This window comes from Sminthopsis crassicaudata, chromosome 6 (genome assembly GCF_048593235.1).
Source record: "Sminthopsis crassicaudata isolate SCR6 chromosome 6, ASM4859323v1, whole genome shotgun sequence".
Classification (NCBI taxonomy): domain Eukaryota; kingdom Metazoa; phylum Chordata; class Mammalia; order Dasyuromorphia; family Dasyuridae; genus Sminthopsis; species Sminthopsis crassicaudata.
In genome coordinates this window covers 255,554,372-255,675,719 of record NC_133622.1, presented here as the reverse complement: position 1 = coordinate 255,675,719, position 121,348 = coordinate 255,554,372, and the positions used below count along the sequence as shown (strand labels likewise).

The 121,348-nt window shown below is 54.0% G+C and overlaps 2 protein-coding genes and 1 long non-coding RNA gene across 4 annotated transcripts; 2 read left to right on the top strand and 1 right to left on the bottom strand.

Annotated features, from left to right (window-relative positions):
* Positions 1 to 8,116: 8,116 nt before the first annotated feature.
* On the top strand, positions 8,117 to 9,330 carry LOC141546246 (zinc finger protein 511-like). Its single transcript, XM_074273925.1, has 2 exons — positions 8,117 to 8,419; positions 8,565 to 9,330. The coding sequence occupies exons 1-2, from the start codon at positions 8,255 to 8,257 to the stop codon at positions 9,129 to 9,131; spliced, it is 732 nt and encodes a 243-aa protein (XP_074130026.1). The 5' UTR covers positions 8,117 to 8,254; the 3' UTR covers positions 9,132 to 9,330.
* A 930-nt stretch (positions 9,331 to 10,260) lies between these two features.
* OSBPL5 (oxysterol binding protein like 5) lies at positions 10,261 to 78,900 on the bottom strand. Of its 2 annotated transcripts, none has more exons than XM_074273923.1 (22): positions 78,762 to 78,900; positions 38,102 to 38,258; positions 36,827 to 36,912; positions 35,650 to 35,733; positions 35,195 to 35,296; positions 34,578 to 34,781; positions 33,821 to 33,905; positions 30,042 to 30,213; positions 28,998 to 29,214; positions 27,398 to 27,582; positions 25,435 to 25,516; positions 24,649 to 24,747; positions 23,532 to 23,628; positions 23,142 to 23,240; positions 21,952 to 22,049; positions 20,315 to 20,404; positions 19,675 to 19,811; positions 18,946 to 19,131; positions 18,459 to 18,579; positions 14,078 to 14,204; positions 11,271 to 11,373; positions 10,261 to 10,412 (listed from the first exon to the last, which is right to left on the bottom strand). In XM_074273923.1, the coding sequence occupies exons 2-22, from the start codon at positions 38,235 to 38,237 to the stop codon at positions 10,280 to 10,282; spliced, it is 2,643 nt and encodes an 880-aa protein (XP_074130024.1). In that variant the 5' UTR covers positions 38,238 to 38,258; positions 78,762 to 78,900; the 3' UTR covers positions 10,261 to 10,279. The 2 variants fall into 2 exon arrangements, with proteins under 2 accessions (XP_074130024.1, XP_074130025.1); XM_074273924.1 differs by lacking the exon at positions 78,762 to 78,900 and adding an exon at positions 42,036 to 42,203.
* Positions 78,901 to 89,637: 10,737 nt separating this feature from the next.
* LOC141545706 (uncharacterized) lies at positions 89,638 to 111,714 on the top strand. Its single transcript, XR_012483122.1, has 2 exons — positions 89,638 to 89,913; positions 110,652 to 111,714. It is a non-coding gene; the product is annotated as an uncharacterized LOC141545706 (long non-coding RNA).
* The last annotated feature ends 9,634 nt before the right edge of the window (positions 111,715 to 121,348 follow it).

The following is a 121,348-nucleotide window of genomic DNA, read 5'->3' as shown; positions in this document are numbered from 1 at the left end:
ACTGACCCTCGCGAAGCCTTCTGTTCCAACTCCCCCCCTCCCCCATGGCAGGCGGTCCCGAATGGGTTAAAATGTATGTGCCCAGAGACCTGGAACCGCCTCTTGACCCAAATCCTGTCCATTCAAACCTTGCGCCGGTGCTGGGGAGGGGGCTGCAAAGTGGGCCGGCTGAGCTCGTAAGTGGAGGCCAGGAAAGGAATCCCAGCTGTCCCTGGTCCTTCCCCATCCTCCCTTGTTTCTTTTGGGCCCACGGTTCCTATTTAAAATTTAAATTGACCTAAGAGCCAGAGGCCACTGGGAAGTGGGGGCGGGGCCTCCTTCCTTCCCTTGTCTTGTTCCCTGGGCAAAGCCCACTTCCCGCTGCAGAAGCTGCCCCTAATGGGGGCAGGCAGCTGTCCGGGCTCTGCCCCCCGCCAGGGAGCCGGGGGAGAGGGCAGTCACTGCCTGAGGCCTCTGCAAAGTCCCCCTCCTGGCTGCTCCCGCGGGGAGGAGCGGCTGAGGGTCCTTCAGGAGCCGGGGGCACTTCTCTAACTTCTTTGGTCTTGGGCCCCCCCTTACCCTCTAAGGGTCGCGCTCTCCCCTCCCCCGAGGCCTCTGATTTTGGGGTTGTTCCCAAGAGCCGGGCGAGGGCTGGGGCGCAGGCCCAGAACCAGCGCCCTCCCTCCCCCTGCTGTGACAGGAGCTGCTCCGAGAAGCCGCGGCCTCAAGGTTGGGACTGGGCCAATGGTTGCCATGGATGTAGCAGCGAGGCTGCCGGCCCTCCCCCCAAACCTGCGCCTCGAGGGGCCCCGGCTCCCCTTAGCTCACGGGCCATCACCTGCCCCCCCCCCCCCCCCCCCGCGGTTCTGACATTTGTGGGAATCGGGCTCCTCGGGCTCGTCCTGGGTGTTTCTAGATCTTACTCGTTAGAGGCGCCAACGTTCCATCCTGAAAGTTCTGAGCCTCCGACCCCGCTTGGAGACCCCCCCCCCCCTCTGGGTAATCCCCGCCTCTGGAGAGCGAGCCCAGCCCCGGCTGACCCTTGGCTCCTGATATCCTTTGGGAGCACGTCCTCTCCTGCCTTTAAGGCAGCTCAGCCCCGCAGAGACTCCGCCTGGGCAGAGGCCCAGCGCCCCTGGGTGGGCTGCACCCTCAGGGACCCTGCTGCCCGCCACGGCCGCCCGGACTGGGAGCTGGGGCTGACTCGCACTTGCTGCCGGCGCCACCTTGGCAAGGCACTAGATTCTGTGAGCCTCAGTTTCTCCAGCTGTAAAATGGGAATATTGTTGCCTGTCCTAGGGATGTTAGTTGTGGGTCTGGGCAGACTTTTCCCAGCCGCCTTTCAAAAGGTAAATTGTTTAATAAAACAGCCAAAGATGCAAACAGAATCCTCGGTCTAGAGAGGAGGGAGAGGAGGGGGAGGGGGAGGGGGAGGAGAAGGTTGGGAAGGTCAGGCGGCCCAGCCTGAAAGCCTGACGGTCCTCCCCCTTCCAGGTCAAGGAGTGTAAGAAATGCCAGAAGGACAAGTTGGCAGAGAAGGAAACCCGAGCTAACAAGGTAAGTGGGCTCAGGGGCCGCGGCTGGGGACTCCCTGCCCGCGTCTGCCCCTCTAAAAGCAGGGAAGTAGCAGCCTCAGGGTCCCCTCAAGAATGGCACTTTCCCCCTGGGCCAGATGCCCGCCTGGCCAGGCGGGGCCCCAGCCTTGAGCTTCGTCCTCACAGGTTGGGGAAACCGAGTCCTTCAAGAAAGTCAAGCTGGCCCGCGCTCCCAAGAAAGACGGGCCGACGACCGAGCTGAAGGAGCCGCCCTTGTTGCTGAAGGCCAAGAAGCAGCCCCCCCAATCCCGAAGGGAGCTCCCTGCGGCCCAGGTACCTTGTTGGGTGCCAGGTGTACTAAGAACGGGACCGGGGGCTGTGAAGAAGGGGGTCCCCCCCAAAGTGGCCCCCCCCCAGGACTGGGTTCTCATCCCTTTGACAGAGTCCTACTTAACACACCCGAAGATAAGTGGGTGAAGGGGGCCTTGTAGGACTCACCCCCATGGACTGTGGGCCTGCACCAGGCTCAGAGCGGGCATGGAGCAGACGGAGGCGCCCCTGCCTCAGTGAGCTCCCAGTTCTCTGTGGGGAGGAGGGGAGGGCAGCCTTTGGCAGAAGTGCATTTGTTTCTCGATGGGCATCAGAAGGAGGGGTCCCTTCTTGTCTGTGCCCGGGTGGGGAGAGGGGATGGCACGGAGAAGCTCGGGAAGCCGGGCTGGCGGCAACATCCTTGGGGAAGAGGGTTGTCCAGGGCCCTGAGCTTGCACCCCGAGGCCCTGGAACTCCCGTGGCAAGGCCGCTAGACTCACACAGCTGGTCGGTGCCAGGGTTCGGAGCTGCGGGCTCTGTGCCCTCAGCCTTGCCACAGTACCAGCTGGGGGTTCAGATGAAGAAATCGAGCCCTTAGGAGGGCGGACCATCAGTCTGGACCCCAGGCTTGCTGGCTCCCAGCTCCCAAGCACCTCCACCAGAGTCCCCTTCCGAGCCGTCTCTGGGCCTGGCAAACATGCTGGTAGTGCCCGCCGGCTGCCAGCTGCAGCTCCTCCCCTGACCGTACTCTTCGCCCCCAGGCCCGGGGCCTCTTCCACTTGGTGGGCCTCCAGCTGGTGGGGCCCATGAAGCAGACGGCCAGGGGAGCGCGCTTCATCTTCGTGGTCGTGGACCACTACACGCGCTGGGTGGAGGTCGCCCCCATGAAGACCTGCTCCCCCGAGGAGACGGCCGAGCAGATCCTCAAGCTGGTGTACCGCTTCGGCTTCCCGGAGAGGATCGTCAGCACCCAGTGCGGCGGGTTTGTCCAGCAGGTGCGGAGGCGGCCCCGATGCCGGGCGTGGGGGGGGGGGGGCAGGGCCAGCTGGGTAATGGGGGCAGCGGGGTCTTGTCAGCACGAGACCGGGTAGAAAGGGTCTCAGCAGTCAGAGGGAGGGGAGGGGGGAGACGAGGCTCGGGTCGGTCTGGCGGGCCCCAGGGTGGGAGACGCCAGCCTGGCAGTGGAAGCTCCTGGTATTTAGGGGGCGGTTTCTGGGACGTAGGGAGCTTGAGCGCCCCGACCGCCCTCCTGTGGTGTGGAACCGATAAGCACCCAGGGTCCCCTTGCCTCCCGGCGGCCCCTTGTCCTTCCCCTCCCACCCGCTCTTGCAGCTCAATCAAATCCTGAGAGCAGAAACAAAAATCAAGTGCGACCTGATCGTCGTGTATCACCCCCAGGCGCACGGGCTCCTGGAGAAGACCAACTCGTTTGTGCGCAGGTAAGGTGGGGCTGGGGAGGATCTCCGCTTCCTGGGGGTGGCTCGGCCTGGGGCCTGCAGCTCTTCCCCCGGGCTCCGCCCTGGTAACCTCGGGGCTGTCTGGGTGTGGAGGGGCCCAGCCCGGCATTTTCTCCAAGGCTCCCACCCCTGGGGCGAGCGAGACTGGAGGTTCGGGGCCCCACCGTCTCCAGGGCTTGCCCTGGGGGATGGGAAGTCCGGCCTTCAGAGAGCTCCCCTGCTTGGGCCCAAAGGCTCCTCGGGTGTTTCTCTCACACGGGGAGGGGGCCAGGTAGTTCAGGGGTCTCTTTGCCCCTTATCCCACACGGGCAGAGGTACGCGCCACAATTCAACGTCAGGCTGCCCAGACTCCAGACTCGGTCTTTCGCCTTTGGATCAGAGTCCGATCCAGGGGGGCGGAGGGGTTGGTGCTGGGCTCTCCCGGGGCGGTCCTTCCCCACGGCTGCCCCTTCCCGTGACCTGGGGATGCACGCTCCCCCCCTGCCCCTTCCTTTTGCAGCCTGCTCTCCCTGGTGGTGAACCTGAACCAGGTGGACTGGGACCTGCAGCTCCAGAAGATCCTCTTTCTGCAGAATCGGGACTCGTACAACGTGAGTGGCCCACCCCTCACCCCTCGATGAGGGAACCCCACCACACTGTTTGCAGAAGGGAAGGAGATAGACAGTGGACCGGGCGTGGGGGAGGGGCAGCCCCTTCCGTCCCCCCCTCACCTGCCCTACCAGGGCTGCCGTCCAGGCTTCCATGTTCCTGTGCAGGTGGAGGGGCTCGGGGAGAGGCCGGAGCCCGCTGGCATGGGGCTCCGGCCCTCTGGCTCTTCCTTTGCCCCGGCACCTGGCTGATTCCCTGCGCCCCCTTGATCACATAGGGACAGTCCTCTCGCCCCTTTCTCTGTGCTCCCCGACTTCTAGGAAAAGGCTTGGTAGGAGGAAGCGCTTCATAGACGAGGAGACTGAAGGGCCCAAAAGGGCGGCAATCCTGGCCTCCGGACTGGAGGCTGCCCAGGGCTTTGGCCCAGCAGGCTGTCCTGATGTAACGCAGAAAAGTCCCCGTATGGAGCCTTTGGCCCCTTGCAGTGGGGGCTGGTACCACAATTCCAGCGCCCGCAGCCCAGGCCCCGGATGTTGCTGCAGCTGTGTACAAAAATGCAAATCGGGGAATTCGTTTTTAAAAATCAATGGGCGGGCAGCTGGGTGGCGCAGAGCGTAGAGCGCCCGCCCCCAAGTCAGGGCCTGAGTTCAAATCTGCTCCCACTGCTTGGTTGTGTGACTCTGGGCAAGTCACTTAGCCCCAACTGCCTCAGCAAACGAACACCCCCCCGAACCACGGGGTGTAAATGGAATTTTGTGGTGGTCCGTCCGGGGGGGTGGGGAAATGCTCCCTCGTGGTATTTTAAGTTCAGGAGCAAAAATTAGAGTCCGGGAAGCTCCCTACGTGGCTGCCTTTGCACACCTAGGATGAGGAAGACGAAGATGAAGAATACCTGGACAGCCTGGAGGACTCTTCCTCCGAGGACTCGGACACCGACATCTGGTCCACGTTTGACAGCCTCCCAGAGGCCCCGGACAGCGCCCAGAAACAGGACAAGGGCCCCATGGTGACGGTCACCATGGAGGACACGTGCTCCTACTGCAACCGGCTCACTGACGAGGGCAACAGCGACGTCTTCACCATGGTGAGCCGGATTCCGGCGGGGAGGGGGCAGAGGCGCGGATTCTCCTCTGATGGGCCGGGGAAGCTCCAGCCCTGAGGAGAGAAGATGGGGAGCCCGGGGCTGTTCCAGGCACAAGGATGAGGCAGCGTCATGCAGGGGGTGCCTGGGCTGAGCTCCCTTCCGAGCCGCCCGGTGACCCCGTCCCGCCTTGCAGCTGCAGTGCGAGTCCTGCCGGGGCTGGGTTCACCACATGTGTGTGAGGAGGGAGCACGGTGAGGAAGATTGGAAAACGAGATTCCTGTGTCGCCTCTGCCTCCCGGGGACTTCATCCAGAGTGCTGGACAAAGAGTAGCTGGGGCGAGGACTCCCAGAAACGCCCGGGAAGGGTGGTGGATCCTGGTCCTGTCCGGCTGTCTCCTTGGCAGTGGAACCGCAGGCTCCTCCCAGCCGGAGAGGGCTCCTCCCTTTAACACTCAAATTTGAAGGATTTGAACCCAGCTCTTTCCTCTTCCAGGGCAGCCTTGTGCCCCGGGCGGCTGTGTTTCTGTTTCTCTAAAAATACACCTGGGGTCTCCTGCTGTTTTGTCGCCTGCTGCCTTTGTTCACTTCCCGCCCCAAGAAAGCCTTCCTTGCATTGCTGCCCGGCCCAGGCTGGCAGCTCCAAGGGAAAGCCTGGGGTCCCCAGGACCCCGCGCTGTCAGCCATCCCCGGTCCCTCGCCACTGAGCCTGAAGGGGGAAACTGTCCTGGGCACTTTTTCCTTTTTGATTCATTAGGAGACAAACACAAACCCGTGTGTTTTCCTCAGGGCCGGGTTCCCCGGCCGGAGGCGGGAGCTTAAGGGCCTCTGGGGCTGGTCCTGGATCCTTCACTGTGAAGCAGGAAGGAAATTGGTGAAATGAGGGGTTTAAGCTCCCACTGGGGGGGGGGCCGGGCAGGGAGCTGGCTCTGCTGCTCCTGGACCCGGAGTCCCTGAGCACGGCTGCCTGAAATGGAAGCCCGCCGCGGCTCTCTCCGTGTGACACAGGAGGAGCCTGTCGCTGCCGGGTGAGCGCCCTTCTGCCCAGGGTGAGCGCCCTTCTGCCCAGGACGCTTGCTTCTTCCCTTCCACTCTCAGCAGGGTCCCTGTCGGGCCGGGCCTGGAGCCCGAACCTCCCATGTGGACAGGACGGGCCTTCCTGCCCCTTGAGAAGTGCTTCCCCTCCCCCGGGGTACTCTCAGTCGGGGGTGGCCTGGCCTTGGCCCTCTCCGTACCACAAGTGCTCATGGGTGGGGTGGGGCGGGGCCAGAGTGAGTCAACCTTTCCTGAGGGGAGGGCGGGTGGGGAGGAAGATCTGCTTTTTCCAAACAGCCAGCCTGGAATGTGGGGTACGGGTGGTACCCCAAAAGCATATTGGGAAATGGGCCGTGTGGCTCGTTGTCTCAGAAGAAATCGTGGACTTAGGCCTCCTCCCAACTAGCCCCAGAAGGGAGTGGGCTAAACTCCAGCCCTCTAGAGGCCGGATGGCCCCTTCTGATCCTTGTGGGCTTGCTGCAGGGAGCGGGGCTTCCTGGGCCTTCGCAGCACTTCCGGCTCTGGGCCAGGGGGGACCCCGAGATTTCAGCGCTGCCCAGTGGGACCCACGGAGGCCTCCTGAGCTGGATCCGGGCCCTGCTCCGCTCTGCCACGTTCTAGCTTTTATTTCTGGAAGTTTCTCTGGAAGTCTGGGGGGGGGGGGCGGGGCTCCTGTATGTCCCCTGCTTCTTCTGGGACAGCCAGCCCTCCCAGGCCAGGGTCACTCGGGGACCTCCTTTGTGCCTGGGATACAAGGGGGAGGAGGGAGTAATTGTAAATGGGGAGGACCAGAAACCCTGCCCCGCAGGGAGGCCCTGAAGTCAGGGAAGGGGGAAGCGGAGGGGTGGGAGTGCTGGGCAGGCCGGGGCTGCGGCTGCTCCACACTCCCTCCACACTCCCCGAGGGGGTGCGCAGTCTCAGCGTGGGAGGGTGGGAGAGGCTGCGGCTTGAGGACTTTTTAATACTCAAAACAGGCACGTTTTAACCTGCCCAAGCTTGTGCTCCAACCCCCCATCCCCAAGATGGCTGAAAATCCAGCACGTGCTAAACGTGGTAAATGTGAGGGCGCTGCGTGTCCCCCAGTTCCCGGCGGCCGGGTTCTGCCCCCTCACTCCCGGCCCTGGGGGTGCAGGATGGCGGCGCCCGGGAGGGAGGAGGGCCGGGGCAGCCGCACCCAGTGGGAGGGGGCGAGGTCGGCCCAAGCGGGTTCCTAGGTGAGGGAAATCCTGGGCGGGGCAAGTTCTGGGTGTTTGGGAAGGCATGGCTGGGCCGGGGTTCGGAACGTGCCCGGCGGGACAGCAGCGCTTCTTTGGGCCTGTGAAAGGGACCCCATGGGCGGCAGAAACCTGGGGACTGGGGGGCGCCCATCACTGGGGGAAGGGCCGAACATTCCGGAGCGTTATTCCATAAGAAGGAACAGCGGGAGGGTTTGGGGAGACTCCCGGGGGGGGGGGGGGGGGAGAAGGCGGAGAGAGGGGCTCGGTCAGGAATAACACTCTCACACAGTCTGACAGCGAGAATTTATTAAAGAACTTAAGGAATATTAACGTTTCTGGCCAGAGTGGGAGCACTCCTCTTCGGGAGGAGGGAGCACTGAGCACAGAAACGGAGCCCGCTCTTCCCTCCAGAGCGCCCGGTCCGGTTTGTCCCAGTCAGTCTTTCTGATCCCCCCCCTGCGGTTCCCCTCCCCCTCCGGCCGCGGAGTTTAAAATCCGGACCGCGTTGACCCCGCCCCCTTCTGAAAACCTCGGGCCGCAGCGCGGCGGCCCGTCTCCGCACTTCTCGGCGCGGACGCGCGTGGGCGCGCACACCCCCTGGGGGGCCGGGGGGCTCGCGGAGGGGGAAGGCGGCGGCGCCGAAGCAGAAAGCGCACTGGGTACAACGGCCCTCTCCTCCCCCCGCCTCAGTTTTCTCCTCCGGTGCCTGCGAGGAGCGGCCCCGGGTCCGCCGGCTCCATCTCCTCCCTTCCCCCTTCGGAGCGAGATTTGTTCCCCCCCCCTCGGGTCATGGCCTTCCGCGTTCCAACCTGAGGTCAAAGGCGAGCATGGCGCAGGGAGCGGGTTCCAACTCGGCTCTAACTCTTCCCTTTTGGGGAGCCGGGGAGGGAGGAAGACGGAGGGCGGTGTCCGAAATCTTTCCAGCCCCGGCAGGACTCCAGAAGCCGCCTTGGCACCTCGCTTCCGGTGAGACGCAACCCGGAAGTGATTCCTGGACAGGAAGTTACATCACCTACCCACCGCCTTAGGCCCCGCCCCCGGCTCCGGAATAGGATGCAGCTGCCGCCGGGGCTGGAGGGTCGCCTGGGCCCGGCCCCAGCCGGGAGCCCTTCCGAGTCGCTCCCGCTGCCCGTGCTCCGCCACCCGGCCGCCGGGGCCGCCCCGTTTCGCTTCGCGCCGCGGACCCAGCGTCTGCCCCGGGGACACCCGTTGTTCGAGGTCACGTGGGGTCGGGGCGGGGTCCGGGGCGGAAGCGAGGCTGAGGGGTGGGACCTTCTTTGACTTGCGGGGCCTGCGTCGGGCAGAAGGGGCGAGGGCGGGGCTGAGCGAGGGGGGCGGGGCCTCACTCCTCTGTGCTCCGCAGGATGGGGACGTCCAGAGGCACGCCTACCTGCAGGATGTCATCACGCAGGTCGGCCAGGTGCCGGAGCGCCCCCTGGTGGCGACCTTCGGCTGCCACGTGGCCGGCTGCCAGCAGGAGTTCGGCACCCTGGAGGGCTACGAGCACCACTACCGGACGCTGCACACGCACGTGTGCTCCGTGTGCCGGCGCTCCTTCCCGTCGGCGCACCTGCTGGACGTGCACATCCTCGAGTGGCACGACTCGCTCTTCCAGCTGCTGGCGGAGCGGCAGAGCATGCACCAGTGCCTGGTGGAGGGCTGCCCCGCCAAGTTCCGCAGCAGCGCCGAGCGCAAGGAGCACCTGGTGCGCGCCCACCGCTACCCGCCCGACTTCCGCTTCGACCAGCCCCGCAAGGCCCGCGGGCCGGGCCGGCCGCCCGCGGGCGAGGAGCCCATGGAGGTGACCCCGGCCGGGGCCGCCCCCGACAGGCCCCGCGCCCACAGCCGCCGCATCCCCGCCACCGTTTGCTTCGGCCAGGGGGCCACGCGGGGCTTTAAAAACACAAAGACAAGGAGTGAGCCGCGCTGACCGCGGCCGGACGAGGTGCCCGCCCCGGCTGTGGATGGCCCCGCCCCTCCCCCCTCCGGCGGGGGAGCGGCGCCGGGAGGAGCCCCTGTCCGTCCCTCCGTCCGTCCGTCCGCAGGCCCCTGGAGGCCAGCAGCCGTCCTGAGCTGCCTTTGAGGCGCCTCCCCCTGTTAAGCCCCTAAATAAAGTAGAAAGAAGCCCCCTTTTGAGCCTGAGCTGTGTGAGGGGGGCTCGGGCTGCCCCCCCAAGCGATCGTCCCCAGAAAAGACACGAAGGTGGTAGGCCAGTTTATTGTCACTTATCAAGCAGAAACAAGTTTCCCAAAGGCAGGAGGCGCAGTGGGACGCGGTGAGAGGCCCACAGGCTGGCCCGGGCACTGCCGAGAGCAGACACACCCGCCCCCCCCACACTTGCTCCCTGCACTGAGGCAGAACTGGGGAGTGGCCACTGACGTGGTAGAAAACAAGACTTGGCAGCAGGGAGGGCCGCGCAGAGGCTCTGGCCCGGCAGCCCAGCAGGGGGCGAGCCGCACTCAGGCCGGCTTCCCTCCGCGCTCCCCAGAGCAGGGGCTCCGAGGATCCTGAGGCCCAGGCGGCCTGAGCTTGGAGCCCCCTCTCCTCAGGACTGGGCTTCCCGGGCCGGGCTTCCAGAGGGGGAGGCGCTGGGCGGGCAGGGCGCCAGGACTGTGCATTACTGCGCACCAACGCGAGCCCTACGCGTCCTCTGCACCTCCGGAAACGGCCGTCCCTCATCGGGGAGGAAGAATGGAGGAAAGGATGGCCGCAGGCCCCGCTGGGCCGGGCCCCCTCCCCTCCCCTCGGTTTCCTCCTTCCCGCTGCCCCGGGGGTCTGGGTGGAACTGGGGAAGGCCACATACACTCAGGGTGAGGGACCGGAGAAGGAACCACATGCGATGAGACAGACGGACGGACGAGGACTAGCCGCCGTAGGAAACAAAGTGCACAGATAAGCTACATTTGGCTTCAGCGGTTAAGGCTGTGCCCCCTTGAGGGGCACCGCTGCCCAGGAGTGGTGCCGGGGCCTCGGGCCCAGCCTCCCTGGATGGGGTCCCACCCGTGCAGGGCGGGCTCCTGGGGTGGGGGCAGTGTTCATCGGCAGGGAGGTGCATGGGCTGCTGCCCCTACAGTGCTTTTATTTCAAGACATAGTTAATGAACAGTTGACACGTCAGAAACACGCAGAGTAGAAACCAGCAGCGTGAGCTGTGCAGAAAGCTTCCTGGTGCCCGCCTGTACAAAGACTTTTTGTTGAGAGCTGTGAGGTTCCTGGAACACAGAAACAGGCGGGCCGCCGGTGAGCGGGGCCCGTTCTTCCCTCTGCCCCGCTGCTGCCCCCAGCTGGTTTGTGCCCCTTGCGGAGGGCAGGGCCTGCCTCTGGCAGAGCACGGCCCGGCACCCGGGAGCGCACCGGGGCGGCCTGACAAGGGCTGAGCTGGGCAGTCGTTAAACATTAAGCGCTCTTAGGTGCCAGGCTCTGTGGTGAGCTCTGGCCATGCAAAGCAAGGCCCCTCCTTGTGCTGCACCAGTGACCTCACTGCCCTCCAGCTTTCCCTGACCACTTGCTAAGGAACCACACTGCCAATGGTAGTGAGGGGGAGGCTTTGGAGTCAGGGAGGCCTCCTCTGACATGGGCCGGCTGTGGGACTTCCCTCTGCCCTGCTGGAGGGCATCCTCACACCTGAAGTCTCGGGTTCAAGCCCAGGAAGTGACTGTCTGAGACACTGCAGCCGGGAGGCCACAGTTAGGAAGGATGAAGGCTTAGATCTGAATCCCCTGGGACCTTCTTCCTCCCTCCTTGGCTAGTTGGGTATGCCCGGACCAGGCAGCATCACACAATTGTCCCCCTTCCTGTCACCAGGCTTGCATAAGGGGCCCGGCTCAGTTGCCATAGCTGGCTATCTAGGGCAGGTCCCTGTGGGACCAGGAAAGGGGGTGTTGGAGCCATTGCACACTGGCTTCCTTGGTCAGTTTTCAGGTGAGCTTTTACATCTGCCAAGTCCAGGTGGATAATCTAGATTTAACTAAAAAGCGATGAAAATGTTGATTAAAGTGGGATGTGTGTGGGGGTGTTTAAAAGCCGGTTGTTAAATATTTGCCAGCATCTTGCTGAGTGTGGTCACTCACCTGTGGATATCCTGTTGGGCCTTCTGTAGCGACAACACTGCAGTATGAATTTCCTTCAGATGCTGGTTCTCCTTCCCACATCGGGTGCAGGAACTTTCACAGTCTGGGATCACAGAGCAAGAAGGGTTATTTCTACCTCCTGTCTAATCCCTTTAAAGAGCTGAATCTCAGTGTTCCTACCGAGGCAGGAAGGGGAGAAGTGGGGAGGGGGCAAGAAAAAGGGAAGAGGAAGAAGATGCCTTGGGAGGTGTCTTGAAGACCCCTGGTGAGGGGGGACAATGCCTGACCCGAAGCAGCCTGTTTGATTGGGGGACAGTTTCCTCACATGGAGTTCCCTTCTATTATGGCAGCTCCCACCCAGGCTCCTCTTGCTAAGCAGATTCCTCTCAAAGCGAGATTGGCTGTGGATGAAAGATCAGCAGGTCCTGAGGGCACTAGGAAGGAGCCTGGGAAACTTGGGGATTTGCAAAGGAGCCCCAAGGAAGAGATTTAGAGAGCATGCTCTGCGAGCTGGACTAGGGCAGCCAGGATGGGGAAGGGCTTGGAGTCCATGGCTCCTGGGGTGCAAGATGCTTAGCCAGGAGAAGAGAAAGTTCAGGGGGACCTGACAGCCGGCTCCTCCGGGTGGAAGCAGGACCATAGGGGAGCTACAAGAGGGACCCCTGGGGCAAAGAGCTGTCCAGTCTAAAGGTAGGAGGATCCTCAGCATACAAATTCAGTGATTTTGATTCAAAAGCCATGTTCTGAGGGTTCTCTGTACAAGATTTCCCTCTACGACATGCCAGGAATATTCAGCCAGAAAAGGGGAGTGCTGTCCAGGAAGCTCAGAAGGGGGCTCTAAACTTCAAGTGGGCAAACCAGGGTCTTGTACTCTGGAGCTCTCCAGGGTCTGGTGGTGCTGATCTGCTTCCTGACCTCTCTCACCCTGTCTCCCCCAGGGCTTCCTCTTCAGCTCTAAACTCCAACTGGGCAAACCAGGGTCTTGTACTCCGGAGCTCTCCAGGGTCTGGTGGTGCTGATCTGCTTCCTGACCTCTCTCACCCTGTCTCCCCCAGGACTTCCTCTTCAGCTCTAAACTTCAAGTGGGCAAACCAGGGTCTTGTACTCTGGAGCTCTCCAGGGTCTGGTGGTGCTGATCTGCTTCCTGACCTCTCTCACCCTGTCTCCCCCAGGGCTTCCTCTTCAGCTCCACCTCTCAGTAGAGTCTTCTTCAAGTCTCAGCTCTTCTGTAAGAGACTTTCTGGATCCCCTTTGACACAAGTGCCTTCTCTCAGGAGTGATCTCCAATTTGTTCTCTGCTTTTCTTGTTGTTCTTCGCCCCTGAAGATTCCGAGGACCTGGAGGACAAGCCCTGCTTTTACCTTTTTTTTCTCGGTGGGAGATGTACCTCCAGCACATCATCCATGTTCTGGCACAGAGTTAGTGCATAATAAAGGATTGTTGACTTTACTGGGTCTCTCTTCTTGGAAGACTTCAAGCAGAGGCCAATGCCTCTTTCTGATCTTCATGCACAGTGCTCCACCTCTAGTCACCCCACCTAGCACACCCTTCTCCATGTCCGTTACTTAGAATTCCTGGTTGGACTTGCTCCTCTATTCTGTGACCCTCAAACCGCATCTCAACGCTACCTTTGGCATTGGGCCTTTCTTGGTTGCCCCAGCTTTGTGCTCTCCCAGGCTATTTCCTTTCTACTCTGGAGGTATCTTGTACACACTGAGTAATTTCCATGTTCTTTCTCCCTTCAGAATGTAAGCTCAAGGGCAGGGATGATTATCCAGTATGTAGTACAGTGCATGGCATACAGGAGGACTTTTATAAATTCTCGTTGATGTAGTAATGCTGGGGAGGAGAGTCTTTTTTTTTGGGGGGGTACATTAGCCTAGATTGTCTCCAGGGTTCCTCCTAGCTCTATATTATTATAGTTACTATGAATAAAGAATTATTACGGACAATAGTAATAACATTAGCTAGCAATTATATGGCATGGTCAGGTCTGCCAAGCTTTTTATATGTGCTCACTCATTTATCTTGAGAATCTAATCTTTTTTCGTTTGTTTGTTTGTTTTGGCTGTGGAGGCACTTGGGGTTAACTGACTTGTCTAGGGTCACACAGTTAGAAGTTTTAAGTATCTGAGGTCAAATTTGAACTCAGGTCTTCCTGACTGCAGGGCTGGTGCTCTTTCCACTGCACCATCTATCTGCCCCAGAATTCTGAGATTTTGTGAAAATCAGGTTCTTAAGATCTCAGCATGACTAAGCATGTTTGAACTTTGCACTTCCCGAGCAAACCGGCCAATTGGGAGCCTTTGTGCCAGAGAATCGGAGCTGGGAGTGGTTTTCTCTGCTCGCCAGGGACCGTTTCGGGGTATAAAAGGAGGGAGGGATCAACAGTGGCTCCCAATGCCTTTCTGGCCATATGGCTTTTGTTCAATGGAGACAAAAAAGCTTCACAAATGATCCAAGTCTCCCCATCTGACTAAGGGTCGAACCAAGGCAGCATGGAGGAAGTGACCCACATAAGGAGATCGGTCAGTTTGGGGCCCACAGGGAGGGTTCTCCTACTAATGGAGTAGTCCCATATCTGGCGTCTGGCACCAGGCTGAGGGTGCGAGGAAGGCAAAGGCGGCCCCTGTCTTCAGGGAGCTCATCATCTAAGGGGGGAAGCATCTGTACAGACTGTCAAAGTGGGAAATGGCCGACAGTGGGGGAAGGGGAGAGTCAGCATTGCCGGGGAGGGGGCCAGGCTCCGAGCAGAAGGGAGGGTGCTGCTGGGAGCTGGAAGAAGAATGGGGGCAGGGGCTCCTTACCTGCATCCCTTTCCTCATCAGACAGGTCTTGCACAGACTCAGGGGTGGAGCAGCTGCTCTCCGTGTTCTGGCTGTGGTTGGAGGGCTGATCGCTGGCTTTGCGCAGCCGGCAGTCCTTTCCTCCCCTCTGGGGAAGAGACAGATATCATGAGAGGGACATTCGCTGCCATTTCTAAGGGGCTTCTGACTGGAGCCTCAGCCTCTGAGGGCGTGCCTCAGAGGCCCCAAGGTCTGGTTTAGGTGAGGAAAGCTCCTGGTGTCAGCTGGGAGCTTGGAGGGGGGCTGAGGCCTTGGGGGGCCCAGCAACATCTGGGGAGTCCAGGGCAGCCTGGCTTCTTCAGAGCTCTTGGGAAGGCTGGGCTGGAACAAGGTGTGTGGGAGGGAATCCTTCCCAAGGGCATGGGCCTGGCACCCAGTAGGGCTTGGGGAAAGCTTGTTCCCCTTCTTCCCCTCCGCCCGTTCCTTTTGCCCTTGAAAAGACTAATTTTGAGCTTTCCTGGGTTTTCCTCGCTCTTCCTCCTGTCACAGAGATGGAGGGAACTCTGAGCTGTGCTAGTGCTGGAGGCACCCCCTAAAAGGGGGGTGGGAGAGGAGGTGGAGGTGGCCAGCCTGTGCCGGCAGGGTTCCTGGCGGACCACCCACCTCAAGGTTGACCACGGTCACTTCCATGGGGCTGCACCCTCAACAACGCACTAAAAACTAACGAGGGGCCCCCGAGCAATGGGACGTGAATCATTCTGGTGAGGAGCCTCAGTGAGGGGCAGCGGAAGCCACAGTGGCATGTCCCAGGCTCTTCCCCGTTTCCCACATGTTCCCGAGGAAGCCTCTCGCTCCCTTGTAAAAACCTTGCTTCTCGTTTCCTTTTGGTGACTGGGCTGAGGGGTGCCCGGCTTTGCCCAGGCTGCCGCGGCCTAGGAGCAGAAGCTTTGTTTTTCAATTTTTCGTTTCAATGGCCGATGATTCTCTTCCTTTTCTGCCCCAGCCTCTCTGCTGACTTCCAGTCTCACGGGACACCCACCACATGTCCAAAGCCTAGCCCCCAAACCTCTGCTCCTTCCACCTCTCCTGTTACTACTGAGGACCTTGAAGTAATCCCAGGGCCCAGGCCCCGACCTAAGGATTATCCTGCCCCCCTCATTGTCTCCCTGCACCCTCTCTTCTTCTGTGATGTTGCCAGGCTCTCCTCACGTGGCCCGGGCTATGGCAGTAGCCATTGGTGTGTGTGTGTGGGGGGGTCTGCCTCTCCCCACGCCAGTCTATCCACCTGTCACCGGAGGGACTTCCCAGAGCACAAGTCCCACCATGTCACCCAGTTCAATGAACTCTGACAAAAGACAAAAGACACAACAGTGTGGCGTTCAAACTCCTTCCTGAGCCAGCCCTGCCCTCGCTCTGCAGGTTGCTGACACCCCTCTCCCGGCTGCCATTCTTCAGCCCAGTGCCAACGGCCTCCTGGCTGTGGTAAGAACAAGGCGCTCGGGCTCTTGGGCCCCAGACTGGAATACTCGGCCCCATTCCCTGGATTCCTCGAGTACCCCCACGAGAACCTCCCCTGCTGGACAGCAGCCTGACCTCTCTTCCATCCAGTGCCTTCCTGTTACTTCTAATTTATCCCGGAAATCTCGCGTGAGTGGAAACGGTCTTTTCCGTGTAGTTTCCCCTCTTAGACGAGGGGCTCTCTGAGGGCAGGGCTGGCTCCTGTGTCACAGTGCCCGGCGCCAGCAGCAGCTTGGAAAATGCTGATTCTATCATTTGCCGAGTTTCCCCTCTGATGTGCGCCGGGTCAGAATCACACTAGGGGCAGCTGGATGGCGCAGTGGACAGAGTCGGGAGGACCTGAGTTCAAATTCAGCCTCAGACACCTGAGCTTGCTGTGCCTCACACACGCAGTGATAAAAATAGCGCGCTGTGAAGAGTAGATTGGGGGTCTTGTGAGTTTGGGGGATTCTGATTAAGGGGCCGATGGGATGGGGCCCCTTTGAGGGATTTTTCCTCCTGCTCCTCTTCCTCCTTCTCCTCAGCAGTAATCTCGAGCGCTTTACAAAGTTTGTCTCCCTGTTAACTGGTCCCGGGTCACGCGGCTAGTAATTGTCTGGAGCTGGATTTAAATTCGGGTCTATCTTCTTCCAAATCCAGGTCCTTCATAGAAGTATCTGGGATGGGGGCTGAGCCACAGGGGCTGTGAGCAGCCAGAGCGCCAGCTGGTGGCCAGCCACTGAACTCTATCCCGCCTCCAAGTCCAGATTCTATTCTCAGAGTCCAGGATCGGCCAGAGCGACACCTGGTGGCCAAGCGGTATCACTCTCCATCCAACAAGGGCCGTACTCGGTCTCCGGGGACTTTCTAGCCTTAGTCTCCTCAAACTGCGCTTAATGAAACTGGACTTTGGGGACGCGCTGTCGGATGAAGACAGAGCGCCCGTCCCCGTCCGGAACAACGGAAAGGGGCGGAGGAGCTCGAGAGCCTGAGGGATTGACTGCCCGCATCCGGCAGGATCTCCCCTCCCCCAGCACACAGTGCTCCCCGGGCCTGGCCCGAGCTCGCAGAGAGGGCCCCTCCGGAGCCTGCGTGCACTTGTCCAATTAGCCAGCACACAAGTGGGGGGGGGGAGGTTGGAAAGGCTTCAGTAGGAGACAGCCGAGCTTTGAAGGAGAAGAGAGGGCTGGAGAGGAAGCCGGAGAAGGCTGCACGGGGCCGAAGGGGGGACCGGCCTGCAGGGGCCAGGGCCTCCAACGAGGATGAAGACAAGGGCTGTGCACGGGGTCCAGTCCCCTCCCCCTCCATAGGCTGGAAGGAGCTCGGACAAATCAGTGAAGAGCCACGGAACAGTCCCACCCCCTCCCCAGGATGAGGGGAGGCCAGAGGAGTCAGGAGAGAGGCTGGGGTTAAGTGACTTGCCCAGGATCACACAGCTAGGAAGTGTCTGAGACCACATTTGAACTCGGGTCCTCCTGAATTCAGGGCTGGGGCTCCATCCACTGCGCCACCTAGCTGCCCCTGGGGAGGCTGTTTTTAACTGCTCCCCTACGGGATCTCAGGTTCAGATAACAAGAAAAGCCAGGACATCTGCAGTGTTGGGGCTCCCCCAGCTGCCCGCGAGAAGGGCCGGCATCTCGGCCTCTCAGTTTCTTTATCTGTGAAATGGGGGAACGGCATTTCCTCCCCCAGGGAGCTGCCTCTCTGCACTCGGCGCGTGCCTGTGATCACTAGACTGCCCGGCCTCTGCAGGGCACGTGCGCGCTCCATCACCGGCCACGCGGCCCCTCCCACGAGGCTGCAAGGCCGGGCGCATCCTGACCACCGAGCCTTAGACAGCGGCGCCCGGCCACCAGACGGGTCTCACTGAAAGGGGGAGGGAAGGCGGTTTGGGGAGGGTTTGGGGAGACGCCTCGGACCTTGCTCTGGTCGCTCCGTGGCCTCGGGGAGAGGCCCCACCTTAGTGAGCTTATCTACCCATCATGCTTTCCTCTGTCTCCAACCTCAGTTTCTTTAACTGTAAAAGGAGGGGAAGCACCTGAAGGTCTCTGAGACCCCCGTGACCCAGAATCCTCCGGCAGAGTCTGGGTCCTGAACACTGCCCCCTTAGGGAAAGGTGGAGGCCGGAAGGAGGTGACACCAAGGACAAGCGGAGGCTCTGCAGCAGGGAGAGGCTGTGACTGCAGTCAGGAAGCCCTGGGTTCAAATCCGGCCCCAGACCCTACCTAGACACTGTGTGGGCAGCTACCTCTCCTCTGCCTGCCTGTTTCCTCCACTGTAAAGGGGGAATAACAGCAGCAGCTCCCCCAGAGGGTGCTTGGGAGGATCAGGGAGGCAAAATCGTGCAGCGCGGGTCCCCAGCGCCTGGCACACAGTGGGTGTTCCATAAACGCTTGCTGCCTCCCTTCCAGCCCTCTGTAAGCTCCCCGAGGGCACAGGCTTCCTCTGCGTCTCCTCTGGTTTTCCTTATGGCTCAGCCTCGACCATGTGGGAGAGCACGAGCCTGGGCACATGGGGGGGAGAGGGGGCCGGGGCTGAGCTTAATGTGTAGGAAATGTGTGCTTGTGTGTGTATGGGGGAAAGAAGGGAGGAGGGAAGGAGAGAGAGAGATAGAGACACACACAAAGAGACAGAGATAGAAAGGAGAGATGCACATACAGAGAGAGACACAGAGAAAGAGGAGAGACAGAGAGACACAAAGACAGAGACAGAGATAGAGAGATAGAGAGAGGAGAGGGGGCTGCCTGCACGGAGAGATCTCTGACCCTCCCCACTGGTCTGGGACCTCGGGGCCGGCCTCCCCCGCTGCCCTGCATGCTACTCGGGCACAGCAGGGTAATGCGGCAGGCTGGGTGCGGGCTCAGGAGCATGCAGACAGTGGGGGGGGGAGGGGGCAGGGACCCACCTTGTGCCGGGCCGCTTGGTTCCGGGCTGTCAGTCTCAGGGGCGCGCGCCGGCCCATCGTCTGCAGCCGGCCGTCCTGCTCAAACTGGGCGATGTCTGTGAGGGGGTCCCAAGGCCTGAGGCTGCCGGAGGCAAACGAGACCCGGGAGACTCGTTGGTGTCATGTGGACTCTCGGTCCCCCGAGGGCCCCAGAGGTGGGCAGCCCCCTCCCACTGCTCAGCACCGGCAGAGCCCCTGCCCCTGGTCCTGCTTGGAGCCCCTGGGGCGCCCTGCTCTGGGTCCAGACACAGCCAGCCCTGCTTGGCGCACGGTCCATTAACAGTGTGGCCCTGGGCCCGGGGTCTGAGCCTGGCACCAGGTTGCTCCCAAGCTGCTGGGGACCGGGCCTGTGGGCAGCCATCCTCTTGGGGTCTGAGGATCCCCCTCCGAGCCTTCCTCCCTGCACCCCGCCCCCCCCGCCCGAGTCCTCCCAGGCCCGCACACTCACTCCTCGTATTTGTAGCGCCACTCCTGGGAGCTGGGGTCATGGAGGAAGAGCAGCGGCTTCCAGTCCAGAAGCGCCTCCTGCCGCTCCCGGGCCCGCCTCCTCTGCTCCTCCTCCAGCACGAACTTCTCCTGGGTGGCCTTCACCTGGTCCCCTTTATTGATTGCACTGGTCACGTGCTGCCAGAGTCTGCGGGGAGCAGCCCCACTCAGTCTGCTGCCCCCCCCAGCTCCCCGCCCCTGCTTTCCTTTCTCACCCGGGGCTCATCTCCCAGAACTGGGGGCCTTGCCAGGCAGCCCATCCCCCCAGAGCCAGGGTGGGCATCCTTGCCTCATCCTGAGGGCACTGACCAGGGGCCCTTCGCCCCAGAGGGCTGCCCGCCGTGCCAGCAGGTGGTTCCCCAGTGGGGGTAACTTGGCCCCTGTGACTACCCCCGGCTAGTCCTGCCTGTGCCCTCCGAGGCTGAGCCCTCAAGCAGTTATGCTCTCTCCCTTCCAGGCCCCCCGCTGTGAGGGCACAGCCTTGTGGGAGCTGAGAGGGAGAAGCAGCCTGTGGCCAGGCGGGGCACCCAGCAGGGAGCGACCACGATCGGCCTAAGTCTGGGCGGCTGGGCCTGGGGCCATGCCAAAAGCCAGGGCATCAGGGTCCCGGGCTAGCCCCGCTGGTCCTGGTCTAGCCCTGGCTCGCTTCTGCTCTTAGGGGGCCACCCTTCCCCCTCTGGCCGGGCCCCACCTCTCTGATTCCAGCTCGGTTTGCTCCTCAAATAGCACAATGTGGCGCTTGAGTCTCTGCCTCCGGACGTCCGCTGTTGGGTTCCAGAAGACATCGCTGGCGCCGTTCTTTGGGTTGTTGATGTATACCTCCCTGTCCTGCCCGGGGAAGACCAAGGGGAGTTCTGGGAAACGGGCCAGCTTGGCCTTCGAGGCCCTCCTGAGCCTGGCCGTTCCCCAGTTCAGCTCAGCAATGTGACGGCTCCATGACAGCCCGGGTCCCCTTCCATCCCGCCTCAACCTAAGAGTCTGGCATGAGGCGTCTTTCCCCGAGTACTCATGGAGCCAAACTGTGCCCAAGGAATCCAATGAGAACATGGCCCATGGGAAGTTGTGTCCCCTCCCCCCCGGGGGTGCTACCCGGGCCTTCCTCCCTCCCAGTTCTACCCCCTATTCGAGGCCTGGCCAAGGCCCCGTCACCCAGAAGCCCTCCCTGATCCCAGCCCAGGCTCGGGGCTCCCCTTGAGTTTCTGCCCTGCCGGCTCAAAGCCCTCTGCAGCTTGGGGCGGTGGGGGTGAGTGAGTGTGAGCCCCAGCTGCCCCAGCCCATGCCCTGAGCGCCTCAGGGCCTTCCGCTCTGCTGGGGGGGAGGGGCTCCCTTACCCAGTGTCCATCAAGGCTGGCCAGAACATCCTCTCCTGATTTAATCTTCCCAGAGATCTGGTTAAGGCCGGAGTTGCCTCCGAAAAAAGGCTGTGGACAAGAGTCGGCTCAGAGCCTGCTTTGTAGAGCCCAGGAGGGCACGCCCCGTCCCAGGGGACACAGCAAAAAGGCCCCCCCCTCAGGGCATCTGTCACCTCCCCCCCCCCTTCCCCACCATGGGGAGGATTGGGCCTCAGGGCTCTTCTTCAAAGGAGAGAGGCTCTGGGAGGCAGCAGCACAAGGTGGGGGGCAGGGGACGTCCATGGGAAGGGGCGGGGAGCGATGACCTCCCTGGGTGGGGGGGAGCCCATGAGGCAAAGGCCCACCTGGGATTTCTTGGGACAAGGAACTCCCTTGGGGGAAAATCCCTCCACCAAAGGAAGGCAGCTCTAGAGACAGAATGGGCCCGGAGTCTGCCAGGGCATATAGAGGCAGGGTAAGGGGACAGGGACCATCAAGGGAGCCCAGTGGTCATCATCTGGGGGTGGAAAGTGAGCCCCTCCTCGGGGTCACAGAGCTTGCAAGCATCGGGGTGAGAGCGCCACCTCCTGGACCCTCTTCACCTAACCTACTGAGATACCTCAGGGGCTAGAGACCTGCTCCCTCTGTCCCCAAAGCCCTCCCAGCTCCGACATTCTCAACAATTCTCTAATTTCACATTCTCCGTTCCAATAGCTCTGACATTGCATGCTGTTCTAATAACCTGGATGACATCCTGCGTTCTCCATTCTAATAGCCCAAACATTCCATGTTCTCTGTTCTAATAGCCTGAACATTCTACATTCTCTGTTTTTTTTTTTTAAATTAAAAATATATTTTTTATTCTCTGATCTAATAGCCCTGACATTCCACATTCTCTGCTCTAATGGCCTGACATTCCCCGTTCTCCATTCCAATAGCCCTCCTCTCAGTAATTCTAACAAAGGTCAGTTGGGGATCACATCATTTGCTCAGCACCTCTGCAGCTGGTTCTGGGGTACAAGTACCAAACGGCTGGCTCTGTCCCGAGACATGCAGGGGTCTCCCGGGGTCCCAGGAATGGCCTCACGCTCCCAGCTTCTGAGCCGGATATGACCTTCTAGAGCATTTCTTAAGCATCCACCCCCCTCATCTTACAGAGAAGGGGCTACGCGACAATTGTAGAGCTTGTCCTTAGTTCCCAGAGGCCCATGACATCAGAGAGGGGCCGCTATGATATGCCCAGGAGCGGGAGTTAAGGGAGGGAGGGCTGCAAGATCATCGGCCTCACTTTCTCCTCCAGAACCATCGGGGTCAGGGGCCGGACAGAGCCAGGAAGCCAGAGAGGGCCCGCTGCAGCGGGAGACCGTGGCCTTCAGCTAAGGTCCCTCCCGGGTCTGGGTTTGTCCCAGGCCCTCGCCATTCAGTGATTAGGGAAGGTAAGAAATGAGGCTGACCGCAGCCCCTGTGGGCCAGTCACAAAAACAAAACCTTGGTCTGGGAGGGAAGCTCCTCGGGCTCTGGTCCAGACTGCAGCAAGAATGGGGGGAGGGTCCGGGCCAGGGTTACTGTCCCCCCCTGGCTGTGGGAACTCCCAGCATCCTCCAGGGCCCCAGAGCCTACCTGTGCAGAGTCCTTACCTTGAGCTTAAACTCCAGCTCTGCCTGGTAATTGTTCTTCTCACACTCAATAGTCACTTTTCCCCCCAGCTCCATGGTCATGGTGCCATACAAAATTCCTGGACAAAATCACATGGGCTGGTACCGACACTTCCTGCAGAGCTTCCTGGCCCAGCCAATCCCAGGCACTCTCTTCTAACCCTCTCTGGGAGGAGGGGATGGACTCCTCCCTCCATAGCCTCGCAGCCCCTTGGGCTTGTGGGCGATTCTTCGGCAGGGCTCCCGCCTGCTGTTTACAGCATTTTTACGCCCTCATCAAGTGCTTTTGTGAACAGGTGGGAGACTCTCAGCCTGGTAAGCAGGGGCTGTTATACGGGACGTGAGTTTGGGACGTGGTATCTGATTGCTGTGGTCCCCTCGAACCCGGGAAAGGCAGCAAAGGAGTCCCCAGAGACTCTGGGAGCACCTACTTAGGTTCTGTGGGGGCAGGGACTGTTAGCACTTCTGCTTTATTATCCTTAGCACCCAGCACACAGCAGGTGCTTAATAAATGCTCCTTCACTAATTGAGAGGATTTCTGGAGGATTGGGTCGAGCTGAAGGGAACTGTTCGAACATTGCTGGAATCTGATGGAGACGGGCTGATCTCCCCCCTGTGATCACTCCCTCCACAACAGCGAGGGTACAATTTTAGCCAAACCCTGGCTTGGTAGTTTGGGGTCCTTGCTCCAGCCAGGCTTAGTAGGGCCAGTCTCTATGCCTTTGCCTCTGCTGGACCCCCCACCAGGAATGCCCTCCCACCACTTTGTCCTGCCCGGAGGATCCAGCAGAAGTCCACCTCCTCCCAATGGAGGCTTCCTGGTCAGCCCAGACCAGGAGTTCTTTGAGCACAGAATTCCTGGGGTCAGTGGGCCCTCGGTAGTCACTTAGTTCTGCCTTAACTTGGATCCCCACCATCGCATGTTATATCAGGAAGCCATCCCTCTCGTGCCTGGATACCGTTAGTGATGGGAATCTCACTCCTCTGCCAGGCTTGGGGGCTCAGCTCATCGCCAGGACCCGTGGCACCTCGTTCCTGCCTCTCCAACAGCTCACAGCCAGGCTGGCCATATGGGCACTTGTTGGCCCCTTCAGGGTGCCCTCCCCCCTCCGGGCAATGGATGGAGACTCCCAGCCTGCCTCAGGGCTGATGGGTGGGGGAGGGGCTCTTACCTTTACAATGTGCGTAGGGCATCGTTATGATGTAATCTTCCCCTCTACTCAGAAACGTCAAAGTTGCTTTGCCATCGAGTAAGGCTGAGAGGGAGTTTCCTGTAGCCACAAGGAAGGAGAAGGGTCACTGAGGCACAAGGAGGCAGTGGCCGGACCCTCGGACGGCTGGGCCATCTTCTGGAAGGGCCATCTCCTGGAGGGCCACCCAGAGCCCCCAAGCCCTGGGCCCGTGAATGGCTGGGTCCCTGACAGGCTGTCACCTGCACCCTCAGACAGCCAGGCCCCCGGACCCTCAAACAGCTGGACCATCGCCCAGACCACTTCCAGGGCCCCTCTCCCACCTCCATGAGAAATTTGGGTCTCTCTAAAGCCTCCCATCTGCAGCCTTACCATAGAATTTGGACTTGGCTAGGATGCTTCCAGTGATGCAGAAGCCATCTTTCCTATTGCTTACATGGAAAGCAGACACGGGAGGATGATGGGAAACCTGGAAGGCAGAACGGCAGCTCAGGTGAAAGAGCTTTGGCTCGGGGCCACCCTGGTGGGCTCTCCTGTCATCTGGGCACTTGGGACCACCCCGCCTGGAGCTCGGCTCCCTTCCTTCTGCCCAGGCCAGCCCTCTGTGAGACTTCGACAAGATTCTCCCCCCCCCCAAGGTAACAGGGGCGCCTCAAAGATCTCCAGAGGCCGGGTCTCCCTGCATTGTTCTTGCCACTTGCCCCCCCTTAGACTCCATGCGGCTGAAGGACAGAGATGGGGTTCTTTGTGACTTTTGTGCCCTCGGTACCAGTCAAAGCGTCCTGTACGTGTGTTTAGCAGTGTGAGCAAAAGGGAGTTGTTTTAGGTTAACTATCCTCCCTGCAGGCCTTCTTTTACAACATAGAAATGCCCAGGAGGCCCTCCCGGAGGCAGTACTAGAGAATAGTGTCCCACTCCCCGGGCTTTGGCTCCCAATCAGGAGGGGCCAGGGCAGGCTGGGAGGGCAGTAAGGCAGTTTCTCCCTGACTTGGTCAACCGGGGAACTCTGTCCATACCGGCAACTCCCCCCAAAGTCTGGGGCTCCAGAGCCCCCCGGACACTCCCTCGGACTGATCCCCAACAGCTCCCTTGGCCACGAAGGCCACACTGGCAGGGCCGTGAGGAGGGGGCCGTCCACCGAGGAGAAGCGTCTCCCTATCCGTCCCTGACTTCAAAGCAAATGGAGAAATTCATGGGCTGCTGCCAGCCTCCCTCAGGAAAGCCATCTCCCGTCCCTTGGCTAGCGGCCCGGGCTCCAAAGGCATGTGCGCAGTCTGATACGACCGCTTTGTGCCTCGCAGACACCACAAGGGAGAAGGGAAGGAGGTGCTGGGGCTCCACAGGTCCCCTGGGTAGGGAAGATCTCCTGTAGAAGCCGTTCTTCCTGCAGCCGGACTCTGGGGGGAACCATGGGACCTCCTGAATCGTGCTTCAGCACCAAGCGCTTTAGGACCCAGGGCTTTGGGGGCCAGGGCTGGGAGGAACTTGCCTGTTCAGATATGTAGAAAGTATGGCTGTTGGTCTGGGGGTGATACCAGCAGCAGCGGAAGGTCTCTCCGAGGATGGGATTGTAAGGCTTCTTGATTCCCTGCAAGAGGAAGAGCAAGCTTTGCCTCAGAGGTTGCAGCGGGAGCCTTCCCCCAGGGTACTCTGGCCTATCTTAGGTGGCTGCTCCTAGCCACTGAGCCCCCACTGCAGCTTCAGGTGTTTGCTGGGGAGCCCCTAAACCAGAACTCACTGCCTAGTGACCCACCCACCTCTTTTGGAGGAAGGCAAAAGGTGCTAGGATCCCAGAGCTGAAAGCTGGAAGGGTTAGGGGCTCTGGCCCTCAATTCTTCTCCCTTCTCTGGAGGGGAACAAGGTAAATGACCACAAGATTTGCCAACCATCTGGGGCTGTTGTCACTATAGGTCTTTGCACCAGCTGGCTAAGGGGTGGAAGGTGTCAGGGTCCAAATCAGAGGGTCTCATAGTGAGGAGTAGGGGATGCTCTTCTCTAGATCCTCAGGCCCTTAAGGGGATTTAAGGCTTTCTAACTAATGGGTCACCATATCAGGAAAGGGTAAGCCACCTCCTAGCCTGATCCACTCCAAGGGAGGCAGCCCGCCTCTGGTACATGGGATGAACTGTGGCAGCTCTTTCTTGTGATGGAGGCAGTCTAATTTTTTTTTTTTGGGGGGGGGTAAGGGGTGGGCAGCGAGCTCTTAGCTGCACTGAACTGTAATCAATCAGATCATCCTGATCACGGAACTCAGACTTCCTGTGGTTTTTCTTACCTTCGGTTTCTTGTAGAAGCCGGACAGATACCATCTTACAACTTGCTTCATACGAGTTAAAGGATCTTCTTCCAGAACAGCCCTGGCACAAAGAGGCAAAAATTAAGTCCTTTATGAGCAGAGGGTTCCATGGCTTGTTCCATTTCCCAGCCACCCCATGCAGCCAGAACTGGGGCAGCATCTGGGAGGGCTGTGGCCACTCCATACAGTCCATCGGCACAATCGCTGCTTGAGAGGGGGTGGGGACCTCCACAAGGCAGGGGGCCACTGAGGTATACAGAAAGATCCCTGCCAGCAGATAGAGTTGGAAGACCCCATATCACCATTATCTCCACTCTACTGGGTTTTTCTTTGCTTTATCAAGTATTGCTCAATTATACTTTAATTTGGTTGGGGGAATTGAGGATTATTTCGGCAAACTGTGTGTTTAACACCTTTGGTACAGCAGAGGGAGTACTGGGTTTGGATTGAGGACATCCTGGCTTCCAATCCCACCTCAGATACTTGCTAGTTGGGTGATCCTGAGCATGTGCCTTATTTCCTTCCTCTGTAAAGTGAAGGCTGTGGCCACAATGGCCCCTCAGGCCCCTTGGGCGCCTAAATCTTTGGCCCTCTGATCTCTTCATGTGGCAATGTGGACTTTCCTATGACCCTTCCAAAAAGCTGGCAGGTGAAGGAAGGATGATTGTCTGGCTGTAGAGGGCAGGCCCAGGAATACGTGGGTAAGTGCATGGGCTCAGAGAGGAAGATTTAGGATGTTAGGAAAAAGCTTCCAACAAGGAGATCTAGCTGTAAGTAGGATGCCTGTTAATTGCTCAACTGAAGGAAGTGGGGATATTTAGCCTGGAGATAAGAAAATCTGGGGAAGGGGAAACAGGAATAGAGATAAAGCTTCTGACTGGACAGGGAAAGCTTCCAAAGCTCCCACATTTACAAAAAAGCAAGGAGAGAGACTGAAAAGTTGAAAGGGCTGCCTGGGGAGGTGAGGGGTTCACCCTCCCTGAAAACCTTTGGCGGCTAAATAGTCACTTGCGAGAGGGCAGGCTGAGGGGATGACTGTTCGGACACATTGAGTTTAGGAGGCTGTTGAGGTACTTAGCAGTTTTAAGCTCTGGGATCTAGCCCAGATCCCTGAGGTACTCCACTGGAGATCTTCCTCCACAGCTAATGACTGCTCTGGGGTCATTCAACAAGGTCCTAATCTACTTAATTGTGCTCTCCTCTGCCTTCCATCTTTCCATCTTTCCCACAATATTGCAGGAGACTCTAATAAACCCTTTGCAGACATCACGGTGAGCTACGTCTCCCCTCTTCCCTTGATCTGCCAGCCCTGTCAGCCAGGCCAATCCAGAAAAGCTGGTCGGAACAACCAGTTTTTGAGCTCTTTGTGATCAAGGTTTATTCTTTCAAGATATCCCCTTCAAGGATGCTTTGTGATTCTGTCAGCAACCGACACAGTTCTCTGCAGCCTATAGTTCACGATGCGTCACCTTCTCCCTTTGAGACCTGGGACACCTCCAGGTCCACATGAGGATGGCCCTTATCAGAGCTGTTCAGCAATGGCCTCGGGAGGCTCGTGAGCTGATACAAGTAGAAGGTCTGCAAGCAGAGGGCAGCCTGCTGGGGAGGCCCTAGGGGCCACACATCCCACGATCTCTGAGCTAGGACCTGAGCCAAAACCCCCTCTGCCACAGGAAAGGGCTCAGGCCCCCATGAGTGGGCTGGGCCACGGAGAAGGGTTCTGTCACTGCTGGATCAAAGCCCCAGGAACTTGGTGTTATGTCAGGGCTGTTGTGTGTTGGGGGTGTTGTGTGTCAGGGCTGTTGTGTGTATGTTGTGTGTCGGGGCTTTGTGTGTCTGTGTACCGTGCGTTGGGGCTGTGTGTGCCATTTATGTTGTGTGTCAGGGCTCTTATGGGGGCTGTGCATTGGCCCCGGGGCCATAGACGCCTGTGGGCACTCACTGAGACAGCAGGTCGGCGTGGTAGTAGTAGTCGGAGAGCTTGTTGAGGAAGGAGCGCGGCTCCAGGATGAAGGTGGGCAGCACGACGCGCGACAGGTCCATCCCCGGCCTCAGCTGTTTCAGCAGGATCCAGATGAGGCTCTTGTTCTCTTCAGAGACTGTCTCTGTTTGCGATGATTCTCCTGTCTGAAGGAAGAGAAAGCTCAGCCCGAGGGCGGGACTCCACTGCCTCCTCACCTTGGCGGATGCCAGGCTTCACAAGGAGCTTCCTGCCTCTGCCCAGACTCGGACTCCGTGCCCTTATTCATGGTAGAGGCCTGGACTCCATGCCTCTGTCTGTGGCACCAAGGACTCTGTGCCCCTGCCCTTGGGTCCCTGTCCACGGTACCGCAGACTCCCAGCTCCTGTCTATCATAGAGGTCCTGAACTCCGCACCCCTGTCCCAGACCCTGCACCCCTGTCTGTGATAGAGGCCCCAGACTCCATGCCCTTGGGGCCCTGTCCATGGTACTGAGGACTCAGCACCTCTGTGGTATCATGGTCTCTGCACCTCTGTGGTATCATGGTCTCCGAATCTCTGCCCCAACAGAGCCCTTGGACTGTGTGTCTCTGTCCATGGTACTACAGACTCCACAACCCTATCCCTGTAAAGGCCCCAGACTCTGTTCCTCTGACCCGGTCCAGGACCATGGATTGATCTAATACATTCCCAAGCTCTAAAGCTTCCTGGCCACATCAGGGGGTGCCTGATCCTTCTGGGGTGTGAGATGATGAACAGCCACTCACAGTAAAGCCTTTACAGCCTGCACTTAGTAGGCTGGTTGAATTAATTTGTTTGCCCCTCCCCCCAGCTCTATTACTGACAGAGGTCCCAGGGGACCAGGGGTGGGGACTAGTTTAGAGGGGGCGTGGCTGTCAGCTCTCAGAAGGTGGAGGTCAAGTTGGACAGACATGAAGGAGGTGGCGGTGTGGCACAGTGGTTAGAGCCTAGGAGCTGGAGGCTGGCTATGCCATATGCTACTTATGACCTTCCTCCCATAGTCCTGGGAAAAGCCCAGACTCCAGTCACCAAAAGGGAGGCATGGGTCTGAGGGAGGATGAGGAATAAGGGCCTGACAATAATGGCAGGCACCTCTGCTCTCGCCTTGGAAGATGCTCTTCACTCTGGGTTTCATTTCATCAACTATCCTTGTGCTCTGGGCGTGGGAGGCCTGAAAAAGGCAGATCCCTGCCCTCAGGCCAGGAGCTTTTGGGGGGTTGGCCATGCATGACATGGGGGTGGGGTGCTCAGAAGCTGAGGAGGGGGTCAGGAAGGACCTCACATGGAGTTAGAGGGATGGAGGGGAGGGCAGAATGCACTCTAGGCAAGGAGCCGGAAGGGAGGCAGGGAGGCCAGGTTGTAGCTGGGGAGCGGAACATGGCGAAGGCAAGGCCGGCCGGACCTGCAGCTTTGTCTGAGCCCCTCCTGGTGCTGCAGGAGCCATGACTGGGGACAAGCCTTCCTGCCTCACTTGGCTCATCCATTAAGGTGGGGCCGTCCTGCACAAGGCCCGTAAGACCCAACTGCCGCACCCGCTCCACGGGGGACGTCTGGCTCCTACCTCCCCAAACTCTTCGTAGATCTGCTCGATGTACGTGGTCCCCTTTTTCTCGTGACCGAGCTCCCCGGGGGTCTCTGACTGGTCACTCTCGCTGTCGTTGGTCTTGCGGCTGTTCTCCCGGGTCTCGTTCTCCGAGCCCTCGATGGTGTCTTTCTCTGACCTGTCTGAAAAGGCGTCGTTCTCCAGCTGGTGGTTCTCCAGGGAGGCCTCCGTCAGCCTGGAACACAGAGGGAGGCCCGGTGATGCTGTCTGCCCACACGGCCCCCGGGGGCTCCGAGCCCTGAGGGCCAGGCCAGGGATGCCGGGATGACCTTCAGAGGAGAGGAGGAGGCGATGGGGCTTGTCTGACAGCCATTGACGGACCCAACCTGAGCCGGACTCAGCCCTTGGAGGGATGGAGGGAGGAGAAATGCCCCAGAGAGAGAGGGGGGCTTCCCATCCCCCAACTCCGCCCAGCCATTCGAGGGGCATCGGGGAGAGTGAGCTCGGGCTCAGATCCTGCCTCGGGTACAAGCTGAGAGACCCAGGCCTGTGTGAACAAGCTCAGCCTTTGTTCCCATGAGCCGTCAGGAGGCTGGACTTGAAGGCTTCTAGAGGGCTTGCAGCCCCAGATCTCCGATGCCGTGAACCGCTGTCTTCCTCCCTCACTCTACCACTGACCACACTGGTCTCATCCTTCAAGGCTCAGCTCAGACTCAGACTCAGATTCAGGAGCCGAGCTAAGCTGGCTGTGGTGTTCCCTGCACTCGATGCCTCCCCCCGTCGGCTTCTGAGAGCAGCCAGAGGTGGGGGCAGCACCGGGAAGAGCTCTGGCACCCCAACAAGGGGAGGGGGCTGCCCACTGGGCATTTATGCCAGACGGTTAGACTTGCACACCATCCAGAGCAGCTTGTATAAATGAGGCACCGAGGCGGGCAGGGAAGAAGGGGGCAATAGCTTCTCATCAGAAGAGCCAAGTCCAGTCTAGTCTTGGCCCTCCCCTGTCCTGCCCAGTCCTCCCTGACCCTGCCCTCCCTCCCCTCCCCGGCCTGGCCCATGGCTTACTGAAAAAGATCCTGGTCTGAGATGGTCCCAGCGTGCAGCAGCCCGTCCAGTGGCACCGGGGAGCAGTCCAGCTGGCTGCTCAGCTCCCCGTCCTTTCCCGGCTTGGAGGTGCTGAGCCGGAAGAGGCTGGAGCAGCGCAGGGCCAGCTCCAGGGCGTCCAGCCAGCAGCGGCCTGTGGGGACAATGACCGGGGTGGCTTGTGGGCTCCCCAGCGAGAGGGGCAATCGAGCGTGTCCCCAGATCTCGCGCCAGCCACCTCTGGGCAGGGCCTGACGGCCAGGACCCATGGGCAGAGAGCTGAATCTCTCAGGGCGGGAGCCGCTCCCCAGAGGAGTCGGTGGGCACAGAGGGCACAGTGGGTCTCAGAGAAAGGATTTCAGAGTGTTGGCAACTGGCTGGCAGGGAAGGAAGAAGTTGGAGACTGGCAGGGAGGGAAACCCAGCTGGCCATGAGCCTGGGGCTTCATTATACCGGGGAGGAGGGGAGGGGAAAGGGCTGGGCTGGGGAAGACAGCATGAAAAACAGGGATGCTGAGTCATTGTTGGTGGAGCTGCAGCCCCTGAAGAAAGCTGGGGGATGCTGGGGGCTTGGCATCGTCTTCCTCTCAATAGCATTTTACGTTTCCAAATCTATGCATAGAGGGGATTTTCAACATTCATTTGGGAGACTTTGAATCCCAGAATTTTCTCTCTCTCTCCCTGACCCCCCCAGCCCCCAAGAGAGCAGGTCATGGGGCTTTGGTTAAATACGTTTAACTCCTTGTAGAGAATAAAATCATTAAAAACCACTGAAAACTCTCACTGACCCAGAGGTGCCTTTGCCAGGTTCCAACCCGAGGTCAGTGGGCTGGCCACCCAGCCAGACACAAAATACTGAAGGCAGCTCCTTGTGACAGCAAGAGCTAGTGCTCGCCGGCCGAGTCCCAGGACATTTATTAGGCCCCTACTACATGCAAGAACCATGCTAGGCTCTGGCAGTGCAAAAGGAAGCAATTTCTGGCCTCCAGGAGCGTAGGCGACTGTGCTTAGGAAAGAGTGCTTCCTGGGAGGCCTGGGAAGCCTCCTGGGGCCCAAAGCAGAGGGAAGGGGGCAACCCAAGGAAGTAGGAAGAGCTACACAAGGAACTGTCCCTGGGAAACGAAAGCCCCTCCTCCCTTCTCTGCAGACTGGAGGTCAGCCTTGGGGGGGGGGTGTGCTGCCTGCTAATCACAGGGCGGGGGGGGGTGGGGGGGTGGAGGGGTGCACTGGGGAGGGCAGAACAGTGAGGAAGGCTTTCCTGAGGGAAAACGGGGAGTCCTTTCCCAGCCAGGGCCCACCTTTGCCTGGATCCATGTACTTAACCTACTTATTATTATTATCAGTCTGCCATGCAGTTGCGAATGCTCCAAGATGCTTTTTTGGAGACCTGCTTGTTCCTGCCTTTGACCATTAGGACGAAGCGCCCAGTCCTAAATATTCAGCTCATTGCCCATGAACCTCACAGAGCAGACCTTCTCAGGGACATTTGCCTCGACTGTGCTAAGTGGCACAGGGTCAGGACACAGTAAGTGATTAATGATTGCTTTTTCATTCATGAACTAAACAAAAATTAAGTGTTTTCCTCACAGGGAGGAAGGAAACAAGCATTTTTTTTTTAATTTCTCTATATCAACCAATCTGTTTTTCTTTCTGTATCTATCTATCATTTATCAATCTATCTTTCTGTTTGTATATCTATCCATCCATCCTTCATTCTATCTATCTATCTTTCTGTCTGTCTGTCTGCCTAACAATCAATCTAGCTTTCTATTTATCTATCCATCTTTCAATCTATCTATTTATCAGTCAATCTTTCTATCTGTTGATCAATTTATCTTTTTGTCTGTCAATTTATTCATCTATCTATCACTTATCAATCAGTCTATCCATTTATCCATCCATCCATCCACCCATCCTTCTATCTTTCTGTCTGTCTGCCTATTTATCGATCTATCTTTCTATCAATCAACCTATTTTTTCTTTCTATCTTTCTGTCTGTCTATCTATCAATCTATCTTTCCATCTGTCTATCTGCCTATTTATCAATCTATTTATCTATCTTTCTGTTTATGTATTTACCAATCTATCTTTCTGTCTATCTTTTTGTTTCTATGTATCCATATGTATCTATGTATGTATCTATCTATGTATGTATCTATGTATCTACTTTATCGGTGTATCTATCTATATATGTATCCATCTATTTATCTATGTATGCATCTATGTATGTTTCCATCTGTCTATGTATCTATTTATTGATGTGTGTATATATGTATCTATTTATCTATGTATGTATCTGTTTATGAATGTATCTATGTATCTATTTATTGATGTGTGTATCTATCTATGTATCTATTTATCTATGTATGTATCTGTTTATGAATATATCTATGTATCTATTTATTGATGTGTGTATCTATCTATGTATCTATTTATCTATGTATGTATCTGTTTATGAATGTATCTATTTATTGATGTATGTATCTATCTATGTATCTATTTATCTATGTATGTATCTGTTTATGAATGTATCTATGTATCTATTTATTGATGTATGTATCTATCTATGTATCTATTTATCTATGAATGTATCTATGTATCTATTTATTGATGTATGTATCTATCTATGTATCTATTTATCTATGTATGTATCTGTTTATGAATATATCTATGTATCTATTTATTGATGTATATATCTATCTATGTATCTATTTATTGATGTGTGTATCTATCTATGTATCTATTTATTGATGTATGTATCTATCTATGTATCTATTTATTGATGTGTGTATCTATCTATGTATCTATTTATTGATGTATGTATCTATCTATGTATCTATTTATTGATGTGTGTATCTATCTATGTATCTATTTATTGATGTATGTATCTATCTATGTATCTATTTATCTATGTATGTATCTGTTTATGAATGTATCTATCTATGTATCTATTTATCTATGTATGTATCTGTTTATTAATGTATCTATCTATCTATGTATGTATCCATCTATGTATCTATCTATCCATCTATTCTGTCTATCTATCTATCCACCTACCCACCTATTTACCTACCTACTGCCTTTCTATCTTTCTGTGTATATTTCCTCCCAATTACTTATTAAAACAACTTAAACACTTTTTTTTGGTAAAGTTGAGTTCCCAGTTCTGTTCCTCCCTTTTCCCTCCTTGAGATGGTAGCAATCAGCTATTACATGCGCAATCATGTGAGACGTTTCCACATTAGTCATTTAAAACAAGCATTTATTAAGCACCTACTGTGTGTCAGACACTTTGCTATTTATGCACTGGGGAATAGAAAAAAAGGTAAAAGACAGCAGCCCTGCCCTCAGAGAGCTCACAATTGAATCCGGACACAGTAAGCTAGGAGCAGGAAAACTGGGAAGTCATTCTTGGGGAAGATTCCTGCAGCAGGAGAGCTTTCCACTGGGCCTTAGGGAAGCCAGGGAGGCCAGGAGTCTGGGGGGGGGAAGGCTGGCAATACTTGGTTTGCAGTGGTGGGGGAGGGTCCGGGCTGCAAGTGCTTCCTCGGACCACCATGAGAGGTCTCTGAAGGGCAAGGATGGAAGAGGAGGCCGGGTGAGCCATACTCTCCTTCTTAGGACTGGGGCGAGGAGAGAAGGCCCCTGGAGAGGAGGCCCTGGGGCCCTTCTGCTCCACAAAGCTGGGGGCTGAGCCGCTGATGGCAGCACCTTAGAGCAGACCAGAAGGAAAACTGGGCGAGGGCAAGGAGAAGGACTTACCATCAGATTCAGAGGGTGCCCTGAAGATGAGGTAACTGCTGGGGAGCGGCTGGGTGATGGAGCCCACATTCTCACCTTTGGGGCCCTGTGGAGCAGACACACAAGCAGGTGATGGAGCCCAAGGCCCCCCCATCATTGAGGGCCAGGGAAGGAGAGGGCCCAGGGGCCCCCCATCATCTGATACCAGAGCTAGCTGGCGGGAAAGGGGCCCAGGGATGGCTGCCCAGCTGTAGGCCATCAGGAAAAGGCGGGGATTTAGTAGGGCCTAGGCAGAGCACGGAGGGGATTCCGGCAGTCAGTTCTAGGCACTAGGGGGTGCCAGAGTGCACAGAGTCCAGGGTCTGGAGTCAGAAGTCTGAATCCAGCCTCAGACCCTTCCTAATTGTGAGACCTTTAGCTGTTTGCCCGTTTCCCCAAGGGTGAAATGGGTCTAATCAGCATTAACCTCCCAGGGTTGTTGTGAGGATCTGATGAGATATTAATCAAGCATGGCACACAGTAGGTGTCATAGTGCTAATATTATTGTCCTCGCCCAGTCGAACCCGTTGGAAGCCCAGCATTGACCCCCACAGCCCGGGGGGGGGCTCGGGTCTGCCATGGCTGAGGCGGGGGCCCTCCCCGCCGGGAGGTTCTGGAATTCGGAGAAGGCCGGGCTTGCAGTAGTTGCCATTCGCCCCGGCCCCCCGATTACAGGACCCTCCTTGCCCCTGTCCCCCCTCCGGGCTCCGCCCCTCTCAGGGCTCCCCTTGGCACCCACCTTCATGGCCCAGATGGACTGATCCAGGGGGTGGAAGAGCTTGAAGCAGAAGCCGTCCTTCTTGGAAGGCCGCTCGATGAGCTCACACGAGTGCAGCAGGATGGTGCCCACCCACTGGCCCACCTTGGGCGTCTTGTAAACCAGCAGCACGCCCGGCTTCAGGATGCACCAGAGCTTGGTCCAGCCCTTCAGGGTCCCCCGGATCTGAGGTGGGTGCAGGGGGAGCCTCAGGAAGGCTGCGAGGCTCCCTCCTGCTCCTCAGCCAGCCCGGAGCAGCACGCCCATTTCAGGGGTGGAGCACCCCCCCTGCTTCCCCCCTCCCTCCCTGAGCTGGTTTACTCCAGGAGCAGACAACAGTCTGCTTGAGGGGGAAGAGGAGCAAGTGGTCTGAGTGTCCCTGGAGTTGGACAGCGGGAGGGAGGGCCTTCCTGCCTCAGGGGCGCCGGTCATTCCTCTCCCCAGAGGCCGCCATCTTTGGGCTTAGTGATGGACCCCGGCATCTGCTCTGTGGGCACACGCACACACGTGCACACATACACACTCTCCCAGCTCTCCTGGTGAGGGGGCACCCTCTGAGGTGCCTTGGGCCGCAGGGTCCCCCTTCTGGAAGCCCGTACCTTCAGCCAGTCGGCCATGATGACCACGCTGGGGTCCTTGAGGGCGCTGAAGAGCTGCTGGGTGGCCCGCTTCTTCTCCTGACGGTAATTCCTCTTCTGGACCTGATGTGGGGAGGTGGCTCGGGGTTAGGAGGAAGAGGAGGAGGGGGAGGAGGGAAGAAAAGAAGGGGAGGAGAGAGGAGGAAGAGGGGAGGAAGGGGAGGAGAGAGTAGAGGAAGAAGAGGAAGAGGAGGAAGGAGAGGAGAAAGAAAGGAGGATGGAGAGGAGAAAAAGAGGAGGAGGAAGAAGAGGGGAAGAGAGAGAGAAGAAGGGGAAAGGAGTAGAGAGGAACAGGACAAGAGTAAGATAGGGGAAGGGCGGGGGCAGCTGGAGGGGAAGCCAGGCTCACCCTCCCCCCCACTTAGAGCTGGTGTCAGAGGAAGCCCCCAGCCCCTCCCCCACAAGGTCTCCCTCACCTTGAGAGTTTCCTTCTTGGTGACTTTGGCTGTTGGGGACAAGGACTCTCGGTCAGACCCATTACAGACCCGGTAGTCATTATTCTGCACAAAAAGAAATTCAAAGGTGCTCAGACAGCGCTCAGGTGCACTCAGGTGGCGCTCAAACAGTGCTCAGGCGCACTCAGACAGCGCTCAGGCCGCACTCAGGCCACACTCAGACAGCACTCAGGCTGCACTCAGGCGGCGCTCAGGCCGCACTCAGGCCACACTCAGACAGCACTCAGGCTGCACTCAGGCGGCGCTCAGGCCGCACTCAGGCCACACTCAAGACAGCGCTCAGGTGCACTCAGGTGGCGCTCAAACAGTGCTCAGGCGCACTCAGGCGGCGCTCAGACAGTGCTCAGGCGCACTCAGGCCGCACTCAGACAGCATTCAGGTGCACTCAGGTGGCGCTCAGACAGTGCTCAGGCGCACTCAGGCGGCGCTCAGACAGTGCTCAGGCCGCACTCAGGCGGCACTCAGACAGTGCTCAGGCGCACTCAGGCGGCGCTCAGACAGTGCTCAGGCCGCACTCAGGCCACACTCAGACAGCACTCAGGCCACACTCAGACAGCACTCAGGCCGCACTCAGGCGGCACTCAGACAGTGCTCAGGCGCACTCAGGCGGCGCTCAGACAGTGCTCAGGCCGCACTCAGGCCACACTCAGACAGCACTCAGGCCACACTCAGACAGCACTCAGGCCGCACTCAGGCGGCGCTCAGACAGTGCTCAGGCCGCACTCAGGCGGCGCTCAGACAGCGCTCAGGCCGCACTCAGGCGGCACTCAGACAGTGCTCAGGCGCACTCAGGCGGCGCTCAGACAGTGCTCAGGCGCACTCAGGTGGCGCGGCTGTTCTCGGGCCTTGGAGGAAGCACTCCCACAGGGCGGAGAGGGACATCAGCGCCTCAGGACTGGGCTCACCCTCGGCCCCCCCTCGCTCCCTCCATGAGCTCAGGACTTCTCCAAGGCCGGGATGATGGCGCCCCATCAATGTCTTTTCAGGCTCGGCCTCGTCCTCCCCCAGAGCGCCCCAAGGGCCCCTGGCCCGAGTCCAGTTGTTCTCCTGTTTTGGTGGGGGAGGGAGCGGGGCCTGGAGCCAACCCCCTCCCCGTGTCCCCCTCCCCCATCCCCGCGCAGGCCAGGCGGGGGCTCACCTGCAGGGTTCTGGTCACGGACACCGGCGTCGGAGGCACTTCATCCTTCAACAGGGGCACGCCATTGGTGCTTTCCATGTCCTTCCCTGCAACAGAGGGGAGCCAGTGACACCTGGGAGGGGTCTCCCCATTAGCCCCCTTCCCCAGTGCCTCCAGGGGGAGCCCCTGGCACGGCTAACCCCCTTTCTACGCCCTCCCCCCCCCCCCGCTGCCTCTGGCCTTGAGCCACTCGGGGAGCCATCCTGTCACGGCCCCTCCTCTAGCGTATTCCACTCCCCTATCCCTATTTGACAGGGTGGTAAACTGAGGCTTCGGGGGTCGCTGACTTGCCCAGTGTTGGAGCCAGGAGATGAATCCCAGCCCGTTTCTGTGCCCAGGACCCTCTGTCCTGAGCTCGGGCGTTGCCCTTGGGCATCAGACAGGACGGGAGACCTGGGCTTTCAGTCACTGTTTAGGACTTGGCCTGACTCACTGAAAGGCAGAGGGGAGGCGTGTGCAATGGGAGAGCACGTGGGTGTGAGAGCACTCGTGTATGTGAAAGTACACGCATGTGAGTGTATATGGGAAAGCACACGTGTGTCAGAGCGTGTGTGCGTGTGAAAGAGCACGCAGGAGAGCACATACGTGTGCACACAGTACTGCGTATGAGCAGTGTGCATGTGTGAGCCCATGCGTGTGAGCCGAGTGTGAGTGCACGAACATGGGGGGAAGCTGCCTCGCTGGGGTTGGGTGGAAGTCACTGACTGCTCGTTTTGCTGTTCAATCAGCCCCAGACGGGGGTGTTTACGACCTCCACCCCGATCTCCCCGGAGGCCACAGGCTTCAGCAGCAGGAGGGACACATGGGAGGGAGAGGAGAGATTCTGGGGGCACAGATTGACTGGACACAACCTCAGGGCCAAGCTGGGAGGAGGGGTTTCTGGGACCTGGAAGGTTGTGGGGCCTGAACCCCAATCCCCATTTCTTTAAAATGAGGGCTTGGGGGTCTGACCCGCTTTTGAGCCACGACCCTAAGAGGCCTCCTCATGTTTCTCTCAGAGCCTCAGTTCCTCCCCCCCCACCCCCGGAGGGATGCTCATGGACTGACATCAGCACAGGAGGCCTGTGGCCCTTCCCTGGGGGACTCTGCTTCTCGTGGGGGCTTCCCCTCAGCAGCCTTGGGGGTCAGGGGCGCCCACCTCAGTCCCCTCTACCTTAATTCCCCCCACCTCGGTCCCTTCCCACTTTGGCCCCCCACCGCAGCCCCAGGGATGACACCTTCCCAGCAAGGACTGACCTGGGCTAAGGGGATAGATCTCATGGTCTCCACTGAAGAAGAGGTTCCTGGTCAGTTTCCGAGGGTCAATTTTCTGGGGGGTGGAAGAAGGCGGACAGAGGGAAAACCTGCGCCGGAGAAAGTTTTCCTCCTTCATGGCGTGAGCTGTGGGGGTTCTCTGAAAGGAAGCGACAGCAGCAGTTCAGACTGATGATGGGGAAGCAAGACATTTTGTGCCCGCTGACTCCGAGCCCCCCGAAACCCCGCCACGGCCCGCCGAGCTCGGACTCCACGCTGGGAGAAGGCAAGGCCTCGGTCTGCCCTCAGCGGCAGGTTCCAGCTTGGGGCCCGCCCAACTCATCCCCCTCCACCTCCACGGCCACCCAGAGGTACGGAAGGTTCAGAGGTCCCTTTGGGGTCCATAAAAGCTCTGATTTCCTACAGGAATCTCGATTTTCACCTATTATACTTTTAATGCTCCCCAAGGTGGCGCCCAGCCAGCCACGTGATACCCACGTGATACATCGCCCATCAGCTGCCCAGCCACCATGGGGCCTCCAACCTCCCGAGAGCTCTGAACCCTGCAGGGCCTAAGAAGTTGCTCTGGACTTGACCTAGTGCTGGTCTATCTAGGAGCCATCACCTCCTCCCACCAGGCCTTGGTTTCCCCCTCTGTAAAAGGGGAGGTCTGGATGAGAGTGCTGGGAAAGCCCCTTCTAGCTAAACCTTCTATAACTGCACTTGCCCCTCACTCCATATCCTACATGGAGGCTTCCAAAGTTGGCCTTGCCCAACCAGGATTGGCGTAGGAAGCCAGCAAATCTTGTCACAAAAGGCTCTGGAGCTTTCCGGGGGCTGGCCCGGCCAACAAAAGCAGCCCCAGGGCCAAAGGGTGACCCGCAGAAGCAACATGGTGGCTTGGGGAGCTCAGCCTGGGGGCCGCGTGGCCAGGAAGGGCAGCGAGTCTTTCTGTGCCTGGTCAGGCCCCATATGGACAAGCAGGACCAGGGCTTGGTGTCCTTTTGTTCACTTTTTAGGGAAGACCATCCAGAGGAGATGAGGAGTGGGAAGGGTTGTGAGTCTGCCCCAGGAGGCTACTCCTGCAGAAGGGAGAGCTAAGAGCAGTGTGATGACCGTGGAAGCTGGCGCAGTCCCTGGAGGACTCGTGGGACAGGATTAGGTGGCCGTCCTACCTAGACCAAGAGAATGGGGCTAAGTGTGTGCTTGTGTAGATAGAGAGGAAGGGTTGGGCTGATGAGGCTGCCTCAGGCTGGCTCACTGGAGGTCTATGCTAAGAGGCTGGGGATCCACGTGTCGGGTAGATCAAGTCCTCGGAAAGAGGCTGGGGATCCATGTGCCAGGTAGATCATGTCCTTGGGAAAAGGCTGGGGATCCACATGTCGGGTAGATCACATTCTTCAAAAAGAGGCTGGGGATCTATGAGTTGGATAGATCATGCTTTCGTAAGAGGCTGAGGATCCATGTGTCGGGTAGATTAGGCCCTTGGGAAAAGGCTGGGGGATCCACATGTCAGGTAGATCACATCCTCAGGAAGAAGATGGGGATCTATGTGTCAGGAAGATCATGTCCTTGGGAAAAGGCTGGGGATCCACATGTTGGGTAGATCACATCCTCAGAAAGAGTCTGGGGATCCATGTGCCAGGTAGATCATGTCCTTGGGAAGAGGCTATGCATCCATGTGTCAGGTAGATCACATCCTTGGGAAGAGACTGAAGATCCATGTGTTGGGTAGATCATGTCCTTGGGAAGAGGGTGGGGATCCACATGTCAGGTAGATCACATTCCTCAAAAAGAGGCTGGGGATCTATGAGTTGGATAGATCATGCTTTGGTAAGAGGCTGAGGATCCATGTGTCAGGAAGATCATGTCCTTGGGAAAAGGCTGGGGATCCACATGTTGGGTAGATCACATCCTCAGGAAGAAGATGGGGATCTATGTGTCAGGAAGATCATGTCCTTGGGAAGAGGCTGTGCATCCACGTGTCAGGTAGATCATCACATCCTTGGGAAGAGACTGAAGATCCATGTGTCGGGTAGATCATGCTTTGGGAAGAGGCTGGGATCTATGTGTTGGGGAGATTACACCCTCAGGAAGAGGCTGGGGAGCTATGTGTCAGGTAGATCATGTCCTTGGGAAAGAGGCTGGGGATCCATGTGTCAGAGAGATCATGCTTTGGAAAGAAGCTGGGGGACCATTTGTGTTGGGTAGATCACATCCTTGGGAAGAGACTGGGGATCCATGTGTTGGGTAGATCACATCCTTGGGAAGAGACTGGGGATCCATGTGTTGGGTAGATCACATCCTTGGGAAGAGACTGGGGATCCATGTGTTGGGTAGATCACATCCTTGGGAAGAGACTGGGGATCCATGTGTTGGGTAGATCACATCCTTGGGAAGAGACTGGGGATCCATGTGTTGGGTAGATCACATCCTTGGGAAGAGACTGGGGATCCATGTGTTGAGTAGATCACATCCTTGGGAAGAGACTGGGGATCCATGTGTTGGGTAGATCACATCCTTGGGAAGAGACTGGGGATCCATGTGTTGGGTAGATCATGGAGGCTGTAGAGTCAGCCAAACTAAGACCTGCTGAGGACCTAGCTTAAAAGGCCAAAGCCTCCCCTTGGAACCATCTAATCTGGCTACTGGACCCAGAGGGCCCTGGAGGGGAAGTGAGGCTTCCAGCCCTCCCTCTCTCCTTCCAGTTTCCCTGCACATCACGGCAGCACCTCCCTGATGTCATGGGCCTCTTCCAGAGCAAAGGACAAACAGCAGATCCCGGGGGATTCTTGTTTGGGCACGGGGGCCCCTTCAGCCCCGTGACATCTGGAGGCTGGCTCTCCTCATTGCTTGCGTGTTTGACACGATTGAGGGAGACTGATGGGTCCAGACCCCTGTGGCTGGAGAAGGCCAAAGGGGGCTGTGCGCTTGCCCTTCGGTCCTGGCTCTCCACTGAACGCTGAGGAGCAGCAGGCGAGGGGGCTCTGGGGGCCGGCCTGGCTTCCTCCCTCTTTGTGACACTCTTCCCTCCACTGCTGAGCAAGCTCCTTTGTGACTCCGGCTCACCTGCTGTCACGCCTCTCCTACCTGGGACTGTGGCCCAGCAGCTACTGGGAAAGGAAGGCGAGGGGAGGGCTCACTCCGCAAACGGGGGGTTAGAATGTGCTCTCCCGGTGGGCGGCCACGGCTCTGCGGCCGCTGATCCCGCCTCCCCTGGGGGCCGCGGGGCTGGACGGCGCCCTGGCCCAAGTGGTAGGAATGCCAGAGCATGAGGCGCCATCAACTGTAAGTCTCTCCCCCTCATCCAAGAGCTTTGGGGGTTTCCCACATGACGCCCCTTCCTTTCCAGTGCAGATTCTCATTTTCAAGAGTTGGGGGAGGGGTCACGGTCACTGTGCTGACTCCAAGAAGTGACAGTAGCACCTCGCCTGGATTTGGGTCAAAGGAGGGGTTCAAACGCTGGTGGCTTGGGGAGCTCCACCTGGGGGCCGAGTGGCCAGGAAGGGCAGCGAGTCTTTCTGTGCCCGGTCAGGCCCCATCTGGACAAGCAGGACCAGGCCTTGGTGTCCTTTTGTTCGCTTTTTAGGGCAGACCATCAAGAGCGTTTCTCAGGATCCAAACGTTGTGGATGGATTCCCTCCCACCCAAGGCGGGACTCGGGCCTTCCCTGAAGAAAGCGCCCAAGTAGGGAGGATGGAGGAGGGGGATGAAGGTGCAAGATGGAGGGAGAGAGAGAAGAAGGGAAGGAGAAGGGGGAGGGAGGGAAGGAGAGGGAAGGAGGGAGAAGGGGAGAAAAGGAGGAAAGAGAAGAGAGGAGGATGGAGGGAAGGAGAGGGAAGAAGGGAAAAGGGGAGGGAGGGAGGGAGGGAGAAGGGGAGAAAAGGAGGGAGAAGAGAGAGGGAGGAAGGGGCATTATGGCAAGAGCTCAGCATACCCTCAGCCTAGTCTGAAAGCAGAAATGACTGAAGCTGGTTAACTTAGGCTCCTCTCTGGTCACAGACAAGGCAGCATTGGTCAGACAGCCTTCTTCAAAGTAGGGGGCTGGGCCCTTTTGGCCCCCTCTGGTTGCCCCTTGATCACATTTCGTCCAGGTCCCATCTCTCTTTCTTCAACTCTGGGCCAATCCAAAGGGAAAAGGGTATCTGAGGTCACAATGGAGAGTCCCAGGACAGGGCTGGCCCCTTGGGCTTGTGCTTCAGGGAGCCTGAGGCTGAGCCAGCAAAGCTGGGTTCCCGTTCTGGCTGAGCTGAGGCCCTCCCTGTCTCTGTTGGACCAGGACCCCGGCCTCTGAGGCCCTTCCTGCTCTGCTATTCTGTGCTCCTAGCAGGGGGGAAGCTGGGACCTGCTGTACCTGGGGGAGCTGGGACCTGCTGCACCTGGGGGAGCTGGGACCTGCTGCACCTGGGGGAGCTGGGATCTGCTGCACCTGGGGGAGCTGGGATCTGCTGCACCTGGGGGAGCTGGGATCTGCTGCACCTGGGAGAGCTGGGATCTGCTGCACCTGGGGGAGCTGGGATCTGCTGCACCTGGGGGAGCTGGGATCTGCTGTACCTGGAGGAACTGGGATCTGCTGTACCTGGGGAAGCTGGGACCTGCTGCACCTGGGGGAGCTGGGATCTGCTGCACCTGGGGGAGCTGGGACCTGCTGCACCTGGGGGAGCTGGGATCTGCTGCACCTGGAGGAGCTGGGATCTGCTGTACCTGGGGAAGCTGGGATCTGCTGTACCTGGAACTGGGACCTGCTGCACCTGGGGGAGCTGGGACCTGCTGCACCTGGGGGAGCTGGGATCTGCTGCACCTGGGGGAGCTGGGATCTGCTGCACCTGGGGGAGCTGGGATCTGCTGCACCTGGGGGAGCTGGGACCTGCTGCACCTGGGGGAGCTGGGATCTGCTGCACCTGGGGGAGCTGGGATCTGCTGCACCTGGGGGAGCTGGGATCTGCTGCACCTGGGGGAGCTGGGATCTGCTGCACCTGGGGGAGCTGGGATCTGCTGTACCTGGGGGAGCTGGGATCTGCTGCACCTGGGGGAGCTGGGATCTGCTGCACCTAGGGGAGCTGGGATCTGCTGTACCTGGGGGAGCTGGGATCTGCTGTACCTGAGGGAGCTGGGATCTGCTGCACCTGGGGAAGCTGGGATCTGCTGCACCTGGGGGAGCTGGGATCTGCTGTACCTGGGGGAGCTGGGATCTGCTGCACCTGGGGAAGCTGGGATCTGCTGCACCTGGGGGAGCTGGGATCTGCTGCACCTGGGGGAGCTGGGATCTGCTGCACCTGGGGGAGCTGGGATCTGCTGTACCTGGAACTGGGATCTGCTGTACCTGGAACTGGGACCTGCTGCACCTGGGGAAGCTGGGATCTGCTGCACCTGGGGAAGCTGGGATCTGCTGTACCTGGAACTGGGACCTGCTGCACCTGGGGAAGCTGGGATCTGCTGTACCTGGAACTGGGATCTGCTGCACCTGGGGGAGCTGGTCAGAGCTGACAAGTCACATCAAGAGCCTGGGGCACAGGGGTGGCCTGAGGCTGGGGGCTTAAGGAGGGAGGAGGACAAAGAGAGCTGGCAGAGTGGAGCTCAGAGAGAGCCAGGGAGGGTGGGAGTGTTCAGGACCGGATGAGAGGGGAGCCGGGGTGGGGCCCAAGGGGATAGTGAAAGGAAGAAACAAATCTGAGAGACTGGAGGAAGCCCAGGACAGGGCGTGTCTGCGGGGGGGGGGGAGTGTGGCTGTGGGCCTGCCTGGGTGCGTGCCCTCCTCAGAAGGAGAGGGCTGCCAGGGGAAAACCTCCATGTCTGAAGTCCTATCAGTGCTTCCTCAGCAGCACTTGGAAGACTCTCCCATTCAAATGGCCCAGTAAAATGCAAACACCTCGGGCTGGGGGGCCGGGGGGGCCGGGGGGCCGGCCCTCAGACATCAGACCCACTTTTCAGACTCTCCTGGGGCAATGGGTGGATAGCCTGGGACAGCAGTGGAGATGAGCCAGGAAAAGGGGGCGTGGGGGAGAAGCTGCCCGAGATGGACTTTCTCCAAAGCGGGGCTTTGCTGTGGATAATCCCTGCACGGCTGGGAGCCCTCCAGAGGTGGGAGCTGGGGAAACTGAGGCCCGGAGACAGGAAGGGGATTGGGCCCCTCCCCAGGGCAAGGGGAGCTCTTGCTGGTGACCAGACAGGAGCCAGAGCCCCTTCTTCCTCCAGCCTCCCTCCCCACCTCTGTCTGCACCTCCCAGGCCCACGATGGCTGGGCCCCACGCCCCTCAGCGTCGGCAGCGCCCCCATGGCCACAGGGGCTGCCTCCCCCTTCCCTTCTGGCGCCGGGGGGCACAGCCAGGCAGCACCCACATGCACAAACAGAACCAAGAAGGCTCTCTACTCGGGTTTTACGAGGGGGAAGGGGCTCGGCTCAGGAGCTGCGGCCGCTGCCCTTCCCTCAGACTGGTGATGTCTGCCCTAATGGCCCTCTCGGGGCCCACAGGCTGGCCACGGGGGATCGCTCAGGGGCTGCGGCCTGTCCCTCGGGCCTCGCGAGAGGAGCCCCTCCCTCTCCCCAAACCCCAGCAGGGACACGTGTAAGAGACCTTGCCTTTCTGGGGGACGCAGAAGTCCGGAGGGCGCTCAGCATGCTCACGTACGCCCTCTGCAGAGGAGGCCGGGGAGTCCGAGGTGACTCCGTCCTCATTGGGGGCGCCCCAAGAGGCCCGGTGCGCTCCGAGGGTGTTAATTAACATTGAAGGGGGCACCAGGGCTTTCGGGACACCCGCTACTGCCTACACTCTAGGCCAGAATTGGGCTCCAAGTCCGGGGCTTTCTTGTGGTTCTCCACCGTGAGCTCAGACATTCACCAACACTCCTGCACACCCCCAGACGTACAGACATGTGTGTGTTTACTGATATGTGCGTGTATCTCCGGCCGGGGGCGCCCCAGGGCACGGACTGCTGGTCCGGGAGCCTCCAAGCCTCGGGGCCCTGAGTTCAAATCCAGCCTCAGACCCTTCCCAGCCAGGTGAGCCTGGGTGCCTCAGTTTCCTCATCTGTAACACGAGCTGGAGAAATGGCCAACCCTTTAGTACCTTTGTCAAGAAAGCCCCAAATAAGGTCATGAAGAGCTGGACACAAGTGAAATGACTGCACAATACTGTATATATTACATATATGCATATGCATGCAGAGGGACAGAGACACAGTGAGAGACAGGGGTAGAAACAGACAGAGACACACAGAGAGAAACAGAGACACACAAAGAGACAGAGAGACAGGAACAGAGACAGGGACACAGACACAAAGATACAGAGACAGAGATAGATACAGAGAGAGAAAGAGACACAAAGATACAGAGAACAGAAACAGAGACACAGAGACAGAGACACACAGAGAGAAACAGAAATAGTGACACAAAGATAGAAACAGACTGAGAAAGAGAAACAGAGACAGAGATGGAGACAGAGAAACAGACAGAGACAGAGACAGAGAAACAGACAGAAAGATACAGAGACAGGAACAGAGACACAGAGAGACAGAAATAGAGACACAGAGACACACAAAGATATATAGAGACAGAAAAAGATATAGAGACACAGACAGATACACACAGAGAGAAACAGAAATAGTGACACAAAGATAGAAACAGACTGAGAAAGAGAGAGAGAAACAGACAGAGACAGAGATAAACAGAAAGACACAGAGATAGGAACAGACAGAGACACAGAGAGACACAAAAATACAGAGAGACAGAAATAGAGACAGATACACAGAGACACACATACAGTAAGACAGACACAGAGACAGAGGGAGAGGAACAAAGAGGACGCGGATACAATGACGTTCCTTTAAAGCCTGATGACTCTTACTAAGCTCTTAGGCCGGGCCTCGCTTGAGCTGCCCACCCTAGCGTGGGCTCTCAGTGTTGCCAGATGCCGCTCACTAAGTCCTCACCCGCTCTCAGACAAGCCGGTGCCTTCTCCCTTGAGCCACACTCGCAGTCCCAGCCTCTAAGGGCACTGACTGGACTCAGGGGCTTAAAGAGCTCTGGGCCGGATGCCAGGGGCAGAGAAAGTCAGGAGGGGGGCATCACCTGGGAGGGAGGGGGGGAGTTTCCTGCAGTCGGAGCTCTGGCGCTGGAAGCCCTGGGGAGCGGCAGATGTGCTCCAGCTGTTTCCTGAGAAAGCCTCCCCAGGTGGGCCCGATTGCCTTTTTTCCTCCCCTCTGCGGGTCCTGGAACGTTCTGGCCCCTTCTCCCAGTGTCTGTCCCGGTGTCCCTGTGGCGCTCCCGGTGGGGGGGTGGGCATGCTTGGGTCCCACCGGGGCTCTGGGCAGTACCAGAGCCAGGCTGGGCCCCGGGTCGTGGCCAAGTGGCCAGAGCCTGCCCTGAGTTCCCTGACCCACAGCCTCAGGCCCCAGGAGCCACCTCATCGAGTCCCCAGCCCCAAGCGCGATGGCCAGACCAGGACACGGACTAAATCTTCGGGCTACTAGCGCACAGTAGGCAGACGGGTTAAGGGACTGATCGCACAGGCATTACGTAAGGGCTGCTGCCCCAGGCCCGCCGCTCTGGGGTGCTCCCTGGTGACCCCTTATCTGCTGCTGATTCATGCTGACCTGGGGTCCACTACCTCCCAGCCCCAGACAAGCCACTGCTCCTCCCACCTTGGTTCCAAAAGATGATTTTTGCGAAGCCGGGTCAGACCTGACATTTCTGGGGACCGGATTTCCTCTTCTGCTCCTCAGCCCGGGGGGGGGCAGCCTGAACTCTGACCCCTGGTCCTTTGGGTCAGCTCTCCCCTCGCTCCCCGCTCAGCATGAGAACAATGCCGTCATCCAAGTCATTTGTTTCAAAAAGTGGAGCAATCCAAGGACAAGGACTTGAATCTTGGGGTGCTTTTTCCGGGGAGGAGCAAACCCTTCCAGGGCTTTGGGAAGCTCCTCGTCCATTGCTTTCCGTGGGCAGAGCTTGGACCCAAAGTGACCGCCTTCTCTCTGGGCTGCCGGGGCAATGGGTACCGGTCAATCAACCAACCAACAGATCAGCCTCTGAGCTGAGGCTGGAGGGGGCTCGTGCAGGAGGGAAGGCCGAGCCCCGGGAGGTGGGAGGTGGGAGCGCTGATGTTCCCTCACCCAAAGTGCGTGGAGTGCGGGGGAGGCTGGACACATATTTGCATTTCAAGATTTAATTAAAAGTCGCCTGTGGGCAGACCCCTGCCAGGGCACCTATGAGCTGCGGCCCCAGAGGGCTTCTGCGGTCCCTCTCCTTCCCCACCCGTGACCGGCTCACTCCCCAGCTTTCCTTGCCTCCACTTCCAAAGATGCCTCGCCCCTTCCCCTATGCAGGAGCCGTCTCCTTAGCTTCCCGGCCCTCTCCACTTTGTGGGCTAGAGAGAGAACCCCTTCATTTCTCAGCCCAATACTTGAGTGTGGGGGGGGGGCAGGCACAGAGAGAAAAAAAGGCACTTCCTGCCCATGAAGAGCTCCCAGTGAAACGGAAAAGCCCAGTGTCGCCCGCCCTCATGGACCTGCCCAGTGTCGCCCGCCCTCATGGACCTTAGCGCAGCTTTCTTTCCCTCATGGACCCCCCCCCATGTTGTCCTCCCTCATGGACCTGCCCAGCATCACCCGCCCTCATGGACCCTAGCACAGCGTTACCCTCCCCCACGGACGGCGCTGGGGCTGGCGTTTTGCTTGGCGCAGCTGACACTGGGACGTCATGCTAGACTTGTGTGCTGGTGCCACAGACCATCCCTGCTGCTGACCTTCTAAATTAACTTTGTCTACTCTCTTTCTGTGTGTGCTCTGTTGTACAAAAATTTGTATGGAGTGATTATTTAAAGGGATTTGGAGATGTTCAGGGGAGAAGTGGGAAAGTTCCTGCTCTTCCTTTGCCGTCTTGGCCCTTCCTGTCAGATTCTAGGTTTATTAGTCATCCATGGTTCCCAATGTGGTGGGTGCTAGCTATTTTTAAAGACAGAATGAAAAACCGTTCCTAATTTCTAAGTGCTTACATCCTTCTAGCAGGAAACAATTCATTGTACACACACACACACACACACACATACACACACACACACATACACACACACATACATACACACACATACATACACACACACATACACACACACATACACACACACACATACACACACACACACACACACACAGACATATGTTGAGGGGGGAGAGGGAAAGAGAAAGAATTTTTAAATAGACAAAATCATCCCAATTTAATTTTAGATGGATACAGAAAAGTCTCCTAGGTGGTTCTGGAGTCGAAGCAGAAGCAGAGTGAGATGAGAGGAGCATTATGGGCACTGGGGAAACTGCAAAAAGGTCAGAAGGAAGAAAGAAAAAGTTGTGTATAGGAAAGAAGTGGTCCCTAGTGGTACCTAGAATAGAGAAAACTAAAGGAAGGCCAAGGAGTAATAAAACAAGGTGGGCAGGATGCGGACGACCGGGAGTTTTGAAGGACAAAACTCTAGCTAAGTAGCTAACACATATAGTGGCATTTTTTGTTTGTTTGTTTGTTTGTTTTTAAATCTTTACAGATGAGGGAACTGAGGGCTTTGGCCATTAGCCAGGGCTACCCAGATGGCACGCGCCTGCAGCACTCCCTGGCGGGCCCAGTACCTGCTCCCCAGTGGGTATTTGCTAGTGTTTAATGATTGCCCGCCTTGCTGACTGTCAATGACCCAGTCCCTGGCCCTTCCTGGGAAGGCACTGGGTGGCAAGGGCAGCGGGCAGCCATGGCTTATGCCCTCGGGCAAGCTCGTGCATCCATCTGGGCATCCTGGCTCCCATTTCTTTTTTTTTTTTTTCTTTCCCTCTGAGGCTGGGGTTAAGTGACTTGCCCAGGGTCACACAGCTAGGAAGTGTTAACATCTGAGATCAGATTTGAACTCGGGTCCTCCTGAATTCAGGGCTAGTGCTCTATCCACTGCACCACCTAGCTGCCCCCTGGCTCCCAGTTCTAATGCTGGGACAAGGACAGTTACTGAGGATGAGGAAGAACAGAAGGATGACCTACAAGCCCATTATAGAGTCAGAAAGACTGAGGAGAAGGGCAGAAGTGGGTTGGCTCAAGGGGCCAAGATTGCATGGGTAGATGCCAGTGTCTGTCCATGGGGGAGTCTCCGGCCCCCTCCCACATCCCCCCCCCCACATCCTAGATGTGCCCAGCAAAGCGCATGAGAGAAGGCCGAAGTGGACGTGCTGCTTGGGGTGGGTGACAGACAGGAGGGGAGGACGGCCCATGAGGTGCTGCCTCAGCCCGGAAACGCAATCCCAGTGTGTGGAAAGCCCTCCCCCGGGGACTCTGCCAACCACGCTGTGGGGAGGTGGACGTTGTCAGCAAGTCCTGCAACATCCGAAGGACCATAAGGGGCCGACCCGCAGACGGTGACGGGCAGGCCCGGCCTTCGTGCCGCCAAGGACTGGGCCAGAGAAGCCCCGGCTGAAGCACTGCTCCCCTTGTCGACCTGCTAGTGGCCCCGACCCAAGACACAGCAGAGCTGAGCAGAGCAGTGAGGAGGGGAGGCCGGGAGCAGCTCTGGGGGCGGGCTGGGGTCCCGGGCCGGTGCTCTCAGCTAGCAAAGCTGGCTCCCTCCCACTGGGGAGCCACAGGCAGGAGCTCTGGGGCTCCCTGGGGGACCCACACTACCCAAAGACCCAGGAGCCCTGGGGCTCTCTCCTCCCCCTGCATCAGCTCTTGCCACTTGTCACGTTTTACGTGACCAGCAGACAGGTGGACAAAGGTTTGCTGACCACCAGTCCTCTCCCCTCTGCTCCGGCGCCCACGTACAGAAGTTGTCCTGCCCAGCACGGCTGATTTCCCAGGATGCCTGTGCTCACTGCAGAAGAAGGGAGGGGAGAGTAGGCTGGGGCAGGGGATGGGCAGGAGGGGGCCCCGTTCTCCCTGGGGGCAGACGGCCGGAGTGCCAAGCCCCTGCTGGGAAGGTCCAGAGCGGCATTGAGCAGCTCCTTGGCTCCCGGAGCCTCCGTCTCCTGTGCCTGCTTCCCTGGCACCAGGGAGTGGTGATGAAGAGTGGCCGGGAGCCCCATCAGTGGGAGCCGTTGTGTGGCGCGCTGATACATTAACTATTTGTGCGCCTGAATCCTATCATCGTGCCATGGAAGGAACTACGGGGGAGTGAAAGCCCCGGGTTCTCCCAGCAGACTCCAGCCAAGAAATCTGGTCCCCGATCCGGAATGAACCCACCCCCCATGTCCTGGGAGGGGGTCAAGCTGGGCGGCTCCTCTGGGAAAAAGGCAAGGAAGCGGGCGGGAGTGATGAGGGAGGAAATGGGGAGGTCCGGGGAGACTCCCTCTCAAGCAGGGGAACTGAGGCCCACTGAGGCCCACAGCGGCAGAGGGGGGAGCAGCTCAGAGGCAGAGCCGAGACTGGCTGCCCAGTGGGACCGCCCTCCGGACGTCCTTCTGGGGGAGAAGGTCCAGCACACATGAGCCCCCTGGTCCAGACCCCCTTCTCTTCCCAGAGTCCAACCGACGTGCTTGCAGAACACACCGGAACGGGGGCCCTGGCTCAGCCCTGGCCAGCCCGGCCCCCAGCAAGAGCTGCACAAACACTGTCCCGAGCCTCGGGGCGGCCTCCCAGACCGGGCTGGCTAGCCCCAGCTTGGCCCTTCTCAGGCCTGTCATGCTTCTGCCTCCTCCAAGCCTCGCTGGGCCTTGTCTCCTCATGGGAGGCCACCAGATTCCCCTCCAATCCTGTCCCAAACTGGGGTCGGGCCCAAGAGGACTGGCTGGAGAGGCCGCTGGGGCCGAGGGCACCGCCCATGTCCAGCCTGGAGAGGCCGCTGCCCACGTCCAGCCTCAGAATGGCTTTGAGTGCTGGCACGGGGAGGCCCTGTCCGGAGCGGGCTCTGGGGTGGGCGGCTCCCTCCCCCAGCTCTGTGGGAACAGACATGTAGGCCTGGCTGTTGGGACGGTCTGACTGCCCACAGGATGTGGCCAGGTGTGGCTGGCACTACCGCCTGGCACGGTGAGGGAAGCTACAAACCCAGAAGGAAGGGCCTGCGACTCCGGCCGCCATTCCCCACGCAGATAAGGGGTCCGCTCCTCCACTCCAGCCCGGCCCTCACGCCATCCCATCCTCCCCTCCCTCTCTGGGTCTCCCTCCTCCTCTGCCTTCCCCCTCCATCTCCTGCACCATAGGAAGGACCAACCACAGATTAGTGACTCCTGGGAGCATCTGGGGGACAAAGCCGGCTGAGATGTCCCTGGGGGCCCGAGGTGCCCACCCCGGCCACTCCCATCTGGAGGACCCGACTCTCCTCCATGACGCTGTGAGGATTTCTAGTCAGGGAGGAGCCCGGCCACCAAATGGCCAGATGCATCGGCCAACCCTTGGGGCCGTGGAGACAAAGCTGCCCACTGGAGCTGCCCTTCTCTCAGGGCAGGTGACCTGATGGGCAGCTCCTCCAACCCCCACAATGACTCAGGCCTCGAGGGGCCCCTGGGCCATCCCTTCCACCCTTCTCCGTGTGCCCCTGCCACCTCTGCCCTCCTAGGGCTGCTCACTGCGGCCTAACATTTGCTAACTGCCAAGCAGCGGGCAGTGCCAGGTCATCAACAGGAGACGAGGGGCTGCCGGGGGGGAAGGCTCCTGGGGACAGCCACAAGGACCCCACCAAACGGGAGTGTGGAAAGGGGGTGATTTGGGCTTGGGCCCGTGCTTGGTTGCCCTGTTCCTGTAGGGAAATGCCCCTTGGGACTGCAAGGAGGGCAGGGAAGCTGAGTCCAGGGCTGGACACGCAGGGCGGAGGCCCAGGGCTGGACGGATGGCTGATTGAGGGAAGTTTCAGGCCCGAGGGGCCCTTCTGCCACTTCCCGAGGACAGTTAGGATTTTTTGGGGGTATGGGGGTCCTGGGCTCCCCGCTTCCCCAGGCCCGCCGGGATGCCAGCCCAAGTCTGGGCAGGGGCCGGAACAAGTGGAAAGCCTGAGCCACACTGACGCAGCCTGGGAAGCTTCTCCCTCCAACTCTGACGGAAAACACCCCTTCTTGGCAGGGGAGGAAGAGCGGCTGTTTCTCTTTTCCTGTCAGCCGCCCATGGGGACTGGAGGCCAAGTGGGCGGGACCAGCCTCTGCCTGGTAATAACTGAGGCGCCCAGGGGCGGGGGGGGGGCCCAGAGACCTGGCTGTCCACCCCTCCTCCTTCAGGAAGGGAGGCTGGGGACCTGGAGGGGTGGGGAACGAGGCCGGCCCTGCCCAGAGACCCCAGTGAGGGCGTCTCGCCCCATGCCCAGCCAGCCCGCTGGTGATCAGGCGCTCAAGTCACAGGGTGCTTCAGTCCCGGGAGACTCCGAGAACACCCCGGCCCCTCCCTGCCCCCTGGGGGCCTCGGTGTGCACCCCGCTGTGCTCACCCAGGGCAGCCGGGGCCTCCTAAGCTCTTTTTTCTTTTATCGTTGTTTAGAAATCAGATCCTCTGGAAACAGCGACGGGGGAGAAGTGAGTCCGGCTCTGGGCTTACCTCCAAGTCCAGCCCTCCCCCCACTGCCGCCCCCTCCTCCACAGGGGCCACACTCCAAGGCTGATCCCCCCCCCTTCCACAGGGGCTACACTCCAAGGCTGATTCCCCTCCCCCCTCCCCCCACAGGGGCCACACTCCAAGGCTGATCCCCTCCCCCCTCCCTCCACAGGGGCCACACTCCAAGGCTGATCCCCCCTCCCTCCACAGGGGCCACACTCCAAGGCTGATCCCCTCCCCCCTCCCCCCACAGGGGCCACACTCCAAGGCCGTCCTCCCCTTCTCGCTCCTCTCTGGGCCTCTGCTCGGCTCAGCAGCCACTTCTAGATCACCCCCTTCCTTGACACCATGGATGAAGCTCTTGGGGGGAGCTAGTTCTCTGCCAAGCCCCAAAGCCCAAAAGACCCCCCTGCGGCGCCCCCCAGACCCCCCTCTTCAGCTACAGCTGGAGGGCTCCCTGTAACCCCCTCCACAAAAGCTGGGGAGCGACTACAAGGCTGGGGAAGACCAGGGTTCGGGTCTTCCTCCCCTTATGCGCCATGTGACCAAGGGATCCCGATGCGCTCGGTCAAGAAAAGGAAATCCCGGCATGGCAGAACACCTACTTTGTGCTGGGGATGAGGCCAGAGGAACACGAAGGGGCGCCCCCCCCCCAGGGAGATGACCTTCTGAGGGGGCAAGGGAATGGCAGCTGGCAGGGGGGAAGCGCATGAGGAGGGCTTGGTCTCAGCTGAGGCAAGGGGGAGGGCACCTCGCTGGGAGCAGCAGCGGGCCTCAGGGGTTCAGGGCACACTAGCAGGGAATTCTGGGAGGAGAGGAGACTGCCAGAGCCGTTGCCTGACACCAGGGCTGCCCCAGCGGGGGGTCCAGCGAGCGAGAGCGCCACTCTCTGGGGGCACACGTGTGCAGAGCAGGGCTGACGCCGTCCCATGCTCCCTGGGCCTGGCAATTCGGGAGGGGGTGGTCCCCACAACCTTGGGCTTCCAGGAGCCCCGAAGTCATGGCCACCTGCCTTAGTGAAGGGCCTCTCAGAGGAAGAACAAGGGCTCGGCGGGCAGGTCCTGGGGATGAGCCTCTCTCACCTCAGTAGCTAGAATGGCGGAGCATCGGAGAGCGAGAGCTGGCCTCCCATTACTGAAGCCCTCCACTGAGGGGGAAACCCAGCCCCCAGAGGAGGAGGCGGCCCCTTCCATGGCGGCTCTCATGGCTGGGGAGCTCTGCCCAGCAAACGGCCTCCATCTGGCCTGTCCAGCCCCCAGCGTGGCGCTCCCACTCTGGCCCACAGGCCCCGGCCCCATGCGTACTTCAAGCCTCCGCCTGGCCAGCTATCTGTCAGCCTTTGCTTTTCCTGGGCCCTTGGCGGCCGGTGGAGGAGGAAGGAGCCCACAGAACCAAGGCCTATCCTGGGCCTCCTTGACCTGGGAGGACTCTTTGCCGAAGGTCTGGGGACCCCATCCTGCGAGTCCCAAGGAGGGACCCCACTGGGTGGTTAGGGGTGGGGCGGGCCCCAATCCGCCCCTCCTGAGCTCGTCAACCCGGCCCGGCCCTGGGGAGCCCCGGCTCCTGGCCCTTCTACCTTTGCTGGCACGTCGCCCAATCTCTGTTCCAGAGCCGGTGGCTAGCTAATGCTCCAGGCTGGCAGATGGTCTGCTTGCAGCCCCGGGTTAGCCAGCTGTGGGCCTGCAGATGCTCCTGGAGGGCACCCCTGCTGTGGGGCAGCAGCAAAACCCACCAACTGCCTAGGCGAGTCTGCCTCTGGAGCTTCTGGAGGCTCTAGTTCTCCCCTACTTGTTCTAGAAGCCAGTGGGGCTCACTCCTGCCCCAAATCCAGGCCTCACCAGGCCCCTCACAGAACCAAGTCTGGAAAGACCCTCTTCTCCAAGCCCTGTCTCACAGACAAGCAAAAGATGCACCCCTGACCCCGCGACTCCAAATCCAGTGCTTTTGCCCCTTAGGGAGCCCCTTGAGTCTGGCTTCTGCTCTGTGAGCGCCCTCCAGACCACTGCTCCCACTCTCCAAGGCTAGCCCGGCCTCCGCCACCCCCTGCGCAGGGCTCTGGTTTTGGTCTCCAAGAAGGGTGCTGCTTGAATGAGAAGCTGGAGGCCCAGAGGCCCCGCCACACCCCAGGCTATCTCACACTGGCACAATCCCCCTGGCATCTGGAATGTTATCAGTGCCCAAAATAATTTTCCTCGGCCCAGGAAGAGGGGCCCCAAACCACTGCTGCTCCAGGGTCTGAATAATGGGGGTACTGGCAAAGAATGGCACTCAGAGCAGGCTGGGAATGGCAGCTGAAAGCCAAAGCTGGCCCTGTAACCAAGATATCTGAAAATCTGGGGCCGGGGGCTTCTGGGGGCTTGGTCAGCCATGAGGCTTCTCTCCACAGTGAGCAGAGGGCCCGGTGCCACCAGAGCCACACCCCTGCAGCCAGGTGTAGGGGCAGAGAGCTGCAGGAGGCTGGGCCTGCCAGAAGGAAGGAGGTGGGCCTGCCTTGGGGAGGAGAGCAGGGCCTGCCAGAAGGAAGGAGGTGGGCCTGCTTCAGAGACTCGGGACTCCCGGATCCCATACTCCTAGACCTGGAGCAGAAGAAGGCCAGAGCCCAACTAAGACCCAGGGACTAGAGGAGACAAGTTTTGAACCCAGCACTCTGGGATCCAGAGCCATCTGTTCCTTCTTTCCCCGCCTCAGGCCAGTTTCCTCTTATGTAATAGCACACATTCTAGTCTCATGCATCTAACAGGTATAACCAGTCTTGCTGTCCAAGGGAGGCGCGAATTCTTGGCCCTTGGGTGGTGGCCCTGGATTTGAAGTCAGGAAAATCTGAGTTCAAAAGTGGCCTCATATATAAACTGGGCAAGTTGCTTAACTCTGCCTCAGTTGCCTCATCTGTAAGATGAGTATAATCATATCCTCCAGCTCCCAGTGCCTTTGTAAAAATGCTTGGTGTCCTTCAAACCCCCCCAAACTACAGCTATTCTCCCGAGCAGCCCTGAGCACGTCCTTGCATCCCTTTGCAATAGGAAGGAGCCCACAAGATTTGCCTTCTCTGTCCTACAGCCCCAACTGGCTCTCTCTGGGGCCAAGGGCAGACACAGGGGGTATGAGACAGGAAGACTAAATGGCCTGATTGCTCCTGGAACAGGGGAAGCTTGCTCCAGGCCACGGAGCCAGGGAGAGGCAAAGCCAGGGCTGGCGGGCTGAAGCCCATCCAGGTGGGCAAGCAGCACAGCGAAGGGTCTGGAGATGAAGCCCTGGGAGTGGAGTCTAAAGGAATGGTTTATCTAGGGCAGAAGCCAGAGGGCCAGGAAGGGGCCTGAAGGCAGAAGAGACCCCTGGAGCATCCCCACTAGGATAATGTATCAGTCTCCTGAAATCAGTAGCAGCTACATGGACTAGGGCTGGGAGGCCAGCTACGGGAGAGGGGGAAGAGGGGAGGGAAGGCTGCCCATGCCATCGTGGAGACACAAGGGACTGGGAGGGCGGGAGGATGGGGGGGAGCCTGGAGACCCCAGAACTGGAGAAGGGGTCAGGCAGGCCTGGGCCCCGGATGATTTGGAAGGTTTGCTGTCTTCACAGGGAGGAGGGAGCCCAAGGCTCCTTTTGGCTGCTGGTCCAGGCTGCAGGCTCCCCAGGGAGCAGGCAGCGGGGGCCCTGGAAGTGTCTCAGAAGATAAAAGGACTTCCTGAAATCCTCCAGTCCCTAGAAGAGCCAGGCCAGCAGGCAGCTCCCCCCTCTCCTTGGAAGGCTGTTTAGGGGTGCAGACTTCTCACCATCAAATCCTTCCTTGTGCTTTGCAAATTTAACTGTTCTTTGTTACAAAGGCTGGCTCCCTGGGGGAAGGTGGTGGGTGGCTGGGAATGTGGCCCATTGAGAAACCATAGGAAAACAAAGGACACCCGGTCCCCAAACTGAGAAGGGGTCAGAAGACCAGGACGGGCAGATTCCAGGGAAAGAAATCCAAGTTTTCAAGGCTCCAAATCACCAAGAATGCCAGAAACCTGAATTAAGGCAACTCTGAAGTTTCACCTCACACCTGTCAGATTGGTTAAGGTGACAAAAAGAGAAAATGGCCTTTAGGAGGCATTTGGTGGCACAATGGCCAGAATGTAGGGCTTAGAGTTAGGAAGAAGTGAGTTCAAATCCAGCCTCAGACAATGACTAGCTGTGTGAGCCCAGGCAAGTCCCTTAGCCCATGTTTGCCTCAATTTCCTCATCTGTAAAATGGGGATAATAATAGTACCTCCTTCCCAGAGTTGTTCTAAAGATCACATGAGACCAGAATTCTAAAGCTCTCAGTACAGTGCCTGCTACAGAGTAGGTGCTCTATAAATGACAGTTCTTATTGATGATTCTGGAGGGGGGCAGAGCCAAGAGGGCACAGTAAAGCAGTGATTTGTCTGAACTCTTCCAAATCCCCTCCAAACAATGTTAAAGTAACACCTCAAAATGAGGACTCCAGAACCCACAAAAGGACGGGGTGAAGACAAGTCAATGTCAGCAGGAAAGATCTGCCCCACCAGGGTGAGAGTGAATGCAGTTCAGTGCTGACCCTGGTGTGGCGGCAGATCTTGGGGGTGATTAAATTACCAGATGCAACTCACAGAAAGAGGAGATGATGTCTGATAACTGGTCAGAAGGAGACGATGGGATCTCTTTTGGGGTCTCTGTGGATGACGCGTAGGTGGTTCTGGGCCTCAGTCCCAGTGGGAGGAGGAGCACTAGCACATTAGATATCTCAGCGGAAGAAAGGGAACCCTGGTTTCAGAGCAGAAAAGAATGCTTCCAGACCAGAACACAGACCAGGAGAGCAGCGATTAGACCCTTCCTTAGAGCATACCATCTTGAAAGGACTGAAATAGCCAAGAACTAGCTTGGACAACAGCTCTTTTCCAGCCTACAAGCAGAGTCTAACTTTAACATGAAGTTAAAATCAAGAAATAAGCTGGAAAAATGAGCAAACTGTAACCACAAAAAACAACAAAAAAGACTGACCACAGAAAATTACTATGGTGACAGGGAAGATCAAAACAGAAACTCAGAAGAAAATAACTATGTCAAAACCTCAAAGAAAAATATGAATTGGGATCCCAAAAAAAGAATTTCTGGAAGAGTTCAAAAATCAAGAGAGAGAGAAAATTGGGAAAATATATGCAAGTGATACAAGAAAATAATGAAGATTGGTGAAAACAGCAAATTGGTGAAGGAGGCACAAAAAATGCTGAAGAAAATGCCTCAAAAACCCTAGAACAGGACAAATGATAAAAGAGGCACAAAACAACCACAAAAGAGAACTACTTAAAAAGTAAAATTGACCACATGGAAAGTGAAAGTACAAAAGCTATTGAAGATAATAATTTCTTAAAAATTAGAACTGGGCAAGAAACAATAAAACAAGATCAAAAGAATGAAATGAAAGAAAATGTAAAGTATCTTTTAGGAAAAACAACTGACCTGGAAAACAGATTAAGGAGAGGTAATTTAAGACTTACTGAACTATCTGAAAGTCATGATAAAAAAAGACCATAGACATCATATTTCAAGCAAATATCAACATGCCCTAATATTCTAGAATCAGAGGATAACATATAAATGGAAATAATCCACAAATCATCTCCTGAAAGAGATCCCCAAATGAAAACTACCAAGAATATTATAGCCAAATTCCAGAGCTCCCAGTTCAAAAAGAAAACATTACAAAAAGCCAGAAAGAAAAAATTGAAATCATCATGGAGCCACAATCAGGATCACACAAGATAAGCAGCTTTTGATTGAATGGGTTTGGATTATAAGATTCTTCAAGGTAGAGAAGTTAGGATTACAACCAAGAATCACCTATTCAGCAAAAGTGAGTATATAATCTTTCAGGGGAAAAAAATACTCAATAGAAAACTTTCAAGCATTCTTGATAAAAATAGAAAATCTTACTTTCAAATACAAGACTTAAGAAGAAAAGCACAAACAGTTAAATACAAAAGAGAAATCATAAAGATCTCAATAAAGTTAAAGTGTTTACATTCTTATATGGGATGATAAATATAACTTCTAAGAACTTTCTCATTATTAGGGCAGTTAGAAGGTTAGGGCACATTTAGGGTTAGACATAAAGAGAAAGCAGACTGTTTAAATTAATTATGAGATAATATCCAAAAAAATAAAATCAAAGAGTGTGTAAGAGAGATGAAAGAAGCGAGAGAGGAGAGGTACTATGGGGCTAAATTAACTCACATAAAAAAGATGTGCAGAACTTTTAGAGTAGAGAAGATTGGGGGGAATGGTGGTGGGCAATGACTGAATCCTGCTCTCATGGAATTGGTTCAAAGAGGGAATAACTTTTGCATTCAGCCGGATATGGAAAACTATTTACCCTACAGGAAAGTAGAAAGAGGAGGAAAAATAAGGGGTGGTGGTGAGGTTAATAGAAAGGAGGGTGGATTGGGGGAAGTGGTGAACACAAAGAAACTTTTGAGGAGGAACAGGGTGAAAGAGAAACAGGAGGAAAAAGCAGGATGGAGAGAAACACCCAATGTTTAGTAATCATAACTAAGACTATCAATGGGATAAACTCACCCATAAAACAAACATAACAGAATGGATTAGAAATCAGAATCTAGCAATATATTGTTTACCAGAATCATACTTAAAATGGAAAGAAAGAGTTAGAGAGCTAGAGTAGAATCTAATATTCTTTAGCTGAACAGCAATAACAAAAACAAAAAAGGCAGGGGCAGCAACTATGATCTCAGACAAAGCAAAAGCAAAAATAGATTTAATTAAAAGAGATAATCAGAATAAAATGTAATTATTCTTATTATCTCTTTTAATTAAATCTATTTTGTCAAATTTTGTCAAAAGGAACAATAGCAATGAAATAATATTAATACTAAATATATAGGTGCCAAATGGTATAGCATCTAGATTCTTTTTTTATGCTAAGTACTTTATTTTTTTATTAATTTTATGATTATAATTTTTTTTGACAGTACATATGCATGGGTAATTTTTTTTTTTTACAAGATTATCCCTTGTATTCACTTTTCCAATTTTTCCCCTCCCTCCCTCTACTCCCTCCCCTAGATGACAGGCAATTCCATACATATTAAATGTGTTATAATATATTCTTAATACAATATATGTGTAGCATCTAGATTCTTTAAGGAAAAGTTAAATAAGTTACAGGAAGAAATTAAAAGTAAAACTAAATGAGTGAAGGACCTCAACTTTTTTCTCTCAAAACTAGAGAAAAAATGAAAAACAAAAAATAAGTTAAGAAATGAATAAGATTTTAGAAAAGTTAGATATGATAGACTTCTGGAAAAAAACTGAACAGAAATAAAAAGGAATATACTTTTTTCTCTGCAGGTTATGGACCTTATACAAAAACTGCCCATAACTTTATAGGTTTCACCAGACTTCCAAAAGAGAATGACACACAAAAAAGGTGAAGAACCTGGCCTATCATAAATATCTTCTAAAATGTCCTAGCAACAATATGGAAGTATCTTTGGCATGATTTCACATCTGCAATGAATATGAATATATCAATGGGTGGAGTGTTTGTTAGAGAAAGAATTTGGAACTCAAAATGAATATTAAAAACAAAACAAAACAAAAAATGTTCTGTCAAGCTAAAAACAAAAACTGATCATATATTAGAACACAAAACCCCCACAACCAAATGCAAAAATTTAAATGCACTTTCAGAACATAATGCAATAAAATTATATTCATGGTAATAGATTACAATTAATTAGAAACTAAATAATGCTAAAGAACAAGCGGGTCAAAGAACAAATTATAGCAACAATAAATTTCATTAAAGAGAATAACAATGAGATCATATACCAAGATTTATGGGATGCAGCCAAAACAGTACTTAAAAGAAAATGTATATCTTTGAGGCAGCTAAATGACACAGTGGATAAAGCACCAGCCCTGGAGTCAGGAGAACCTCAGACCGGTCTCCCTGGAAGAGTCACTTCAATCTGTTTGCCTCAGTTTCCCTATGTGTAAAATGAGTTGGGGAAGAAAATGGCCAAACCTTCCAGTAACTTTGCCAAATGGGGTCATAAAGAGTCAGACACAACTGAAAACCCCAGGACAGAAGTGAATTAGAGTCAACATTCTTTTACCTACAACTTTACAATAATATCTCAAATCAAATCTTGGAGTTTCAGAGCCAACAAAAGATGGGAGAATGTCCTTATCCTGGCAGCAGAAGTGTGTTCTGGCAGGACTGAAGCCTGCCTTGAGCTTACAGACTGGCGGCAGCAACAGCTCAGGGAGGGCATGTGACAAGAGATCAGGAAGAGATTGCTAGCACTGGGTGCAGCTGGCACTGACTGGTAACCGTATTGTCCACATGCAGTGCCAGGGCACAAAGCAGCAGGGCCTTATCTGCAGTACCAAGGCAGAGAGAGTCCAGCACTTGTGGCTGCAGAGGAACCCTTCCCAGATAAAGACCAGAGTTCAGACTAGCAGAGTAGTGGCCATATCTCACACAGCATCACACATTGGAAGCACTGAAATATTACAGACCCCCAGAATTGGCTCTGGAAACAGCAGCCCCAAAAGCCTGAAGTTTGGGACAGTGCTTCCCCACCCCCAGGTGAGCAAAGCTTGGGACAGTGCTCATCTATCTGGTGGTGAGCAAAGCCCAACTTTAACATAAAAGTCAAGAAACAGGCTGGAAAAATCAACAAAAAACATCAAAAGAATTTGATGATAAAAAGAGTTGTTACCCAACTGATAAATGGTCAAAAGATATAAACAAGCAGTTCAGAAGAGGAAATCTAAGATATCTATAATCCTATCAAAAATGCTTTAAATCAGGACTGATTAGACAAAGGCAAATTAAAAGCTCTTGGAGGTACTGCCTCACACTGATCAGAAATGACATGCCGGAGGGGATGAGAGAAAAACAGGTACACTACTGCATTGGTGGTGGAGTAGTGAACTGATTCAATCCTTCTGGGCAACAATTTGGAACTATGCTCAAAGGAGTGCAAAACTATGTAAGCTTTTTTTTTATTATTATTATAGCTTTTTATATGCAAAACATATGCATGGGTAATTTTTCAACATTGACCCTTGCAAAGATTTCTGTTTCAGCTTTTCCCCTCCTTCCCTCCACTCCCCTAGGTGGCAGCTAGTCCCATTATGTAAACCTTTTGATCCAGTGATACCACTGCTAGAGCTGTACCTCCAAAGAAACAAAAACAAAACAAAAAAAAAGAAAAATCTGCACAAAATTTGTACAAAAATATTTGTTGTAGCTCTTTTTGAAGTGTCAAAGAATTGAAAATCAAGGGGATCCCCATCCACGGAGTGACTGAACAGGTTGTGGCATATGGGTGTGAGGGAGCACTATTAGGCTACAAGGACTGTTATGGGGGGATGGTTTCAGAAAAAACTTGGAAGACTTATATGAATTGATGCAAAGTGACGTGAGAACGCTGTACACAGTAACAGCAACACCGTGTGATGATCAGCAGTAAATGCCTTTGCTATTCTCAGCAGTGCAGTGACCTAAGACAATCCCACAGGATTCAGGATGAAAAATGCTCTCCACCTCCAGAGAAAAACCTTGTGTGTGCAGGGGGGGAGGGGGGAGGTCTCTGTTTTCTTGCACAACATGACTAATATGGAAATAAGTTTTACAGGACTGCACATGTAGACTTTGCATCAAATTGCTTATCTTCTCCATGAGGGGGAGGAGAGGGAAAAAAGGAAAAATTTGGAACTCAACATTTTAAAAAATGAATGTTAAAACTGTCTTTACATAGAATTGGGAAAAAGAAAGTGGAACTGAAATGTTTACACGTCATAGGAAAAATTAGATTACAAAATTTGAAAGTTATTTACATTTTACTGCATTTATTTACTTGTTTTGATTAAGTACTTTACAACTGCAGGTGAATCTGGACCAGCCCTTGGGCAACACCCTTGCTCTGGGTCCTTCTGGGCTCAGACTTTCTTGAGGGGAGGGCGTGCTCTGGGCGTGGCTGGGCTGATAGCCTGAAGCTTCTTTAGCCCAAGGGAGGGGAAGAGGCCTGTGGGCTGGTGGACCCTCCCTGTGCCAGCCGGAGAGGGCCCAGCCTCTCTGGCTATCAGTTTCTTCCTCTGCTCAGAGGGCTGGGCTGGGCTGACTTTGAGGAGCTGTCTATGATCTCACTACCCTCCCTGCCTGGGCCCAGAGGGGCCCAGGGAGACTCAAGGGTCCTCCTTTACCCTCCCCTCCATTAACAAGGAAATAATGAACTCCCCAAGCTAAGGTAGCTGAGCACAAGGGCAGGAAGCAGCCAGCCAAGCTTGTCTGGGGCTTCGGGAACACCTGACGGGAAACAAAGGCTCTTCTGTTGTCCAAATGCCTCCCAGTTAGAGAGAACTCTCCCCAGCCTTCCTCCATGGTCTTTCCCAGGTTCCCTCCTCAGCCTCCCTCCAAGTCAGCCCCAGACCACTGTAGGTGACAGTTTTCCAATGAGGCTGTCCCGGGGGCATCCTGGGCCTGAGGGCTGAGACGTGGCTGGGGGCATCCCCGTGTCTACCCCCAGAGAAACAGATTTGGGAGAGAAGAGCTAGTGCAGCCCCATGCCCAGAGTCATACAGGAGTGAGCGGCACACTCCTCCCTCCTCCCGGCCTTGGTCTGCCCAGCTTCTACCTGACTCAGCCCAAGGCTCCTGCTGGCCCTGAGGCCTGGGCCGGACCCCTGGGCCTTGGGCCTGAGGATCAGGAGGGACCCTGTTCTAAGCCTGAGGTTCCATGGGTGGGTCTGAGCTGGCCCAGCCTGGTGATGAGGCCCTGGTTGTGGCCCTCTCTGCCCAAGTCCCGTGAGGGGACGTGTCTGACGGGTGGCAGAGCGGGCAGAAGCCCACTCACTGTGTGCCGAGGGAGGCTCCCTGAGAGGGACCACCCAGGGGCGAGGCCGGCCCAGCAGGCACCAGAAGCTGATTACAGGGAAGTCTGAGTCAGAGGTTTTGCGCTGGCCAGGCTCGCTGGACCTGCTCCATCTCCCCAGGAGCTGTGAAACAGGGATGAGGCTCCTTGAGTTCTGCAGGCCCCAGAGCAGCCCCCGAGGCCCCTTCCCTATCATTCTCTAATGGGCCTTGTTCTGCCCCAGCAGCTCGGGGATGGGGGTTTGGACCCTCCTGTGCTCCCCTCAGGAGCCCGAGCTTGACCCTTGTCGGGGCTGAGAAGGGGCACAACCTCAGAGATCACAGCGGGACAGTCTGTCTCTTACAGAGGAAGTCGGGTTTCAAATGCCCTCTGCCCCCCAATACTGTTCATTTATTACTTCATAATTACTGGGAGCCCCCCTCATGTCCCACCTGCCTGTGTCTCCCTCACCTCCCCGGCGGTCCCAGAAAGGGGGCCCCTTTTATTGGTCCCTTCACTGCATCACGGCTCTGGGGGCAAAGGCTGGGGCTGGAAGGGGCCCAGGTGCCCGCCTCCAACTGCCTCTGCAAACACGTCCTCCTGTCCAGAAGGCCCTTCATCGCTCTCAGCCTCAGTTTCCTCCTCTATAAGTTGGGGCATTGCTGCTAATCTGGAGGCCCCAGACTCTCCCACTCCCATACCCCCTGGTGCCAGAGCCAGCCTGGCAACGGCAGTGAGCAAGAGAGCAGAGGGGGGTGGGAGGGCGAAGGCCAGAATGCCTCAGTGCTGGGGAAACCCCAAGCCGCTCCTCCGGGCTAAGCCCAACATGGGGGGGGGGCCCTGCCGGGAAGCAGAGGGACCGAGCGCCCCTTCTCACGCCAAGCTCGGCCAGCCCTCCCGCCCGCCGTGCGTCACTTGGTCAGGGACTGCTGGCTCAGGGGCATCTGCCCAGCTTTTGGGCCGGCTGAGGTTTCCTAGATGAGCAGTCCCAGGACCGAGCCCTGCGGCCCAGAGCCCACACCTTTTACCCTTCCTCCCTCTCCCCTACAGGGTCCATCTTCTCCGGGTCCCGAGTCCCCGGCCTCTCCTCTGAGCCCTGAGTCCCCGGCCTCTCCTCTGAGCCCCGAGTCCCCGGCCTCTCCTCTGAGCCCTGAGTCCCCGGCCTCTCCTCTGAGCCCTGAGTCCCTGGCCTCTCCTCTGAGCTCAGCCTCCTCTCTCGTGAGAATCTGGCCATTTCTGGTCCCGGCACGGGGGAGATTTCCTGCCCGTCGGGACAGACAAGGGGTGGCCGCCCGCTTGACCACCCAGCCGGCCCCATCCTGTTCTCTCCCCTGCCCGCTCCTGGGACACAGACAGGGCTGAGCAAGAGGCGGGCCAGGAAGTGCCAGGTCTGAGCTCATCAGTACCAAGAACACGGTAAAATGGTCGCACAACAGAACAGTACTGTACAATAAGACAGCGCGTAGGGCGCGTCCCACCATGCTTTCTTAGAAAGGGCTGTGAGGGCCGGGTCTGCTGGGGGCTGCCTTGGGGAGCAGAGGGGCCACCTCCGGGCCCTGGCAGTCCTCAAAGGATGTCTGGGCTTGGAAATACTAATGTCCCAAGACAAAAGTACCAGCTCCTCCAAGTCTGGGTCCTTCCACTGGGCGGGGGGGCGGCACCCTGAAACTCTCCACAGTCAAGAAGCTGCATCCAGCCTCGGGCACGGCCAGGAGTCTGCGCTCACACATCTTCTGCCCCAACATCCACACCCGGGGGCACCTGTGGGTGACGGGGAGCTCACTCTCTCCCCGGGCAGCGGGCCCTGCTTGGAGGAATTCTCCATGGACATCAAGCCTCAGTTTCCCTCTGGCCAGCGTCCCCCGTGGCCGCTCAGGACCGAGCGGGGTGAGGCCGGCTGCCCTCAGAACCCTGCTGGAGAACTGGGGGGCCTTCTCCAATGCGTGTGCCCCGCGCCTGCCACCCAGTCTTTGCCCAGCCACAGAAGAGGGGGCCAGCCTGCTCCTTAGAACCTACTGGGCGTGCCCACCCTAGAGACCTCCCGCTCCTCACTCCACCCCCCCCCAGGGAAAAAGGCCCAAGGGATTGGGAACTAGAGTGGGCTGGCCCAGGGGAACCACTTTACACATGAGCAAACTGAGGCTAAAGGAGATGAAATGGCGGAAACTGCCTCAAAAAAATGCCCAGGTGCCTCGGGCCTGCTGCGGGACCTTCTCTGGGCCTTCCTCCGGGCTTCCCGGCTCCCCAGATGTGACCCGGAGAATGGGCTCACTTTAAGCCTTTGGGCCAATGGCTGCCTGCGGTCTGTGTGGCTCCCTCCCCTTTGGCTTCAGGGAGCTCTGAGCCCCCCTCAGCCCCCAAGTTCCTGTCTGAGGCTTTAACTCAGGGTTCCAAACGGTGTGTCCAGACCCACTTCCCAGCTTGGTTCTGACTGGCTGGTCCCACCAAAAATAATGGGAATTCCTCTGAAGGGGGGGGCAGCGCAGCTCTCTCTCCTCACCCCCCTTCCCCATGAAGGTCCAGACTTTGTTTCCTCCTTGCGTTCTCAGCCTAGAACAAAGTGCCTCGCATATACAGTAGGTGCTTCATAAATCCCTGTTGAATGGCTGCCTGGCTTTGCTAAGGTCACAGAGGGAGCACGAGCCCGGGAGCCAAGGACAGCAGGCCCTAGGACAGAGCCCAGCCTTCTGAAGCCCCCCCCCCCCACACCCCAGCCGGCTGCTTGCCCTGGCTCAGAGAGGGGGAGGACAAGCCCTCAGCGGGTGGGCTCCAGCAAAGAGGGGGAGGGGACTGCCAGGGGATGGGGGAGGGGACTGCCGGGGGATGAGGGAGATGTCCCCCGCAAAGATCACAGCTCCCAGTGACTGCCTCCGGGCTGGGGCTGAGGAAGGACCTGCCCTCCCCGCAGGTGGCCCAAGGAGCCAGTGAGGAAACCTCCAGCCCAGCGGGATCTCCTCCCTAGAGCCCCAGGCCGCCCCCAGCCTGGCGCGCCCTGCCTCCTCTCCCCGCCCCCCGCCACCCAAAGGTGCCCTCTCGGATGACGGCCCGTCTCTAATGCCAGCAGGGAGGCGTCTCTCCTGCCTGGAGGATTTCCCTGGCCAGGGAGCCCTGCCGCCCAAGCCGACTCCCACAGGCCCGGGGGCCATCCGAGGGTCCCCGAGCAGACAGACCTGGCCCACAAGGGGAGCTGGGCCACTTGAGGTGGGGCTGATCAGAGGCGGGTTGGGGGTTGGGGTGGCTCAGCCTGGGGAAGGAGCACTTATTAAGCACTTCCCACCTGCCACACTGCACCAAGAGCATCGATTCTCACAACACTGCGAAGGAAGTACACCTATTTTCCCCATTTGACAGATGAGAAAACTGAGGCAGTCAGCCAGTCGGCTCGTCCAGGGCACACAGCTTGAACGCGAGTCTTCCCGCCTCCAGACGCCGTGCTCGTCCACTGCGTGGCTGGCTACCTCTGTGGTTGGAGACCCTCTGGCAGCTGTTGGGGCGACTACGGCCAAGCCCCCTCCCCCGCTTCTCCTAACCCCTTAGCGCCAGCCTCTAGAGAGGTCTGGGCACCAAGGACCCTTGGACATGACCACCTCATCTGAAGGAAGGCGGGAGCCAGGAAGTCACTTGTCGCACGGTGGGAGTTAGTGACCGAGCAAGAAGAGGAAGTTGGCCGGGTCCTTCGGCAACCATGGTCTGAGTGTGAGCTGAGCCAGCTCCTCCCCAGGACCAGTGCATGCTGGGAAAAAACAGACACCAGCGGCAGCTGGTTAGCCCATCGGTCCAGACTACCCCCCCCCATCACCTAAGAAGGCTCCCTTACACTCCCCTAATTGTGCTTCATTAGGCAGCTTTACTCTGAGCATGTGGAGAGATGGAGGGACACACACACACACACACACACACACACACACACACACACACACCCCGACAACCACACCCATCCCTGTTGGGGCAGAGGGAGGAGCAGGCCCAGCCTACCACAGGTTAAGGAGTGGTAGGGGGTGCTCCCCAGCTGGACTGGGCCTCCGAGGGAGGCAGGAGCATGAGGACCTTCCTAGAATACCTTTAAGATTTAAGAAGCACTGTCCACACAGATCATCCCCATTTGACAGATGTGGAAACTGAGGCTTAGACACTGATTTGCCCAGTTAGGACTGATAGCTGTGCCTCTTATTTACCCAAAAGTAAGCATTCATTAAGCACTTCCTGGAAAATGAGCCCTAAGCTAGTTATGGAGGAGCTACAGAGAACAGTCTGACATGGAACAGAAACCCAGTGGGGCAAGGACAGCAAGAAAGACCACTTCTGGTTGGGGTGACGGGGTCAGAGCTCTCTGGAGGATAGAGAGCTGTCCCCTTGGCCAAGGGAGGGCAGGACCCTTCATCCAGGGGACGACAGGGCCCAGCGGGACATGGCCCCCCGGTCCCCGGCCAGGGCTCCATTGGCTGGTTTCAGCCCCTGAGGGTCCATCCCGGCCTTTTCACTGACTCTCCCACAGTGACGTCACTTCGGGCCTCTTGGAGGATGAAGGACGCTTGCATACAGCATCATGGGATGAGGGACAGCTCCAAACAGAGCCACGTTTATGGAGGAAGCAGAGCGGGGAGGGGAATGGCTGAGACAGGGAGTTACTTGGCAGGCACAACAGGCCTGCATTGACTCTTGGGGAGCGTGTGACCTCCCAGGCATGTGGCCGTTTTCCCCAGAGGTTGAGGAAAAGGTCCCAGGGAGGAGCCTGGCACCTCTTCTTCCCAAGAGCCTCACAAACACTTGGGGGAGGGGTTACACTCTGTCCCCCAAGGTTCTGGTATCCCAGCTCTGCCCCTTTTCCCTGGGTCCCCTCAGCACCCCCAGGCGAGAGGGGACTCTGAGGCCCACAGACATTTCTGAGACTTATTCTGAGGGGACAAGCATGGCCCGGGGTCAGGCCTGGAGCCTCAGAGCCATTCTCCAGGCCCCTTCCCCACTGACAATCCCTCCCCATGCCTTGGCACAGTGGCCAGCACATAGGGGACCCTCCGTGTTTATTGACTGACTTACTGATGGCGATCCTCTTAAAGGGTGGCAAGTTTTCAGGGAGAGGTTCAGGTTCACCCAGAGGGTTTAAGGCACATACTGAGAAGTCAGGGGCTGGGATGCTCCCCTTCTGTCCCCATTGTAACAGAGTTCTGTGCTTGGTAAGCACGTATGCGCCTCGTCTCAGGACCCCGACTTTGGTCCCCCCTCCCCCCAGGACAACCGCCTCAGAAGCCACTGCGTACCTGGCCCCACAGCCCAGCTAGAGAAGCTGCTCACACAAAAGCCGATGACCCTGACACTGGGCGGCCCGAGGTGAAGCACCCGGGAAATGCAGTGACACACACACACAACTCCTAGCAATTCACTTGTTTCTCTGGGTCTCTGCCCCAAACTAGCAGACTGTACTCCAGGAGGATGGCCCATGAAGAGTCTGGGGAGATTCTGGGGTGGAGGGATGGCTGGCTACAAGGAAGGGCTGGGCTCCTCCCTGAGAAAGCTGGCCAGTGGTCAAGCTACAGACTCCTCAACGGGCCCACGCAGAGTCCAGAGTCAGGTCCCACCTCACAGCACTTGTTTCTCACAGGGAAAAGTAAAAGCCTGGGGCTCCGGGCCCCCGTCTCCCTCTGGTCGTTGTGTGACCGTAGCTGCTCCCACATCCACCTCGGGACCCCTGATTTGCTCGAATACAAAATAGGGATAAACTTCTCGAGTTGAAGTGTGGCCAAGTTTTGTGAGGATAGCCTTGGAAATGGCTTGGAAGGGGATAACCTACCATGGCACCTCATATACAGCAAGCACTTTCTAAATGTTATGGGTTGAATAACTTCTAATGACCTAAACACCACTCTGAAGACTGGCACTGAATTGTTAATGACTCCCAGTGGGGCTAGGCGAGTGTCCGTTTACCCAGCAGAGCCAGGATGTCACTGGGGGGCAGGAGCAGGACCACCGGTTCTCCCCCACGGTGACTCCCGGCACAGACTGTGACCTCAAGCTGCCCACTGAGTGCAGCTCTCTGCCTGAGTGCAATCCCCTGCCCACGGTGGGCCAGCCATGCCAGGGCCAAGGGCAGGGGACCTCGTGGTGCTCCCGGATGGGGGCAGTCATTGTCCCTTGGCCAGCTGGAGGCCGCCTGCCGGAGTTGAGCGGGCAGTCCCTCCTGCATCATCGACCCTCCTTCCTGGGCGCCCTCCCCCGCCCTGTTGGTAAAGGTAGAGCCTCAGGGGCCAGCTGGGCTGGGGCCGGGGCGACAGGTCTGTGGTAGTTTTAAATCAACAGCAGCAGAACAAGAAATAAACAGGAATCGGGCCGGCCGCCTCCAAAGGCACAGCCAGAGGCCGGAGGCCCGGGTTTCCGAACTGCCCAGATGACGGGGCCGTGCATGCCAAGGGCCTCCAGGCCCTTCTCTGCTCCCTCCTGATCCCCATCCCCTGCCCTGCGACCCAGCCACAGAGGTGGAGCCAGTGAGCCACCCGCGAGGGGCAGTGGGCACATCCCTCCCACGCCGACCCTGCCAGCAAGGCCCTCATTACCTTCTGCTGGACTACTGCAAGGGATGCTTCCATTCTCTCCTCCACACTGCAGCCAAAATCACTTCTCCCTCTCTTTACAAACTCCTGTGGCTCCCCAATACCTCCAGGAGCAAACCCAAGATCTCAGTCCACTTTCCAAGCCCTTTATAACCTGCCCCCCACTTCCTCCACTTTTCTCCCCTCCCTATATTCTGTATTCTTCTCAGCGACTCTCTCCCCTGCAATTCTCCTGCCGCCGTACCTTTGTGCAGGCTGTACCCCCTGCCAAGAATGCCCTCCCTCCTCCGCTCTCCCTTAGGGTTTTCTTAGAGTCTCAGCTAGAACCCAGGGAGCAGGCAGCCCTTCTGGCCCCCCCATGTGACACCTGTTTCCTCCAGATGGATCTTGTTGGTACCTGGCGGCCCGCACCCGGTCTCCCCCGTTACCTTGTGGCACCTGCAGGGCAGACGCCCGTTTCAGTTTGCCCAGAGCTCTGCCCCATGTCTGGCACCCCCAGTGACTGGTACATATTTGCTGCTGCTCTGCCCACGAGCAGCTTCCTGGTCCCCCAAGTGGGCTGTGGGCATAGGAACCAGAAACTCGAGGTTTGCTGGGACCTGAGGGGCCCCGGAGGACACCATCCCAAACCCCAAGCCCCCTTAGGACATGACCCTCACAAAGGGGGGCTGCTCCCAGCAATGATGGGGACCTCCAGGTGTGAGCCAGCTCCGGAGCGCCCGGTCACTCCCAGACAAACAAGTCTGGCCAGTCTCACCACCGTGAGCCTGCCCCGCCTCCCGTGCCCGTGCCCTTGTCCCCACTTGGGAAGCCTGACTCCCGGCTCTACAAACTCTCCCCAGGATGGAGCTGGCAGGGAGCGGGGGCGGGGAGAATCCCGTCCCTCGCTTGGCTGGGGGACGCACTCTCAGAGCCTGACGAGCCCTGGAGCCCGCCAGCCGTGCCAGCCTCGGACCTGCTGCTGCTGCCTTTCCCCCAGCTCAGTGCCAGTGACGCACCCAGCCCGGGCACCGGGGACATCAGATGCCCAAAGCCGGCCCTGACGCCCGCTTTACCTCTGGAGAACGGCCACCTCCCGGGCCTCCTTACCCACCCACGGGACCCACATTTGGGCCTCACGTGGACCCGATACATGACTGCTGGCCAACAAGGGTCGGGGGTCTGGGCGAAGGCGGCCCGAGAAAGGAGAAGGGAGCCCGGGCATGGGACCGTCCCCATGACCTCCAGAAGGACGGCCACACTCTGATACCAGTCTCGGGACAACCTGATTGTCATGGCCCCCTGCCCAGCCCTGCCTGTTCTGGCTCCCGGCAGTCCTCCCCAAGGAGCTGGCAGCCGCCCATCCCTCAGGAGGAGGCTGGGCCCGGTCCCAGCTACGCCCCGGCCCGGCCTTCCCGACTCCCCCACCTGGGTTCCCCTCCAGACTGCAGGAGCCTTGGGCTGCCATCGAGGAGGGCACTGGTGACGCAGGCCACCACACCGGGTCTGAAGTCAGGGGTTCCGCCACGGCCGCCGTCTGACTGTGCGCTCGGCTCTCGGGTCCAGCTCCTCCCCATGAGAAGAGCACATCAGTGTCTGAGGAGCCTCCGGCCCATCCCGTGGCACTCGGATTCAAGCCCTCCCACAGACCTGCGAGGGAGGGACGGGGACAGGGCACCTTCGGGCCCGTCCCCGGGCAGCGAGCCTGGAGATAGAGAGGGAAGGAGGACACCAAAGGCCGCCACGAAACAGAGAACCGGGCCGCTGGGGAACATCACAAAGGCAGGAAAAAGAAGCTGCGCCCCAAAATAACGGTGGACACGTGCACATATATTGTAGTTAACTTATAACATGAACTGGTCAACCTGCCATCTGGGGGGGAGGGGAAAAGTTGGAACAAAAGGTTTGGCCGTGGTCAGTGCTGTAAAATTACCCATGCATGTATCTGGTAAATGAAAAGCTATTTAAAAAAAGCTGCGCCCGCCGGCAGAGACCTGTGCCCACCCGTCGAGGCCCATGCCCACCTCCAGCTTTTATCCTGGGTGTCCCATGATTGCTGGGTCACCAGTGCCAGAAGTTGGCCAGGACTGGTACCCGCTGGGCTGGGGGCACTTAGGCCCCTCCCCAGGCTGGACACCATCAGGCCCCTGGTCCCCCCCCCCTGCTTCTTCCTCCACTTCCTCTTAACAGAGCACTCTCTTCAAGAGCAAAAAGGAGGAGGAGGAAGAGGAGGGGTGGGGGGAGGGAGGCCTTGCAGAGGACTTTGGAAAGCAGCTGTTTTCCTTCCGAGCTGGCGGCTCTCTCACCTCTGCTGACCTCCCTCCGCAGCCCTGCAGGGCTCACCTGCCCAGGACAGATGGCAGGACCTGCCCGACTGCCCTTGCAGATCTCCTTGAGGACAGACTGGGAGGGGCACGAAGCTATTTTTTCAGGGGGGGGTGTTAAGTGACTTGTTAGGGTCACGCAGCTACTAAGTATTAAGTGTCTGCCTCAGATTTGAACTCGGGGCCTCCTGACTCCAGAGCCACCTCGCTGCCCCACTATGAGCATTTTTTAAGCACCTACTATGAGCCAGTGGGAACCAGGGGCGCTGCCAGAGCTGCCAGGAGGGTGGCTGAGGTGGGTGGGGCTGCTCACTGATCCCCCCCCTCCCCAAACTGAGCCTTGGCTGGGGGCGGGCCATTGGGACAGGTGGGGGCAGGGGGCTGGCCAATCAGAGGCGCTCCCTGCCCTCTCCCTTGGGTTGTCTTTGGAAACAGCACCAGGAGGGAGCAGAAGGGGGGAGGGGACAGGCCCGGCGGCTGTCCCTGAGAAAGGCTGTCCCAGTGACACTGAGGCAGTCCCCGCTCCCCTGCCACCCCCAGGCCGGCACTGAATCCCCAGGAGTGCCCGACTCCCACTTCTGCAGGACTTGCATTGCCCTAAACCCCTCCCTGAAAACCCCTGTGCCTTCCCTCAGTAAGCCAACCAACACCAATTATGCACCTACTGCATGCCAAACTATGAACCACCACTTACTGGGCCGAGACCGGGTTTCCCAAGTCCCCTCTCTGAGGGCAGGAAATTCCTTCTCATGGGGTGGCCTGAGGCCTTCCCTGGGCCTAAGCCTCAGTTTCTGGTCCTGGGACAGCCCTCCCTGGCTGGCCAGGCCTAGGCCGAAATCCCAGCCTGGCCCCAAATCCCAGCCTGGTCGCCGGCCAGTCACCAGGTCGGGGTCCCAGTTTCCCCATCTGTAAAATAAATAACTGCTCCCGGCTGGCTGTCTGCATGTCATTGCAGCCAATTCAGAAAGCATCTATTAAGCACCTACTGTTGCCAGGTATGGAGTATACAGGGACCTAAGCACGTGTCTTCCCCCTGAGAGTTCACGGCTCTCCCAGGCCCACCTGGGTGTAGATTATGGGGGTGGGGAGAGGCTGAAAGAGGAGTCTGGCTGCCCGTCCTGGCTGCCCTGGCCTTTGTGTGAAGAGCTCACACCCGGGAATAACATGAGCCTGCACTTTACAGCCTACAGCTGGTATTTTAAAGGGGGAAACTGAGGCCCACAGAGTGACAGCAGAGTGGAGCCCCTCCCCTCCAAATCTAGCTGCTCCCACTAGGGCAGAGGCCCCCCTCCCTCTGCCATAGTAAAGGTGAAACACTGCCCCCCCATTAATGGGACCAGAACCCCTGCCTTAATGGGGGAGTCACCCCTAGCTTATAGGCCCAGAAGCACCCCCGAAGAGGGGTATGGCGGCTCTGCCCGAGCCCAGCTCCTCTCCCAGGGTTCCAGGCCCCTCCTGGGCCCCCAGCTGGCCAGAACTGCCCCAGTGCAGGCGACCCAGGGGCAGGAGCTGCCAGCGGGCTGGGCTGGGGGCAGTCTCCCTTAAGGAAGCAGGAATGCTGCCCAGCTCCCACCCGCAGGAGGAGCCTCCTATTTCAGGCTGCCTCCTCATCGCCAGCCGGCCTCCGGCCGCCCCCCCTAACCTCAGCCAGCTGGCCCGGCCCCTCTGGGGGCACACACTCCAGCCCCTCCCTGGGAGATTCACAGGCTCTAGTTCCCACCAAGATGGCCTCCCAAGGCCGGCATTCCCCTCCCTCCTGGAGGCCCCTGGGAGCCCCCCCAGGGCAGGGTGAGTCAGCCTGGGACCTCATGATGCACTCCAGAGCCAAAGCTAGGATTTAGCCAAGTGGGAGGGAGGGCAGCTCCAGCTGGGCCGGCCCCTCCGGAGGCCTCTGGGGATCCTGGCTAGATTTTTTTCTGAAGGATCAGCCTTAAAGCAAGCCCCCGGGCTTCTCGTGGGTCCCTACCCATCAGCCCCAGGCCCAGCAGCACTGGGAGCCCACAGTCCTTTCTCCTTGGGCCTTCCCCTCGGGATTCACTTAGCCCTTTTTGGGGGAGGAGGAGAGCCTTTGCCTCAGTTGCTACCTTGCCTTAGGTGCAGAATGGGCGCTGCCCCAGTCAAAGCCTGCATTAAAGAGTTTAGTTTCAAACTCAAGTCTCCCCTGCTGGCCTCCAGAGGGCTCTGGAGGGAAAGCGAGGCCGGTGCCGGCCCAGCCTCCCTCCCTCCCTCAGTCTGGTTCTCTTGGGTGTCACGGCCGTGCCTCCCTGATATTATGGCCCTCTTCCGGGATGAAGGATATTCAGCTGGCCCTTAAAGTGCAACTGCCTGGAAGCAGAGGGCCTCCCATCAGAGGCCGATGGTTGGGGGCTTTGAATCCAATTGGGGAAGGAAAGGAAGGAACATTTATTGAGGGCCTACTATGCACCAAATGCTATCTCACTGATTCTCACAACTCTGGGAGGGAGGGTTGGTTATATCCCCATTTTACAGTTAAGGAAACTGAGGCAGCAGCAGGAAAGTGACTTGCTTCGGGTCCCTCTAGGCAGTGTCTGAAACCAGGTGTGAATCCCATCTGCCTCCTGCCCACCAGCTGCTTAGCATCTGACACACAGCAGGTGGGAGCTTTGACTTAACCGGGAGCATCTGACCTTAAACCTTGGGGGGGGGAGGGTCAGGGCCTTGACCCCAAGGCGTGGAGCTGCGGGGGTCACTGCACAGCTGCTGTGGACCGTCTGCCCTCGAAGGGCTCCATCCAGAGCCAGTCGGGAAGTCCCTGGGCGTCCTTGCATGCGACGGGGCAGAGTTAAGAGGGTGGAGAAGCAGGTGCCCACCCTGGGTGGATCCCTCCTGGAGGAGCACCTTCTTTCTGGAGCCAGAGCTGGAGCCTCCGGAGCTCGCCAGGATCCTCGAGGTCCCATTGGGGAGAACAGAGAAGGGTCATCATGGTGATCTATCCTGGGGGTGGAGCTCAGCCTGGGCCGGACAAGGTGGTTTGGGCAGGACCATGGGCAGGGTGGGGGACAGAGCTGGCCAGAAATGGGCCGGGATGTGTGAGAAGTGCTGAGCTTCCCAGGGGGCTTGAGGTAGAGGCCGGCCAGGGCCAAGGTCACAGGGAGTGATCCCAGATTGGATGAGTTCCTTCCAGCCCTGACTCTTTTTTTTTTTTTTTTTTCCTGAGGCTGGGGTTAAGTGACTTGCCCAGGGTCACACAGCTAGGAAGTGTCTGAGACCAGATTTGAACTTGGGTCCTCCTGAATTCAGGGCTGGTGATCTATCCACTGCGCCACCTGGCTGCCCCCACCAGCCCTGACTCTCAGCAAGGCTGATATGACCTTCCCTCCCCCAGCAGGAAAATGGGGGGAGGGGTCTCTCTCGGGGGCCCATCCCATGCCGGCCCAACTTTGTCCAGACGCCCCGGCCGGGCCGAAGGGAGCCGTGAAGGCTGCTCGACATCTTGGGTGCGGGTGCGACCGGAACAAAAATATCTGCGGCTGTTTCAAGTGCGGGGAGATATTTTTGCAGCTCCGTGCTGGCGGCCTCCCACTCTGTTATGTGTGCCCGGCCCGGTCCCGTGGGCGCCCTTCCGGCGGTGGGAGCCGCTGTGAGAAACTCGGGGTGATTTCACCGGGCCGTCCGCTTGCCACACGTTGTACGTGTGAAGCAGGATGACGGGGGAGAGCGGAGCCGGGGCCCAAGCAGCACAAAGGGCCCGGGCCTGCTCAAGCTCCAGGCCCGCTCCTGGCCCCCTCCTGCTCTCACCGTCCTCCCCAGCCCTGCCCATCCAAGTGGCTGGTGCCCGACACCCAGAAAGCCCCAGAGAACCGGCAGCCATCGGCACCATTAAAGGGGCCACTAGGGGGCGCAGAGGAGAAAGGAGCAGAGTTCAAATTCAACCTTATCCACTTGACACTAGCTGCCCGACCCTGAGCCAGTCACCTAGGCCCTGTGGGCGGGCCCAAAACAAAGAAAAAGACTAGAGAGCTGTGGGGGCTTCGTGGGGGTCTCAGCGAGTCCTAATCCGGAGCAGGCTCGGGTCAAGGTCACGGCCCAGCAGGCAGCAGCCTTCGGCAGGAGGGGGGGAGGGGCGGCTTGGTAAGTCATGTGGGACGATAGGGAGGAAAGTCCGCAGGGCCTGAAGCCTGCTTGTCCCAAGGCTCAAGGGTCTTCCCCTAACACCTTGTTCCCTCTTAAGGAAGCAGCCCCCACCCCCTCTGCGGTGCTGGAGGACAGGCACTCCCACTCTCTGCCTCAGTTTCCCCCTCTGGTCCCTCTGTTCGCCCCCCCCCCCCCCAGCCCTTTATCACCTGCTGGGCTGCTGAGTCTCCAGGCCAGGCACTATCCCCTCCCTCCCCCCAGGGTGGCCTCTGCTCCAGGGGGGGCCTTTCCAAACTCCCTCCCCCAAGTCCCTGGTCCCTGTTCTCGGAACTTTCGCATCTCTGCGGTTTCTCTGCAAAGCCATCCACCGCACAGGGGCTCCCCAGGGCGCCCAGGGCCTAGCACGGTGTCTGGTATACAGCAGGCGCATAAAACAGCATTTGAAGGTTTGTAGAGCCCTTCCACCCCAGGATGATCTCTTTTGATCCTCACAAGGCTCTGGGAGGTAGGGGCTACTACCGGCATTCCCATTTTACAGCCAAGAACATCGAGGCAGTCACACAGCTGGTGAACATCTGCACAGGGCTGGTCCCGCCTCTCCAGCAGGCCTGCTCCTCCCTCAGCGCAGGGGGGGGGGGGGAGCAAAGCCCAGGATGGTCTCGGCAGGAGGGGCCTCGGACCCCTACCCGGCTCAGCCCGTATGGGGCAGCTTAGTAAGCCCTGGGCGGCCAGCGCTGGGAAACTGAGCCTCGGCCTCAGCGGCGCCTCCCCAGGTGAGCCCACGTGAGGGCCAAGCCCAAGGGAAGGGGGCTGGGACAGGGGCACACACTCACATACACTCACAATCATACACACTCACACACATACACACAGTCATACACACACGTACACTCACACAGTCATACACACATACACACACATACGTACACACTCACAATCATACACACTCACACTCTCACACACTTACACACACACACAGTCATACACACATACACACATACGTACACACTCACAGTCATACACACACGTACACTCACACAGTCATACACACATACACACACATACGTACACACTCACAATCATACACACTCACACTCTCACACACTTACACACACACACAGTCATACACACATACACACATACGTACACACTCACAGTCATACACACATACACACTCACACACTCATACACACACACTCTCACACATATACAGACTCACCCCCCCCACTCACACACTCACACTCTCACACACACACTCACACAGTCATACACACACTCACACATACACACTCATACACACATAGTCATACACACTCACACAATCACACACACAGTCACACACATACACACTCACACACACTCATACACACACACACTCACACACACTCATACACACACACTCTCACACATATACAGACTCACACCCCCCCCCCACTCACACACTCTCACTCTCTCGGTGTCCCCGCAGTCCCAGGCAGACAATGGGAGCCCGAGGGGCGAGGAGGAGGCCCCGAGACCGGGGGCACAGAGCGGGCGCTGGGGGGAGAATCCTGTGAGATCCCGGAAAACCCCCGACGTGCGGCCGGTGCGAAGGCCCCAGCGGCCCCCGTGCCCCCCCCCCACGCCGCCTTCCTCGTTCTCGGCCCCACAAAGGGCTGCATGTGGGGCTCGGCCGTCGTGCCCGCGGCCCGGGCGCCCCAGCCAGGAGCTGGCAGCGGCCGGGCGTTAGGCAGGCCGGGCGGCTCGGAGCTCGCTCCGGCTCGGGACGGAGGGCCCGCGGGGGGCCGGCCTCGGGCGTGCCAGCACGGGCGGGAGACCTTTCTCGGGGCGCCGCGACGGCCCCCGCCCTTCCTTGGCCGGATCCCCCCACCCTTCCCCAAGCTAGCTGGAGGCTCCGGGCCCAGTCCCGCCCCTCAGAGAACACACAACTGGGGGGGGGGCTCCCGGATTTGGATTAAAGGGAGGAAGAGCAGAGCTCTGAGCTGCACCGATGCCAGGGACTCGGAGACCAACGTGCCAGGGCCAGACAGGCGCCCCCTCCCCCCGTGCCCGCCCCACGAGCGCCGCGAGAGCCCACGCAGACGGAGCCCGGTCCCGTGGGGCGTGGCGCCGCGGATCGCCCACAGAGCCCCCGAGAGCGCGGGGACCCCCGGCCCGAGTCTGCCTCTCCCCCCTCGGACCCGGGCTCCCGGCCAGGCTGCCCCGCCCCACCTCCTCAGCTCCGCGGGGGGGGGGGGGGGGCGTGGGTAAGTATGTGTTGGGGGGACCCCGAACCCAGTCCAAAGCCGCCTCTCTAGTCCCGGACGCGCGGCGGGGGGGTCCCCGTACTCTCCTCTCCCGCCCCCCGCCCTCAGCCGCCGCAGCCGCCTTACCCCTGCAGCAGAGCCGGCCCGGGGCCGGGATCCGCGGTCGGGACGATCGGGGGCCGCGCGGACGGGGCCGGGGCTGGGAGCCGGGCTGGGGCGGCCCCGACGCTGCCCAGCTGGCGATCCGAGCGCGCCTGCTGCAGGAAATACCAGAGAGCTCGGCCAACCACGTTAGCGGCGGGAGGGGGAGGCCGAGGGGGGGCGGCGCGGCCAAAACCCGGGCCGGATCTGGCGGCGCGGAGCGGCCTGCTCGGGTGACCCAGATTCTAGTGGAGAGGGCGGGGCCCGGGCGGGGCTGGCCCCGGGGGGGGGGGCGGCCCGGAGTGACGCCACAGCGGGCTCAGAGGCGGAGCGGAAGGAGGGTCCGCCTGCTCTGCCCAGCCCCCTCCACCCGGAAAGCTGCCGCTTCCCTTCCTTTCCCGTCCCCGTCCCCTTCCCTGTCCCAGTCCCTGTCTCTGTCTCTGTCTCTTCTCTGTCGCTGTCCCTGTCCCCGTCCCTGTCCCTGTCCCTGTCCCCGTCCCCGTCCCTGTCTCTGTCTGTCTCTGTACTCAGTTTGAACATCAAGTTATCCAAATACCGAATCCAGAGCTTTACCTCAACAAGCCCCCAGATCCCGGAACTGAGCGCGCGGGCAGCCCGTGGCTCCCCGTGGCTCCCCGTGGCCCGTGAGCTCTCAGGGCGGCCCGGCCGTTCGTGGGCAGCGCTCCCCGCGAGGACAGGCCCCCTCCCCCCCCACCAGTCCAATGGCATCGCCCCAGGCGTCATCCCCCCCCCTCCCGCCGCAGCTTCGTGGGCTCCAGCACCTAGAACAGCGCCCAGCACACAGTGGGGCTTCCCGGGCTCCGAGGCTCGCTGGGTGGGGAGAGCCGGGCTGGCGCCGGCCGCCTCCCTCCCACCCTGAGGTCTCTTCAGATCCTAGCTCTGCCGCTCGCCTGGCCTCTTCTCATCTTGGCCTTTCCTGTGGCTTTTCTGTACCCGAGCCGGAGCTTTCTCTTTCCGGCTCCCATTTCATTTTCTCAGCGGTGCCCCACGTGTCTGGCCTCCTCCCCCTCCCCCTGAAGTCCATGCGATGAGGAGGACCCCTCGGCCCAGCCTGGCTGGGAGGAGCCCGGATTCTGCCTGGCCCGGCCGATTTGCCCTCCCCCCCCACTGTGCTTCCTTGGATTTCATGGGTAGGTTCCTCTGATACAGAAAGCCCCTTTTTACACCCATCCTTGTCTATTTAAACAAAATATGGCCTTCCAGAGGCCTCTTCCCTTTAAAGCTCTTCTGATTCGAGTCCTTGGCCCTTGTCTCTTAGTCCTCCTCCGTAGGCCCCTGTTCATCCCTAGTTTCCTACCAACCTTGTTCCCATTTAAAAGGACTGGAGAAAGCTCAGTGACCCAGAACGCGACGGGTTGCACAAGTCGGAACCTTAATTCAAGAAGCCGTTAGCCCAACCTATGCTGGGGGATTCTCCAGCTCCCCCCAAGAAAAATTCTGCTTTCTTAAAACGCCTCCTCGGCTTCTCCAAGCCCGAGCCCAGCCATCCCTGGCCCAGCTTGGATTTAGAGCCTGCCTCTAGAAGGAGGTTTTGGTGATGATTCTCCCCACCCCCCACAGCCATACATGCTACACACATATGTATCTTCTGTATGTTCCCCACCCCCCAAGCCTCTCCCTTTGGATCTTCCACTGAGGGAGAAAGATTCCTCGGTATCTCCCCAGTTTCTTTGCATCAGGGTTAACAGCCCATTTCTCAGACATCCAGGGACACGACCTCAGCTACGGAAGCGCCCTGCCCCTCCACAACAAGAGGGGCGCCTGCCTTGCTCCCAGCTGCTCTTCGCTGAGGGTCTGCTCTCATCAGCGCTTCAGTAAAAGGAAATAGCCCCTTTTGGCCATCTCCTGGTGGGGCTTCAGCAGCCAGCTGATCTCAGCCTTGTCTAGGTCCCGAAAGACAAGAGCCCCGCAGTCCTCCTCAGCTGGGTCACCGCGGGCGGCCGGACAGTGGCCCCATCCGGGGTCAGCCGTTCCCTAACCCTGACAAGCTCGGACAGTCCCGGCCAATCCGTCTACCGGGCGGGAGGGAGGAGATCATTTTGTGAAGCTCCCCCTCCCCAAGCAGTGCAGGGACCCCACAAACACAAGGCGAGAAGCTGCATTTCTTTTAGAATTCCCCAACCTCAGAGGGCAAAGGAACCGCAGAGGTCATGGAGTCCAATCCCTATCTGAACAGGCTTCCCCTTTACATTTCCCTGGCTCAGAGGCCCACCCCAGGAGGCGGACGCCTCCCATTTTGGACAAACCTACCAAAACCAGAGCAGAGTGTGAATAGCTACTTGAAAGATGCCGGGAATCCTGGGCAAAGAGACCAATATTCATCAGCCGGGAAACCAGCCAGGAGGGTCTAATAGCCTGCCTGGCGATCAATGGCAGGGGTCAGAGCTAAGCCTGAAGCCCTGGGCATCTTATTTCAGGGGGATCCCCGTCCCAGCCTCACCAGCTCTCTCTTTGCCTTCCCAAGACAATCTCTTTGCTCAGATGTTTGCTCTCCCTTCCCAGAAGGCTGGGAGCACAGAGGCAGAAGGGAAGTCAGGAAGCTGACAACTGCCCCCTCCCGAAATGAGCCTTGCCTGCAAGCCCGGAGGCCTGGATCAGCAGAGCTGCAAGACTTGTCTCCCTGTCTCAGCCTCAGTTTCCTTCTCCGGAGAAGGGACTGGGCTGGATGCTCTCCCAGGCCCTCCCTCCCTAAAGACGCTCTATAATGTGTTGTCACCTTTTGATGCCTTCTGATGCAGAAGCGATCCGAGAAAAAGCTCAGAGCCATAGCTGGGCTCAGGCTGCCGTTCCAGCAAGGAGGCCGCCGCTCCCCAGCAACTCGGAATCCCGGTCCAAGCTTGCTGGGTCATTTTGTGTTTCCAGGGGAAGAAAGGACTCATTAATTGCAGGGTTGCTGGGACAACTGTGGGGAGCTGAGGGAGACAAACAAGGCTGCGTGCTCCCCAAAGCCCCAAGTCTCCCGGGGCCAAGAACGGGAGGGGAAGGGGGAGCGGGATGGACCTCAGCTCTTTCAGGGAAGTGGTACCTCAGAACCACAGGAGGGGGTGGGGAGGTCCTGCTAAGTTTTGCCAAGGTGTTCCCAAGGGCTCCGGGGTGCCCTGGCGTGCCGAGGTCCTGTTGCTGGGGGGGCAGAGGCCCAGGCCCTGGCTCAGAACTTGCTCTCCTGCGGATGGCTGCAGCAGCCCCCTCTCTGGGGCTCTTTAAATGAATTAAATGTGGCAGCTCCATGGATGGCAGTCTGAAATCTCCTCTGCTCGACTCAGTCCAATTCAGCAAATATTTGTTAAGTGTTTGCCAGGTGCCAGGCTCAATACCAGGCTCCCAGAGGATATAGAAGCAAACAATAATAATAAAAAAGGACTCTACCTCCTTGCCCTCCAAAAGCTTACAGGGGAAAAGTAAGCTTAGAGAGAAGGAAATGCAAATATGGGGGAAGCAAATATGGACTATTTACAAACCAAAAGCAAAATGCAAAGTAATTTTGGAGGAGAATGGGAACTGCTGAGCCAAAGTGCAGGGAGCGGGGAGGTTGAATCTGCAGAAGGTGAGCTGGCAGTGGGACTTTAAGCCCAGGAGGGCTTGGCTTTGTTCTGCTTGGCAGCAGAAGGAAGAACCAGAACAGGGCTGGACTGAGCTGGGCTGGGGAGGGCCCGAGAGGAGGAGATATTTGTTTTCTCTGCATCAGGACAAACTTCCTAAATATTGGAGCTGCCCAGCGTGCACAGGGAGGGCTTAGAGCCCATTTAAAGATAAGGAAGACGAGGGCCAGAGAAGTTGGGACTTGCATCAGAGATAGAATTTGAACTCGGGACCCTGAGGCTCCAGGTTCTGTCCACCAGGTCCCTTCGGCACTCTGCTCGAGTGGATGAGCTCAGCTGTTGTGCATGTTCATGCTCTGCCTTTCCTCTGCCTGGAATAAAAGGTGTGGCCAGACCCAAGCAGCTTGGGGAATCTCCGGGGTTACTGGGCGGAATTTGGGACTTAGCCGAGGTCGGGGTCATGGGGGTTAACTGCCCTTATGCTGGCAGTACCTTGAGTATGTCATTTGACACAATAGGAGGGAGGTGCTCTTATTATCCCTGTTTACAGGGGTGAAGGTTATGAGACTAGGAAGTGTCTGAGACCAAATTTGCATTCAGGTCTTCCTGACTCCAGGTGCCCTGAGCCACCTGGCAGAGCTCTCTCTCCCATCAGCACCTCTGGGGAGAAGATGGGGCGGAGTGGAGATGGTTTCTGGGGATGGGCATGGGAGGGTACGCCAACTGGGGAGCTTCTCAAAGGCTGCTTTCAGGCCCGTGGCCCTCGGTCAGCCCTTGGGGGCCCTTCTGCTCCCCCAGCAGAGCTCTTTGTTCTCTTTATAATACTGGGCTTCAGCTTCAAGCTGTAAGGGTTGCTCCAATCAGATCATCCGTCCTCAGTGAGGCGTGACTAGATTGGCATAAAGGTCTCCTCATCACCCTCCGACAAATTCACTCCTGCTGCCTCCGAGATGCCAGTTCTCTCTATTGCTAATCATGCTTCGTGTGGATGTGGGACTCGGGGTTTCCCCTTTCCAGGCTTTCTAGCAGCTTCCTGGGGGAGGTCAGTGCTATTGCCTATCTCTCTGCTCTTTGTATCTCTAGCACAACCTGGTTGAATTGAATTTTACAGATGGGGAAACTGAGGCCAAAGGAAGAGCTGAGATGTCCTGAATAATTGTCTCTCCTTGCTTTGCTTGCTATCAGTGTAGGAGATGGAGAAAGGCAGGCTAGCCCAGGTTACAATATAATCATGTGCATTAGCAGCTCATTGAATGGCCGGACCACTGAGTTGTGACTGGTAGGGGGCAGAACCCCCATGATCACAGGATCAGACTCGGTTCTTGGCCAGGACTCTTTTCTCCTTGATTTCTGTGAATCCCTACAGATGTCACTAAATTGGCAGACAAGACAGGCCTAGAGGGAGAGCTAAGACTCAGATGACAGAATCCGTCTCCACAGGGCAGAAGTGTGGCCAGATCTCCTAACATGAAATTGAATGGGGATCGGCGTATGACTCTCCATGTTTGGGGAAAGTCAGTGACAAGCTGGGGATGCCGTGACAACAAAGCCAGAGACCAGCTGTGGTAATGGGGGGGGTGCTTATCCTGTAGAGGAGACTAGAACTGGGGGACACCGTTGGTGCTGGGAAGCAGAATCATGCAGTGGAAAGAGCTTGATGTAATGCCCACCTTTGATTCTATATGATCCTGGAAGAGTCACTTAGATAGATTTCCCTTCCCTCTTTTGTAAAATGAAGTTGGGGATCTCTAATTTCTGTCCAACTCAAAATCTGAAGAGTTTATGAAGAAGTATCTGAAGGTCACATGAAAGATGGATTAGCTTCGCTCTCCTTGGCCCCAGAGAACAGAATTAGAAACAGTGGGTGGAAATCCCAGAGAAGCAGGTGATTCAGGGAAACATCCTCACAATGGGACCGGTCCCAGAGTGGTACGGGCTGCTCCCTCTCTGGAGAGCTTCAAGAGGAGAGTGGATGACCAATTGGGGTAGAGGGGAGTTTTCATCCAGTACAGGTTTGGGCAAAATGCTTCTGGGCTCCCTTCCAAAGCCCATCTTCCGAGAGTCCACGTTCCCTCTTTGGAGAGGATTGGCTTACCACAGGACCCAGTCATTTCTCTTTATGGGAAAGTCTGCCCACACATTTCTCCTTTTCTAAAGGTGAGTGAGAAAAGAAACTTGCTGCAGAGGGAGGAACTGTCTCTAATTGACAAATCCTTTCCCATAGTCTCATGATCTGAAATTCTTGGAAGGAGGAGTAGAAAGGGGAGGAGGAAGCAAGAAGGAGGAAGGGAAAAATCAAGAGTAAACGAGTGGGACCTCTTGGGGATGACCTTGGATCCGACTCCTTAGCAGCAGCTGGGGAAACTTGAGTGACTCAGCCCCATCAGGTTGAAGACATCCCTCTCCATTCCTCCAAGGATTTCATTAGGACATCTCATCCCACCTTGAAATGTTCACATCCCCAGGGCTTCCACTTTGCCACATTCAGTCAGGAGTGGAAGGACTTTTTGTCTGGGCCATATTTTAAAAATTTGGATTCTGAAAGTGACTGGGAAGGGGGATTAGTTTAAAAACCATCACTACCCTTTTTGGTGGGTTTGTATTTTATTCTTTCATTTTTTGTTTCTTTTAAAAATAAATGAACATCATCACAGAAGACATGGGCACCTCAATTGAATCAGTTACTCAGAAGTATAAATTAAGTGCTTCACAAATGTAGAAAGATCATAGTTCTTTGACTACTGGATGAAGGTCCATGGCCCCATACGTGAAATATGTAACTAGTTGAGTGACATACCTCTGGGCCTATGTCTAAAAATAGCAGCAAAAACAAGTGACAAACCAGTCTAATGTTGGAAGTGTTCTAGTTTAGAGAACTGGAGTCAAGCCCCAGTGAGCAAATCTTTCTATTCCCCACTCTGTGCTGGAGATATGAAACCAGTAGGAGGCTACTCTTCCAGCCAGGAGTGACTACCACCTCCAGAAGGGGAGCTTTAGGAAGCATGACCCATCATAGCACAGAGAGATGTGGGTTATGGACTCTTTAAACACAATTACCCTTACAGCTCAACAAAGAGCTTCACCTAATAAAAACTCATGAGGACTTTATGAAACAGAATAGGACTTTCAGTAACCGGAAGGTAGGAGTTGCCCTTTTGACCCATATGTTCTTTGTAAGGATGCCTCACTACTACCTTTGTATTTTAAGTTTTTGGCTATTCTCCTCTTGGATGCTATATGTATTTGTGGGTATTTTGCTAAGCTATTTTTATAAATGACTTTGCTAAGAGAAAGCACACCAGTGGGGGCTCATGAACAAAAATACTAGAAACTGAGCCCTCGAGGTTATTGCTGTAGTCCCGTTGTGTCTTTCTTTCCAAGACCCTACTTGGTTTTGTTGGGGGGGGGGGTTGGACAAAGATACTTAGAATAGTTTGCCATTTCTTTCTCCTGCTTTTTTTTTTTTTTTTTTTTTTAAACAGACAAGGAACTGAGGCACAGTTAAGTTAAGGTCACCCAGCAATTAAGTGTCTGAGGCCAGATTCAGGAAGATGAGACTTCTTGACCCCAGGTCCAGTCTCTGTCCACTGTGTCATCTAGCTGCCTCCTCAAGGTTATTACTAGAATCCTAAGAATAGTATTCAGTTGTTCACCTGGGACCTAGACTTTCATATATAAAAAAAAAAATCCCAGAAGGGATGCTACCTTAGTAACTTCTACACAGCAAAAGTGACACAATTTCCTTAGCATGCAGTCTCCCCGGTTCATTGTACAGATGGCAACTCCTCCAAAAGAGATGGCGGCCGAGGATAGGGTCTCTCCAAGCACTGAGTCCGGTGATGAGCATCTCCAAATTTTGCTAGATTACTTTTTGGGTGACACACAGACTGTGTCGCTGGCCTTTTGACTATAGGGTCAGGTCATTGCCCAATCCTGACTGTCCTTATCTTCTGGATGTTCTTCTTAACCACGTAATGCCCCTCACTGAGCTCATTCTCCAACTATCTCCTGACCGGGGCAGAGGACAACAGAGCCGTTGTATCCTTAGTTCTGGGATGCTCTGTCCCCTTGGTTGCATTTGCTTTCTTGGCTTCAGTATCACATGACTGACTCATCTGGAGCTTTTATTTATTTTGGGACTAGCTGCGTGACTTCATAGTATTGGGAAATCCCAATGAAGAAACTCCGTCTGCCAATGCAGATCAGCACCTGTTTTATGGCCGAAGAGCCTTAGAGAGTTGCAGTCCACTAAAACCTCCCCAGGTTCTCATTCTGTGTTTAGGGAGTAGATTTCTTAACTAAGACAGAATTAAGTTGGAAGAGGATGGAACGCTTCTGAGAAGCCGGCCAGCTCACCGCCTGCTGATGGAACCTGAGAAGCCGGCCAGTTTGCTGCCTGCTGATGGGACCTGAGAAGCCGGCCAGTTTGCTGCCTGCTGATGGGACCTGAGAAGCCGGCCAGTTTGCTGCCTGCTGATGGGACCTGAGAAGCCGGCCAGTTTGCTGCCTGCTGATGGGACCTGAGAAGCCGGCCAGTTTGCTGCCTGCTGATGGGACCTGAGAAGCCGGCCAGTTTGCTGCCTGCTGATGGGACCTGAGAAGCCGGCCAGTTTGCTGCCTGCTGATGGAGCCTGCCTTTTGAGCATCACGATTTTCCCAGTGATCACTGATTAGGGAACACCAGTCTCAGAAGAACCATGGCAGTGGATGAATCAGAGATGAGCTAATTATCCTCCCACATGCCCCAGCACCTATTAGGGCAGCATGTTAGTAATGATTAGTGCTGGAGAAGAACAGTCCAAATGTTTCTAGAAGACAAGCGCGGTCAGAAATGAGGAGGTGCTGATCCCAGTAGGAGCAGGTCAAGGGACTTCAGGTAGGGTAGACAAAAGATCACACTGAATTCCATGGAAATGTTGAGAGACTCAGCAGAAGACCTGGGGCTTATTTTCTGGGTCCTTTATGCCAGGTTTATGACAAGACCTGGGCAAAGAGGCTCCTAGGAGGAGAAGGCGAGGGCAAGTTGTGATCGGCACCAGTGGAGATAACCTGCCTCCAAGAAGCGCCGTGCTTGGCAGGGAATTGATCAACAAATATTTTTACTGTGCTTTGGGGCTACAGAGATAAAAGCAAAATGGGCCCTCCCCGCCTTTGAGAATTCACATTTTAAATTAAAAAAGACTAATAGTTAAAAAAAAAATGACATTTTAATGGGAAAGACAAAAGAAGATACAAATATATACATTATAATTGAATTTAATAAATACAAGTGTATACAAAGTTGTTAGGGAGAGAGGAAAGAAGGAAGAGAATACATTTATTAAGCACTTACTATGTGCCAGATGCAGTGCTAGGCACTTGACAGATACTATCTTGTAACTTGAGAAGTGCTCTTAGCCCCATTTTATACTGGATGCAATTGAATTAAACAGATGAAGTGAATTGCTTAGGGTCACGCAGCTAGGAAATGGCTGAGGTCTTCCTGATTCCAGGCCCCTTAGGGCCACCTTCTACCTCTAGGGAGGGGATCTGAGGAAAAGGTAACATTTGGGCAACATCTTAAGGAAAAAGAGGAGGCCCCGGTGAGGAAAGTGTGCCTTCATCCCAGGCACAGGGTGCCCAGAGCATGGGCAGGAGGCCATGGTGAAGAGGAGAGAGGAGGCTGGTTTGGCTGGATCCCAGTGAGTAGGAGGAAGGAGGCATGTGCAATGAGGCTGGAAACAAAGGTGGGGTCCAGGGTGTGTGTGGCCCTACAAGCTGAACAGAGAACTTTATGTTTGATCTTAAAGGAAGAAAAAAAAAAGTCAGCAGAATAGATTGAGAAGCAGAATGGCATGGTCAGGCTTGTGTTCTAGGAAAACCATTGGCAGCAGTGTGCTGTCTGTAGGATGAAGTTGAGTGAGGAGAGTGGAGGCAGGGAGACCATTTAGGAGGCTGTCTCAATCATCTGGGTGGGAAGTGATAATAACAGTCATAATTAGGATTGTTGTGAGATGATAAGGGTCAGAAGCCAGGAGGGAGGTGCACTATAAAGAAGAGGGTTTAGATGGGAGAGATGCATGATGGTAGAAACAGCAAGATTTGGTGACTTATTGGAGGGTCAAGTGAGCGAGGCTGAGTTGAGGATCATGCTGAGGTACAAGTCTGGCTGTCAGGACTGAGGTGATTTTGACAGTCACAGGGAAGTTTGAAGTGGGGGTGGGGGTGGGTGGGAGGAGTTGGAGGAGGAAAGTTCATTTTTGGCCACACTGAGTCCCAATTTCAAATGACAACTAAACAGCTGCTGATGCACATAGTAGGCACTTTAATGATTAAAATGACAGATGCATCAAAGTATCAAAGAAAGTCCTATACTTTGTGGTCATATGTCTTAAATATGCGACCCTGTTTGGGGTTTTCTTGGCAAAGATACTGGAGGGGTTTGCCATTCCCTTCTCCAGATAATTTTACAGATGAAAAAACTGAGGCAAACAGGGCTAAGTGACTTGCCCAGGGTCCCACTGCTAACTAGCTAGTGCTGAGTCAGATTTGAATTCAAGTCTTCCTAGCTCGAGGCTCAGGACTTTACCCACTGTGGCGCCCCCTAGCTGCCAACATGGCAGCTACATGACACACATCCATACGTGCACATGCACATGCACATCCTTGTGCCGAGCTGAGGCCCGATGAATCCCAGCCTGTGACATCAGAGAGAGGAAAGCAATGCAATAAATGAATGGGCAAGAAGCCGGCCCTTTTCCATGGGGGGAGGGGGGTCTTCTGTCATGTGAAGGTGACAAAGGCCTCCAGTGTCCCAATGCTCATGGCTCCCCAAGTTCCTCTCCCCCAGCCCCTCTTCCTTCGTGCCCTTGTCCTTCAGTCTTCCTTATTTGGAAATAAATGCAACCACTAATCAAAGGCTCTCAGTGTTTGTTCTTGGCATCTCTCCCTTTTTGATCAAAACCGTTCTGGATCTTAAAATGACCGTCACCTTGGATCAAAGGGCACAGTCGCAGCCATTCCAACGGCACTTTGTCAGATTGTGGCCCATTATGGGGTCTGAAAGCCCTTTCTCTTGGTCTTCCTCCTTCCCTCACTCACTGCACCCCTTCTCGATCCCCAAAAAGGATAAGCTGGGGAGGGAGGAGGCAGCAAGTGCTCTAAGCTGTGAGGTTCAGCTCTGGGAAAGAGCTGGGACCCAACGGCACCCCTCACGGTCTTCACCATGGGCAGCTGCCCCCACTGTTTCCTAACTGAGTGAGTCATCATTCCAGGTGTGTAAACAGCTGAGCTGAAGAGCCTGTGGTAATTCTGTCGTCTGCCCCGCCCTCCCCGCTGAATTCTCTGGCGGTCTGGACCTTTCCCTGGAAGCACCAGAGGCCCAGTTCCAAGCCTGGGAGCAGTGGCCAGCCCATACCCTCTCCGCTCACCCAGATCATGGCCTAGCAGGACTGGACCGAAGCCCTAAGAGGGAGAGCTAAAGGGAAGAATGAGAAACGCAGCCCTCCGTCCACTAGTCTAGAATCGACTGAGCCCTTTGAGACTTCCCAGGGAAGTGAGGAGGACATTTTTGGTCCCAAGCCTGCATGTGACCCTCGGTGAGATAGCAGCCAGCCCAGTGGCTGGGGGAGGGGAGGGAGGGAAGTGGAGGGGGAGAAATGCTCCAAAGGCGCTTGGGGGATGGGACTGGAGGGTAAAGGGGCTGTCAAGCTGCCAACCTGCCGGCTCTCACTTTGCTTGACTCTGCCCCTCTCTGGGGCTAATAAAGCACCCTTTGCATTTTGAAAAATCATGGTCAGAGAGGGAAGGCAATGGGAGATTTAGGCAAGAAGCTCCCTTCAGAGGGCAGACAAATCAAAGACAGTACAGAATACGAGGCTGTGGAAGAAAGTATCCGACAATGGGGACTGGGATTCTGGCTGGGCAGCTTCCCACCTACACCGCCCTGGGCACCGCTGTCTTTCCCAGAGGACGGGGCTCGATGGTCTCCCGAGGCTCTTCTGGACCTGAAGGCAGGGTTCTGACAATAAACACCACAGCTCAGGTGTGGGGCTAGAGAGGGACCACAAGAGGAATCAAATGCAGCACCACCACAATGGAACAAATTGTCTTCTCTCCTCCCAACCCCATCTACTCCTCCTCCGAACTCACTTTTGTTCCATTGACTCCACTACCCTCCTAGTCAAAACATGTGTCATCCTTGACTTTCCAATCCCAGATCAGCTGCCAAGTGCTTTCATTTCTACCACTATACAATCTCTTTATCCATCTATCCATCCAACTATCTATCTCTCTATCTATCTATCTACATATCTATCCATCTATCTACCCATCTATCCATCTATCTATCTATCTATCTATCTATCCATCTATCCATCTATCTATCTATCTATCTATCTATCTATCTATCTATCTATCTATCTATCCATCTATCCATCCATCTATCCATCTATCTATCTATCTATCCATCCATCCATCCATCCATCCATCCATCCATCCATCCATCCATCCATCCATCCATCCATCCATCTATCTATCTATCTATCTATCTATCTATCTATCTATCTATCTATCTATGTATTCATGTATCTATCTAAAAAATAGGGCAGCTATCATATACTGGCCTTAGAGTCAGAAGGACCTGAATTCAAATTCAGTCTGAGACTCTTGACTCTTACTAGTTGGGTGCCTGGACTAGCCACTTAATCCTGATTGCCTCACAAAAGGGGCATCCATCTGCCCATCCTTCTGTCACTACACATGGATGGATCTATGCACTATCTATGTATTTATCAATGTATATATCCATGCCTCCATGTCTTATGTATGTATGTTTGCACAAATGCTCGTGAGTATCTTTGCTGGCTCTCTTCCCCCACCCAGGCTCCTTCCCAGTTCACTCACTCATCCTCTCATGTCTGAACTCTTGTAAAAACCTCCTGGTTAGTTTTCTTGAGGAGTCACAGTCTAGATTAAAAGATTTTGAGCTTCGACACTAAAAAGAAGGCTTGGAAGATGATAATTGGAGGGCAAAGAATTTAGAATTGCAACCAGAAATCACCTACTTAGCAATGCTGAGTATTATTTAGGGGGAAAGGGGAGGGGGTGGATATTTAATGAAATAGAAGATTTTCAAGCATTCCTGATGAAAAGACCAGAGTTGAATAGAAAATTTGACTTTCAAATACAAAATTCAAGAGAAGCATAAAAGGTAAACTGAAAAGAGAAATCATAAGGGATCTAATAAGGTTAAACTATTTCTATTCCTTCATGGAAAAATGATACTTGTAACTTCTAAAAACTTTCTCATTATTGGGTCAATTAGACAGAGGACATGGGTGTGAATTTACCAAAATAAGGTAACATCTAAAAAAAAAAAATTAGGAGTGAAAAAGAGGGATGCACTGGGAGAAGGGGGAGAGGTAGAATGGGGGTAAATTATTTCACATAAAAGACTGGAGGGGAAGATGGATGAGTGGGAAGGGAGTGTTTGAACTCTATTATTATTGGAACTGGCTTAAAGAGGCAATTGGTATAGAAATTCAGATTATCCTAAAGGAAAGTAGAAAGGGAAGGGGAAAAGGGAAAGGAGATACATTGGTAGAAGAGAAAGCAAGTTGGGGGAGGTTGTGTTATGCTACAATTCTCTCTTAAAGTCCTGACCCAGTTTCCCTAATTGTCCTATTCAGTTATTCTGCTTCAGGTTTTAACAGTTCCCTCTTAATGTTTGATGGGATAAAGGTCTTTATCCATTTTAGACATCTTTAGAATATCCGGAGCCTCTGCAGTACCTCCCATTATGTCATCCTAGGTGCCATTAGGTCATCCCCATCCAGGTACCTCCCCCTTTATGTCATTGTTCTTGTTACCCTATAAAAGAATCTTGTATCTAACTGTCACTGCTCGATTCTTTGAGAAAATAGTCTCATTCAGCCCTGGGACCATGGATTCATTTGGTCCCAGTAAATCTCTCCCTTTTAAATAAATTACTAAATCGTTCTCTACTCTATCTTGCTGTTTCTCCGGCATAGTCAGAAGTAAAACACTTTTGAGGATGAACAGAGTAAGAGAAGAGAGAGAGAAAGTGAGAGTAGGATAAACAGGGGGAAAATAGAATGGAGGAAAATACACAGTAATCATAATTGTAAAAAAAAATTTGACAGCAAGTTTCTCTGATATTTCTCAAATATATTACACATACATAATATAATATATATATGTATACACATATATACATATAATATATATTTATCATATTCATTTCCTAAATATATATAATATAAATAATAATATGTAAAGAACATGTATACATATCATATATATATTTTTTTCAAATTTATTTCCCAAATAGATATTAGACTGAGTCAAATTTATAAAAATCTTATTCCCCAACTGACAAATGATGGAGGGATATGAAGAGGCAATTTTTGGATGAAATAATCAAAGCTACCTATAGTCATATAAAAATGTGCTCTATTGATTAAAGAAATAAAATTTAAAACAACCCTGAGATACTTTCCCACACCAATCAAATTATTTAATATGATAAAAAGGAAAATGATAAATATTAGAGGTGATATGGGAAAACTGGGACACTAATACATTGTTAATGGAGTTGTAAACGGATTCAACCGTTCTGGAGAGCAATTTGGAACTATGCCCAGAGGGTTGTAAAACCCTTTGACCCCGAAATATTACTAATAGGTCTGTATCTCAAAGAGATTTTAAAAAAGGAAAAAGACCAATATGTACAAAAATATTCATAGCAACTCTTTTTGTAATAGCAAAGAATTGCAAATTGAGAGGATGCCTATTGCTTGGGAAATGTCTGAACAAGTTGTGGTATATTATTGTGATGGAATATTATGAGAAATGATGAGCAGGACACCTCAGCAAAACTTGGAAAGACTTACATGAACTAATACAAAGTGAAATGAGCAGAGCCAGGAGAACATTATTTGATTTGTTTTATTGCTTGTTTTTGGTGAATAGTATTTTATTTTTTCAATTCATGTAAAGGTAGTTTTCAACATTCCTTTTTAAAAAATAAGATTTGGAGCTCCAGATTTTATTCCTACTTCTCTCCCTTCCTCCCTTCCTCCTCCAAGTGGCAAGCAATCTGATATGTTATACATATTCAATCATGTTAAATATATTTCTACTTAGTCACATCATGAAAAAAGAAATAGAACAAAAAGGAAAAACCACACACAAAATGAAAATAGTATGCTCTGATTTGCATTTAGATTCCATAATTCTTTCTCTGGGTGTGGATAGCATTTTCCAACATGAGTCTTTTGGAATTGTCTTATATCATTTTATTGCTGAGAAGAACAGAGTCTATGTACTTGATAATCTCAGAGTGTTGTTGTGACTAGGCACAATGTTCTTCTGGTTCTGCTCACTTCTCTCAGCATCAGTTCATGTAAGTCTTTCCAGATTTTTCTGGTCATCATTTCTTATAGCACAATAATATTGCATCACATTCATATACCATAACTTGTTCAGTCATTCCCCAACTGATGGGTATTTCTTCAATTTCCTATTCTTTGCCACCACAAAAAGAGCTATTACATGTATATATATATATATATATATTAGTACATCTTAGGTCCTTTTTTTTTTAATGATTTTTTTTTCTTCTGGGAGATGCACTTAGTCGTGTTATTGACCAAGAGAACACTGTACATAATAATAGTATTATTTTATGAAAATCATCTTGAAATGATTTATCTCTTCTTGGCTGATGATTCCCAAAGGAATCATCATGGAAACATCTCCAGAGAAAGAACTGATATTTCTGAATGCAGATTGAAGCAGTTTTAAAAAGTCTTTTTTTTGGGGGGAGGGGATTTCTTTTGCAACATGACTAATATGTTTTGCATGACTGAACATGAATAACCTGTATCAAATTGCTTGCCTTCTCAATGAGGGGAGTGGGAGGGAGTGAGAAGATTTAGAACTGAGAATTTTATAAAATTAATGTTTAAAATTATTTCAATGTGTAATTGGAGAAAAATAAAATATTAAGCAAACACTTTAAAGAAGATGCATTTAGGTAGAATAGTGTATAATAAACCTAGCAAGGTAGGTTGGAGTGAAGTTGTGAAAGGGAGGTGCTTCCCCTTTCTAAGTCTCAGTTTTTGTATTTGTAAAATGAGAGGGCTAGAGTATCAAATGGTTCCCAAGATTATAGAATTTCAGAGTCATCTAGTCCAATCCCTTTTTGAACAAGAATCCCAATATTCTTGACAAAGAGAGATATAGGGCTGTTATTCCCCAAATTACCTTTAGCCCTATTGAAACAGAAAACAGTGGGCTACAAGTGCTGATTAAGTCCTGAAACCAGGGCAACCTAAGCCTTGAAAGGTGACACACAAATTGATGAAATTCAGGATATTTCTCTGTTCCCCCATCCAACTAGTGGCTGAGCCTTGATTCCTCCTATCCACCTCCATCCCCTTCTCACCATTCACAACACTACATCCATATTCTGACTGCACCCATCTATTTAAAAAGTTTCATTATTTCTTTTGTTTCAAGTTTCTCTTTTCTCTGAAGCAACCTGCAGAAAGCCTTCCTGGAGCATCAGTTACCCCTGAACACAACGAGGCTCCCTATTGCCTTAAATGCTAGCTAGCTTTGGGTTCTTACTTTCAAGTGTTGGATAGTCACTAGCTAGCCTTAGATACTTATTCCCTAGGCTTGGATACTTACTATTTAGTCCTCGATACTTTCTAGTCTTTGATACTCTCCAGTCTTAGGTATTTACTATCTAGCATTAGATACCATCTAACATATAGTACTTACTAGCTTACCTTAGATACTTTCTAGAGAGTCTTACTCTCTAGCCAGCCTTAGTTACCATCTGATGTTAGATACTTGCTATCTAACTGTATGTACTTTCTATCTAGCTATAAGATACTTACTATCTAGCTTTAGATAGATACTATTTAGTCTTAGATACTTAACTATCTAGCTATAGATACTATCTTGCCTTGGATCCTATTTAGTCTATTTAGTCTTACTACCTAGAGGTAGGTACTTATTATCTAGTCTTAGATACTTATTATCTAGCAATTGACACATTAGCTACTTACTAGGCTTAGATATTTAACATCTACCTAGTCTTAGATACTTAATATCTTAGATACTTATTATTTAACCTTAGATACTTGCTACTTAGCATTCAATACTTGCTATCTAGTCTTAGATATTTAGTGTCTAGCTATAGTTACTTAGATCTAGTTGTAGATATTTACTTTTTAGTCTTAGATATTTACTATTTAGCCTTAAATACTTGCTGTTGACTGTCATCTCTCTGTTAATGTCTGAGATAGAGAGTCATCCATGTGCATCTGGGTGTGAACATGCCTCTTCTCCAAGAAGCACAAGAATGTAGATTCCACCTACTTGGTGGGGAGGAGGGAAGGATTAGGTGTTAGAACTATTGGGTTGGGAAGGGACGTAGAGTTTGAATGTGCTGGGTCTGAAGGCTCTATTTAGAAAGGGCCATTTCTGACAGCCTAGCCTTCTTTTCTGGTGTGGCCTGTATATCTACATGGTCTAGAGACCCTCTTTTGGTCACTGACGCTGAATAAATCAGAACTTTTTGGTAGGAGAGACTAGGAGGCGTCTGTTATCCTGGAATCCTATTAGCTTATCTTAGCCCTGCCTCCAGGGCACTGGTTTTAGACTTGGGCCTTCTCTTTCCTCAAATTATCTCTGGCCTTATGGATTATTGACTTTCCTGTCTCCTGTGCACACTCTAATGAGACCCTGCACTGTATAATGGGCTTGGCCAGGGACCTTTTCTCACCATGCTCGTTGCTGGGAGTCTTCAGATACTGTCCGGCAGCTTCAACTCAGTTCTTACTTTGCTAGTCTTTTTTTTTTTTTTTTTAAGTAAATAAAATGATTTAAACCATTTTATCTCCTCTGTGAGATTGTACTTTCTCAGGACAACTTTTTGTTTTGTTGGTCTGTATTGTGCTTTTCTTGCAAAATGAGCTCCAGAGGACTGGGTTTGCTCATCAGTTAGTCAGTTACCCAGTTACCATTTGTTGAAGACTTTCAGCTTGTTTGGCTCTGTGCTAAGCACTGGGGATAAAAGACCGGCAGACTATTAAGAAAGGCAAGACCCATCCCTTCCCCTAAGGAGCTCCCAGTTTAATGGCTGGAGACGACATTCAAACAACTATAACAAGATTTATGCCTGATCTTTGGGAGATAATGACTAGAGGGAAGGCAGTAGGATTAAGTGGGGTGGGGAAGGCTCCTTGCCAAAGATGGGATTTTAGCTGGGCCTTGAAGGAAGCCAGGGAAGCTGAGGAGGCAGAAGTGAGGAGAGAAGAATTCCAGGCACTGGGTACAATCCATAAAAACACTGGGAATATAGAAATAGTGTCTTCTTGGAGGAACAGCCAGAGGCCAGTGTCACCGAGTTGCAAAGTGTGTGTGGGTGAATGCTGTGTAAGGAGAATGGGAATGTGGGGGATGGGTCTTGTGAGGAGGATCAGGAAGGCCTCTGAATGTTAAACAGGAGGCTTTATATTTGATCTTGAAGTGACATCGAATGACTAGACTTTATTGAATAAGGGATGATGTGGGCTTTCGGAAGGTCACATTGACAGCTGAGTGGAGGAGTCTGCAATCCTGAGGGACTTGAGGCAGGGAGACATCTAGTCCGGTCTGGCCAGAGGCCTTTCCCAGGGTAGGGCCTGTGTCCAAGGAAAGGGAGAGGCCTCTACTGAAAATACTACAAAGGCAGAAACAGCAGGTCCTGGCAATGGGAATGAAAGAAAGGGATAGGCCTTTTCCCTGTTCCTGCCAAGCTTCTGTCCTGTCTCGATCAGGATCCACACCAGGGGAGGGATTGAGCCCAGCCACAACTGGAGACTTTCAGAGTTTCCTCCTGACCTGCTCTTCCCAAGCCCCCATCTGGTATCTGACAGAGGGGGCAAGTTCCCATCCTGGAATACGGTCAGCCCTGGGCAACATAGGGAAGAAGGTGGACTTCATTTGGATGCTTCATTTGGATGGATCTGGCTCAGAATCCTAGCTTGGTTCCCTCAGAGTCTCCTTTCTTCTGCTCTGAGGGAGGACTCAATGAAAGGCAGCAATAGGATGCTGATATCCTCCCAGCATGGCCAAGCACTCTAATATCTTTATCAAGAAAAGCCCAAATGAGGTCATGGAGACTTGAACACGATTGAACAATAGCAACAACTTTATAGAAGTTAGTGCTGGGAGGATATTAGAGATTATCTATTCCATTTTTATTTTTATTTTAAAATAACTTGTGTTGGGACAGGTGGTACAATAGATTCAGATGGACCATGAGTTCAAATCCAGTCTCAGAGCCCCACTAGCTGTGTGTCCCTGGACAAGTCACTTAACCCCAATTGCCTCCTCCCCAAATGAAAAATGCTTTTTGTAGTTATACCATTTATAGCATTTCCTCTCAACTCTGTATCAAACTCTTTGTGATAAAGAAAATCAATTAAACAAAATCAATTGATAAAGGGGCTGCTACCACTGCTATTGCTACTGCTGCTGCTGTTACTACTACTTTTGCTGCTAGCACTGCTTCTCTTGCTGCTACTAGTATCATTGCTGCTATTATTAACCATACTACTGCACACTCTGCAGTCCTACTTTGCCAGGGGATAAAGAAGATGTGTTTCCTCCCTGCAGCGGTGGGATTTTCCCATCACTCATTGCTCACTTTCCCTCTGGACAGCTTTTAATTTGCACTGTTGTAAATATATATATATATATTTATGGCTGGCTGTTTTTTGCCTCTCCTTATTCTGTACCATGTCAGTCCCATATTTCTCTGAACCCCTTCTACTCCTCCTTCTTACTGCCTGGCAGTCCCATTGCATCCATCTTGTCAGGTCATTTAGCATGTGGCTGTGTGCCTGGCAGTGTGTTCAGAGCTGTGGACATAGAGAGCACAAGGCAGAGCCTGCCCCAGCCTGTTGGCCTTCCACAAGGCACATCCCGTTGGTTCAGCCATTCCCACTCAGTTTCCAATTCCTTACCACCACAAAACCCCTCATTTTACATAGGAGTAAACTGAGGCTCAGAGTGGCCAGAGGGAGGCACCCAAGTTTATTTGGATCTTTGGCTTCTTGACCTTGGGTTCTTCCTATTGGGATGTGTTGTGTTCTTACTCAATTGAATGATATTCCATTAGCTCTAGTAAACGATGAAAGGCAAAGGGCCGGGGTATTTGGGGGCCTTGGCTGTTGTATCTCTCCATCCTCAGAACCACAGCCCTTTCCTGTGTCTCCGTCCCTTGAGCTCCTGCCGGGGTGTCATTGCAAAACTCCAGAGCCGGCTCTGCACTGATGAGGATGGCCAAGGGGCCCCTGCAGCATTTCAGCCCAGCCTTTCGGTGCTTCTGGTTTCCCTTCCGCCTTCATGGTCTAGTTCATTTGTGCGAATTCCAGGCCAGGGAGGAGGGGAGGAGAGGGGGAAGGCTTCCGACTTTGGTAATAAAGCTATTTCTGGGCTTTGCCATGTGCTTCACACCTCTGGTTATTCTCCACCCGCTCCACCTGTGCAGAAGAGCAGCCCTGCTCCATGGGGCTCTATGGCCTGTTTTTGGTCCCGGGCCCTGTCTTCTCCCCATCCCCTCCTTCCACCTCTCAAGGTCGAGGAGATAGCACAAGTGAGGGCTATAGCTCCCTTGTCTTCTCTTGATCCCTGCTGTGGCAGGTTTTGAGATTAAGATGAGGAGAAAAAAGAGACAAGAGGACAGTCAGGGCTAACTCTCTGCCCATTTTCTTAGTGCCTGAGAGCCCTCTTCCTCCCACCTGGCAACTCCTACCTGCTGTCTCTGTATGGGAAGGGATGAGCCTCAGGTATTAAGCAGATAGGGTCGCCCCCCAAGTGGTAGGGGCTAAAATATCCAGAAAGGCAGTGGGTTTAGGACTGCAGACAGGTGAGTGAACTTAGTTTAGTCCCTGGCACATAGGAGGTATTTAACAAATTCCTACTGACTGATTGGCTTGACAGTTCAGAAAACCTGGGATCCTAGTCGTGGCTTTGCTACCTATTAACTGAGACTGTGGCCAAGCCACCCCCTGAGCCTCAATTCCCAAATCTAAAATGAGGATAACATTTCTGTTATTAACCTCATAATGTCACTGGGAGGATGCAAAGATCCGAGGGACCATGTTGTAAAGCTATCATAATGGGGGATCTCGATGGGCTCGTTGGAGGTGAGATTTCTGCCATGTTTAGGGATCTTACTGGCACTTGATAAAGGTTTTCAGTGAACTATAATGTCAACCTGAGTCAGATAGGAGCTATGGCCGCTGAGAAACTCAATGCCATCTTGGGATGCTTGAAGAGAAGGTATCCAGGATCAAAAAGGTGATGATCGGAACATCCTCTACTCTGGTCAGACCAAAGGTGCAATGGTGTTTAGGAAGGAAATAGACATTTGTCAAACATCTACTAAGATCAGGAACTGTGCTGAGCACTGACAAACATCTCATTTGATCCTCCCGACAACCCTAGAATGTAGGTGCTATTATTATTATCCACATTTTACAACTGAGGAAATAGGTAGGGGTGTTAGGTGACTTATCCAGGGTCATACAACCTGTGATTTAAATTCAGGTTTTCCTGGTTTCAGTCCTGCACTGGACTACCAGATGCCTAACAGAAACTAGCTTAGTTCTGGGTATGGCATTCTCTATTGCTCTTTTCTGTGAGGAAGTGAGGAAGCAAAGACCGTTTAAGCTTTTGGGGAGGAGAAGGGGCAAAGAGAGAGTGAGGAGAGACGACCAGCACCAGTGGCTTACTTTCCCCATTTTGGTCAATGTGAACCATGTGGCTCTGCAGATGTTTCCATTCAGATGTGTTTATCCCTTCCTGTCTTTGGTAAAGGGGCTGAGTGATTGGTTATTGTCCTTCGTGCTCAAAGACGACCAGAATGTTATTGCTCTGTTGGGGGCAAGGGACAACTGCGATTGATCATGTCAACATGAGCTTGGAAGGTTCTACCCCAGATCAGACACAAAAAGTCCATATAAACATTGGGAATGAAGAGGTACAAACCTCATGTTGTTTTTTTTTTTTTTTGAACGACTACAATTCCACTTTGCTTAGAGGGCACAGCATCTTCTTTACATGGCATGCCATGCTGGGCAGTACTGTGCCGGTGTCTCCTATGTCTCCCAATCCATACCCATTCAGAGAGATCTTGAGAGGGTCCTTGTAGCTCTTTTTCTGACCTGTGAGTGCTTGCCTCTTATGAGATTTCTTTAAAAGTCTTAAGATCAACTTACATTTGGCACTGGTACAACATGACTAGCCCATTGGAGTTGTGCTCTCTGCAGTAGCGTTTAAATGGTTGACAGTCACCTGGAGAAAGGACCTCAGTATCTTGTACCTTTTCCTGCCAGATGATCATCAGAATCTTCCTAAAACAATTCAAATGGAAGCAATTCAGTTTCCTGGCGTGGCGCTGGTAGACCGTCCAGGTTTTGGAGGCAGACAATAATGAGGTCAGCACGATTGCTCTGTAAATCTTCAGTTTGGTAGGCAGCCCAATACATCTTCTGTCTCCCACATTTTCCTCTCGAGTCTCCCAAACTCTGAACTATCTCTGGCAATGTGTTCATGAGCTATGTGAACATCCCTGGGACATAGATTGCTGCTTAAACATGACTCCATTTGCTGTAACCAATGGTTCTCCATATGGATGGTCCAGTGCCTCTCCTTTTTGCTGTTAATTGTGGGGCTAAAAATTAACACAAGCATCAGAGAATTGATCTATACACTGTTGTATCTTAGCTAAGAGGCTGCAATTGGATGCACAATGATCCGTGGATAAAAGTCACCAATTCTCCTCGTAGCCTTCTAGCCTTTCCAAGTTAAATAATTCACCATCAGTGCTGACTTTGATGTCATTTTTATCCACACTGAAGGTGTATGATAACATCTCTAAAAACATCACAGTAAAAAGCCATGAGAGCAAGCACATGGCCCTGCTTTCAGTTCAGTACCAGAGACAGAACCTATCAGGCTGGGGCCTTGTGAACTTCAGAAGGTTGGGGGAGCCACTAGGAACTACTTTATAGAGTTCATATTAAAATGTGCAGATGGCCAGCCCTGCTCAGGGCTCAATGAGGAGTCCCACAACCACTGAATTGGCCCCAAACCAAGATACTGAATCCTGTCATATACTATGCCCCATTGAGGAGGAACTTGGTGGAGTGAGTGAGTGATTTGTAAGCAGTTTTTTGTTTTTTTTTAAGACTGAATCCAATGGTATCAAGCATCTCCCTAAGTGTTGGGCTAAAACTTCTGTTCTAGCTACATCTTTGCAATTGATAAAAGTTAATTGATCTTAATTGGTTAATTGGACTAAGACATTAATCTCTGGCAGCTAAGACTGGGAAAGGAGAAGGAGAAGGGTTTGAGCTGATGGTGTCAGAGACAATCAGGAAAGATGAAAGACAAGAGAGTTGATAGAAGGAGCAAGCTCTCAGTGGAGAGTTCCAGTGGAGGGCCTGAGCTAAGCAAGAGAAGCTCCAGCTCTGTGAGAAATGGGAGCAGAACAGGAGAGAATGCGGGACCCAGTGGGAAGATTTTAGGCACTGAATAGCAGAGATGTGAGTTCAGGATGGGCAGCTCAGTGAAATCTGAGTGCCTTGTGAAGATGCTCTAGAGAATTTTCGGAATGGACACAGAGGGAAGTGTGATGGTCTGTTAGGGAAGAATAAAAGGACTGGAGAATAGCAGGGAGGTCCCAGACAAGCTTAGACAAGATAATCAGACTGAGGCTCAGTTGCTTGACTATATTTAAGGAGAGAAGGAGGAACTTTATCAAAGCCTAAGTAGCTTTGTAATAGGGATAGATTTATACATAACTAGGCTGGGGGGAGGATGGAAGCACAGGAGAAAGATTCCAGTTCAGTTTCCCATATCTAGACCAAACTCTGCCATGGTTTTCTTTTTTTTTTTTTCTTTTTTTTAAATTTTAGGCTGGGGTTAAGTGACTTGCCCAGGGTCACACAGCTAGAAGTGTTAAGTGTCTGAGGCCAGATTCGAACTCGGGTCCTCCTGAATTCAAGGCTGGTGCTCTATCCACTGCGCCACCTAGCTGCCCCCTGCCATGGTTTTCTATTGAAGAATAAGGTCTGAACCCTGGGTGGGTGGTGGGGATGGAGCTAATTGACCAGTCCTGAGAACCGGGGAAGCTGGAGAGCTGAGTCCCAGACTGGTGGATGGATGTCATCATATTAGCAAGATAAAATGGGGGATTCACAGGAGCCAGGGACCAATCTTCCCATTGGCCAAGACATCCAAAGAGGAAAACAATGTGGCAAAGGCAGAGTTCTGAGAAAAGCCAATGAGTCCTCTGGTTGTTGGTCCGTTGTCATCCAGGGCCATTTACTTCTTGTCCCTGTACTGCCACCTGCTGGGAAGAATAGAATTGTGACTATTTTGGAGCCAGTTACTTTCAAATATGGATTTCATTCCATTCCATATACTTTCAGCATCAGCAGGAAGGAGCTCAGAGCACTTCCAAGAACCCAGTCCTGGAGAAAGGGATCTGGGGGAAGGATGTGTAATCCATTCTCATTGGGCTCCTTCACAGTCAAGAGCCCCAACCGGGGGCAATTGAGGTAAAAAGGTAAGAGAATCTGCCCTCAGAAGCTCATCATCTAGAAAGGGCTAACCTATATTAACCTAACTCAACGCAGAAAGGGATCAGTGGAGAATGAACAAATAAATGTAAAAACATTTATCAAAAGCTTACTAGATAGGAAGGCCTGTACTAAGTGATTGGGATACAAAGAGAAAACAAGCCAATTCCTGCTCTCATGTAACTTACTTTCTAATGGAAGAGTCAGCTAAAACAATTTCAGCTGTGAGTCAGACGGAAAATCCCATGGTCCTTAGGGAGTGGGTTAAAGTAGATGATGATGTAGCTTCTTTACTGTAATTTTCACTCCTAATCATATTTATTCCTGCTGTCAAACCAATGACATTAGTGGTGAGTGCTTTCTTTTCTGTGTCTTCAGTCACTGTGATCGAATTACCAGGAAAACAGTGGCCAGACCCCATTTTTAAGAGAGATGATGTCTGGGATGATTGCATCAGGTTCTCAGCAGGAAGCAGGATCAGTGGACTGGAGAGACATTGCTACCACCAGTGCTCTTTACTTCAGGGTCTTGGGATATCTCCATCAGCATATGAGGGGGCCATATGTCCCTTTTTATTTCTCTCTTGGAGTACCTGGTTTGTTTGCTTCATAAGTGGCAGCTGGTAAACATAGGGATGGCTGGCTCCATCTCCACAGGCCCTGCTTATTTCTATTATAATTTGTATTCTATTATTATATATAATAATTATTATAATTGGTATCATCAAATAAAAAGTAAGCCACTGGGGATACAACTAATTACTCAATAAAACTAAGGAAAAATTAAATAGTAATATGGTAGAAAGTAAAACTAAATTGGGATTTCACACCACCTAAAACAATGAATTATCCAAGGCAATCTCAAGAGATTTTGGATAGAAAATGTCATCTGCATCCAGAAAAAGAACTATGGAGATTGAATGTAAATCAACACACACTATGTTTACTTCTTTTTTTTCTTTTTTTCTGTTTTTTTTCCTCATGGTTTCTCTCTCTCTCTCTCTCTCTCTCTCTCTCTCTCTCTCTCTCTCTCTCTCTCTCTCTCTCTCTCTCTCTTTTTGATTTTTCTTTCCCAACATGATTCATAAAGCAATGCATATTAAAATTAATTAATCAATTAAAAAACAATTAATTACAAATGAATCAGTTGTTCCAAAGTAAAAGGTGAAAGCAACGGGAAGCTTGGGCAATCAAACATGGCTGGGATTGCTGAGGTTGTCCCCATTGCTCAGGAGTCTTTACAGGAGTGGGCACTCCCCTGACCTGAGTAATTGTTGAGTTATTCACACCCATTAAGCATGATGGAGAGGTGCCTGAGATGATTTAGGTGGGCCAGACTAGGTCAGACTAGCTGGGACATCTGAGCATATCACCAACATCCCAAACAAAGATACCACCTTCTCAGCTTATAAACATTGCTTCCTAGGTCAGAAACCTTGTACTAAGGATTTGACCCTTTTAACTAGTATAGTAACCTGGTAACCACTAACTTGTTTGCTTATTTTTCCTAACTGCATTTCAATATGAATGGGTTCCTTAATAATTCTGTTCATTTATTTTATGTTCTTAAAAATCTTGTCTGAGAAGGGGCTCATAAGCTTTAACTTTTAATTCTTCATGTTTTCTTTTGGTGAGACAATTGGGGTTAAGTGACTTGCCCAGGGTCACACACAGCTAGTAAGTGTTAAGTGGCTGAGGTGAAATTTGAAGTCAGGTCCTTCTGACTTCAGGGCTGGTGCTGTATTCAGCAGGCCATCTAGCTGCCCTCAGGGGGCCCTAGGTTTTTTATTTATTTATTTTTATTTATTTATTTATTTATTTTTTTTTTTTGGGGGGGGGCCTAGGTTTTAACCAGAGTGCCAAAGGGGTCACAAAGAGAAGCCCTTCTGCTTTAAGCCTTAGAATTTCCCCTTTCAGATCCTTCAGGGCAAGTTGATGAGTGATTTCTCCTCACTACAGGAGACCAGTCCTTGGCCATATCTCATTTTATTTCCCAGGCATCTTCTTATCAGCCCAGGTACATCAGCTGCCATGTCTCTTCATGGCCCATAAATCATAATCAGATCATTACTGGCACTGGAAAAGGACTGTTAATATACTCTCCAAAGGTTCCATTCACCAGTCTGTAATTTTCCAAGCTGAAATTCTCCTTCCTGGACACTTCTCTCCTATATTTTCTCTTTCTCCATTAGAATATAAACTCATTAAGGAAAGGAATTTTGATTAACATAGTGCTTGGCATGTAATAATAATTAACAAATAAATTTTATTTTATTCATTCATCTCTACATAAATATTTTAAATATATACTGCAATATTGTTCCTATAGAAATTATATAGAGTAGGGAGAATTTTTAGTTATTTGGCACTTGGGGGAAATGATAAGACATAAAATACCTGGATTTGGTTATATAAACTATAGAGTAGCTAGGTGGTGAAGTGGATAGAGCACCAGCCTTGAATTCAGGAGGACCAGAGTTCAAATCTGGTCTCAGACACTTAATACTTCTTAGCTGTGTGACCCTGGGCAAGTCACTTAACCCCAGCCTGGGGAGGGGGGGAAGAAGTTTTTATAACAAAACCTGATGAATCCCAAGGCGAAAGAAAACAAATTGGAGTTTCCCCAAGCACTTCTGATAGAAGTCTGCTCTATTAAATCTACAAAAAGCTGACACAAATTTGATAGAATGAAGAAAATACTACAGATTACTTCTGTCCGGATAGTTAGGAAGTCTGGAAAAAGGGAAGTGGGGCAGCTAGGTGGTGCTGTGGGTAGAGCTCCACCTCTGGAATCAGGAGAACCTGAGTTTAAATCTGGTCTCAGACACCTACTAACTTTTTGATCCTGGACAAGCCATTTAACCCAGATTGCCGCATGAAAAAAAAAAAAAGGAAGGGTATCTAGTGTTAGGTTCAAGGTCATGACCCTATGTTCTAAAGCAAAAGAAAGGGGGAGATGTTAGGTTCTTACTAAGTGCTAATGAGATAATGAGATATTAGGTTTTTACTAAGTGCTAAGTCGGTACTTAACAATTCTCTAGTTCGGGCCTTTACTGGGAGTTTTACTTGTGAATTCCTGGGGGAGGAGCTTGCATGCTTAGGAAGAGCAAGTTCATTGGTTGAAGTAATTTTTCCCAGAAGCCCTTGCGTTATCCCTCGCCCATTCTCTGGGAGGATAAAAGAGTGTGGCACTCCAGAGATAGAAAGTATCTGCTCTAGGCCAGACTTGAGGTGGCTCTCTGGAAGAAGAAGTCTCCTCTAGACCAGAGAGCGATCCACAGTCTCTGGAGACAACAGCACGTTGCAATCTAGGATCCTGTAAATTATGTGCAGCAATTAATGGGATGAGCTCTTTTGAGACCTCAGGAAAGTCTTGGGACAGGTGGTACACTCATTGCACCCCAAGGTTGTGCAGTTTGGATTTCTCTCCCTTGAGTTTTCATTCATTCATTCATTCATTCATTCATTCAATCACTGTGGTGAGTGAACATAAAAGTTTAGGGTATTTTTTATCTATCTAGTCATAGTTCAGGGACATGGCATATACTAGAATTGGAGTTAAAGTGGTGGAAAGGTTCCTAGGATAGTGGGATGAATCTTTGATTCCTTTTCCCTTTCCAGACCTCATATCTTCTACTGTCAAATGAAGGGGTTGGTCTAGAGGTACCTATAACTCCAAGGCAAATGATTCTATGGCAGTTCCATCCTGCAGCTGCCAATGACTGAATCATGGCAGCTGGGCTCACTCCCAACTCCTTATTCTTGAAGCTGGATGCTCAGCCACAGACAGGAGACAGTTCTAGTTCACTTAGTCACTGAGTATGGGCCATGTGCCAGGCCCTTTACTGGCCCTAGGACCTCACAGTTTACTAGCAGAGATAACTATCATTAGGATAGAAAGTAGACAAAGACTGCCAGTGGCAAAGTCACCATTGGATTGATTGGGCTTTGAGGGATGGACTTGGAGCCGGGAAGAGCAGGGTTAAAATTCTGTCTCCAACAATGACTGTGCAAATCAGCACCTCTCTAAGTCTCTTTTTTCTCATTGGTAAGATGAGTGTAGCCATAAAAACCATGGGCCCCAGGGAATTAGGATCCTCCCCTTTCCCAGTAAGGAGTCTTTAGAGACTAGGAGAAGAAAATGAGAGTAAATTTTCTCTCCTTTCAAGATCCACTGAATGGACACTTCTTCCCATCTAAGGAGCCACTCTTTTTTGATGTAGGCAGCCTGTGCTATTGTCCCAGGGACCAAAGGTCCAATAAGCTCCATTATTCCATAACACAAATCCTTCAATGTAGAGTAACATAGGATATATGACAGTTAAATGCCAAAGTGAAAATCTGGTCAGTCAACAAGAATTGAGTTACTCTTACCCCATGCAGTGAACTGTGCTAAGTTCCGAGATACAAATAAAAGCAAAATTATGTCCCGAGGCACTCACATTCTAATGGAGAGACCTCATGTAAATAACTAGGTACATAGAAGATGTGTACAGAATAAATGGAAGGTGATCTCAGAGGGGGACACATCAGTGATGGCAATGGCAGCAGGGAGAAAGAAAGAGAAAGATAGAAACAGAGAGAGAGAGAGAGAGAGAGAGAGAGAGAGAGAGAGAGAGAGAGAGAGAGAGAGAGAGAGAGAGAGAGAGTGTGTGTGTGTGTGTGTGTGTGTGTGTGTGTATCTGCTCGTGCAGGGGAAACCAAAAACTCCTTGGAGTTGGATTGAAGAAGACCTCAGTTCCAATTCTCTCAGACATTTGCTAGTTGTGTGACCCCAGGCAAACCATGTAACAATTTTGGACCTCAGGTTACTTACCTGTAAAATGAGCTAGAGAAGGAAATGGCCAATCACTCTGTTATCTTTGCAAAAAAACCCCCAATGGAGCCATGAAGAGTCAGACAGAACTGAAAAATGACTGAACAACAGTAATAACAACAAAACTTCTTGAAGCTCTGGATATGATCCATGATCCCAAGTAGCTGGAGTGGGAGACAGACTGGTAAAGGTGGAGGAGGCTAGTAATGCTCTCTCCTCCTCTCCCAACCTTGCAGCCACATCCTCACATATACTCCATGGAGGGTCCTCCAATGCAACTCCATCCACTCTCAGATTTGGGGATAATAACAGTAGTAGTAATGATCACAATATAGCATTTTCACCTTTTTTGTTTGTTTGTTTGTTTGTTTCCTTTCTGATGTGATTTTTCTTGTGCAACATGATAAATGTGGAAATATGTTTAGAAGAATTGTACATGTTTAATAGATATTGGATTACTAGGTCTAGGGGAAGGGATGGGAAAAGAGAGGGAAACAATTGCAACACAAGGTTTTGCAAGAATGAATGTTAAAAACGATCTTTGCATGTATTTTGAAAATAAAAAGCTATTATTTTTAAAAGAGCTTTCATTTTACTTGGGCCACAGGACACTGAGTTTCCTTTGCAAGTTACTGATGATTTGAGGAGGGGAAGGACTGAACAGTTTGGAGGAGGGGGGATGGAGAAGGAATGCATCTAAGCTGGGTTTCAATGGAAGATAAGGATTCTGGGAGGTAGAGGTGAGGAGGGAGAGTCCAGAGTTAAGTGATGATACCCTCAGCTAAAAGCAAAGGAATCACTTTGTAGAAGGAGCCTTGGGCTGAGACCAGGGCATCTGGTTTCTAGTTTAGTCTTTGTGATCTTGGACAGATCATCTTACTTCTTTCACTCTCACCAGTATCATGTTTTCCAACATGTCTTTCTAAAATGTGCCCCAAAGTAAAGACCATACTTTGTGTGTGGTAGAACCAGCTTGTTGTATATTAGGACTAACCAGCCTCCTTATTCCTGGAAACTTTGCCTCCCTCAGCTTTTCTGGCTGCCAGAGCACACTGCTGACTCATGTGGAGCTTACCATGGAGTCCATTAAAATCTAGCCTAGATTTCTGCCAAGAGTCAGAGTTGAGCTCACTTGCTGATTATTTACAGATTTGTTCCTTTCCCTTTTCGAAAACCAGGACATCTCTTGCCCTTTTCCAGTCCTGTGATCCCTCCCCTGTTCTCTGTGATCTCTCAGATCCCACTGACGGGGGCTCGGCCAGCATGACTGCCAGTTCTTGAATTCATCAAAGGCTGCCAGGTTTCTCTTACTATCTCCCTATTTATTTTGGATAGTCCCTCCTCACTGGCCATTTTGTTGTTTTGTATTCTCCAGTCCAAAGGTCACTTTCCTTTGCTGAGAAAACACAAAAATAACAACAGTCAAGAAACTGCCTTCTCTTTGTCAGCAATTCTTGTCCCATGCACCCCATGCAATGGTCTTATATCTTCTTTCCCCCAATATAACTAAAAAAATCCCCCAAACTTCCCTAATGTTGCCTTTGGTTTTCTTTACCAGCTGGTTTATATTGAGTTCTCAAAATTCTAACAAGTTCCCAGGACAATTTCTCATATTCATCCTTTGTTTTCCACCCTTGCCTCCATCTCCTATACATATTTTTAAACAACCCTCCAGGTTCTTTGGAGAATTCTCTACACAATAGCCATCGATCTTTTCAGACCACTTCAATATTTCTCCTCATCTAGAATATCTATGCACACCTTCATGATTTCATTCTTCAAACAAACTTGAAACTAAATGGGGAATAATTTTACCGACCGAGTTTAGTCCTGGAATGAGAGGAGAAATGCACCTTCCTTGCAAGAGGAGAGGGCCATGCTGTGGGTGTACAACACTGTATGCCCTGTCACATCTGGCTGATGTGCTGGTTAGTTTTTGCTAAATTGCCCTTTCCTAGCTCTTTTTATTATTATTGTTATTATTATTATTATCATCATCAATTATTTGTGAGGGATTATTCACAGGGGAGGAGAGAAGGAAATTCTGAGAAATGAAAGTTAAAAAAATAAATAAATGTTTAGAGTTTTAAAAGAAAAAAAATCATTCTTAAGAGCTTCTCTTGATCTAGATTGACTTTCCTTGGAGAATTTCAGTCCATAGAAAGTGAATGTGATGGTGTGTGTGTATGGTGTTAGATAGTCTGATGTTTATGGAAATTCTTGAGATTTCAGAGATGAATTTTAGGTTAAAGTTGTGCTTATTTTCCAAGCTTCAATTCAGTCCAAAGCACTATCCATTCTGGAGACAGTGACAAGTAGACTGGGTCACCGAGGGAACTTGAAACCACATTTTGAGAGGATTAGATGAAGGGATTGGAGATATTTAGCTTGGGGGAAAGGGGAGAAGGATCAGTCCTGATCATAAATCTGAAGGGCCATCTCATGAAAAAACTGTTCTCCTGGATTCCAAAGAGCAGATGTAGGGGTCACTGGTTTTGTCATTTTGTAGGCACAGGAGCTGTCCAACACCAGGATGGATTGCAAAGGGTGGAAGTTTTCTGGAGATCTTTAAGCAGAGACTATCATCAGGGATAGTTCAACAAGGTGTGTGTGTGTGTGTGTGTGTGTGTGTGTGTGTGTGTGTGTGTGTGTGTGTGATGAGGGAGGAGGGATATTTAAGGTTTCTGTAGGGCTAGGTAACCTTTAAAGTCCTCTCTAACTCTGAGATTATGTGACTCTTTAGATTCTGGGACTTAACTTATGTAGGGATTAGTTTTTAAACCTGTTAATTCCTTGAGAGATGAAGGAATACTAATAAAGCAACTAAAACATTTTTTTTTTTCCCTTAGGAAAACACATTGGAGAAGAAGAATCTTATCTGTCCCTTGGCCAGGTCATGATTTTCAAGGACAGCCCTCTTCCAGTCAGAGTCCTTTCCTGTGGCCAGATGGGATGTATATGAACATTCTTCCCATGTCATGCCTTGCCTCTGAATGCAGGAATGATTAGTTAAGCTCATCCACAGGAAAATTACAGTGGAGGAATACTCCAGGGGAGTGAATTCATCAAGGGGGTGAAAAAACTTATGTGGAAGGTGGTGCCTACAGAGCTAACATTACCTGGGAAGTGCAGTAGAAAGGCTTCATAGAAAGATTTAGATCTGGCCCAAAGCTAGGTACTTTAGAGAGGGTTTCGTGAACAAGATGGGATGTGAGTTGGTCTTGACATTTTGTCTCTAACTTGTTCATCTCAAACTCATTCTCCTCTTTTATTGAGCATAAGGCAGAAGTGAACTTTGAGGACCTTCCATCTAGCTTGATCTGTTCATTCTATAATGAGGACACAAAGATCTTGATAATAAGGAGCAGGGGTGGAATGTGAACCTCGATGGCTCCAGATCCAAAGGTCTTTTGACTCCAGCCCACAGAGTGCACCCAGACGGGAAGGAATATCTGACAAGAGTGATAGGGCTGTGAAACTAGGTGGATGGAAATGATCAAAAAGGCAAAAGAGCCATAGATGTTAGATAGGATTTATTGAAACCAGCTGGAGACAGATACTTCTATGGCAGGAAGACCTGCTGTGATCTTGCTTTGTCCTTTATCAAACCTGACAGGGAGTGGCTAAAATTAGGCCTCTTGGTGACATCCCAGGCCCTTGGAGAAGGAGCTTTCTTCATGCAGAGGTCAGGACACAGACAACACGGTGTTGGCTTGATGTCTCATCAGCTCAGGATATTCTAGGGCACTCGAATCATATCTACCATTGCTCTCCAAATGAATCTGGAAAAATAATTCCTAAATCCTTCAGTGGGGATGACTTTTAGCACCCTGAGAAATATTCAAGACAGGATTCCGGTGCTTAACAAAGTGCCTGGAGCATGGTGGACATTTAATAAATGTTTATTAAGGGGGATCGAGTCTTTTGTACTTGGGATGCCTCTAGTGCTGATGACATCACATTCAGTAGAATTTTCTCCCCTGCCCTACCCAGGGCTTCTGTCCAGGGTCTGCAGATTTACTGCCTCAGAGCAGTACATGGACAATTTCGACTGGGGAATTCCAGGGTACGGAGGGGGATGCTATTGGGACACCACAGCGCTGCTGTAAGGGAGGCCAGGAAAGGCAGAATAGTAGTCTAGCTAGAGCCTGGTGTATGGTTACTCCCCTAGAGTTGGATAGTTGGAAATTTTTAGTTTAACTAGTTATTTGTAGTATTAGTCCCAAAGTTCAGTGGTTTCTATTTGCAGCAGTGCGGTATGGTCAGCACCTTTTAAATGTTGGCTCTTTGGGGGCAAACCTTTAGCTACTCATCCTTCTGGCTAGGCTTCATGGCAGCTGAGCTTGCAGCTGCTTCTTGGGGGCTGATAATCCCCAGCCAGGCATGGGCAGGGTAAGAAAGAGGAGGCAGCACTGGAGGTAAATAAAGTCATTTGATGTCAGCCAGATCCTTCCATATTGGTGGCCCAAGTAATGCTGTCCTTGTATATAGTCTTTGGCTGTGGTTGGTACACACTGAAGAAACTTTGCTCCCACCCTCCCTTACCTTCTCTTCCGAGAGGAGCTATCAGTCCTTCCTGGGGCTCCTCATCCCGACACTACTCAGTCTCTCCCCCTTTCCTTCTTGTCTTTGTTTTTCCTTCTCACAGTGGACCCAGGAGAAAAGTGTTTGTAACATTTTACATTCTCATCAGACCAATGAATGGTCATCTCCTCCTCCTCCTCTTCCTCTTTTTCCTTCTCTGCAGGATCTGAAACAATGATATCCCAGCAAGAGGTAGAGGAATCACCCAGGAATCCCACCACTGAAGAAAGGTGTTCTTTGGATTCAGCCTGGGAGCTCCAGTGGGTCCAAGGGACCTAGCTTTTGGAAGGACATTCAAATTGGGTGCTGGGAGAGTGACAGAGAAGGAAGACACTGAGCAAGGGGAATTTGGGGGTGGATTTGAGTGGTGCTGAACTTATTCCCTTTCTTCCTTGGACACAGCTACTTGAGGGGATCCTGAGTTTGAGTTTTTCCCTCTTATCCTTTAGGGAGTTCTGAGATCCATCACTCAGTTCCTATGGCTGGATTTGGGCAGACTCCTCTTGGCAAATGTGTGCTAGCACAGGGACTCAGAAAGGAGACCTTGGCGTGGCAGGCTCCTTTGGAAGGGAGCCCCTGGACCCTGCAGAAGGGGAAAGGAAAAGAAGCCAGAACCCCGATAGTCTTCTAATCTAGGCAAGCCTAAGGAAATCTGCATTCTGCTGATTTGCATTTCTTATGTAAATGGAAGCACTTTTGGGGTTACTGCAGCAGGATTCTGCAGCAGCCACACTGGCAGGAGCCCCTAGTCAGAAAGTAAACCACCTAAGTCTGCCGCATGGACCAACCTGTCCAAGTCCATCTTTTCCCCTTCTCCCCAGGGTATGACATTGCGCCTGCTACCTAGGAGGGTCTTGTACAATTTACATGTACAGAATGACAAGGCTAGGCAGAGGAGCATCCTGGCCTAGAAATCTTCATTTCAGGAAAATAAATGACTTACATCTGCTTTCCTCCCTCATCCCTCTCTGATGTAATCAGGGGCTTTTACAACCACTCCAGCTGCTAGGTGTTTAAACAACCTTCTCTGGAGACTCCTGCATTTAGAGTGAAGGCAGCTGGGTATCACTGGGCCTGGAGTTAGGGGACTTGAGTTCAAATGTGACCTTCCTGGAGACCCTTAGTAGTTGTGTCAACAAGGCAAGTCACCTAACCTATTTGCCTCAGTTTCTTTAAATTGGAGATAATAACAGCATCTACTTCTCAGGGCTGTTGTGAGAATCAAATACGACAATATTTGTAAAGCACTTCATACATTGCCAGGCACACAGTAGACCTTATATAAATGCTTATCTCCTTCCTTTTCTCCCTTCTGATCAATACTACCTACACAATCTCTCCTAGATAAAGAAAACTAGCTGACCTCTAACTGGCAACTTCCCTTGGTAACTCGCTCTTCCCCAAAACCATCATGCCTCCTGAATTCCCAAAGTTATCAGGAGCTTCATCCCAACCTCTGCCACCAGACTGGTATCCGGTCACATCAGGGCCCCCTTGCTGGGACTAGAGGGGTGGGCATATCCCAATAAACCATAGTAATCCAGACCACGTTTTGGAAAAATCTAAGATCTCAAAGACACTTGGGGGAGGAGGTCAAAATTCATGGAAGCCCTTGGGAGGGATGAGAGAAGGTGGGAAAGAAGGAAAGTGGAGGAAAGAGATTGTTTTGGATCTTATTTTGTCAGAGTTAGGAATTATCTTAGAACATAGAACATGAAATTTCAGAATTGGAAGCAACATTAAAATACAGAATATCAGCGCAAAGGGTAAGAGTTGGGACTATAAAGTATAGAATGTTAGAGTTGAGAGGGATATAAGAGCATAAACTATTGGAATGCAAAAAGACATTAGAACATTGGTTATCAGAACTGTGAAGGAACATAGACCATGAGAGCTGGAACACTGTTGGACCACAGAAGATCAGAGCTGGAACACAACTGGAACATAGAAGGTCAGAGCTGGGAGGGCCTTTGGAACACAGAAGGCAGAGCTAGAACACAGCTGGAACACAAAGTCAGATCTGGGAGTGTCCCCGGAACCTGTGGAACATTAGGTCTGAGGGTAATCTATCCAGTGAACTCTGTGATCATCTCTCTTCTTGTTGCAGTTGGCCCTGGTGACATCCCTACAGGGACTGTGCAGCCATCATTTGTACCCCATCCCTCTTCTCTGGGGCCCTGTGACCCTCAGGGGGATATTCCATTGCCCTAAAGTCTGTGATATAAGTAGAAAATACTCTATCACTTTGTGCATTTCTGGGAGTCTGGTGCTTTCAGAGACACTCAGGCCATGTTAGGGATTGAGACTTTAGAACCTGGACCAAAGGATGCTAGTGATACAAGAGACTGCAGGACACAGGCCAAAAAGCAGCAGAAGTGGGAGACACCCCAGAACATAAAATTATTGGTGCCTGAAGGTGCTGGCAGCTGTTTGGAAGACCACCTACTCTGTAAGGGCCCTTTAAATGGGCGGGCACAGCACAACAGGAGATTTGAGTGGCCCAGAAGTAATCTCTGTGGATATAGGACTGCCCTGTGGGTGGGATCTTATCCATATTGAGATAGCTTCATAACGGGTGACAGCTCTCTTGCTGGTTGGCTGTGTGTGTGACCTCACAGGCCCTTTATAAGCCTACTGCAAACAGCAGTCGTTCTCTTTAACCTGGCACTCTTTAATCTGGCTCCCTAGCCTGGGGTAGCCAAGCAAGCCAAGCTGATGGATAGCCGAGAGAGGTAAGAAGTTTGGTAGTGAACATGTGGGTCTTCAGCCCCACGTTGGGCGCCAAAATTCTGGAACTCTGTCTTCCCAGAAATCAGCCGGAGTCAGGATTACTAAACGTTAGGCCTAGCAACCTCACACACACCTTCCTCCCTTAAACGCCAGGAGAGCCTGACTCAGTGTCTGCATCTCAATTCCTCTTCCTCCTCCTCCTCCTCCCATACACATCAGTTCCCCCTCTTTGTCCCACCAATCAAATCAGCACAGAACAGCTGGGGAGGGTCAACCTTCAAACATGTTAATAGGGAACTGTCCAATTGGCAATTAGTCTCACATGCTTCATTATCCAAGTGCATTGCTCAGTTCTAGCCCTTTACACTACTCAATCCTCTCTCCTTCCTCCCATACCATTTTTACAAACATAAACAAAAGTCTCCGGAGAGCTTGAACAGCCCATGGGTGGTGCTTTCTGGGATGCAGGTGCCCAGCCTGGCAGGCCAGTGCCCTATCCCTTTCCTCATGGTGCTTCCTGCATTATAGCTGACTGGCAATATACCTACTACCAAACCATGATGGTGGAGGTGAAATGAATGACACATTCCAGCCATCCCAATTCTTCCCATGATGCCTAAGGGCATTGTGTCTAATGGGAATGGATGGCTGGAGAGTGTCTTTCACAGTTTGGAGAGAACAGGCAGTGTCTCTGTATTGGAAATAAATGAGAAAGGATCAAAAGTCTGGCCACTCTAAATTAAACCTGTAGAGCTCAGAGAAGGATAAGAAAGGGAAAGTGGAGGAAATGGAGGCTTGAAGCCTGGTTGATGGGTGCACATGCTTGCTTCCAGGATCACAAAGGGAGAGGCAAATCAAAGGGGAATCCTCCAGATGCAAGCCGACCTTGAGTCAGAGGTGAACAATGAGGTCTTATCTCCAAATGGGTCATAGCACCTAGAGAGCTGGAGAACCTAGTTGTGTCGCCCTGTGGGTGGGGGGTTGTTCCAATTTGTTCCCTTTGAAGACTGAGCACTGAAGGCCTCCTTGCCCAGGCTGGGCTCCTGCGTGTACTTCGCCGTTGTCTTGAAATCACCTGCTCTTACTGGCTCTGCCTGTGGCAGGGCCGCATTTCCCCCTGCAGTTCTTGGAGAAGTTCCTGGAGCTGAGTGTTTACACTCAAGAACGTCTGTTGTGATCATGGAACATTCCTTAACAGCCTGGGAGCTGCTCGGGTGTCCCATGGGCAGACAGCAGGAAGTGGGAGCTGCTGGGGTGGGACAGAGCAGGAAGTGGGAGCTCTGACTTCTCTTGGACCAGCTGGGAGTCACTGCCTAAGTTACCTTGTGGGCAAGGGTCCCCGAAAGGCATTTTTTTTTTTGCTTTGGCTGAACATGACCAGTGAGGCAGCTTCCTTCCTCTGTCCTCCTGGCTCTCCACAAGGTGCAGTAAGGCTCCCGTTAAGGGAGCAAGAATAAGGGAGGCTGGAAATCTACTGATCTTAAATGGGGTCACTTTAAGAGGAAGTGCACTAAACCCTGGGTCAGGGTCCAGGTCAGGGTCCTTTCCCAAGCATCCTGACATCCGAGGTGTCCAAGAAACAAAGGAAACCAAGGTCAGGCTTGAGATGAGGGGGAATGTAATGGAGGAGGGCTCCTTGACGAAAGCCCTCTGGTAGCTGCCGGGGAGTGCAGATCCACCCCATCCAAGAGGGTACGGCCCCTCTGTCGTGGGCAAAGGGAGTGCGCTTCTCTGCCAAAGACAGCTTGCAGCCTTCAGCTCCTCCTGCCTTGCCCTCGGCCTGGAAATGTGGCAGTGAGGAGGAGCTCCTGGGGATGCACTTCTGGGATGATCATTTTTTGGTCTTTAAGGGGGTAATAGTAACTATGGTATTTACATCATCAATTCCAATGAAAGAAAAGCAGTTCAGCAAAAACAAACCAAAAAACTTTTCAAGAGTCGAAAAGCACCTCAGTGGGTCTGGTTCCCTTCTTTCCCATGTAGGGAAACTGAGGCCCGGAGAGGAACTTGGTTAAGGTCCCAGGGAGCCCACGGCATGCACGGTCGGACTCCAGCCTGGCACCCGGCGCTCAGCTGGCCAGCCCTCCTCCCGCATCTCGGCCCAGAGGCCAGGGAGATGTCGGTCTCGTCCTGGGACTGTTCGTCAGGAGGAATCGGCTCTCTCGGACAGCCGGGGACGAGGGCCGGCCTGATTTGGGCGAACGAAGGCCCGGGTTCAGATCCCGCGTCTGGGACCTTAGAAAGCGTCTGGGATCCCGCCCAGTTCCCAAACTAGGATCGGCTCAGAAGCACTGGAAAGAGGGGGATGGAGGCAGAGCCCGGCGCGCTTTGCACGCAGCCGCCGCTTCTGTGAGCGCAATGCAGCATCCCGGCGCCGGGTTTGGGAGCCCTGCTCCCCGAGGCCCCGCGAGGCTCCCAGCTCCCCGGCCGGCTGCTGGAGGCAGAGGCGAGCACCTGCGGGACGCCGACAGCCCGCAGGAGCCCGGGGAGCAGAGGGAAGGAGGCAGGGGGCGAGGGAAGGAGGCAGGGGGCGAGGGAAGGAGGCAGGGGGCGAGGGAAGGAGGCAGGGGGCGAGGAAAGGAGGCAGGGGGCGAGGGAAGGAGGCAGGGGGCGAGGGAAGGAGGCAGGGGGCGAGGGAAGGAGGCAGGGGGCGAGGGAAGGAGGCAGGGGGCGAGGGAAGGAGGCAGGGGGCGAGGAAAGGAGGCAGGGGGCGAGGGAAGGAGGCAGGGGGCCAGGGAAGGGAGGCGGCTGCTCCAGGCTCTGCTCCCCACCTCCAGCCCCAGCTGCGATCCCTAAATTCGCGCCAGTTCCGCGGGAGGCAGCCCCTCCCCTCGGAGGCGTCCTCCTCCGGTAGGCGCTCCCCGCCCAGGGCCCCCAGCAGATCGCCCGCTGCTCCGCCCGGACCCCGTCCCGGTCCCCGTCCCAGTCGCGGGCTGCAGCCCAGTCGGCTCGTCCTTGGGGCGGGCGCAGCTCCCGCCCCACCCCCGCTCGGCACTCACCGCGCAGCAAGGCATGAGGCTGCTCCGGGACGGGCGCGCTGCAAATCGTCCTTCGCCCGCAGCCCTTCCGCATCCTCCCCCCAGGGGCGGCCCCCGGCGATCTGGAAGGCGCGCGGCCGGCTGGCGGCCCGGACTTCTCCGGAGCCTCCTTCCTCCGCCTAATTTGGGGGCGAGGAAGGAGACGTGCAGAGCGTGCTCCGCAGAGACACGGTCCCGGGAAACCGAGGCAGGGCTCCGGGGGGCTGCGGGGGCTCGTGCCCTTGGCCAGGCAGCTCAGGCAGGTGGGGCTGTTCCGAGCCGGGTCTGGGACCAGCGGGAAGCCGGCGGAGCAGGTGTTTCTAGGACTGAGCGAAGGCACTGCCAGCTTGGCCCCAGAGGCGGGAGGCAGGCGAGCGGCCGGGCTGGGCTCCAAGAGGTGGGGCTGCTGCACCAAAGCCGAGATCTAGAGGCCACGCTGCACCCCCCGCGCTGCTGGCTCCCGCAGCTCCCCTTCCAGGAGGGGCCGCCTCCCCTCCCGGCGCAGCCCCGGCCCTGGGGAGGGGCCCGAAGGGATGGCTCTGCCCGGGCTGGCCATCGGAGGGGCCTGCCCCGGAGGCTGGCCCACAGTTTCTGTCTCTCTACAGTGAGGGGATCCTACTTGGTCACTTCCCAAGTCCCTTCCTGGGCAGCCAGATGGCCCAGTGGGTAGAGAGCTGGGCCTCGAGTCAGGAAAGCCATGGCAAACCGCTCCCGTGTCTTTGCCAAGAAAACCCCACGGACAGTACGGCCCATGGGGTCAAGAAGAGCCAGACATGAGGGATCACTAGGACAACAAAGCCCTTTCCAGCCCTAAGCTACTGCCTCCAGGCTGGAGGAGGGGCAGAAGGAGGAGGAAGGAGGCTGGTGATGACCTGGGGTCTTGACTTCCTTCTGCTCCTTCCCAGACTAATCAGAGATGAAGGCTGCCAGAGCTGGGTGGGCCATTGGCGCTGGGTGGGCCATTGGCGCTGGGTGGGCCATTGGCGCTGGGGGATTGGCGCTGGGTGGGCCATTGGTGCTGGGGGATTGGCGCTGGGTGGGCCATTGGCGCTGGGGGATTGGCGCTGGGTGGGCCATTGGCGCTGGGTGGGCCATTGGCGCTGGGGGATTGGCGCTGGGTGGGCCATTGGTGCTGGGGGATTGGCGCTGGGTGGGCCATTGGCGCTGGGGGATTGGTGCTGGGTGGGCCATTGGCGCTGGGGGATTGGCGCTGGGTGGGCCATTGGTGCTGGGTGGGGGATTGGTGTTGTGATTGTTTCTGACCCCGCTCTGCATTCTGGGCCCCTGAGAATCTCAGAGCACCACTGATCAGGATCCAAAAATTAGAAGCAGGTAGAAAGAGGAGGAGAGAAAAAGGAAGGAAAAGGGACATGAAAACCAGGAAAAGGGGGGATTGGGGAGACAGCAAGAAGAGCCATTAACCGGCAGGAAGTCAACAAGCACATCTCAGGTGTGCTCCAGGCCATGCCCTGTGCTAAGTAAGGAGTCTGGATCAGACGGTCCTAGCAGGCTGAAGAGAACTTCTGCCCCCCCACCCCATCACCTTCCCCAGGCTCTGGCTTCTCCTCCCTGGCCCGTGTCAGGGCCCCCAGAGAAGCTCTGACTGTTCCTCTGAAACCTCCAACTACAGAGGCTGGCAGACTTGGAGGCACATAGAGCCTGGCTCAAATGAGGCCATGGGCTCCACCGGGAGCCCACGAGCTGTTCCATGCTCACAGGCTGCATTGCTGGCAGTGTGGTATCATGGGAAAATCCCTGGAACCCAAACAGCAGCTCTGTCCCCTCTCTCTTCTATGAGACCAAAGCTGTATCTTCAATGAAATAAAAGGGCTGGAACTGAGGGAACCCCAGTTCCTTCTTGTGTTTCTTCTGGGCCAGATCTGGGGAAAATTGAGAAGAAATATCTTACTGATTTGTGGTCCAGGAGGCACCAGTGAGGGTATGTGGAAGAAGGAAACCAAGAAATGCATCAGCAATTGCCGAGTGCCTGCTTTGTGCCAGCCTCTGGGGTGATGATGTGGACCGGGGGTTCAGAGAGAGTGGAGGCCATAGTAGAGGTCATGGGCTGGGGGTGGGGAGGAGGTGTCCACGTGCTTCCCATGGGGCTGGAAGTATCCTGTTGGGAATGTTGCTTGCAATAAGAGGGCTCCAATGAGCCTTAGACGTTTTTTAGCCATAAAGATTGTATTGAGTTGTGGATTGTGTATGGGTTGTATTTCCCCCCAGTGGAGGAGAAACTTTGGGTCAAGGGGCTGACTCAGTGATGTCTCGAGCCACCAGAAAAACCATCTCTAAGGGAACCTGTGCCAAATAAAAGTCCTCTCCTTGTCCGAGATGCCAGGCAAGCTTGGGGTGGGGGGGGGGAGGAATTGGTGATAGAAGAGGAACTATTGGAAGAGGTGGGCTCTTGGGAGAGCCCCAGAAGACTTCCCCTCTGTAAGTCTTCTTAAATAGATGCTAATGAGAGGAAGACTTTGCCAAGGCTGGTTCACAGGCTCCACAGTGGTAACCTTGTCCATCTGTCTACACCAAGGCCTCTTTCCTCTCTGCTTGGACCTAAGCCCAGATCCCCTAGCAGGAATCCAACCATTCTTAATTGTTCTGGGGACCTGCAGACTCCACAGTCTTCCAGCCAGCTGATCCCTGTCTTTATGTGTTTGGCCATCTGTCTCCACTGCCCCTCCCCCCCAGGAGAGACCGATGAACCACCACCTCCAAGGGCATTGGACAGCGCTGCTCTTAAAGCTCCTGAATCAGCAGAAACATGGTGTTGAGGACAAATAGACAACACATAAGGTCTCTGGCTCTTGTCGGCCTACGTCTGCAGTCTGATCCTGCCTCCTTTGGGCACCATATTTAGGAAGGACAATAACCAAGCTCTAGGTCAGACAGTGAGGTGGGGGAGGAGTGGGAGCCGGAGACTGGCCCATGGAAGAATTGGCATGTTTAAGCTGGAGAAGGGACCACGAAGGGGGAGCGCATGGATCTGAAGGGTGACCTCAGGGAAGGAGTACCAGTCTTGTCAGTTGGGATATTTTTCCTTGGGCGTCACTGAGATCTCTAAGGAAAGACTCTCCGGTCAGGAGGCCATGAAGGGGCCTCCTGTCCAGATATAGAATGATGGCCACTGGACTCTCTTCCAGTTCTCTGATTCTCAGTTCTAAGCCCTAGACTCCTAGGAAGTCCTTGCTGCAGATGGAAGGTGAATCCTAGAA

Coding starts and splice junctions, on each gene's coding strand:
- LOC141546246 (XM_074273925.1), top strand. CDS start 8,255: ATGCAGCTGCCGCCGGGGCTGGAGGGTCGCCTGGGCCCGGCCCCAGCC. Junction 8,420..8,564: donor GGGGACACCCGTTGTTCGAG/GTCACGTGGGGT, acceptor TGTGCTCCGCAG/GATGGGGACGTCCAGAGGCA.
- OSBPL5 (XM_074273923.1), bottom strand. CDS start 38,237: ATGAAGGAGGAAAACTTTCTCCGGCGCAGGTTTTCCCTCTGTCCGCCT. Junction 33,906..34,577: donor AGTCCATCTGGGCCATGAAG/GTGGGTGCCAAG, acceptor TCTGCTCCACAG/GGCCCCAAAGGTGAGAATGT. Junction 19,132..19,674: donor ACCGAGCTGGAATCAGAGAG/GTGGGGCCCGGC, acceptor TGCTCCCCGCAG/ACTCTGGCAGCACGTGACCA.